The 138,224-nt window shown below is 58.2% G+C and overlaps 6 protein-coding genes across 9 annotated transcripts in view; 3 read left to right on the plus strand and 3 right to left on the minus strand.

Annotated features, from left to right (window-relative positions):
• Positions 1 to 16,975: 16,975 nt before the first annotated feature.
• Positions 16,976 to 26,110, plus strand: NAGS (N-acetylglutamate synthase). Its single transcript, XM_029076113.2, is given in 11 exon segments — positions 16,976 to 17,378; positions 18,479 to 18,580; positions 18,583 to 18,752; positions 20,473 to 20,559; positions 20,561 to 20,641; positions 20,643 to 20,682; positions 20,758 to 20,818; positions 20,821 to 20,949; positions 23,292 to 23,463; positions 23,782 to 23,964; positions 25,170 to 26,110. Coding segments are annotated over 11 exon segments (1,578 nt in total). The 5' UTR covers positions 16,976 to 16,979; the 3' UTR covers positions 25,324 to 26,110.
• A 1,142-nt stretch (positions 26,111 to 27,252) lies between these two features.
• On the minus strand, positions 27,253 to 33,910 carry TMEM101 (transmembrane protein 101). Its single transcript, XM_029074444.2, has 4 exons — positions 33,740 to 33,910; positions 30,368 to 30,548; positions 28,969 to 29,115; positions 27,253 to 27,640 (listed from the first exon to the last, which is right to left on the minus strand). The coding sequence occupies exons 1-4, from the start codon at positions 33,877 to 33,879 to the stop codon at positions 27,332 to 27,334; spliced, it is 777 nt and encodes a 258-aa protein (XP_028930277.1). The 5' UTR covers positions 33,880 to 33,910; the 3' UTR covers positions 27,253 to 27,331.
• A 3,904-nt stretch (positions 33,911 to 37,814) lies between these two features.
• LSM12 (LSM12 homolog) lies at positions 37,815 to 56,274 on the minus strand. The gene is made up of 5 exons (XM_029075562.2): positions 56,110 to 56,274; positions 52,671 to 52,804; positions 39,323 to 39,432; positions 38,892 to 39,018; positions 37,815 to 38,008 (listed from the first exon to the last, which is right to left on the minus strand). Exons 1-5 carry the CDS (start codon positions 56,231 to 56,233, stop codon positions 37,916 to 37,918), a joined length of 588 nt encoding a protein of 195 aa, XP_028931395.1. The 5' UTR covers positions 56,234 to 56,274; the 3' UTR covers positions 37,815 to 37,915.
• Positions 56,275 to 58,856: 2,582 nt separating this feature from the next.
• G6PC3 (glucose-6-phosphatase catalytic subunit 3) lies at positions 58,857 to 71,201 on the plus strand. 2 transcript variants are annotated; one of them, XM_039913621.1, is made up of 6 exons: positions 58,857 to 58,890; positions 68,396 to 68,502; positions 69,047 to 69,137; positions 69,243 to 69,361; positions 69,468 to 69,609; positions 70,274 to 71,201. In XM_039913621.1, exons 3-6 carry the CDS (start codon positions 69,067 to 69,069, stop codon positions 70,635 to 70,637), a joined length of 696 nt encoding a protein of 231 aa, XP_039769555.1. In that variant the 5' UTR covers positions 58,857 to 58,890; positions 68,396 to 68,502; positions 69,047 to 69,066; the 3' UTR covers positions 70,638 to 71,201. The 2 variants fall into 2 exon arrangements, with proteins under 2 accessions (XP_039769555.1, XP_028930396.1); XM_029074563.1 differs by lacking the exon at positions 58,857 to 58,890 and adding an exon at positions 65,811 to 66,092.
• Positions 71,202 to 73,323: 2,122 nt separating this feature from the next.
• Positions 73,324 to 117,070, minus strand: HDAC5 (histone deacetylase 5). Of its 3 annotated transcripts, none has more exons than XM_039913448.1 (27): positions 116,976 to 117,032; positions 113,179 to 113,262; positions 111,761 to 111,853; positions 92,810 to 93,060; positions 92,063 to 92,204; positions 91,687 to 91,801; positions 91,354 to 91,484; positions 91,003 to 91,134; positions 90,649 to 90,761; positions 89,893 to 90,021; positions 89,390 to 89,612; positions 88,359 to 88,591; positions 87,879 to 88,208; positions 82,639 to 82,813; positions 80,937 to 81,070; positions 79,793 to 79,913; positions 79,544 to 79,593; positions 79,265 to 79,372; positions 78,182 to 78,237; positions 77,250 to 77,337; positions 76,661 to 76,780; positions 75,584 to 75,681; positions 75,352 to 75,470; positions 75,104 to 75,237; positions 74,501 to 74,585; positions 74,173 to 74,326; positions 73,324 to 73,470 (listed from the first exon to the last, which is right to left on the minus strand). In XM_039913448.1, the coding sequence occupies exons 1-27, from the start codon at positions 116,995 to 116,997 to the stop codon at positions 73,431 to 73,433; spliced, it is 3,480 nt and encodes a 1,159-aa protein (XP_039769382.1). In that variant the 5' UTR covers positions 116,998 to 117,032; the 3' UTR covers positions 73,324 to 73,430. The 3 variants fall into 3 exon arrangements, with proteins under 3 accessions (XP_039769382.1, XP_028930996.1, XP_028930997.1); XM_029075163.2 differs by having other exon boundaries at positions 92,063 to 92,207; XM_029075164.2 differs by lacking the exon at positions 113,179 to 113,262 and having other exon boundaries at positions 92,063 to 92,207; positions 116,976 to 117,070.
• Positions 117,071 to 137,953: 20,883 nt separating this feature from the next.
• Positions 137,954 to 138,224, plus strand: part of HROB (homologous recombination factor with OB-fold) — a 13,557-nt gene continuing 13,286 nt past the window's right edge. The window contains exon 1 of the mRNA XM_029076114.2: positions 137,954 to 138,159. Within this exon, the coding sequence (XP_028931947.1) occupies positions 138,157 to 138,159 (3 nt within the window). The 5' untranslated portion in view covers positions 137,954 to 138,156. The remainder of the gene's footprint in view (positions 138,160 to 138,224) is intronic.

The raw sequence follows: 138,224 nt of genomic DNA on the forward strand, positions 1-138,224 counted from the left end.
GGAGTGAGTGTAGAATTAGATTGTCAGAGGTGAGGAGGGAGGGCGTTCCAGGACCGCGGGAGGATTTGGCCCAGGGGTCGACGGCGGGATAGGCGAGAACGGGGGACGGTGAGGAGGTGGGCGGGAGAGGAGCGGAGCATGCAGGGTGGGCAGTAGAAAGAGAGAAGGGAGGAGAGGAATGAAGGGGCAAGGTGATGGAGAGCCTCGAAGCCTAGAGTGAGGAGTTTTTGTTTTGAGCGGAGGTCGATAGGCAACCACTGGAGGTGTTTAAGAAGGGGAGTGACAAGCCCAGATTGTTTCTGCAGGAAGATGAGCCGGGCAGTGGAGTGAAGAATAGACCGGAGCGGGGCAGGAGAGGAGGAAAGGAGATCAGAGAGAAGGCTGACACAGTAGTCTAGCCGGGATATAACGAGAGCCTGTAGCAGTAAAGTAGCCGTTTGGGCAGAGAGGAAAGGGCGGATCTACCCCAGAGCTTAGAACTTGACACATAGTAAGCGCTTAACAAATACCATAATAATTATTATTATTATTACTAAGACCTTGGGAGAGGATAATAGAACAATAAACAGGCACTATTCCCTGCCCACAAGGAGCTTACAGTCTGGGTGGGGTGGAAGAGCCAGACATGAATACAAAGAAATAAAATGACAGATATGGACCTAAGTGCTGTGGGACTGGGAGGGGGAAAGAGCAAAAGGAGAAAGTCAGGGTGACACAGAAGGGAGTGGGAGATGAGAAAAGGTAGGGCTTAGTCCAGGAAGGCCTCTTGGAGGAGATAGCCCTTCAGTAAGGCTTTGAAGGAGGGGAGCCATTGTCTGTCAGATTTGAGGAGGGAGGGTATTCCAGGCCACAGGAAGGATGTGGGCCAGGGATCAGTGGCAAGATAGGCAAGATGGAGACACAGTGAAAAGGTTAGCACTAGTGGAGCCTCCCAGGGTTCCTGGAGGGCAGGAGGTGGGGCGGATCTAATAGAGACAGGAGTGAAGGCTGGGCCTGGGGTCCCTAGGTTCCCTGAGGGGTAGGGTCTGGGTGGGGTGGTGGGGCGGGGGAGCTCCCAGAGACGCAGGGACCTAAGCAGGATCTGGGATCCCGGGGCTCCTGGGGATCGGGGAGGAAGTTATCTGGGGAGGGAAGGAGCTGGGGGAGCAGGGAGCAAGCTGGGAGGGGGGAGGGAGTGAATTCGGGATCATTCAGCCAGTCAGTCAGTCGTACTTATACAGCTCTTACTGTGTGCAGTGCATTAAGTTGGGGAGTGAGCTGGGGATGGGGGGAGTTGCCTATCCATCTCCTTAATAATAATAATTATGGTATTTGTTAAGGGCTCAACTATGTGCCAGGCACTGTACTAAGCGCTGGAGTGGATACAAGCAGATCAGGTTGGACACAGTCCCTGCCTCATATCAAAGAAAAACTCCTCACCATTAGCTTTAAAGCAGTCCATCACCTTGCCCCCTCCTACCTCACCTCACTTCTCACCTTCTCCAACCCAGCACCCACCGTCCTGTGGTGCTGCTAACTTTCTCACTGTGCCTCCATCTCACCTGTTTACAGGCCGACCCCTGGTTCATGTCCTACCTCTGGCCTGGAATAATAATAATAATAATGATGGTATTTGTTAAGCGCTTACTATGTGCCAGGCACTGTTCTAAGCGCTGGGGTGGGGAGGAGGGGGGATTAGAAGGTAATCAGGTTGTCCCATGTGGGGCTCACAGTCTTAATCCCCATTTTACAGATGAGGGAACTGAGGCCCAGAGAAGTGAAGTGACTTGCCCAAAGTCACACAGCTGACAAGTGGCAGAACCAGGATAAGAAGCCATGACCTCTGACTTCTAAGCCCGTGCTCTTTCCACTGAGCCAGGCTGCTTCTCTAGAATATCTGGAATATCCTCCCTCCTCTGACAATGAGTCTCCCCCCCTTCAAAGCCTAATTAAAGGCCCATCTTCTCCAAGAGGCCTTCCCAGACTGAGCCCCACTTTTCCTCATCTCCCACTCCCTTCTGCGTTGTTCTGACCTGCTCCCTGTGCTCTTCGCCCCAATCCCAGCCCCACAGCACTTATGTCCATATCGCTCATTTATTTCTTTCTATTAATGTCTGTCTCCCTCTCTAGACTATAAGCTATATAGGTCATTCTATTTATTTATCTTGATGTCTGTTTATTCTTATTTCACTCTGTCTCTTCCCTTCAAGACTGTGAGGGCAGGGATTGTCACTGCTTACTGTCGTATTGTACTTTTCCAAGTGCTTAGTACAGTGCTCTGCGCACAGTAAGTGCTTTATAAATACGACTGAATGAATGAATGAATCTTGGGGTCAGGGCAAGGAGCAAGCTGGGGGTGGGGTACGGGGAGGGAGACGGGATGGGTGGAACAGACTGCAGCAAAGTCTTCTCCAAAGTCCCAGTGGTGTTGATTCATTCAATAGTATTTATTGAGCGCTTACTATGTGCAGCACTGTACTAAGCGCTTGAAATGTACAATTCGGCAACTGATAGAGACAATCCCTGCCCAATAACGGGCTCACAGTCTAAATGTTGATGCCACTGAACAGCGTGTCAGTCAATTAATGGTATTTGTTTATTTTTTATTTATTTCCCCTCTAGACTGTGAGCTCACTGTGGGCAGGGAATTTAACTGTTTGTTGTAGTGTACCCTCTCAAACCCTTAGTACAGCGCTTTGCGCACAGTAAGCACTCAATAAATACGAATGAATGAATGACTGAATTGAGCTCTTACAAAGTGCGGAGCACTGCACTAAGTGCTTGGGAGAGTACAATCCAACGGAGTTAGTAGGCATAAGGTGCTTACGGTGCCATCGGCATATCTGCACATCGTCCTAGCCACCAATCCGTCATCATCATCATCATAATCAATGGTGTTTATTGAGCACTTTCTGTGAGCCTCACGAGCACCGTACTAAATACTTCGAGTACAATTCAACAGAGTTGATAGATCGAGTAATCAATCCATCTATCAGTCATCCCCATTCTCTCTCTCTCTCTCTCTGTCTCCCGTCGCTGCCTGCCAGGCTCTGGACTGGCTCTGACAGGCCCCAGCCCCCAGGTCCTTCACCGTCAGCCCCCAGCCCCCTCCCCAGCCTCCATCTTCCTGCCCCAGCTCTAGTCCCCAAAGCCCTCCGTCCCTCCTCTTCAGTTCCCAGCCCTCTCCAAGGCCCCCAGCCCCTCCCTCCCCTTCAGTTCCAGCCCCCTCCAAGACCCCAAACCCCCTCCACCTGCCCCACCCTCTAGCTCCCTCAGCCCCCTCCAAGACCCCCAGCCCCTCTTCCCATCCCACAGGGAAGCAGAGTGGCTTAGTGACAAGACCCTGCCCTTGGGAGTCAGAGGATGTAGGTTCCAATCCCGACTCTGCCACTTGTCTGCTGTGTGACCTTGGGTAGGACACTTCACTTCTCTGTACCCCAGGTTCCTCATCTGTAAAATGAGGATTAAGTCCGTGAGCCCCACGTGGGACAATCATTAGCTTGTACCTACCCCAGAGCTTAGATCAGTCCTTGGCGCATAGTAGGCGCTTAACGAATATCATAATTATTTATAATTATTATTCCTCACCCCCATGGCTCTGGGTCCAGAGGTCTCCCGAAGCCACTGAAGGGTCTGGGTATGATGGAGGGCAGCGGGCGAGCTGAACAGCCAGGAGGGGAGGGGAGGGGAAAGGAGGGAAGGAAGAAGCGAGGAGAACTAGGAGTTATTTACTCGTTAGCAGCAATCCGTTACCTCTGCCTTCGCCTGCAAAATCATTACCACCTGCCGCGCCCTCCGGTGATGGATGGCTCCGGCCCAGCAGGGACCCCCACCCCCACCATGAGGGGCAGGGAGGAGGAAGGCGAGCAAGAGAAGGACGAGGAAGAGGAGGAGAAGGAGAGGAGGAGGGCGGCCTAGTGCTGATTGGGATTCAGGAGATCTGCGTTTTAAACCTGGCTCCACCATGGGCCTGCTTTGTGACCTTGGACAAGTCACTTCACTTCTCTGCATCTCAGTTACTTCAACTGTAAAATGGGGATAAAATTCCTCTTCTCAATCAGTCGGTGGTGTTTGTTGAGCGCTTATTGTGTGCGCACTGTACTAAGCTTTTGGGAGAGTACGATACAACTCGTCTCCCACCCCCTTAGACTGTGAGCCCCTTGGGGGACAGGAACTTTAAATTAAGGGACTTTAATAGTAAATGGTATTTGCCAAATGCTTAATATGTGCCAGGGACTGTTCTAAATGCTGGGATAGATACGAGCTAATCAGGTTGGACACAGTCCATGTCCCACTTGGGGATCACGGTCTTAATCCCCACTTTACAGATGAGATAACTGAGACACAAAGAAGTGAAGTGACTTGTTTATTGTTATATTGTACTCTCTCAAGTGCTTAGTACAGTGTTCTGCACATAGTAAGCCCTCAGTAAATACAATTGAATTAACTTGCCCACGGTCACACAGCAGACACCTTGGAAACCGGGATTAGAACCCAGATATCATTGTACTGGGGAAGCAGCATACCCTACTGGCAAGAGCCTGGGGCCTTGGGAGTCACAGGATGTGGGTTCTAATTCCGGCTCGCCACTTGGCTTCTGTGTGACCTTGGGTAAGTCACTTCACTTCTGTGGGCCTCAGTTACCTCATCTGTAAAATGGGGATGAAGACTGTTAACACCATGTGGGACATGGACTGTGTCCAACCTGATTACCTTGTACCTGCCCCAAAGCTTAGAACACATAGTAAGAGCTTAAGAAATACCATAATCATTACTATTATTTTTATTATCATCTTATCTACCCCAGACCCTAGCACTGTGCTTGGCACATAGTAAGCACTTAAGAAATGCCACAATTATCAATTCTACGTAGACACACACTGACACATGCAAAGGCACAGAAAAAACTCCACAGTTTCAGGAATATACACAGGTTCTCCCAGACATGCACACAAACACACGAACACATACACACACCCCGGGGCTGGCCTCGCCCTAGCTGGATATTCCATCTTCCTAGAATGGAGACAGAGGGCTGGATAAGATGGCTTCCACAGAGGGAAAGTGAGGAAACTGAGGTAGGGACCATCCCTCCCAGGGGGATGGTAAGGGGAATGTTTGAGATGTGGACACCCAGAGTGGAGTAGGAGCTGATGCGTTCTGGCCCCCCTTCCCTCCCTCATCCCCTGCCCTGCCTTATCTTGGGCAAACAGTCGGCCTCACTGCTGCTCCTCATCCGGCCGATTACCTCCATCCCACCCACCTGCCCCCAAAGCCCATTAGTGGCAGCAACGGAAACTCTTATCTAATCGGTGACATCAGCAGAGGTGGGGGGCCTTGGACAAGGGAGGGGGACTGAGCTGAGGCAGGGCCCATGAAGGCCAGCAGTCTCAGCGGAGGATGAGCAAGAAGGACTCTGGTGTCCTGGGTCCCCTCCCCTCCTGAAGCCCTCAGACCCATTAATGTTGCCCTCCTTGTTTCTCTGTGAGGTATCTGTGAGCGGGGGGAGGCGAGGGAAACTGCCCAGAGATGGGAATAGATAGGATGACCTCCCCAGGCTTCTCTCAGCTTCATGATTCCACCCTGACTCAGGGTCAACTGGACTGGAACCTGGGAGTACTGAGTATTGTCACACTGGCTTCACTCAGGGTCCCCCCGACTGCCACCAAGCTCCCACCAGCTCCAAGCCACCCCTCACCCCCATTTTATCTCCCCCATCCCCCGGCCCCCTCCATGCCCCCCGCCTCTCCGACCTCCCCCCTGCGGCCCTCCAGCCTCCAGCATTAGAGGGCCACAGTCTTCTCCGGTTGCCCAAGGTCAGCGGTGGTGGCGGGAGTTGGCACCTATCGTTCATTCATTCAATCGTATTTATTGAGCGCTTACTGTGTGCAGAGCATCATATTAAGCGCTTGGGAGAGGACAATACAACAATAAACACACACATTCCCTGCCCACAATGAGTTTACAGTCTCGGGGGTGAGGGGGACAGAACAGACATCAATACAAATAAATAAATTACAGGTATGTACATAGGTGCTGTGGGGCCGGCACTTACTGTTTCCCCTTTTAGACTGTGAGCTCATTGTGGGCAGGAAATGTATCTGATGTTGTATCGTACTCTCCCAAGTGCTTAGTACAGTGCTTTGCACACAGTAAGCACTCAATAAATACGATTGAATGAATGGAAGGAGGGGAAGAACGAAGGGAGCAAGTCAAGGCTACTCAGAAGGGAGTGGGAGAAGAGGAATGGGGGGGCTTAGTCTGGGAAGGCCTCTTGGAGGAGATAGGCCTTCAGTAAGGCTTTGAAGTCAGGGAGTCATTGTCGGATTTGAGGAGAGAGGGCATCACAGGACAGCGGCAGAATGCGGGCGAGGGGTCGGTGGCAAGCTAGGTGAGACCAAGGCACAGTAAGAAGGCTGGCATAAGGGGAGTGAAGTGTGCGGGCTGGGATGTAGTAGGAGAGTAGCCAGGTGAGGTAGGAGAGGACGAGGTGGTGCAGGGCTTTAAAGTTTTTCCTCAGACTGGACACTCCACCATGGGCCCTGTTTCTCCCTGGCATTTCAGGGTGAACGGTCAGTAGGAGGTTGGCACCCAGGGTCTCACTGGGGGAGACCAGCTTCCCTTCCAATCAGAGGGATGGAGGTTAGACATTAGGAAGTCTTTTGATGACAAGGATGAAGAGAAGAGAAGATGGAGAAGAGGGAGGAGGAAGAAAGAGAGGAGGGAAAGGAAGGGCCAGGTCTGCCTGGAGGCAGGGGAATAGACATAGTGTCTGTGATGTTGTTGTATCATCCTCTCCCAAGCGCTTAGTACAGTGCTCTGCTATATGACCTTGGGGAAGTCACTTAGCTTCTCTGTGCCTCAGTTCCCTTACCTGTGAAATGGGGATTAAGACTGTGAGCCCTATGTAGGACAGGGATTGTGTCCAGCTCTATTATCTTGTGTCTACCCCAGCGCTAAGAACAGTATCTGGCACATAGTAAGTGCTTAACAAACACCATAATTATTATTATCATCATATTATTAATAAGTATGATTGATTGACTGTGGGAGCCCACTCGCTTAGAATCTGCCCGTGTTTCTGGGAAGGGCTGCCGTTTGCTTCTTGCCCTTCCCCAGGCCTGAGAGGCTGAAGGGAAAGGGGAGGGCAAAAGGAAGGACAGGGGGAGGGAACCGGTTTGAGGCCGGGGGAGGGGGGAACCGGGATCTCCCAGTCTGCCTCCCCCGCCCCCCATCCCCGAGGCAGCCGAGTGTTAAATTCCCTGTCTCCGGCTCCGCTTTCCTCTCCAGCCCATTACCTGTCCGACCATCCGCCCGGTCATCCGCCCCGCCATCCGCCCCGCCATCAATCCGGCCAGTGAACCGGCTAATCCGCCGCCTCCCACCCCCGGCCCAGATGTGTGGGAGGGTCCGGTGACTGCGTGCATGTTCGCATGACCTGTGAGACAGTGGGGGGAGAGAGACGGGTGTGGGGGGCAGAGAGACAGAGTGGGGCAGAGAGACAGGTGGGGGGCAGAGAGGCGGATGGGGGGCAGAGAGACAGGGTAGGGGGCAGAAAGACAGTGTAGGGGGCAGAGAGACAGTGTGGGGGGCAGAGAGACAGTGTGGGGGGCAGAGAGACAGGTGGGGGAGAGAGACAGGGTGGGAGGCAGAGAGACAGGTGAGGGGGAGAGAGGCGGGTGGGAGGCAGAGAGACAGGGGAGGGGGCAGAGAGACAGAGTAGGGGATGGACAGACAGATGGGGTACAAAGAGACATGTTGGGGGGCAGAAAGACAGGTGGGTGGAGAGAGACGGGGTGGGGCAGAGAGACTGGTGAGGGGCAGAGAGACAAGGAGGGGAGCAAAAGAGACGGTGGGGGGTGGGTGGGCGGAGAGATAGGAAGGACGGGGGTACAGGATGGGGGGCGGGTGGACAGGGTCGGGGGTGGAGAAACAGGGTGGGGGACAGAGAGACAGAGTGGGGGTGCAAGGATAGACAGAATGGGGCAGAGAGGAATGTGGGGGCAGAGAGAGTTAGGGTGGGGGTGGAGAGACAGGGGTGGGGGGCAGAGAGACAGGATGGGGGTTGGGGAGGTAGGTTGGGGTCTCCATTAGGCCCACCCTGCCCCCCTCCGGTCCCCGAAGCTCCACCAGTCCTGCCCCCACTGGCTACCATCAGGCAAGCAGGGGCGATGCCAAGCAGGCCTGGTAGACTGGCACCAAGTGCGAAGAAATGGTGGTAGGGAGGGGACCCCCCCCCCCAGTCAGTCACTTAGTCAATCCGTCGTATTGTCTGAGCACCTACTGTGTGCAGAGCACTGTATTGAGCTCTGTGGAAAGTACAATACAACAGACACATTCCCTGCCCACAGTGAGCTACAATTTAGAGGGGAGGGAGACAGACATTAATATCAATAAATAAATTTTTCAATCATTCAATCGATTTGTTGAGCGCTTACTGTTTGCAGACCCCTAAACTAAGCACCAGGGAGAAGACAATACAACAATAAACAGACACATTCTTTGCTCACAAAGAGCTTAAAGTCTTGGGGGGGGGAGATATAATAAATTACAGATATAATTATAGAAAATAATTACAGATTTAATAAACAAATTACAAATATTTACGGCAGCCTCTCTGGGATCAGAGGGCAGGGGGGTTCAGGATTCCTATGTTTACTGTTGTACTCTCCCAAGCACTTAGTACAGTACTTGGCTCACAGCAAGCACTCAATAAATACGAATGAATGAATGAATGAATGAATGAATGAATGAATGAATGAATGAAGAGTGCCCAGTGGAGAGCGCAATCTGGCAGCCAAGTCATAATAACAATAATGATGGTATTTATTAAGCACTTCCTATGTGCCAAGTACTGTTCTAAGCACTGGGGTAGATACAAGGTAATCAGGTTGTCCCAAGTGGGGCTCCCAATCTCAATCCCCATTTTACAAATGAGGTCACTGAGGCACAGAGAAGTTAAGTGACTTGTCCAAAGTCACCCAGCTGACAAGTGGCGGAGCCGGAATTAGAACCCACATCCTCTGACTCCCAAGCCCATGAACTTGCCATTAGGTCATGTGGCTTCTCGAGTATAGGTGGGTGACCTCCGTTCAGCAACCCCAGACGGTGCCAGACGGACTCTGAAGAAAGGTCCCAGGAGCTGGAGTGGACGTAGGAGAAACCGAAGTCCTTTATATGGGGCCCCCCCGCCCTCCGCCACCTCGCCCTCCCTGAAGCAGCACGGTGAAGTGGCAAGAGTATGGACCTGGAAGTCATTAGGACCTGGGTTCTCATCCCAGCTCTACCCCTTGTCTGCTTATGTGACCTTGGGCAAATCACTTCACTTCTCTGGGCCTCAGTGACCTCATCTGTAAAATGGGGATTGAGACTGTGAGCCCCACATGGGACAGGGATTGTATCCAACCCCATTTGCTTGTAACCACTCCAGCGGTTAGTAGAGTGCCTGGCATGTAGTAAGCACTTAAATACCACTACTATTATTATTATATTAATGAATATTATTTCAATGATGTTATATTATGATGCTAAAGAATAAGAATAATCACTAACAGAACACTCTTGAGTTTGCAGGGATTTCGGGGAGGGGTCGGGGGGCGGAGGGGTTAGATCAGGCCACCGCCTCCCTCCCCGCAGCCCCGACAGTGTCTCGCTGTCCCCTGGTGACTGTGCCTTGAGGAGGTCCAGCCCCTCCCGGCGGCCTCCTCCTCCTCCTCCTCCTCTTTTCCTCTTCATCCTCTTCCTCCTCCCCCTCCTTCTCTTCCTCCTTCTCCTCCTCCTTTTCCTCTTCTCCTTTTCGCTCTCCTCCTTGTCCTCCTTCTCCTCCTCGTCTCCTCTTCATCCTCCTCCTCCTCCTCCTCCTCTTCATCCTCTTCCTCCTCCTCCTCCTTTTTTCTCCTCCTCCTCCTTCTCCTCTTTCTCTTCTCCTTTTCGCCCTCCTTCTCCTCTTCTCCTCTTCGCCCTCCTCCTCCTCTTCTCCTCTTCGTCCTCCTCCTCCTCTTCTTCCTGCTTCTCCTTCTCCTCCTCCTCTTCCTCCAAGTCTGTGCTCTGGTCGCCGGGGTTTCGCTGCCCCCTGGTGGCTGCGCTTAGGGACGGTCCATTCCCCTCCCGGCAGCCGCCTCCTCCTCCTCCTCCTCCTCCTCCTTCCTCCTCCTCCCCTCCTCCCCTTCCTCCTCCTCCTCCTCCTCCCCTTCCTCCCCCTCCTTCTCTCCTCCTCCTCCCCCCTTCCTCCTCCTCCTTCCCCTCCTCTTCTTCCTCCTCCTCCTTCCCTCCTCTTCTTCCTCCTCCTCCTTCCCCTCCTCCTGCTCGCCTCCAAGTCTGTGCTCGTGGCGCCCCCCTGTGGCCTCATGGGGGGAAGTACAACGAGGTGGCCACGGAGCGGTCAGAGCTCATCTGGTCACTCATCTGGGCCGAGATGGGGACAGGACGAGGACTGGAGCAGGGACAGGGGCAAAGGTACTCTCCCAAGCGTTTAGTACAGTGCTTTGCACACAGTAAGCCTTCAATAAATTCCATGAATTAATTAATGACTCTCTCTGGAAATCACATTCTGTCTGCCTCTTCCCTGGCTCTTACAGTTAATACTACTACTATTCATAATAATAACAGTAATAGTACTTATTAGCGCTTAGAACAGTGTTTGGCACATAGTAAGTCCTTAACAAAGACTATTATTATTATTATTATTAATAGTAATAATAAACACTTATTATGTGCCAAGCACTGTTTTAAGCACTGGGGTAGAGACAAGTTAGTCAGGTTGGTCACAGTCCCTGGCCCACATGGGGCTCACACTCTTAGTCCTCATTTTAGAGATGAGGTAACTGAAGTCCAGAGAAGTGAAGTGACTTGGCCCAGGTCACCCAGCAGGCACTTGTCAGAGCAGGGATTAGAACCCAGGTCCTTCTGACTCCCAGGCCGGCGCTGTATCCACTAAGCCACGCTGTGTCTCTGCTTCTTAGTCATTCATTCATTCAATAGTATTTATTGAGCGCTTACTATGTGCAGAACACTGTACTAAGTGCTTGGAATGTACAAATCGGGAACAAATAGAGACAGTCCCTGCTCTTTGACGGGCTTACAGTCTAGTCACCCCAAGTCCTGCAGGATAGGTCGGAATAGCCCCCCGGAGGGAGCCCCCTCTCCTTTTGCAGACCAGAGGGAAGGGTTTCCTCCATCCCCTCACCCCTCCACAGTCAGAAAGACACAACCCCTCCCCCCCCACACACTCACACCCCACATTTGCACACTCATCCGCTGGACTCTGGCCACAACCCAGAGAAATAAAAGGCACCAGGATCTCCCCTCGACCCACCTCCACACTTCCTCCTGAGCGCCCCCTCCCAGTTTAGCCCCTCCCCAGGCAGCCCCCACCCCAGCCCCAAGCAGCCCTGCCTTGATGAAGGGGGGGGGGGGGAAGGGTGGAAAGAGGGTGTGGGTCCAGTGACCAGGGGTCAGTGGGACTCTCTGGGGCCAAAGTTAATGATTGACTCTCAGCTCCAGCTATTGGAGCCTGGGGCACAGCCCCCTTTGCGGAGCCTTCCCCATGCTCCTTCTCGGTGGGCCCGGGGGTGGAGGGGGGCTCAGGCTCAGCCCCCCAGGGACAGCGGGGTGGAGTCTGAAGGGCCAGGAACTCCACCCTTCTACACTATACTCCCCCCAACCTTCCTCCCAGACTGTAAAGTCACTGGCTTCCCTCCCCTTCACTCCACAGAAACCGCCTTCTCAAAGGTCCCCAATGACCTTGCCAAATTCGACGGCCTCTACTCCATCCTAATCCTCCTCGACCTCTCCACTGCCTTCGACAGTGTGAACCACCCCCTACTCCTGGAAATGTTATCCAATCTCGGCTTCAGTGACTCCATCCTCTTCTGGTACTCCTCATCTCTCTGGCCACTTATTCACAGTCCTTCCCGAGTTCCTCCTCTGCCTCCCACCCCCTCACGGTGGGGTGTCCCTCAAGGTTCAGTTCTGGGTCCCCTTCTATTCTCCATCTATGCCCACTCTCTTGGAGAACAAATCTCCATTTCCAGCCCTGATCTCTCTTCCTCTCTGCAGCCTCGCATTTCCTCTGGCTTCAAGACATCTCTATTTGGATGTCCTCCCGTTACCTCTAGCTTAACATGTCCAAAACAGAGCTTCTTACCTTCCCACCCAAACCCCATCCTCCTGCTGACTTTCCCATCATTGTAGACAACACCATCATCTCCCTGTCTCAAAAGCCTGCAACTTTGGTGTTATCTTTGATTCCTCTCTTTAATTCAACTCAAATATTCAATCCATCACTAGTCTCTCCCCACTCCAGTCCATACTTCACTCTGCTGGCCAGATCATTTTTCTACAAAAACGTTCAGGACATGTCACCCTGCTCCTCAAAACACTCCAGTGGTTGCCCAAACACCTCATCAAACAAAACCCCCTCATCATTGGCTTTTAAAAACTCTCCCACCTTGCCCCCTCCTACCTCAGCTCGCTACCCTCCTTCTACAACCCAGCTCTCACACTTCGCTCCTCTAATGCCAACCAACTCACGGTACCTCCATCTCATCTGTCTCACCTCCAACCCCTCGCCCACGTCCTGCCTCTGGCCTGGAAAGCCCTCCCTCCTCATATCCACCAGACTTCAAAGCCCCACTTCAAAGCCTCACTGAAGGCACATCTCCTCCAAGAGGCCTTCCCTGACTAAGTCCTCCTTTCTCCTTTGCCCACTCCCTTCTGCATCATCCTGACTTGTTCTCTTTATTCATCCTCCCTCTCAACCCCACAGCACTTTTGTCTATATCTGTCGTTGATTTACTTATATTAATGTCTGTCTCCCCCGGTAGACTGTAAACTCGTTGTGAGCAGGAAATGGAGCTGTTTATTGTTGAATTGTCCTCTTCCAAGTGCTTAGTAAGTGCTCTGCACATAGTAAGCACCCAATAAATATGATTGAATGAATGTTGTGTTGTACTCTCCCAAGCACTTAGTACAGTGAGTGCCCTGCATACAGTAAGTGCTCAATATATACGACTGATTTTTGATTGATTGGAAGGTTCACCAGCAATTCCGCTCTTCCTTTCTCTGCATTCAAATAAGGAGGCAGGGAGGAGATTGGCAAGGAGGAGGCAGACAGGGAGGAGGATGAGGAGGAAGGCAGAAGCAGTGTGGCCTAGTGGATAGAGAAGGGGCCTGGAAGTCAAAAGGACCTGGATACTAATCCCAGCTCCATCACTCATTTGCTGTGTGACCTGGGCCAAGTCATTTAACTTCTCTATGCCTCTGTTACCACATCTATAAAATGGGAATTGAGGCCGTGAGCCCCAAGTGAGACATGAACTGTGTCCAACCTGATTAGATTCTATGTACCCCGGCGCTTAGTAAAGGGCCTGGCACATAGTAACGGCTTTCATTCATAATAATAATAATAATGTTGGTATTTATTAAGCGCTTACTATGTGCCGAGCACTGTTCTAAGCTCTGGGGTAGACACAGGGGAATCAGGTTGTCCCACGTGGGGCTCACAGTCTTCATTCCCATTTTACAGATGAGGTAACTGAGGCACCGAGAAGTGAAGTGACTTGCCCACAGTCACACAGCTGGCAAGTGGCCGAGCCGGGATTCAAACCCATGACCTCTGACTCCAAAGCCCGTGCTCTTTCCACCGAGCCACGTGGCTTCTCTATGAATGAATTCATTCATTCATTCATTCAATAGTATTTATTGAGCGCTTACTATGTGCAGAGCACTGTACTAAGCGCTTGGGATGAACAAGTCGGCAAAAGATAGAGACAGTCCCTGCCGTTTGACGGGTTTACAGTCTAATCGGGGGAGATGGACAGACGAGAACAATGGCAATAAATAGAGTCATAAATGCCATTTAAAAAAACAAACCGAGAGGACCAGGCCCTTGTGTCCATTGTCCACTGCTAGCAGAGCCCCGTCCAGCAGCTCCCAGCTGGATGGAAGAGGCAGGATGGACACTCAGATGGTCTCAGTCCAAATGTGGGACTGGGATTGGGTCCAACCTGAAAAACTTTCATTCATTCAATCGTATTTATTAAGCACTTACCGTGTGCAGAGCACTGTACTAAGCTCTTGGGAAAAAACAATACAACAATAAACAGTGGCATTCCGTGGCCACAATGAGCTCACATTCTAGAGGCGGGGAGACAGACATCAATACATATAAATAAAACCACAGATAGATACTTAAAGGCTGTGGGTTGGAGGAGGGTGGGCAGGGAGAGTAAAGGGAGAAAGTCAGAGTGACACCTGCGCTTAGAACAGTGCTTGACACATAGTAAGCGCTTACCAAATGCAATCATTATTATTATTATTTAATGGATAAGCAGACACAGCCAGGACGAGGAAGGTGCTGGGAAATGGAGGTTTCGGGGATGGGGAGAAGCGAACATGGTGCAAGGGGCCGAGGAGAGGCGTGTGGGTCTATCCAGAAGACTCTCTGGAAGACGTGGGCTTGAACAGGCTGAGCAGGAGGGTGTAGGGCTGAATGGGCAGGCACAGGGAGGGGACCCCGAAACCCTGTCTCCACCCACTCTAGACTGTAAACTCCCTGTGGGCAGGGAACATGTCTGTTTATTGCTGTACTGTACTCTCCCAGGTGCTTAGTACAGCATTCTAACACAGTAAGTGCTCAATAAATATGCTTAGAACAGTGATTGGCACAAACAAGCACTTAAATGCTATTATTATGATGATTATTACCATAACGATTGAATGAATGAATCATTCCTCCACCGTCCGACCTTTAAGCTTCCCCTGCAGCAGCAGCAGGAGGGATTGAGGTTAGGCATCGGGAAGGGTTTCCTGGCTGTGGGGCTCCACCGCTGTTCCAGTTCTGGAGAGTGGAGATGGAGGGTTGGAGGGGTGAGGGGGAGTCCTCCTCTTACCCTGGGCCTATCACTCACCGTCTCTGTGGAAGACGGTACAGGGACAGACCAGTTACCCTATTTATTTTGTTAATGAATTGTACATCGCCTTGATTCTATTTAGTTGCCATCGGTTTTTCCGAGATGTTCTTCCCCTTGACGCTGTTTATTGCCATTGTTCTTGTCTGTCCGTCTCCCCCGATTAGACTGTAAGCCCGTCAAACGACAGGGACTGTCTCTATCTGTTGCCGACTTGTTCATCCCAAGCGCTTAGTACAGTGCTCTGCACATAGTAAGCGCTCAATAAATACTATTGAATGAATGAATGAACCAGATCTGTCCCAGGACTAACGGTTTTCGCGTCCCAGCCCGGGCACTGGGGGAGGTCACTGGCTGGAGAAATACCCCTTCTCACTCCCATCCCTCCAAAATCCCAAAATCCCTTGACCTCCAGGAATCTCGGCAGGTCCCTCTGCCATCAATCAATCAATCTTAGTTTGTGCAGAGCACTGTACTAAGCGTTTGGGAGATTACAATACAATTAGTAAACTAGCTTCCAGTCTAGAGGGGGAGGCTGAAATTCAGACGAATAAATCATTTATAATAGAAAGATATAGAGGGTGAACTTGCTCTGGGCAGGGATTGTCACTCTTAATTTTTGTGTTGTATGTTCCCAAGCGCTTATTACAGTGTTCTGCACACAGTAAGCGCTTAATAAATACGACTGAATGACTGAATGAAAAGTACTGTGGGGCTGGGGGTGGGGCGACCGTCAAATGTCCAAAGGTCACACCATGGAGACTACTCCCTGGAAGCCGAGATTGGACGATCAGAGAGTCCGACACGGACCCCCCCAAAACGGCCCCGACCCAACTCCCCCGAACTCAGATCCCCCCAGGCGGCCTTCCACCGAATTCCCGAGCCTCAGTTTCCCCGCCGGAGCCTGGCCCAGAGACCGGCCGTCCCCGGGAGTAGCCTCGGACTGTTTGCTGAATGGGGCCCAGTTCCGAGAACTGAGCTGGCAGCGGATTAAAGTGTCCCCGCCGCCCCCCGCCCCCATCGGGCTCCCAGACCGCATATCCCCCGGTGGGGCGGGGGGCGGGCCGGGCCCCGGATGGACCGGAGGGGGGGATAGAGGGGGGCGGGAGGCTCTCCCCACCCTGTGCGCTACCGGCTGGTCCTGGCTGGACGGAATGAGGGGATGGGGGAGATAGAGGTGGTGGGGGACTCTCCCCACCGGTCCTGGCCGGACGGGATGGGGGGATGGGGACGATAGAGGGGGGCGGGGGGCTCTCCCCACCCTGTGCCCTTCAGGCCGGTCCTGGCCGGACGGGATGGGGGGATGGGGGATAAGGGAAGGGGATTAAGGGGGGGTGGGAGGCTCTCCCATCCTGTGCGTTGCCGGCCAGTCCTGGCTGGACGGGATGGGGGCAATAGAGGGGGGCGGGGGGCTCTCCCCACCCTGTACCCTTCCGACCGGCCCTGGCTGGACGGGATGGGAGGGATGGGGGTAACAGAGGGGGGCGGGGAGCTTTCCCCACCCTGTGCGCTCCCGGCCGGTCCTGGCCGGATGGGATGGGGGGATAGAAGGGGGCAGGGGGGCTCTCCCCGCCCTGTACCCTCCTGGTCGCTCCTGGCTGGGCGGGATGGGGGGGATGGGGGCAATAGAGGGGGCCGGGGGGGCTCTCCCCACCCTGTACCCTTCCGACCGGCCCTGGCTGGACGGGATGGGGGGATGGGGGCGTTAGGGGGGGGCTTTCCCCACCCTGTGCGCTCCCGGCCGGTCCTGGCCGGACGGGATGGGGGGATAGAGGGGGACGGGGGGGGGCTCTCTCCACCCTGTAGCCTCCTGGCCGGCCCTGGCTGGATGGGGCGGGGGGGAAGCTGGACTGGGCGGTGGGGGTCTTCCCCCCACCCTGTTCGTTCCCGGGTGGACTGGACGGGGGTCGGGGGTCTTTCCGCACCGTGTGCGGTCCCGGGCGGTCCGGCGGGGGGCGGGGATGGAGGGGCGGGCTCCTCTCCCCTCCAGCCCCGCCCCCGGGAGGGTTAAGAGGCGGCGGGTGCCGGCGGGGCAGCGGGAGCGGGACCGGACCCGTTGGGGGGGGGGCGGGGGGGTCGTCGGGGGTCTCCATGGCGACGGCGCGGGCGGGCGGGGGCGTCCGGCTCCTGGCCCGGGGGGCGTCGGGGGCGTCGGGGGCTTGCTGGCTGAGCGTCGGCGGCCGGCGGGGGACCAGCCCGGGCCGGAGGAGGCTGCGGGGCCCGGAGCGGAGGCTGAGCCCGGGCCGGAGGCCGAGCCCGGGCCGGACGCTGAGCACGGGGCGCGGGAGTCCGGCCGTGCCCGCCCAGGCCCGGCGCGGGGGGCCGGAGGATGGAGGGGGCCCCCGACCCCCCGCGCCCCGCTCGCTGGTGCAGAGGGACATCCAGGCCTTCCTCAGCGAGTGCGGGGGCGGCCCGGGCGAGGCCCGGCACTGGCTCACGCAGTTCCAGACGGCCCGCCTCGCCGACGACCGACCCTTCGCCATCATCGAGGTGCCCGGGGCCGGGGGGCGACGGGGGAGGGCTGGGCCTAAGCGCTCCTCCCCGGCCGGACGGAGGGCGAAGCCCCCACGCCCACCCCCGACGCTCCCGGAGAGCAGATCGGAGCGGGGGCGGCGGCGCCCAGCTTGGCTTTAAGGGTGGAGCCCGGGGCCTGGCAGTCAGGGGGAGCTGGGTTCTAATCCCCCCTCCCGCCACCTGTCCGCTGGGTGGCCTCGGACAGGTCGTTTCAGTTCTCCGGGCCTCCGTGACCTCATCTGGAAAAGGGGGAGGAAGAACCTGAGCCCCATGGGGGTCCAGCCTGATTGACCTGTCTCTACCCCAGTGCTTAGAACAGTGCTGGGCACCTAGTAAGCGCTTAACGAGTATCGCACTTATTATTAATGGACATGGGCGGCGGGGGGGGGTGCTGGGGAGGCTGGAGGGGGCATCCCGGAGAGGGCCGGAGAGGGGCTGGGCGGGTGGGGAGGAGAGAGGGGGCAGAGAAGACGAGAGAGAAAACGGGTGGGAGTGAATAATCATAATTCTGGTCCTTGTTAAGGGTTTACTATGTGCCAAGCGCTGCTCTAAACACTGGGGTAGATACGAATTAAATCAGGTTGGACCCAATCCCCGTCCCACGTGGGGCTCGAGTTTTAATCCCCATTTGACAGATGAGGGAACTGAGGCCCAGAGAAGTGAAGCGATTTGCCCAAGGTCACACAGCAGATAAGTGTGTGGCGGGCGGGGAGGGGGGAGCTTTGGGTAGTGGACATCTGGTCCGGTCCCCCACGGCCCTTCCAGGGTTCGGGCCCTGATAGAATCCTTCCTGAGCCTGTGCTCTACCCTCTGGCGCCCTGTTTGCTCCAGGAGTCCAAGGTCACAGAGAGAGAGAAAAAGAAACCATTCCCAGGGGCAGGAGGGGGAAGGAAGGGGGGGGCACAGTGCTCCGCGGGCAAAGGGCAGGGAGCACCGGCTCCGAGGCGGGGTGGACTCGTGGGCAGGGCTGGCCGAGAGACTGGCAAATCCCCGGCCTGCCACTCTGGGCCCGGAGGCTGTGGGGAGGAAATCCCCACCCCGGGCCGAAGGCCCACTCTCCCGCTCTGCCCTGCCAGGTGGATGAGGGGGTGTTCCAGTGCCCAGGCGGTGGGCAGCGTGGCCTTCCTTTGGCCTTCCTGCAGCGGTATGGACATGAAGCACTGGTGGTGATGGGGCTGCCCCCACGCGCACGGCGCTGTCGGACACTCTCTCCTTCTGGGAGACCAAGGCCCTGATGGCTCAGAGCTGCAAGACGCTCATGGACGCCCTGCGCCTCAACTCCGCCACCGCCGTGCCCTTCTTCGGGGGTGGTTCCGTGCTGGGCGCGGCCGAGTCCCAAGCCAACCCCAGGTCAGAGTCGCCCCTCGTCCTCTCGGTAGCCCAGCTGGCCCTCGGCACTCCCTCGGCTGGCCCTCCCCACCCTTAGTCCCCCAACCCTCAGGTCCTCCAACTCTCCCTCAGTCCCCCCCACCCACACCGGCTACCCCTCAGCTCTCCTCAGATGCCCCTCCCTTAGTACCCCACCACCCGCCCTTCAGTCTCCCACCAACTGGCCTTCCAGCGCTTAGAACAGTGCCTGACACATAGTAAGGGCTTAACAAATTCCATTAAAAAACTGCCACTTCGTTCCCCCCCAACCAGCTACCCCTCAGCCCCCCACCCTGCCCCTCGGTCCCCCCACAGCTGCCCCTCAGTTTCTCCCACAAGCTGCCCCTCAGTGCCCTCATTCATTCATTGAAATTTATTGAGCGCTGTGTGCAGAGCACTGTACTAAGCGCTTGGAAAGTACAATACAGCAACATATAGAGATAATCCCTACCTAAAAACGGGCTCGCCCACACCAGCTGCTTCTCAGTTCCCCCACCCACTGACCCTCAGTCCCATCAGCTGCCCCTCAGAGCCCCCAATAGCTGCCCCTCAGGTCCCCCGACCACCACCTGTCTCTCGTCCCTCCAACTGCCCCCCACCCCCTACCCGCTGCTCCTCAGTCTCCTCCACCAGCTTCTCATCAGTTCCCCCATCAGCTGTCCCTCAGTCTCCCCACCAGCTGCCCCTCAGTCTCCCCACCAGCTGCCCCTCAGTCCCCCAGCCCATCAGCTGCCCATCAGCTTCCCCAACTACCCCTCAGTCACCCCACCAGCTGTCCCTCAGTCCCTCCAGCTGCCCCCAGCCCCCCACCCCATGCCCAGTCTCCCCCACCAGCTTCTCCTCAGTCCCCCATCAGCTGTCTCTCAATCCCTCAGTCCCCCATCCAGCTGCCCTTCAGTCCCCACCAGCTGCCCCGCAGTCTCCCCATTCATTCATTCAAATTTATTAAGCACTTATGGTGTGCAGAGCACTGTACTAAGCACTTAGAAAGTACAATTCAGCAATAGAGGTAATCCCTACCCACTGCCCCTCAGTCCCCCCACCAGCTGCCCTCAGTTCCCCTACCGCTGCCCCTCACTCCCCGCCACCAGCTGCCCCTCAATCCCCCTCAGCTGCCCCTCAATCTCCCCACCCGATGCCTCTCAGTTCCCCCATCAATTGCCCCTCAGTCCATCTCACCTGCTGCCCCTCAGTCCCCCCCAGCTGTCCCTCAGTCCCCCATCAGCTGCCCCTCAGTCCATCTCACCTGCTGCACCCCAATCTCCCCCATCAGCTGCCCCCCAGTCTCCCCCCCCAGGTGCCCCTCAGTCCCATCAGCTGTCCCTCAGTCCCCCTTCAGCTGCCCCTCAGTCCCCCCATCAGCTGTCCCTCTTTCCATCTCACCTGCTGCACCCCACTCTCCCCCATCAGCTGCCCCTCAGTCTCCCCCCCCCAGGTGCCCCTCAGTCCCATCAGCTGCCCCTCAGTCCCCCCATCAGCTGCCCCTCAATCTCCCCTCCTGCTGCCCCTCAGTCCCCCCACCAGCTGCCCCCCAATATCCCAGCTGTCCCTCAGCCCCCTGCCCGCTTCCTCCCCACCGAGCCCCCTTCCATTTGGCGAAGGCGCTCAGTCCAGTGGTCTGCACACAGTAAGCGCTCAATAAATAGGAAGGCAGGAGGGAGGCAGAGCGGGCCCTCATGGGCCTCTTCCTTCCTGCCCCTAGCCTGGGCGGCGTGGGTCGGTGGGAGACGGACCTGCTACAGTGGTGCCTGGAGTCGGGCAACATCCCCATCCTCTGCCCATCGGGGAGACGGCGGCCCGCGCGCCGTGCTGCTCGACTCGCTCGAGGTCACGGCCGCCCTGGCCAAGGTCCTGCTGCCCACCAAGATCATCTCTCAACACCACCGGAGGCCTCCGCGACGCCAACCGAAAGGTAGGCCGGCCTCCCGTCGGTCTCTCCCCACCTGGGCCCGGGGGACCGGACCTTGAGCCCCCTCCCGCCCGGCAGGTGCTGAGCATCGTCAACCTGCCCGCCGACCTGGACCTGGTGGCCAACGCCGCAGTGCTGGCCACAAGGAGCGGCAGCAGACGCGGGTCATCGTGGACCTGCTGAGCCGCCGTCCTCCGAGTCCTCCGCCGTCATCACCCGCCGCCGGCGCCCTCCTCACCGAGCTCTTTCAGCAACAAGGGTCAGGACAAGGCGGGGCCTCCATGCAAATCGCCTGCGAATGAGCAGAGGCTCCCGTCCAATCCGGCCTCGCCGGGCCACTCGGCGGACCGAGTGGGATCCCCGTGGGAGGCCAATGGTGGAGAGCCGGGCCGGGGGGCGGGCCCTGATTTGGCTGAGGCGGAGGGGTGGAGGCCTGGGGGGTGGGACCGACTTGTGGATAGAGTCTGGGAGTCTGAGGGATCTGGGTTCTAATCCTCACTCCACCCCATGGCTGCTGGGTGGCCCTAATAATAATCATGTTGCATTTGTTAAGCGCTCACTCTGCTGCAGGAGCACCGTTCTCAGCGCTGGGGAGATACAGGGTCATCAGGTTGTCCCACGTGAGGCTCACAGTCTTAATCCCCATTTTACAGATGAGGGAACTGAGGCACAGAGAAGGTGAAGTGACTTGCCCAAGGTCAAATGTTGGTAATTTGTTAAGCGCTTACTATGTGCAGAGCACTGTTCTCAGCGCTGGGGGGAGATACAGGGTCATCAGGTTGTCCCACGTGAGGCTCACAGTCTTAATCCCCATTTTACAGATGAGGGAACTGAGGCACAGAGAAGTGAAGTGACTTGCCCAAGGTCAAATGTTGGTATTTGTTAAGTGCTTACTATGTGCAGAGCACTGTTCTAAGCGCTGGGGGACATACAGGGTCATCAGGTTGTCCCACGTGAGGCTCACAGTCTTAATCCCCATTTTACAGATGAGGGAATCATGTTGGTATTTGTTAAGCACTTACTATGTGCAGAGCACCGTTCTCAGCGCTGGGGGAAGATACAGGAATAATAATAATAATAATAATGTTGGTATTTGTTAAGCGCTTACTATGTGCCGAGCACTGTTCTAAAGCGCTGGGGTAGACATAGGGGAATCAGGTTGTCCCACGTGGGGCTCACAGTCTTAATCCCGCATTTACAGAGGAGGGAACTGAGGCACAGAGAAATTAAGTGACTTGCCCACAGTCACCCAGCCGACAAGTGGCAGAGCTGGGATTCGAACTCATGAGCCCTGACTCCAAAGCCCATGCTCTTTCCACTGAGCCACGCTGCTTCTCATCAGGTCATCAGGTCGTCCACCTGAGGCTCCCAGTCTTCATCCCCATTTGACAGATGAGGGAACTGAGGCCCAGAGAAGTGACTTGCCCAAAGTCACCCAGCTGACAGGTGGTGGAGGCAGGATTAGAACTCACGGCCTCTGACTCCTAAACCGGGGCTCTTTCCACTGAGCCACGCTGCTATCCCAGCTCTGCCACTTGTCAGCTGTGTGACCGTGGGCAAGTCACTTAACCTCTCTGTGCCTCGGTGACCTCATCTGGAAAATGGGGATTAGCTGTGAGCCTCACATGCGACAACCTGATGACCTCGGATCTACCCCAGCACTTAGAACAGCGCTCTGAACATAGTAAGCGTTTAACAAATACCAACATTATTATTATTACTAGGGGCAAGTCGCTTCATTCATTCATCCATCCATCTATCCATCCATCCATTCATTCATTCAATCATATTTATTGAGCACTTACTGGGCCCCGTTACTTCTTCTGTAAAATGGAGATGTGTGAGCCCCATGTGGGAACTGTGTCCGACCTGATTAACTTGTATCTATCCCAGTGCTTAGAACAGTGCTTGGCACATAGGAAGCACTTAACAAGTACCCCATTATTATTATAACAGAGGGGAGGGGGTGGGGTGGGGCAGAAGGGAGGGGGGAGGCAGGTGGGGTAGGGCAGGGGGAGGGGGCAGAGGAGGAGAGGAGGCAGGGTCAGTCTGAAGGGGGCGGAGACGGGATGAAGCCTCTGCCACTTGTCTGCTGGGTGACCTTGGGCAAATCACAACTTCTCTGTGCCTCAGTGATCTCATCAATAAAATGGGGATTAAGACTGTGAGCCCCATGTGGGACAACCTCATTAACTTGGAGAGAAGCGGCGTGGTTCAGTGGAAAGAGCCCAGGCTTAGGAGTCAGAGGTCATGGGTTCTAATCCCAGCTCTGCCACCTGTCAGCTGTGTGACTTCGGGCAAGTCCCTTAACTTCTCGGTGCCTCAGCGACCTCATCTGTAAAATGGGAATTAAAACTGTGAGCACCACGTGGGACAACCTGATTCCCTTGCCAGCACTTAGAACATAGTTAACGCTTAACAAACACCAACATTATTATTATTATCCTTGTATCTACCCCAGTGCTTAGTACAGTGCTCGGCACACAATAAGTGCTTAACAAATGCCGTAATAAGAATTATCGTTATTATTAATTGGGCCGGGGCAGAAGGGGTCGAAGGTGGGGGTCCGGGCTGAACTGCTCCGCCCCCGGCCCCCAACCGCCTGTGTGCAGGGTCCGGGACGCTGTTCAAGAACGCAGAGCGGATGCTGCGGGTGGAGAGGCTGGAGGATCTGGACCAGGAGCGGCTGATCGAGCTGGTCAACACCAGCTTCGGGAAGAGGCTCAAGGATGACTACCCCGCCGCCCTGCGGCCCCGCCTCCGCTCCGTCTACCTCTCCGAGGGGTGAGCGGGCCTAGGGGCCGGGGACCAGCAAGAGGCTCCCCCACACCCCAGCCCGGCTGGACACCGAGTCCGGGCTGAGGGATTTTCTTCCTTAATGATATTTGTTAAGCGCTTACTACGTGCCACGTGTTCTACTAAGCACCGGGGTAGATCCCAGTCCATCAGGTGGGACGCGACCTCTGTCCCACGGGGGGCTCCCAGTTGGTGGAGCTTGGAGACTGGGGAGCACCGGTGACCGAGAGAGTGGCCAGGGGCGGGAGGAGAGGAAGGGGAGGCTATTTAAAGGAGGATGCATCCGCTCTGCCTCCGCCCCTGCAGGTACAACGCGGCGGCCATCATCACCACGGAGCCGGTGCTGGGGGGGACGCCCTATCTGGACAAGTTCGTGGTCAGCTCCAGCCGCCAGGGCCAAGGGTCCGGCCAGATGTTGTGGGAGTGCATCCGCCAGGACCTGGAGCGTCTCTTCTGGAGGTCAAGGGTCACCAACCCCATCAACCCCTGGTAGGTGGGGCTTCCCTCCAGCCTCTTCTCCCACCACTCTAGCAAAAATACTACTACTACTAATAATTAAGGTATTTGTGAAGGGCTTACTATGTGTCGAGCACTGTTCTAAGCACTGGGGCAGATATGAGCTCATCAGGTTGGACACTGTCCCTGTCCCACAAGGGGCTCACAGTCTTCATCCCCATTTTACAGATGAGGGAACTGAGGCACAGAGAAGTGACTTGTCCAAGGTCACGGAGCAGACGAGTGGCGGAGCCGGGATTAGAACCCAGGTCCTTCTGACGCCCAGGCCCGGGTTCTATCCACTGGACCGTGCTGCTTCCCTCCCCCAGGGCCAATGGACCTGCCTTCTGAGAGCCCCAGGGGCTAGGCAGGGGCAAGGGACCCCTGGGTTCAGGATCCCCAGCCCTGCTGCCGCCACCCACCGCAATCATCCCCAGTCAATCGATCATATTAATTGAGCACCTGAAGCGTACAGGCCACTGTACTAAACAACCAGCCCGTCTCTGCCCAATCCCGGTGGGCCCCAGCCCTGCCCCAGGGACCAGCCTCACTCTGCCCTATATAACTGTTTTAACTGTGTTCTCCCAAGTGCTTAGTACAGTGCTCTGCACACAGAAAGCACTCAAAGCAGCATGGCTTAGTGGAAAGATCATGAGCCTAGGAGTCAGAGGTCCTAGGTTCTAATCCCTGCTCCGCCACTTTTCTGCTTTGGGACCGTGAGCAAGTCAATTCACTTCCCTTGGCCTCAGTTACCTCATCTGTAAAATGGGGTTTTATAATGTGAGCTCCACGGGAGACACGGACTGTGTCCAACCTGACTAGCTTGTTGCTAGCCCGGCGTTTAAAACAGTGCCTGGCACAGAGTTAGCACTTACCAAATACCATTACAAAATAAATACATAAATTGACTGTCCCACCCCTAGTGGGCCCCAGGTCTGGGCTGGGGGAAACACCACACGAGTTCCCTGCTGGACTCCATCTCCATCAAGGACAGAACTGGGGAAAATGAATTTAGCATGCGTGGGAATGAGGTTAGTAGACTCAGGAATGCTCTCCATCCCTACAAGGAAAGACCCAGCTGGGGAATTGGCATGAGAGGGATGTCCCAGATGACCTTTGAGCCCCCGCGTCTTCAGTCCCATGGAGGGGACGGGGGGGGGGGTCCCGGCTGAGCACCCCACCTTACCCCTCCGGCTCAGGTACTTCAAGCACAGCGACGGCAGCTTCTCCAACAAGCAGTGGATATTTTTCTGGTTCGGCCTCTCCGACCTGCGGGACTCGTACGAGCTGGTCAACCACGCCAAGGGGCTGCCCGACTCCTTCTGCAAGCCCCCATCCGACCTGGACAGCTGACGGCGCCCCCAGCGCGCGCCGCCCCGCTCCGAGTGCCTGCTGCCCTGTGGGAGGCCTCGCTCCCCCTTACCATCCCCTCTGCCTACGCCCGCCTTGGCGTCGAGAGAGGGAATCCAGAGAGGCTTAGACTGTGGGCAGGGAAAATTGAAACTCCTGGGGGAGAGGAGGGGAAGGGGAGGCAAAAGAATGGGCGAGAGATGATCTCACAGCTAAAAGAGCAGCACGAGATGTCCTCACTCCCCTTCTTCAGAGGTAGGACCCCTTTATCTCTCCGGCCTACGTTCCGAGGCGGGAACCGGCCCACATCCAGGCCCCGAAAGCTGTCGGTCCACCCGGCCCAGGGACCCGGGCAGCCGGGTTAGGGGACGGGTCACGGAGCCCCGCAGGGTTGGGGGAAGAAGGGTCTCGGAGCCTGGTGTGGGACAGGGCAGAGAGGAGGCCACCAGAGCCGGGTGGAGGGCCCGAGAACCCTTCATCCCGGAGGAAACGTCAAATTCTTCCACCTCAGCACCGGCCCACAGCCGGAGGGATTGGGGTTGGGCCGGGAGGGCTGCCCTTCCCGCCAGACGGGGGGTGGAGGGTCTGGCCCGGGGTCCAAGGCAGCCTGGGAGGATCGGGATGACTCCCAGAGAGACATGAGGTAGAGGAGGGAGCCTTGCCTCGAGGCAGGGGAAGAGATGTGATGACCTCTGGAGCCCGGGGAGGCTCCCCGGGGCAACCGCTCCCCCCTGGAGCGAGAACAGAGATCCAGGCCGTGTGTCCGTACATAAAGTGTTTATTTTTGGAAGATGAGGGGGCTGCGTGGTGATGGGGATTCCCAAGGCCAACCCCCACCCCCATCACAGCAGCTCGGCAGGACGGGTCGGGAGGTGGCTGGGGGATCGGAGCCTGGGCGGATTTGTCAAAAAGACTTCGGGGGAGGGCCCGGTGGGGGGTGGGGGTCAGCAGGGGGACAGAGGAAATCTGCAAGGGAGGCCCTGGCCCAAGGGGCACCAGGCTAGAGACGGAGTCTTCTGCGTCACCACCCCTCCCCTTCCTGGGGCCTAGCGGGCACTGGAGTAAGCGGGCAAGGCCTTCCCCAAGACTTCCACCAAGTTTCCTGGAGACCTAAGAGCTGTTAGCACGTCCCCCCATAAAGAATCTGCACCCACCAACAGCAGCACCCTCTAAGAACCCTCTCATAGGAGGGCTCAGGTACTTCAAGCACAGCGACGGCAGCTTCTCCAACAAGCAGTGGATTTTTTTCTGGTTCAGCACCAACTCCCCCATGCCCCCGGTACCCCCCACCCCAGTATCATTCCTGCAAAAACCTTTCAACACGGATGCCCGGGGTCCCTGGCGCCTCCGCCGAGGTCCACAAATTCTTCCGGTACTGAGTGGAGACACCCCCCCCACCTTGCCCCACCCGCGCACGCACATGCATGCACACACGCATGCACTCTCTTCCAGACATTCTCACTCCCACCCCTACCTGTACACCCATGTGGATACAGCCCGGGCCTGGAAGTCAGAAGGTCATGGGTTCTAATCCCAGCTCTGCCACTTGTCTGTGTGACCTTGGGCAAGACACTTCACTTCTCTCTGTGCCTCAGTGACCTCAATCTGGAAAACGGGGATTGAGACCGTGAGCCCCACGTGGGACAGTGACTGTGTCCAACCCCATTTGCTTGTGTCCACCCCAGCGCTTAGTACAGTGCCTGGCACATAGTAAGGGCTTAACAAATACTATCATTATCATTATTATTCCACTTGTCCCTGCTCAGGTGGCCCAGAGATTCCCCCAGTCCCACACCGGTCACTCCACCTCCGCTTCCCAGGGGAAGGGAGAAGGGAGGTCCTGGGGAAACTCCCCCAGCCCATCGGTAAGGACAGAAGCCTCCACCCACGGGCGGCAACATCAGTGGGGCGGAAAGGCACAGACAACACAACCCGATAAAAACCAAAACTTTACCAAAAGCATAAATAAACCAGCCCCCGGCCCCGCCCCCCCGGGCCGCCCCCGCCCCCGTCAGCCGTCGGTGGCCAGGATGACCACGGCCCCGAAGACGCCCACGTTCTGCCCGATGAGCCGCATCTGGTTCCAGAACTCCACGCGGCGGGAGCCGTGCCAGTAGCCCAGGTTGCCGTCGATGAGCAGGATGACGAGGGGCAGGAGCACGGCCAGGACCTGGGCGGCCGCGGCCACGTAGTAGCCGGAGAGGAAGGAGAGGGCCAGGACCCCGTAGAGGATGAACAGCAGCTGCAGGGTCAGCTCCCCGCCGGGGATGTGGTTCAGGTAGGCCAGCCGGTCCTCCTTGCTGTGCTGGAGGGAGTAGGCCTGGGGGCCGAGCCACGGGGGTTGGCTGGGGTTGGGGGGGGCCGGGGAGGGGGGCAGAGGGGGTGAAGCCACAGGCCGGGGCTGGGGCTGGGGGTGCGCAGGAGGGGCGCAGAGGGAGGAGGACCACAGGGGAGGGCAGAGTCACATCCGGTTGGCTGGGGGAGGGGGCAGAGTCAGCGAGTGGGTTGGAGGGTGGAGTCACAGGACAAGGGGTGGAGACTCAGCTAGGTGGCTGGGGAGGGGGTGGGGTCACCGCTAATTGGTTGGGGAGGGGGCGGGGTCACAGCCAATTAGCTGGGGGAGGGGGTGGAGTTGCATCCGGTTGGCTGGACAGGGGGCGGGGTCACATCTAATTGACTGGGAAGGGGGCGGAGCCACAGCTAATTAGCTGGGGGAAGGGTGGAGTCACAGCTAATTGGCTGGGGAGGGGACAGGGGTCACAGCCAGTTGGCTGGGGAGGGGGCAGAGTCATATCTAATTGGCTGGGGGCGGGGGCGGGGTCACATCTAATTGACTGGGGGAGGGGTGGGGTCACAGCTAATTGGTTGGGGGAGGGGGAGGGGTCACAGCCAATTGGCTGGGAAGTGGGCGGGGCCGCCGCCAGTTGGCAGGGGGAAGGGGCAGAGTCACAGTTAATTGGCTGGGGAAGGGGTGGAATCACAGCTAGTTGGCTGGGAAGGGGGTGGGGTCACAGCCAATTGGCTGGAGAAGGGGGTGGAGTCACTGCTAGTTAGCAGGGAAGGGGCGGAGTCACCACTAATTGGCTGGGGGAGGGGGTGGAGTCACAGCTAATTGACTGGGGAGGGGCAGAGTCGCTGCTAATTGGCTGGGGAAGGGGGTGGAGTCGCAGGGAAGGAGGGGCCGCAACTAGTCAGCTGGGGGAGTGGGCGGAGTCTCAGCCAGACAGTTGGGGAGTGGGCAGAGCCACAGCTAGTTAATAATAATAATAATAATAATAATGTTGGTATTTGTTAAGAGATTACTATGTGCCGAGCACTGTTCTAAGCGCTGGGGTAGATACAGGGTCATCAGGTTGTCCCACGTGAGGCTCACAGTCTTCATCCCCATTTTACAGATGAGGGAACTGAGGCCCCCCGAGAAGTGAAGTGATTTGCCCAGTCACCCAGCTGACAGGTGACAGAGGCGGGATTAGAACCCATGACCTCCGACTCCTAAACCCGGGCTCTTTCCCCTGAGCCACGCTGCTTCGAGTTGGTAGGGGGAGTGGGCGCAGCTCCAGGGGACCGGCCTCGGCCACAGCTAGCGGGGGGGGGGGGGGGGGGGGGGGGGCCGCCTCGGTCTAGTCCCGCGCGCTGGGCAGCACGTACCGCACAGATGAGGTAGATGCCCAGGAAGACCTGTCCGGTGGACTGGAGCGAGCGGCTGCGCGGCTTCTGGCGGTACAGCTCCCCCGCGCCGCCGGCCAACACCAGGAAGCCGCCGATCACCGCGATGGTGCGCGAGTACATCCGGACCTGCGGGCATTGCCCTCCTCAGATGCGGGGCATCAAGTCCCTCCCGCCTCCCCCCGGACCTTGCCCATCCCTCTCACCCTCACCCCTGCCCGAGTTGAGCGGCTGGAAGGGCCTCCCCTCTCGCACCACCGGCACCTGGCATTACTAAGAATACCGGTATCTCTTAGGCGCTCACTAAATAATAATAAACCTGGCGTCGGTAAGAACACTAGTATTTGCGAGGGGCTCACTACCTACTAATAATAATAGTGGTATTTGTTAAGCGCTTACTATGTAGGCACCGTACTAAGCTCTGGGGTTGCTGTGAGCCCGTCATTGGGCAGGGATGGTCTCTAGCTGTTGCCCAACTGTACATTCCAAGCGCTTAATCCAGTGCTCTGCGCATAGTAGGCGCTCAATAAATACGACCCAATGAATGAATCCAAGATAATCAGGTTGGACACGGTCCCCGTCCCACTGTCACAGTCTTAATCCCCCGTTTTACGGATGAGGGAACTGAGGCACGGAGAAGTGAGGTGACTTGCCTAAAATCACACGCGGACTAGTGGCGGAGGCCGGATTATAACTGTGGTATTTGGTAAGGGCTTACTGTGTGCCAGGCACTGTACTAAGCGCTGGGGTGGATACAAGCAAATCGGGTTGGACGCAGTCCCTGTCCCGCACGAGGCTCACGATCTCATCCCTCATTTTACAGAGGAGGGGCCTGAGGCCCAGAGAAGTGAAGCGACTTGCCCGAGGTCACACAAAAGACAGGTGGCAGAGCCGGAATTAGAACCCACAAACTTCGAGAAGCAGCGAGGCTCCGTGGAAAGAGCCCGGGCTTGGGAGTCAGAGGTCGTGGGTTCCAATCCCGCCTCCGCCACTTGTCAGCGGTGTGACTTTGGGCCAGTCACTTCACTTGGCCTCAGTGACCTCATCTGGAAAATGGGGATTACGACTGTGAGCCCCACGTGGGTCAACCTGATCCTCCCCCGGCGTTTAGAAAAGTGCTTCGCCCATAGTAAGCGCTTAACAAATACCGTCATTATTCTGACTCCCAGGCCCGAGCTCTAACCACTAGGCCATGCTGCCTCTCTATGTGCCAAGCGGTGGGAGGGGAGCCCTGGCAGAGCCCCGGGCCGCTCCCGCCACCCGGCCTCGAGCCGGCGCCCGGCAGAGCCGGCCCGGATCTCGGGGAGGGGGGGATGTCGTGGGGATCTCGCGCGGGGGCCGGGCAAAGGGTCGAAGGGCACAGGGGCAGGTGGGCCCTCACCTTCAGCCAATCTCCGTAGTGGACGTAGCCGCCGATGTAGGCCGCGTAGGTGCTGACCGCCAGCTGCAGGGCCGTGCCCAGGGCGAACCAGCGGCGCTTGACCCCGAAGGACATGAAGCTGGCGCACAGCACGGCGGCCCCCAGGTCGAAGTACAGATAGGGGACGGGGATGTCCGGCTTGCTGGAGCGGAGCGGGAGGCGGGCGGGCGGCCGGTCAGGGCCGTCAAACTAACTCTCTTTCCCCTCTTCAAAGCCCTACTGAGAGCTCGCCTCCTCCAAGAGGCCTTCCCAGACTGAGCTTCCCCTTTTCCCTCTGCTCCCCCTCCACCCTCTGCTCCTCCCCTTCCCTTAGCTGAGCCCCCTTTCCCACCCCTCAGCACTGTGCTCATTTGTATATATTACTTATTACCCTATTTATTTTGTTAATGAGGCGTCCATCCCCTTCATTCTATCGTGATAATGTCGTCTTGTTTTTGTTTCCTTCTGTTTTGCTCTGCCGTCCGTCTCCCCGGCTTAGACCGTGAGCCCGTCGTCGGGCAGGGACGGTCTCTATCTGTTGCCGAATTGTCCATTCCAAGCGCTTAGTCCAGTGCTCTGCACATAGTAAGCGCTCAATAAATACTATTAAATGAATGAATCTATCGTGATGTTGTCTTGTCTTGGTTTCGTTCCGTTTCGCTCTGCCATCTGCCTCCCCCGATTAGACTATGAGCCCGTCGCCGGGCAGGGACGGTCTCTATCTGTGGCCGAATTGTCCATTCATTCATTCGGTAGTATTTATTGAGCGCTTACTATGTGCAGAGCACTGTACTAAGCACTTGGAATGTACAATTCGGCAACAGAGAGAGACCATCCCGGCTCCACCACCTGTCAGCTGTGTGACTTTGGGCAAGTTGCTTAACTTCTCTGTGCCTCAGTTACCTCATCTGTAAAATGAGGATTAAGTTTGTGAGCCCCACGTGGGACAACCTGACTACCTTGTATCTACCCCAGCGCTTAGAACAGTGCTTGGCACATAGTAAGCGCTTAACAAATACCATCATCATCAATCCCAATGACGGGCTCACAGTCTAATCGGGGGAGACAGACCGACAAAAACAAGACGACATCACCGCGATCAATAGAATCAAGGGGATGGACACCTCATTTAACAAAATAAATAGGGGAATAAAAATATATACAAATGAGTACAGTGCTGAGGGGAGAGGAAGGGAGAGGGGGAGGAGCAGAGGGAAAGGGGGCTTAGCTGAGGGGAGGTGAAGGGGGAGCAGAGAGGGAGCAGAGGGTGAGCAGAGGGAAAATGGGATCAAGCGCTTAGTCCAGTGCTATGCACGTAGTAAGCACTCAATAAATACTATTGAATGAATGAATCTATCGTGCGAACACGGCCGAATTGTAATGATAATAACAATGTTGGTATTTGTTAAGCGCTTACTACATGCAGAGCACTGTTCTAAGCGCTGGGGGAGATACAGCGGAATGAGGTTGTCCCCCGTGAGGCTCACAGTCTTCATCCCCATTTTACAGATGAGGGAACTGAGGCACAGAGAAGTAAATGACTTGCCCACAGTCGCACAGCTGACAAGGGGCACCAAGCGCTTAGTCCAGTGCTGTGCGTGTAGTAAGCGCTCAATAAATGTGATTGAAGAAGATATTATTACCCTATTTATTTTGTTAATGAGGTGTCCATCCCCTTGATTCTGTTTATCGTGATGAAGTCTTATTTTTGACTGTCTCCCCCGATTAGACTGTGAGCCCGTCACTGGGCAGGGATGGGCTCTATCTGTTGCCGAATTGTACATTCCAAGCGCTTAATCCAGTGCTCTGCACCTAGTGAGTGCTCAATAAATACTACTGAATGAATTCCTACTCCTACTCCAGCTCCTACTGAGAGCCCACCTCCTCCAAGAGGCCTTCCCAGACTGAGCTTCCCCTTTTCCCTCTGCTGCCTCTCTGCCCCCCCTTCACCTCCCCTCAGCTAAGCCCCCTTTCCCCCCTTTCCCTCTGCTCCTGTCCCTCCCCTCAGCACTGTCCTCATCTACTCATTTGTATATATTTTTATTACCCTATTTATTTCGTTAATGAGATGTCCATCCCCTTGATTCTACTTATTGCTATTGTTTTTGTCCGTCTGTGTCCCCCGATTAGACTGTAATGGGCAGGGATTGTCTCTATCTGTTGCCGAACTGTACATTCCAAGCGCTTAGTCCAGTGCTCTGCACATAGTAAGCGCTCAGTAAATATGAGTGAATGAATTCCAAGCACTTAGTCCAGTGCTCTGCACATAGTAAGGGTTCAAATACGACTGAATGAATTCCAAGCACTTAGTCCAGTGCTCTGCTCATAGTAAGCGCTCAATACTATCGAATGAATTCCAAGCGCTCAATAAATACTACTGAATGAATTCCAAGGGCTTAGTCCAGTGCTCTGCACACAGTAAGGGCTCAATAAATACAACTGAATGAATTCCAAGCGCTTAGTCCAGTGCTCTGCACAGAGTAAGTGCTCAATACTATTGAATGAATTCCAAGCGCTTAATAAATACTATTGAATGAATTCCAAGCGCTTAGTCCAGTGCTCTGCACATAGTAAGGGCTCAATAAATACGACTGAATGAATTCCAAGCGCTTAGTCCAGTGCTCTGCACATAGTAAGTGCTCTATACTACTGAATGAATTCCAAGCGCTCAATAAATACTACTGAATGACTTCCAAGCGCTTAGTCCAGTGCTCTGCACATAGTAAGGGCTCAATAAATACGAGTGAATGAATTCCAAGTGCTTAGTCCAGTGCTCTGTACATAGTAAGCGCTCTATACTACTGAATGAATTCCAAGCGCTCAATAAATACGACTGAATGAATTCCAAGCGCTTAATAAATGCTACTGAATGAATTCCAAGCGCTTAGTCCAGTGCTCTGCACCTAGTAAGGGCTCAATAAATACGACGGAATGAATTCCACGCGCTTAGTCCAGTGCTCTGCACCCAGTAGGGGCTCAATAAATACGACGGAATGAATTCCAAGCGCTTAGTCCAGTGCTCTGCACCTAGTAAGGGGCTCAATAAATACGACGGAATGAATTCCAAGCGCTTAGTCCAGTGCTGTGCACCTAGTAAGGGCTCAATAAATACAACTGAATTCCAAGCGCTTAGTCCAATGCTCTGCCCCTAGTAAGGGCTCAATAAATACGACGGAATGAATTCCAAGCGCTTAGTCCAGTGCTGTGCACAGGGTAAGCGCTCAATAAGAATGGAGGAAAGAAGAGGGCCGGACCCCAGGCTCCGTGCACCCTGTGCAGCTCCCGCTCAGCTGCTGCTCCTCCCTCCTCCCGGGTTGGGGCAGGAGCTGGGGCAGGGGCAGATGGGGGTCTCACCGTCGCGCCTCGGCCCTCTCGGCGTAGAGCATGAGCTGGCTGAAGCAGGCCCAGAAGGGGCAGCGCGTCAGCAGCACCGAGCCCAGCTGCATGAGCAGCTGCAGCAGGCGCCGCCGCCGGCCGCTGGGCCCCGCCGCCATCTTGGTAAAGGGCGGTCCGCCCCGGCCTCGCTCCGCCGCCCACTTCCGGTGTCGCCCCTCCGCCCTTCCGGCCGGAAACAGCGCACGCCCGCGGCCCACCGTTCCGGCCCCAGCCCTGTCCCCGCCCGCTCCGGACTCATTCCTTCATAATAATGATAATGACGTTGGGATTGCTTAATAATAATGGTGGTGGTCTTTGTTAAGCGCTAACTGTGTGGCGAGCACCGTTCTAAGCGCTGGGGGAGATCCAGGGTCATCAGGTTGTCCCACGTGAGGCTCAGTTAATCCCCCTTTTACAGATGAGGGAACTGAGGCCCGGAGAAGTGAAGTGACTTGCCCAAAGTCACACAGCTGGCAAGCTGTCATTTAGACTGTGAGCCCATCTTTGGGCAGGGACTGTCTCTGTTGCCAAATTGTCCATTCCAAGTGCTTAGTACAGTGCTCTGCACATAGTAAACGCTCAATAAATACAATTGAATGAAGTAGCAGAGTCAGGATTAGAACCCACGACCTCTGACTCCCAAACCCGGGGTCTCTCCAGTGAGCCACGCTGTCCACGCCCCTGCCATGGCTCTTTGTGGGCAGTCGTTCATTTATTTAATCATTCAAACGTATTTAATAAAGGCTGTGTGCAGAGCACTGTACTAAGTGTGTGGGAAAGTCCAATATAACAATAAACGGTGACAATCTCTGCCCTCAACGAGCTCACAGTCTAGAGGGAGCAGGGAATGTGTCTTGGTTATTGTTGTATTGTCCTCTCCCAAGCGCTCAGTACAGTGCTCCTCATGCACTAAGCGCTCAATAAATACGATTGAATAAATGAATGGACGGAGCCTCTATCGCCACTCCGGGACTTTCCCATTCTGCCCATTCCGTGTATTTCGTCCCGTCTCTCTCGCAATTGAGTCCGGGCCTGCACTTTATTCTCAGCTCTCCTTCCCTGCCTGCTCCACACTGAATGTGTCTGTTATATCGTCTTTTCGCAAGCGCTTAGTACAGTGTTCCGCACACAGTAAGCACCCAAATACGCTTCACTGACCCACCCAGTGGGCGCCCCCCGGTCTGGGCCCGGAGGACACAACAGGACGAGGGGCTTCTCCATCCCCAAAACCAGGTGGGGGTGACCAGCTGCCAGTCCACTGCCAAAAAGAAAATTTTGAGATGCTCCGGGATTAAAGGCAAAATCCGCTCCCAGGCCTCCAACGGCCCTATTACGGTATTTGTTAAGCACTTACTACGTGCAGAGCACTGTTCTAAGCGCTGGGGTAGAGGGTAATCAGATTGTCCCACGTGGGGCTCGCATTTTTTAATCCCCGTTTTTACAGAGGAGGTAACTGAGGCCCAGAGAAGTGAAGTGACTTGCCCAAGGTCACACAGATAGCAAGTGGCGGAGCCGGGATTAGAAGCCACGACCTCTGACTCCCAAGCCCGGGCTCTTTCCACTAAGCCATGCTGCTTCTCTATGGGCTCCACCTCCACCTCCCTCATTCAGTCCCTCCCAACCCCCTCTAACCAGCTCCATCCCCGCGGGGTCAACTGGAAGAAGATGGGAGAAGGTAAAGTCGTCGTCGGAACCAACCTGAAATAATAACAACAATAATAATCGTGGTATTTAAGTGCTTACTATGTGCCAGGCACTGTATTAAGCGCCGGGATAGACAGAAGCAGGTCGGGTTGGACGCAGTCCCTGTCGCAGACGGGGCTCGCAGTCTTCATCCCCAGTTTACAGACGAGGCACCTGAGGCCCGGAGAAGTGAAGTGAGTTGTCCAAGGTCACACAACGGACAAGTGACGGAGCTGGGATTAGAATCCATCATCTCGACTTCTAGGCCCGAGCTCTGTCCACTACACGATGCTGCTTTGCTTCCCTTCTCTGGGCCTGTTCCCTCGGGGGCAACATGAGGATTCAATACCCCTGCTCCCTCCCGTCTGTAAGGTCCATGTGGGGCAGGGAAAGTGTGTGGCACACAGTAAACTCTTAATAAATATAGCAATTATTAATATTATTAGAGCCAGGGAGGGCCCCTGTTGAGTCAGGAGAAAAACCACTTCCTGTCGGCTCAAAGGCCACCTCAGGGAGGCCCCACCCGCTTCCAGTTGGGCTGAAGCGGGAACAGGTGCCCGGCCCCACGATGGGCAGGGTATAAAGCAGCTGCCCAGGTGGAGCCAGGGTGCCAACTTCCCCGTCCGATCCGCTTGCCTCCGCCCTATGGCACGTGGGGGTTTTGGCTGCTCAGCCAAAACCAATAAGAGCAGAAATTCTGCTCCAGCACGACTGACTCCGCAGTCAGTCCGGGGGCCGCTCTGACCCCAGGACCCGTGGCTTCCATCCGGATGGGCAGTCCAGGTGCCCGTGAAGGGAAAGGGAAAGAGGAGAGTTGGGCAGGACTGTTGGGGGTCCTCCCCCATCCTCCCCCTACCCGACCCCAGCACAGGTAAACCCATGGAGACGGCTGATGGTTAAAAAAATCCGGGTTTTATTGTTTGCTAAACAATACTAAAAAAAAAAAAAAAAAAAAAAAAAAAAATTCTCATTTTTAAAGGCAGGGCTTGAATTATTTCGTTTTGATCCATTATTTTAAAAACCAAAGGGGGGAGCAGGAGAGGTGGGAGGGGGGGGAGAGAGAGAGAGCGCAAACAAGATGGAACCCAGTGAGGGGAGAGGGAGATCATGGCGAGAGCCCACCCTGCTGTTCTCACCCCAGGGAGCCCCCCAAGCCAGACCCCCGGGCTCTGCGACTGTTACCCGCGGCCCCCGGGGATCTGGAGATGAGGTTGGCCGGCTCTGCCCCACCAGGGTGCCCCCCCTGGCACTTGGCAGAGAAAGCCAAGCTGGCCAGCCCGCTGCTTGGCCTGCTCAAATACAAGCCGGCTGGCTTGTAAGGACCTCGGGCTGGGGGTGGGGAAGCAGGCGGGAGGGCAAGCGGGGGGGGGGGGGGAAGTCAGCAGGTACGGGGGGGGGGGGGCAAAGGGAGGGCAAAGGTGCCTTCTCCGCCCAGTGCTGGCCCGCGGAGCCGGGGAGGGAGGGCCCCGGGGAGGGCGTCACCTGGGTGCGGGGCTGGGCTCAAAAAGAGAAAAGGTTTGTCTCTCCAGCCTGCCAGGGAGACGTGACTGCGGTCTGCGATCGCTTCCAGTACCATGAAGGGGGGATGGGGAAGGAGGGCAAGGAGAGGGAGAGCTCCCGCCCGGGGCCCTCCGCCCCGGGCGAGACTCCCACAGCACCCCATCCCAGGTCCTCTCTTCCCTGCAACTCGGCTCTGAGCCAGTGGCCCCTCTTCCGCCGGCCACCAATTCCGCTGGGGCGGGGGGAGGGCAGGAAGCAGGGATGCTGGCCATGAACCTGCACAGAGGCCTGGAAGAAGCAGAAAATACGGAGAGGACTTTCTCATATATATTTTCATATATATATTTAAAGATAAGAAAAATAAAACTAATTCAAGCCACGCCCTGGGTGGGGGGGGGAAGACCAAAAAAAAAAATTTAAAAAGTGTGGGCCTCCCCCGCCGCCGGCCGGTGTGCCCCCTCCCCGCCACGGCTGAAGTTCACAGTCAGATTGTTTCTTTTATTTTAGAACGGGGAGAGGGTGGCTTCCTCCCTTCCCCGCGGCTCGCTCGGAGGGCGAGGGGCGACCGCTGATAAAAACGGGAGGGGCGGAGTGGAAAAATAAAATGAACAAAGTGACCGTTCCGGGAGGAAGGAAAGAATCCTGGGGGGGGGGGGGGGGACGGGGACAAGAGAGGCGAGGCTGTTAGTCAAGTAATGATTCGTCTTTAAATTATTCTCATTTGGTGCAGGGGAGGGGGTCATGTGGGGTTTTTTAAAGTCTAAGGTTTGGAATCGGTGGCTCCGGGTTAAAGAGCCATGAGGAAACAAAGGCGCCCTCCCCCCCCTCCCCTCCCACCCCCCCTCCCTCCCCTTCCCCCCCCAACCCCGGCTCTGGGTCCGGCGGTCCCGGGGGTCCCGGTGGTTCCGGCGGCTCGGGCGGCCGGCCGGGGCGCTGGACAGGCCCCCCCGCCCGGTGTGCGTTGTGCGGGACTCAGGATGACAGAGTCGCTTCCTTCTGTGTTTGCTGTGCTTGTGAACGCTGCATTACCTTTTGGCTTTCCACATCTCTAAAATGTTTCTCGACCTGGCGGGGGGGGGACAGAGGGAAGGGAACGGAGGAGGGAGGGGACACGGGGAAGGAAGGGAGAGACACGACAGAGGGAAAGGAGGAGGGTGAGGCCCAGCTTTGTACCAGACCCATCCCAACCGAGGGGGAGCCAGAGTTGGGGAGGAAGCGGACGGTCTCCCGTCCTTTCCAGGGGGCTGCTGGGCGGAGGGTGGGGGTCCCCGGACCTCGGGCTTCTCCCGTCCCTTTGCCCCCATCTGCCACGGAAGGGAGAGGAAAGGAGGGTGCCGCCTTCCCCCGCCCCGCTAACCGTCGGTTCCTCCAGGGCAGGGACCGTGCCTGCCAACTGCACTGCCCTCTGGCATGGGTCTAGTACAGTGCCCTGAAAGGCGACAGCGCTCAAACCGCACGTGTGATTGGTCGACGGTATCTATTAAGCGCTGACTCTGACAGGCACCGTTCTGAGCGCTGGGGTAGTACAAGCTAATCGGGTTGGACGCAGTCCACAAGGTCACAGGGTTAGCGGCTGAGTTCCACTGGGATTCCCAGCCTCTCCTGTGGCCCTTCAGCAGAGGACGTGGAGCGGAGAGCAGTCCCGACCGCTTGCAATTAACAACAATAATAACCGTGGTATTTGTTAAGCTCTTGCCATGTGCCAGGGACTGCACTAAGCGCTGGGGTGGATACGGGCAAATCGAGTTGGACACTAGTCCCCGTCCCACGTGGGGCTCTCAGTCTCAATCTTCCCTCTCACATCCTACGAAACGGAGGAGGGCTGGGGCCGTCGGCATCCTGCCTCCCCGGGGGGGAGGGGGGGAAGCCAGCCGAGGATGGGTCTGGACCTCGTGTCGTCGCCCCCCACCCAGCCCCGACCTTCCGCCACCCCGACTCGGCCACTTACTATTTTGCGTACGTGGCTCAGGGCACTCCCCTCTTTGCCTTTACAATTCTCCACTTGGTAAGGAGGAGCGATGATCACTTCTTCCATGACTACGATGTTTTTTTCTTGCCATTTACAGTCCTTAATGCTACAAGACAAGAGGACGGATGAAGTCGCCCCGGGGCCCGGACTCTCAGCCACGCCGTGCCAACCCAGGGTGGGCCCCGCCCGGCCCCTCCACTCCGTGGCTCTGGGTCCACCCCCTCGCCCGACCCCCTCACCCAAAACCTTCAGCTTCCAGAAGCCTCCAAGGCCTCTCACGGGCTCAACTGGGTCAGGTCAGCCCGGTCACCGTCCCCGCCGGACTCCAGGGGTGCCAAGGGGGTGCCAGTTGGGGCCACTGGACCCAGGAACACCCCCTCTCCCCCGGCCGGCCCGCTCGCCGGACTTACGTCTTATGAATAGTCTGGAAGAGCTGCTGGCCCTCCAGGGAGACCCCAGCACTAATTGCATACGCCTGGCTCAGCTTCTCCTCCTTCTCCGTCCGGGCTTTGCTGGCAAGCTGTGGGGAGGAGAGAGAGCGCATGTGCGTGAGAGAGAGACAGACAGAGACATTCTGGGTTAGTCTTTCCCCACAGGGGCAGAGACCCCTGCCTTCTGAGGGAGAAGCGGTGATTAGGTTGGGGAAGGGGCCCTCACTTTCTTGGAGCGCTTGTTTTTAAATTTTTTTCTTTTAATAATAGCATTTGTTAAGCCTTTTCTTCAAGCCAGGCACCGTACTAAGCGCTGGGACGGATACAAGCTAATCGGGTTGGACCCAGTTCTTCTCCCACGTGGGGCTCACAGTCTTAATCCCCGTTTTATAGATGAGGGAACTGAGGCCCAGAGAAGTGACTTGCCCATGGTCCCACAGCAGAAAGGGGCGGAGCTGGGATTAGAACCCAGGTCCTTCTGCCTCTCAGGCCCGCTGTGAGGCACGCTGCTTCTCTAAACGCTTGAGGAGAGCATAGCAGGGGCTTGGGGTGGGGGGTGGGAGATGAAGAGGAAGGAGGAGAAGAAATCGTATTGCCGAATTGTACATTCCAACCGCTTAGTACAGTGCTCTGCACATAGTGAGCGCTCGATAAATACTATTGAATGAATGAAAGAAGAAGCCAGCCAGAGCTCCAACTGTTTGGGGCTGGGGGTGGTGGGGGTACGGAGGATGAGAAGCAGAGGGAAGACACTGCCACAAACCCAATAGCAATTCCAGCTCTTCGGGGGGCTTCTCTGGTCCCACCCTAGTTGAGCACGAAGGGGGAGGGGGAAAGGGCGGGGAAAGGGCAGGGGAAGGGCAGGGTCCCCAGAGTCCAGGAGAACCCAGGCCCAGCTAGAGAGCCCTGGTGGGGGCCAGAAAGGAGCCCGGCAGGGGGTTTCAGGAAGCAGAGCTGCCCGCATCGCTTACGGCAACCGTGGTAACCACAGGGGGAGCCACAAAGGGGGAGGGGGCTCCTCCCTGAGGACGAGGGGATGTGGGCTGGTGGCCCGGGGTGACCCCGGGGTAGTGAGGGGAGAAGGCCGTGTTCAGGGCCACCCCCACCACCTGAGGAAAGGCCCCGGACCTGCTTCCTCGGTCCCCGAGCCCGGGCCCGGGGGAACCCCCTTCCCTCGCTCCCCGACAAACAGCCCCTCCTCCACCGCTTCTCCCTCAGCGGGGCTTTAGTCGATGGAGCCCAGGCCTGGGAGGTCAGAAGGACCTGAGTTCTAATCCTGCCTCCGCTATTAGTCTGCAGTGGGACCTTGAGCAAGTCACTTCACTGGGCCTCAGTTCCCTCATCTGTAAAAGGGGGATTGAGACTGTGAGCCCCATGTGGGACTGGGACTGTGTCCAACCCGATTAGCTTGTATCGATCCCAGCGCTTAGTACAGTGCCTGGCACATAGTAAGTGCTTAACAAATATTAAAATTATTATTATCACGACCAGCACTAACTGCAACAGCCCACCCCTATCCCTTAAGTACCTACTGTAGGAAGAGAGCCAGGGCCCTTCCCTTAAGTTGACAGTCGAACTGGGACGATTCAAGTCGCCAAGGCAGGGAAGCAGCCCGTCATAGTGGATAGATTACGAGACTGGGAATCAAAAGGTCATGGGTTCTAATCCCGGATCCGCCACTTAACTTTGTGACCTTCGGCAAGTCACTTCACTTTACCGTGCCTCAGTTTCCTCATCCGGAAAATGGGGATTGAGACTGTGAGCCCCACATGGGGCAGGGACTGTGTCCAACCCGATTTGCTTGCACTCACCCCAGCACTTGGTACAGTGCCTGGCACGTAGTAAGCACTTAACAAATACCATAATGATTATTATTAATATTCAGGCAGCTTGGCCCAGTGGGAAGGGCACCTGACTCGGAGTCGGGAGACCCGAATTCCAATCCCGGCTCAGCCGCTTGCCCACCGGGTGGTCTCGGACAGGTCATTTTGCCTTTATCTAGAAAATGGGGATAAGATTTCCGCTCTCCCTCCTTCCCTCCCCGCCCTCTTAGGTGGGGGGCCCCGGGTGGGGCAGGGACGGTGTCCAATCTGATCATCTCGCCCCATCCCCTCAGCACTGTACTCGTCCACTTAACTGTACATATTTCCATTACCCTATTTTGTTAATGAAATGTACATCGCCTTGATTCTATTTATTTGCTATTGTTTTAATGAGATGTTCATCCCCTTGATTCTATTTATTGCTACTGTTCTTGTCTGTCCGTCTCCCCCGATTAGACTGTAAGCCCGTCAAAGGGCAGGGACTATCTCTATCTGTTACCGATTTGTCCATTCCAGGCGCTTAGTACAGTGCTCTGCACATAGTAAGCGCTCAATAAATACTATTGAATGAACGAATGAAATTTGTTAAAATCCGCTCCTTCCTCTCCATCCATATTGCTACCAAGTTAATACAATCACTCATCCTATCTCGCTTGGTTTACTGCATCAGCCTCCTTGTTGACCTCCCAGCCTCCTGTCTCTCCCCACTCCAGTCCACACTTCACTCTGCTACATGTCACCCCCCTCCTCAATGCCCATCCACCTCCACATCCAACAAAAACTCCTCACCACGGCCTTTAAAGCTCTCCATCCCCTTGCCCCCCTCCTACCTCAACTCGCTTCTCTCCTTCTACACCCCAGCCCGCACACTTCGCTCTTCTGGTGCCGCTAACCTTCTCACTGGGCCTCGATCTCAACTGTCTCGCCGCTGACCCCTGGACCACATCCTGTTTCTGGCCGGGAACGCCCTCCCTCCTCAAATCCGACAGACGACGACTCTCCCTCCCCTTCAAAGCCTTACTGAAGGCACGTCTCCTCCGAGAAGCCTTCCCAGATTAAGCCCCACTTTTCCTTATCCCTCCCACTCCTTCCCGCGTCGCCCTGATTTGCTCCCTTTGCTCTCCGCCCCCCAGCACTTAAGTACACAACTGTCATTTTATTTATTTGTACTGATTTCTGTCTCCCCGCCTCTAGACTGTAAGCTCACTGTGTCACTGTTTATTATTGTATTGCACTTTCCCAAGTGCTTAGTACAGTGCTCTGTACACAGTAAGTACTCCATCAATTCAGTAAGTACTACGGAATAAATGAATGAATTCCCAGCAGCTCAGCACAGTGCTTGGCACAAAGTCAGCACTTAGCATGTACCGTAGCCACTGGAAAGAAGGTAAAAAGGTCCTTGCCGGTCTATGGAGGACAGGTTTTTTTTTATAGAGAGTATTTGTTAAGTGCTTACTATGTACCAGGCACTGTTCTAAACGCTGGATTGGGGTAGATATAAGCTAATCGGGTTGGACACAGTCCCCCCTACCCCACAGAGGGTTTACAACCTTAATCCCCATTTTATGGATGAGGTCACTGCGGCCAAGTGAAGTGACTTGCCCAAGGTCACCCAGCAGACATGTGGCGGAGTCAGGATTAGAACCCAAGTCCTTCTGACTCCCAGGCCCAGGCTCTATCCATTAGGGCCAAGCTGCTTGTGAGCCACCAGTCTTGTGTGACAGGCGGCGGAGGATGGGGTGTGATCTGGGCAGGATCAGGGGCAGTGGGCAGTGCCAGGCGGGCAGATGAGCCGGTGGCGAAGGGGAGGTCGGATGCCCTTCGCTTGCAAGGAGGGAAGGAGGAGGGAGGCAAGTTGGCCAGTCCAGGCCTTGTGGTCCACGGCCAGCACCCAGCCTTGGGTGGGGGAAGGTTGAAGCGGCCATGGGGGGCTGCCTTTATTAATAATAATAATAATGATGTTGGTATTTGTTAAGCACTTACTATGTGCAGAGCACTGTTCTAAGTGCCAGGGTAGATACAGGGTCATCAGGTTGTCCCACATGAGGCTCACAATCTTAATTCTCATTTTACAGATGAGGTCACTGAGGCCCAGAGAAGTGAAGTGACTTGCCCACAGTCACACAGCTGACAAGTGGCTGAGCCGGGATTGGAACCCATGACCTCTGGCTCCCAAGACCGTGCTCTTCCCACTGAGCCACGCTGCTTCTCAACCCCAAGAGGCTCGAGCCCCTTCATCTTCCAGGGGAGGCGGTGCCTTTCCCTGGCTGGGGTTGCAAGGGCAGGGATGTTCGGACCCTGAGAGCCAGACCGGGCAGCTGGCCTTGGGGAAGGCAGCCACCACCCCCCCTTTCTTTTTAAATGGCATTTGTTAAGTGCTTACTATGGGCCAGGCACTGTACTGACCGCTGGGGAAGATACAAGCTAATCAGGTTGGACATAGTCCCTGTCCCACGTGGGGCTCACAGTCTTAATCCCCAATTCACAGATGAGGAAACTGAGACCCAGAGAAATGAAGTGACTTGCTCTGGCCCACCTGACACCCGAGGTGCCCCTCACCCGCCTCCGGGCACCGCCTGGGCAGCACGGGGCCCGGAAACTCGGGAAAGCTCATTTTTGACGGAGATGACGGCACAGGGCGGATGTCCTAATTAGCCCTCATCACTTTTACTAGCCACTCCTAATTGTGGAAGTGTAATTACAGCTTGAAAAGCTTCGTGGCCACCGCTGCCCGGCCGGCAGCTCTCTCCCGCTCGGCACATCTCGTGGCCCGCCGAGCAGGGCAGAACCTCGGGACGCTGCTCCAACACCGGTGGGTCGGGGCGGATGGTAGGATCCCATCGAGTTCCCTCATCTGTAAAACGGGGATTGAGACTTTGGGACAGGGACTGGGTCCAACCTGATTAGCGTGTATCTACCCCAGTGCTCAGAGCAGGGCTTAACACATAGTATGTGCAGCATGGTGTCGTGGCAACAGCTCGGGCCTGGGAGTCAGAAGATCATGGGTTCTAATTCCGGCTCCAACACTAGCCTGCTGTTTGGCCTTGGGCAAGTCGCTTGACTTCTCTGTGCCTCAGTTACCTCATCTGTAAAATGGAGATTAAGACTGGAGCTCTCTGCGGGACAGGGGACTATGTCCAACCTGATTTGCTTGGATCCACCCCAGCGCTTAGAACAGTGGCAAATAAGCGCTTAACGAATACCATAATTATAATTATTATTAAATACCATCGTTAATAATGACAGACACATTCCCTGCCTGGTCACCCAGTGGACCCACTGGCCCGGTCACGGCGGTGGCCAACAAGTGGCCTGGACCGTCAGCCAAGGAGCCGAGGGACCTGAGCTGGGCCACCAGACACCCGGACGGCTGGCTGGCGCGGGGTCCGTGAGTGCGAGGAGGGTGGACACACAAGGTCAGTCAGTCGACTGTATTTATTGAGCGCTTACTGTGTGCAGAGCACTGTACTAAGTGCTGAGGAAATTACAATAAAACAATAAACAGACACAATCCCTGCCCACGAGTTTACACTCCAGAGGGATAGACGTTAATATAAATGAATAAATGACGGATATGGCCTTAAGTAGTGTGGGGCGGGGAGGGGGGATGAAGAAAGGGATCGAGTCAGGGTGACGCAGAAGAGAGTGGAAGAAGAGGAAAGGGGGGGTTTAGTCAGGGAAGGCCTCTTGGAGGAGATGGGCCTTCAATAAGCTTTGAAGGGGGTGAGAGAGCTGGCGGCGGCTATCCGTTATATTGTCCTCTTCCAAGTGCTTAGTACAGTGCTCTGCACACTAAGCGCTCATTAAATATGACTGACAGAGTGATGAGATCGAGGCGGCGTGAGCAAGCTGGCGCTAGAGGAGCAGAGTGTGCGGGCTGGGCCACAGTGGGAGATGAGTGAGATCGGGGGCAGGCAAACCTGACTAGGTGCTTCAAGGCCGGTGGTCAGGAGTTGGTTTCGTACGGGGGAGGCTGGACGCAGGCCACCGTCGGCCGGCCGGCGCCTCTCCGCTCCCCTCGGCTCCGGCCCCACGGCCGAGCCCCTCTCCCGGAGGCCGGCCCGGACCCTGCGGGCAGCCCCGGGACACGGTCCGCAGGGTCAAACCTGATGGCTAAATCGAGGCCTGGGAGCTCCCTGGGGATTTCGGTTTTCTCCGCTCTGAGCCCCGTAACCAAAGACACCCGGGGCACTCTTCCGGTCCAAGTGGAGGCCCGACTAACTCCTCCTCCACCTGGAAGCCCTCACCAACAACACCCAAGGTCCTGCCCGCTCCCTCTTTCCCCGTCCAGTAAGCCAGGCCGGCCATCTCTCCCAAGAGAACATCCCCTCCCCTCCCATCTCTGTCAGACAATGATTCCTCCCTCCTTCAAAGTCTTACTGAAGGCCCATCTCCTCCAAGAGGCCTTCCTAACTAAGTCCCCCTTTGCCTTCTCCCACTCCCTTCTGCGTCGCCCTGACTTCCTCCCTTCATTCCTCCTCCGGGGAGTGTTGCAGTCACAAACACCCTGGGGAAATTCAATAAAGCGACAGTAGGTTTCGAAGCAGCGTGGCCCATCGGATAGAGCCCTGGGCCTGGGAGTCAGAAGGACCTGGGTTCTAATCCCGACTCCACCACTTGTCTGCTGGGTGACTCTGGGCAAGCCGCTTCACTTCTCTGGGCCTCAGTCCCCTTACCTGGAAAATGGGGATAAAAGCGTGAGCCCCACATGGGACAGGGACCGTGTCCAACCTCGTTAACTCGTGTCATCTTCAGCGCTTAGAGCAGTGTTTGGCACTTAGTAAGCCCTTAACAAGTACCACTATTATTATTAATAAAAGAGTCTCCCATGTGTTCCGGTGCACGTACCCCTTGCTGAGAGCGGTGGTCGAGAGGGGAGGGAAGTGGATAATAAAACACTAACTGTGCTATTTGTTAAGCGCTCACGATATGCCAAGCACTGTACTAAGCGCTGAGGTACATACAAGATCATCAGGTCCCACACGGGGCTGACATTCAAGTGGGAGGGAGAACAGGAACTGAATCCCTGTTTTGCAGATGAGGGAACTGAGGCACAGAGAAGGTAGGTGACTTGTCCAAGGTCACACAACAGGTAAGGGGCAGGGTCTGGGTCAGAACCTCTGACTTCTAGGACTGGGCTCTTTCTTCTGGCCGGAGCCATGCCCAGCCCGCTCCCCTCGCCGGCCACTGAGTGACCCCCGACCCGAGTAGCTGGCTCCAGAGCAGCCAGCTTTTCTCTCACTACAACGGGTCTCTACCCCCGGTTGCCAGGTCAATCATATTTACTGAGCGCTGACTATGTGCAGAGCACTGTACTAAGCACTTGAGAGCACACAAAACAAAAAAATTAGCAGACATGTACCCTGCCCACAACGAGATTACAGTCTAGAGGGGGAATAATGATGGTATTTGTTAAATGCTTAGTATTGTACTAAGCGCTGGGGTAGATAAACGCTAATCGGGTTGGGCACCATCCCTGTTCCACATAGGGCTCGGTCTTAATCCCCATTTTACAGATGAGGTCACTGAGGCACAGAGAAGTGAAGCGACTTGCCTAAGGTCACCCAGCAGACAAGTGGCGGAGCCGGGATTAGAACCCACGTCCTCTGACTCCCAAGCCCATGCTTTTACCTCTAAGCCACGCTGCCACGTACTAAACGCCGGAAGGGAACACAAGCAAATCGGGTTGGACACGGTCCCTGTCTCGCATGGGGCTCACAGTCTTAATCCCCATTTTACAGATGAGGGAACTGAGGTACAGAGGAAGTGAAGTGACTTGTCCAAGGTCACACAGCAGACAAGACGCAGTGCTGGGATTAGAACCCCTTGACCTTCTGACTCCCAGGCCCGTGAGTACAGTGCTCTGCACACGGTCAGCGCGCAACACATAACTGTGGCATTCATTAAGCGCCTACTATATGCCAAGCACAGTTCTAAGCACCGGGGTAGACAGAAGCTAACCGGGTTGGAGGCCTACATTCTTAATCCCCATTTTACAGGTGAGGGAACCGAGGCCCCGAGAAGTGAAGTGACTTGTCCAAAGCACACGGCAGACGTGGCAGAGCCGGGATTAGAACCCAGGTCCTCTGACTCCCAAGCCCGGGCTCTGACCACTAGCCCACGCTGCTTCTCGTACGATTGACTGAAGACTCCTCGAAAAGCGCTAACAGCTGCCCGTTCCTCTCCACCGCAACCAGAAACTGACCCTTGATCTGAATCACCTCTCTCCCCGCTACCTACCCCACGCCCTTCTCCCACTGCACCCCAGCTCACACTCTCCATTCCTCACGCCACCCTCCTCACTCTGCCCCATTCTCTGCTCTCCCGCTGCCGACCCCTTGCTCACGCCCTCCCGCCTGCCCAAAAGTCTCTCCCCCGTCACAGACGGCTGCTCTCCCCATCTACGAAGCCCTTCCGAAATCACACCTCCTCCCCGATTTCCTGCCGGTCTCTTGACTTCATCTCCCCGTTCAACTGGCATTTCCGCACCGGGCCGCTCGCATCTCACTCTAACAGTGGATAGAGCCCAAGCAGAGCCGTCAAAAGGACCTGGGTTCTAATCCTGGCTTGGGAGTCAGAAGTCATGGGTTCGAATTCCGACTCTGCCACTTGTCAGCTGTGTGACTGTGAGCAAGTCACTTCTCTGTGCCTCGGTTACCTCATCTGGAAAATGGGGATTCACCGTGAGCCTCACGTGAGACAACCTGATTACCCTGTACCTACCCCAGCGCTTAGAACAATGCTCTGCACATAGTAAGCGCTTAACAAATACAAACATTATTATTATTATTACTGGTCTGCTGTGTGACCCGAGGCAAGTCAGCATGGCCTAGTGGCAAGAACACGAGCTTGGGAGACTGAGGATGTGGGTTCTAATCCCGGCTCCGCCTCCTGTCTGCTGTGTGGCCTTGGGCATGTCACTTAACTTCTCTGTGGTTCAGTTACCTTAACTGTAAAATGGGGATAAGGCAGTGGGCCCCACGTGGGACAACCGTGTATTTACCCCAGTGCTTAGAACAGTGCTCGGCACAAAGTAAGCGCTGAACAGATACCATCATTTTTATTATTATTCTCTGGACTTCACTTCCTTCATCTGTAAAATGGCAATTAAGATTGTGAGGCCCACGTGAGACAGGGACTCTGTCCAACCCGATTTACTTGCGTCCATTTCAGCGTTTAGAACAGTGTCTGGCACATAATAAGCACTTAATGAATACCACAATTATTATTATCTCCCTCTGCCTCTCTCCCGGGCCTGAGTCTGGTTTTCCCAGACCTGAGGGGGCTACCAGGATGAGGAAGACCCCCAGCCCAGGTCCTCAGGGTTGAGAGCTGCCCCCCAATCTCTGGGACCCCCAAGCTTATCCCTTCCCCAACCTTCAGTGGGGGTTCCCAGAGCTCCCCAGCTCTACAGAGTGGCCTAGTGGATAGAGCCTGGACCTAAGAGTCAGAGGACCTGGGTTCTAATCCTGGCTCTGCCATTTGCCTGCTGGGTGACCTCTGGCAAGTCACTTTACTTCTCTGTGCCTCAGTTCCCTCATGTGCAAAATGGGGATTGAGACTGTGAGCCCCTCGTGGGACAGGGACTGTGTCCAACCCGATTATCTTCTATCTACTCCAGCACTTAGTACAGTGCCTGGCACATAATAACTGTGGTATGTGTTAAGCACTCACTGTGTGTCAGGCACAGTTCTAAGCACTGGTGTGGATACAAGTAAATCGGGTTTGACACAGTCCCTGTCCCACCGAGGGGCTCAAGGTCTTAATCCCCATTTTGCAGATGAGGTAACTGAGTCCCAGAGAAGCAAAGTGGCTTGTCCAAGGGCACCCAGCAGACAAGTGGTAGAGCCGCGATGAGAATCCATGACCTTCTGACTCCCAGGCCTCTGCTCTATCCACTGTGCCCCGCTGCAAGCACTTAATAATAATGATGGCACTTGTGAAGTGCTTACTATGTGCCAAGCACTGTTCTAAGCTCTGGGGTAGAAACGAGGTCATCAGGTTGTCTTACAAGGGGCTCACAAATATCACAATTTCCTGAGGAAGACTTGGACGGAGGGGAGCCCAGGGGAGAGGCCCAGAGGCTGTCTTAGCTGGAGCTGAGTAAATCAGGGTGGGCTTCCCCTGCTGGGGCAGCCTCCGTCATGGGTGGGGAGGGTCTGCCGTACAATCGACCACCCGTCCCGGGCACGTGAGTCTCCCTGGCACGCTGGCACACCACGCCGACTGGGGAAAGCCTTCCCAAAATGAGGAAGGAAAGGCCCCTCCACCCTCAGGGGGGATGGGGACTCTGTACCATCTCTAGACTGTAAGCTTCTTGTAGGCAGGGAATCTGTATGTTCTACCCTCCTCTGCCAAACGCTTAGTACAGCGCTCCGCACCCAGTAGGTGCTCAGTAAAGAGACTGAATGAACGAATCCCACCCGCCTCTCCACTGGACCCTCACAAAAGCCACTACTCTTCTCCAATCTCTCCAACCACGCAGACCTGGGAGTCCCTCCTTGAGGAAGCAAACATTCATTTATTCATTTCCCCCCTTCAAAGCCCTACTGAGAGCACACCTCCTCCAGAAGGCCTTCCCAGATTGAGCCCCCCTTTTCCTCTGCTCCTCCTCCCCTCCCCATCGTCCCGACTCCCTCGCTCTGCTCTACCCCCGTCCTTCCCCCACAGCACTTGTGTATATATGTGCTTGTTCATTATTCTATTTATTAATGATGTGTATATATCTATAATTCTATTTATATTGATGGTATTGATGTCTGTCTCCTTCTAGACTGTGCGCCCGGTGTTGGGTAGGGATTGTCTCTATCTGTTGCCGAACTGTACTTTCCAAGCCCTTAGTACAGTGCTCTGCACACAGGAAGCGCTCAATAAATACGGTGACTGAAGGAACTGTGTGCAGAGCACTGTACTAACCGCTTGGGTGAGTGCAGTACAACAGTATAACAGACATTCCCTGCCCACAACAAGCTTCTGGTCTCCGGCTACAGTCTAGCAGCAGCGTGGCCTAGAGCCCAGGCCTGGGAGTCAGAGGACCCGGGTTTTAATCCCAGTTCGGCTACTTGCCTGCTGTGTGGGACCTTGGGCCAGTCACCTCACTTCTTTGGACCTATTTATCTGTAAAAGGGGATGGGGGGGTGGGGGGGTGTGTTTTTAGGGGTGGAGGGGGAGAAGGAGCACTATGTGAGTCTTGCGTGGGTTTGCTTCTCTGTCCCGGCTGAATGTGGGAAGCAGCATGACGTAGTTGATAGAGCCCGGGCCTGGGAATCAGAAGGTCATGGGTTCTAATCCCGGCTCCGTCACTAGTCTGCTGTGTGCCTTCGGGCAAGTCACTTCACCTCTCTGCGCCTCGGTTCCCTCATCTGTAATATGGGGATTGAGACTGTGAGCCCCATGAGGAACAGGGACTGCATCCAGTCCGACTTACTTGTATCCACTCCAGTGCTTAGTACAATGCCTGGCACATAGTAAGCGCTTAACAAATATCACCATTATTATTACCTCATCTGAAAAATGGGAATTAAGACTGTGAGCCTCTACTACAGTGCTTGGCACACAGGGAATGCTGAATACTGATAATACAAACAATAATAATGTTGGTATTTGTTTGTTGGTATTTTTAAGCGCTTACTATGTGCAGAGCACTGTTCTAAGGGGTAAATACAGAGTAATCAGGTTGTCCCACGTGAGGCTCACAGTTAATCCCCGTTTTACAGATGAGGTAACTGAGGCATAGAGAAGTGAAGTGACTTGCCCACAGTCACACAGCTGACAAGTGGCAGAGCCGGGAGTCAAACTCATGACCTCTGACTCTGAAGCCCAGGCTCTTTTCCACTGAGCCACGCTGATTCCCATTATTATTATTAATAATAATAATAATAAAAAAAGCCACCTCATGGGAACTGAGGCCGGGCTACCGCTCCCTCACCGCCAGAAGGGTTCTCCTTGATCCAGCTCTGGGGAGGCGGCCCCCGCCCCCTTCTCGTCTTCCTCCTCCTCCCCTCGTCCCCCCGCCGTCTGTCCCGGGGGCTGAGCGTCTGTCCCGGGGACTGAGCGTGACCAGGCCGAGGGCCGGCCCCGTCCCCCACGAGGCTCTGGAAGAGTGAGAGGTCCCGGCCACGGTGGCTTCAAGGGGGCTGGTGGTAGCCCAGCCTCACCCCCACTGACCCCTGGGCGGACCCGGCCCTGGGCCGACCTGTCGGCCAACAAGCCCTTCCTGGGAAGGTGGTGCAGAGGCTCTGGGGTGAAGCCGCCCCCGACGGTCCGAAAGGAAGGGTCTGTGCCTGCATTCACTCATTCAACTGTATTTGAGCACTGACTGCGTGCAGAGCGCTGTTTTAAGTACACTCAGCTACACAGGAGCTTTTACTCAATCGTATTTATTGAGCGCTTCCTGCGTGTGAAACACCGTTCAATGGGCTCACGCTAAACCAACCCACCAACAGCACAGCTTCTTCGCTCAAATACATACATGCCTACACTCACAGACCCACAATCTACTCACCTACCTCACTGTGGCCCAGGTGTGGTTCTCGATTCCCTGCCAAGGGCCCCCCAGGAGACGCTTAGCAGAGCCCCATCTCTTTCCCGAATGAGGAAAGGACAAAGATCTGGTCTCTCTAACTTATCTGGGGAGTAATGTTGCCTGCCAGGAGGCAGCCTGGCCTAGCGGGAAGAACACGGGGCTGGGAGATCATGGGTCTCCTCCCAGATCTGCCACCAACCTGCTGGGTGGCCTTGGTAGAGTCATTTCACCCTTCTGGGCCTCAATTTTCCATCTGTTAAATGCAGATAAAAAATCCCTGTTCTCCCTTGTGGGAATCAGAAGGTCACGGGTTCTAATCGCGACTCTCCCATTTGTCTGCTGTGTGACATTGGGTGAGTCACTTCACTGGGCCTCAGTGACCTCACCTGTAAAACGGGGAACAAAACTGTGACCCCCCCACGTGGGACAAGGGACTGTGTCCGACCCGATTTGCCTGTACCCACCGCAGCGCTTAGTCCAGTGCCTGGCACATAGTAAGCGCTTAACAAATAAAGCTAACAAAGAGAAGCAGCGTGGCTACGTGGACGAAGCCCGCGCTTGGGAGTCAGAGGTCTTGGGTTCTAATCTCAGCTCCGCCACTTGTCAGCTGGGTGACTTCACTTCTCTGTACCTCATCTGTAAAATGGGGATTAAGTCTGGGAGCCCTGCGTGTGACAACCTACCTTGTATCTACCTCAGTGCTTAGAACACAGTAAGCACTTAAATACCATTATCATTATCATTATCTACTCCAGCGCTGAATAAGTACCAACGTCCTTGAGGACCGTCCCCCTGATCTGGAAGACCCCCTGCAAGCAGGAAAGCCTGCAGAGAAGGGAGCCGGTCCCTGCCACGTTTTCCGTCGCCCGTGGATTACGCGGGCACCTTCAACCCTCCGAGACCAGTCCTGACCCCTCAGCCCTCCCCACCGAGGAGACTCACCCCCGACCGTTCCGGCTAGCCACAACCGGCTCCTTACCTTGCTAACATTGAGTGAAGCTAGGGGGGGCGGGGTTTCTGTGCGGTCGTTAATTATTTCCACTTCTGAAACATACTGTAGGTTTATGAGCATGATGTCTGCGTGGTTGGGTTTCCCGCTGGAAGAGGAACACTCTGGAGGGGAAGGCCCAGTTAAGGAATCAGTCGATCAATGGTACTTCCTGCGCACTTACTACGTGCAGAGCACTGAACTAAGCGCTTGGGAGGGTACACGCAGTGTGTGATTTTAGGCACATCACTTCATTCATTCAGTCACTAGTAGTTATTGAGCGCTTACTATGTGCAGAGCACTGTACTAAGTGCTTGGAATGGACAATTCAGCAACAGAGAAGATCCCTGCCCAATAACGGGCTCACTTCACTTCCCTGGGCCTCAGTTACCTCATCTGGAAAATGGGGAGTCAAGACTGTAAGCCCTACATGGGTCAACTTGATTACTTTGTATCTACTCCAGGGCTTAGAACAGTGCTTGGCACATAGTAAGCGCTTGACAAATACCATCATTATTCTAGATTATTGAGCGCTTCCTGCGTGTGAAACACCGTACAATCATTATTCTAGATTGTGAGTTCGTTGTTGGGGACGGATCGTCTCTGTTGCCGCACTGCTGGCATTTAGTACAGTGCTCTGCACACAGTAAGCGCTCAATAAATACGACTGAATGAAGAAATACCACAGAACTAGCAGACCCGTACCGGGCCCATAACGAGTTCACAGTCTAGAGGGAGAGACAGACATTATTTCAAATGTGTCCTTTATAATCGTTTAAAGAGAGCGAAGCGCTTGGAGATGGCCACCCCCACGACGAAGGCATAGTGGATACAGCACGGGCCTGGGGCTCAGAAGGTCATAGGTTCTAATCCTGGACCCGCCACTTGTCTGCTGGGTGACCTTGGGCAAGTCACTTCACTGGGCCTCAGTTATCCTCTGTAAAATGGGAATTGAGACTGAGCGTCCCACATGGGGCAGGGACTGAGTCCAACCCGATTTGCTTGGACCCACCCCGGCGCTTAGTACAGTGCCTGGCACATAGTAAGCAATTAACAAATACCATAATTAGTATCCCACTCCTCATTTAAGCAGTCCAAATCTCAGCATCCTTTGGATACCAAAGGAGTTTTGGTCCGCTGGCCCCAAATGGACAAAGAAACTGGGAGATCTTACCGGGATTTATTCCCACCTCCTCCCTGCGTGTACAGCGAACGACCTAGCAGTGGAAGCGGGGGTCTGTCTTCAAACAGATGGAGCCCAGAAGCCGGGCTGTGTGTACTTCTCCGTCAGGCTAAGCCGGCCCCACTGAGCCGAGAGAGAACACGTATTTTGGAAAGAGAGAATGCCTCTGTTGGGAGGTCAGCCTCCCAAATCCCTCTCTGGCTTTCTCCAGGGAGAAGAGCAACAGGTGGTTACCCATCGGAACACATCTGGGAAACCAGAAGGCCAACCCGGGGTGCCCCGCTGGTCCGGAGTTTCCCTTGGAAAAGGCATCAAAACCTCAAGTCCCAACGCAAAACCGCTGGTACTATCTGCTCCCCCGTCTCGACAAGGGAGTCAAAATGACCTGGGTTCTAACCTGGGTTCTAATCCCGGCTCTGCCACTCATCCGCTGTGGGACGCTGGGCAAGTCGCTTCGCTTCATCGCGCCTCAGTGATCTCATCTGTAAAATGGGGATTACGACTGTGCGCCCGACGTGGAACAGACCGCCGTCCAACCTATTTGGGTGTATCCACCTCGGCGCTTAGTACGGTGCCTGGCAGCGTGGCTCAGTGGAAAGAGCCTGGGCTTGGGACTCAAAGGTCATGGGTTCTCATCCCGGCTCTGCCACTTGTCAGCTGTGTGACTTTGGGCACGTCTCTGGGCCTCAGTTCCCTCATCTGTACAATGGGGATGAAGACTGTGAGCCTCACATTGGACAATTTAATTACCCTGTATCTACCCGCACTTAGAACAGTGCTCGGCACATAGTAAGCGCTTAAATACCGACATTGTTGTGACTTTGGGCACGTCGCTTCACTTCTCTGGGCCTCAGTTCCCTCATCTGTAAAATGGGGGTGAAGACTGAGCCCCACGTGGGACAACTTCATTATTCTCATTACGGCTCATTAGAAGTAGCGTGGCTCAGTGGAAAGAGCTCGGGTTGGGGAGTCAGAGGTCATGGGTTCTAATCCCACCTCTGCCACCTGTCAGCTGGGTGTCTTTGGGCAAATCACTTCACTTCTCTGGGCCTCAGTTCTCTCATCTGTAAAAGGGGGGAGGTGACGACTGTGAGCCCCACATGGTATAACCTGATGACCTTGTATCCCCCCCAGGTCAGCACTTAAATATTATTATTATGAGATAGCACAATTATCCGTTATCAACCGATTAGCCTGTGAGCCCGCCATTGGGCAGGGGTGGTCTCTGTTGCCGAACTGTCCATTCCAAGCGCTTAGTCCAGTGCTCTGCACATAGCAAGCGCTCAATAAATACCATTGAATGAACAGACAGCACGATTATGAGCATCATCATCCATTCCACCGCCGTTTCCGGGGTGGTGACCCTCCCCGAGAACAGGTGGGTGGCTGGTCCAGGTCTCATTCATTCATTCATTCATTCATTCGAGAAGCAGCGTGGCTGAGTGGAAAGAGCCCCGCCTTGGGAGTCCGAGGTCATGGGTTCGAATCCCGGCTCTGCCACGTGTCAGCTGTGTGACTGTGGGCGAGTCACTTCACTTCTCTGTGCCTCAGTTCCCTCATCTGCAAAATGGGGATGAAGACTGTGAGCCCCACGTGGGACGACCTGATTCTCTCGCGTCTACCCCGGCGCTTAGATCAGTGCTCTGCACCTAGTAAGCGCTTAACAATAGATTATTAGATTACTATTCATTCAATAGTATTTACTGAGCGCTTACTAGGTGCAGACTAAGCGCTTGGAATGGACCAATCTCCTCGCTGCCTCCCCGCCTTCGACTGTGGGCCCGTCATAGGGCAGGGACTGTCTCCGTGACGGATCTGTCCATTCCAAGCGCTTAGGACGGTGCTCTGCACCTAGTAAGCGCCCAATAAATACTGAACGAACCCCCACGTGCTCAGCAAAGTGGGGGGCCGCAGGAGGGGCAGGCACTCTACATCCCCCCCCCAAAAGGCAAGGATCTGACCTTTTTCGACCAGACGGGCACCCCCTTTTCGGTGGGCCTCCCCTCCAGCACGTGAGACGACCCCCCACCTTGGAAAGGGGGGTCGCAGGACTGTTGTTCCCCCTCCCCCAGGAAGGGTGGGGCTCCTGGTCACCCCCCGGCCTGGGGCCTGAGAGGCAGAGTGGGGGGGGGGGGCAGGGCGTCCAGGGCGCATGCGCCGGCGGGGGCTCCCTCAGCAGCGCGCGGCCGGCGGTGGCCCCCGGGCCCGGGCCGCGGCCCCTCCCCCTCGGCGGGGGGGAAAGGATACTGAGCGCCAGCATCTTGGACTGGTAGTCGAAGGCCACCACCTCGCCCTGCAGCCGCTGCTCCTGGCACGTCCGGCACGACACCTGGCTCCCAACGCTGAAGTACTCGCCCGGAGGAGCCGCCATCTTGGGAGAGCGGCAGCGGCCAGGCCGGCCCCCTCGGCGCCGCGACACGCACCGGCGTCATGGCGTCATCACGCACGGGGGGGGGTGGGGGCGGTGTTGGGCCACGCGACGCGGCCTGGCGGGGAGGGGAAGCCCGCCCTGAGGCGGCGGGGCTGACGATCTGAGGCTCGTAATGTTGGGATTTGTTAAGCGCTTACTATGTGCCACGCACTGTTCTAAGCGCTGGGGGAGAGACAGGGTCATCGGGTTGCCCCACAGGAGGCTCCCCGTCTTCATTCCCATTTTACAGAGGAGGGAATTGAGGCCCAGAGAAGGGAAGGGACTGGCCCACAGTCACCCAGCTGACAAGTGTGGCTTGTTAGAGAAGCAGCGTGGCTCAGGGGAAAGAGCACAGGCTTTGGAGTCAGAGGTCATGAGTTCGAATCCCAGCTCTGCCACTTGTCAGCTGGGTGACTGTGGGCCAGTCACTTCACTTCTCTGGGTCTCAGTTCCCTCATCTGGAAAATGGGGATGAAGACTGTGAGCCCCACGTGGGACATCCTGATTCCCCTGTGTCTACCCAGCGCTTAGAGCAGTGCTCGGCACATAGTAAGCGCTTAACAAATACCAACATTATTATGATTATTATTAAGTGGCAGAGCCGGGATTACAATCAGTCATCCTATCCTGCCTGGATGACTGCATCAGCCTCCTTGCTGACCTCCCAACCTCCAGTCTCTCCCCAATCCAGTCCATACTTCACTCCGCTGCCCATTACAGAAGCAGCGTGGCTCAGGGGAAAGAGCCCGCGCTTGGGAGTCAGAGGTCATGGGTTCGAATCCCAGATCCACCACTTGTCAGCTGGGTGACTGTGGGCCAGTCACTTCACTTCTCTGGGCCTCAGTTACCTCATCTGTAAAATGGGGATTAACTGGGAGCCTCATGTGGGACAACCTGATTACCCTGTATCTCCCCCAGCGCTTAGAACAGTGCTCTGCACAATAGTAAGTGCTTAATAAATACCAATGTTATTATTATATCATCTTTCTACAAAAACATTCAGGACATGTCATTCCCCCTCCTCAAAAATCTCCAGTGGTTGCCTATCCACCTCCGTATCAAACAAAAACTTCTCACCATTGCCTTTAAAGCCATCCATCACCGTACCCCCTCCTTAGAGAAGCAGTGTGGCTCAATGGAAAGAGCACGGGCTTGGGAGTCAGAGGTCATGGGTTCGAATTCCGACTCCGCCACTTGTCTGCGGTATGACCTTGGGCAAGTCACTTCACTTCTCTGGGCCTCAGTTCCCTCATCTGTAAAATGGGAATTAAGACTGGGAGCCTCACGTGGGACAACCTGATGACCCTGTATCTCCCCCAGCACTTAGAACAGTGCTCTGCACGTAGTAAGTGCTTAACAAATACCAACATTATTATTATTATTACCTCACCTCTCTTCTCTCCTTCTACACCCCAGCCCTCACACTTGGCTCCTCTGGTGCTAACTTTCTCGCTGTGCCTCCATCTCTCCCGTCTCGCCGCTGACTCCTGGCCCTGGCCCTGCCTCTGATTTGGAGCCTCCTCCCTTCTCTAATCCGACTGACAATTCCTCTCCCCCACTTCAAAGCCTTATTGTAGGCGCGTCTCCTCCAAGAAGCCTTCCCAGACTAAGCCCCACTTTTCCTCATCTCCCACTCCCTTTTGCATCACCCTGACTTGCTCCCTTTCCTCTTTCCCCCACCCTCCCTGCTCCCAGCCCCACAGCACTTATATCCATAATCTTAATTTATTTGTATTGATATCTGTCTCCCCCCTTCTAGACTATGAACTCATTGTAGCAGGGATTGTCACTGTTTATTTGTTGTCCTGTACTTTCCTAAGTACTTAATACAATGCTCTGCACACAGTAAGCGCTTAATAAATATGATCGAATGAATTAATAAATGAATGTATTAAGCGCTTAGGAAGGTACAATACAGCGATAAACAGTGACATTCCCTGCCCACAACGAGCTGACACTCTAGAGGGGAAAGACAGACATCAATATAAATAAATAAAATGACAGATCTGGATATGAGTGCTTTGGGGCTGGGAGGGGGGAAGAACAAAGGGGGCAAGTCAGGGAGCAGAAGGGAGTAGGAGATGAGGAAAAGTGGGGCTTAGTCTGGGAAGGCCTCTGGGAGGTGATGGGACTTCAATAAAGCTTTGAAGTGGGCTGGGGGGGGGGGTCGCAATACCATTTAAAAAAAGAGAGGGAGGGGAGACTCTGGTCGGGAGGAGGAAAGTAAAGAGGAGGGTAAGGTAGAGGGAGGGGGGGCGGGGGCTGGCTGTATCTCAAGGTGGTAATTTGACCTCTTTCTGGAGGTTCGTCTGGGGTTAGTCACCTCCCCTCTCCCTGCCCGGATTTGGCTCCAAAAACACCAGATGAGACCCACAGTCTCCCACCCCTCTGCCCTGCCCTATTCCTCCCTCTGCCCCCACCCCCAGACACCTAATTCCAGGCATTTCCCTCCCCTAGACTTTGCCCTTCAAAAACTGACAGGGAAGCAGAAGACTCAGACCTGCGGCCTGCCGTGGGACTGGGAAGCAGTGGGGCCTAGAGGATAGGGCCCAGACCTGGGAGTCAGAGGACCTGGGTTCTAATCCTGGCTCTGTCACCTGTCTGCTGTGTGAGCTTGGGTAAGTCACTTCTTTGGGTCTCAGTTCCCTCATTTGTCAAATGGGGATGAAGACATTCAATCAGTCATTTACTGAACGTTTACTGTGTGCAGAGCACTGTACTAAGCACTTGGGAAAGTACAATTCAACAGTAAAGAGTGACATTCCCTGCCCACAACCAGCTTGACTCTATTTATTGCCATTGTTCTTGTCTGTCTGTCTCCCCCAATTAGACTGTAAACCCATCAAACGGCAGGGACTGTCTCTATCTGTTGCCGACTTGTTCCTTCCAAGCGCTTAGTACAGTGCTCTGCACATAGTAAGCGCTCAGTAAATACTATTGAATGAATGAATGAATGAATGAATACAGTCTAGAGGGGAAGAGACAAGATTTGGTGATGGAGCGAATATGTAGGTTGAACATATGCAATCTGATTACCTTGTGTCTACTCTAGCAGTTAGTACTGTGCCTGGCACATAGAAGGATTTAACAAATTCATAATAAAAAAGGGAAACAGTAATAATAATTGTGATGAAAGCAAATCAGGTTGGACTCAGTCCCTGTCCCACCTGGGGCTCACAATCTTAATCCCCATTTGACAGATGAGGGAACTGAGACACAGAGAAGTTACCTGAACTGCCCAAGATCGCACAGCAGACAAGTGGCGGATGTGGGATTAGAACCCAGGTCTTTCTGACTCCCGGGCCTGGGTTCTATCCACTAGGCCACGCTGCTCTCTAGCATGGCTGCCACTGTCAACCGTCAGACAGGAACGGTGTCTTTTACTTCTGCCGAATGTTCCCAAGGGCTCATTAGGGTACTTATTAGAGAAGCAGCGTGGCTCAGTGGAAAGAGCCCGGACTGTGGAGTCAGAGGTCATGGGTTCAAATCCCGGCTCGGCCATTTGTCAGCTGTGTGACTTTGGGCAAGTCACTTAACTTCTCGGTGCCTCAGTTACCTCATCTGTAAAATGGGGATTAAGACTGTGAGCCCCACGTGGAACAACCTGACTCCCTTGTGTCTACCCCAGCGCTTAGAACAGTGCTTGGCACATAGTAAGCGCTTAGCAAATACCAACATTATTATTATTATTATTACTCCGCACACAATCGACAGCACATCTTCTTAGTGAGAAGCAGTGTGGCTCAGTGGAAAGAGCCCGGGCCTGGGAGTCCGAAGGTCATGGGTTCTAATCCCGGTTTCGCCACTTATCTGCTGTGTGACCGTGAGCAAGTCGCTTCACTTCTCTGGGCCTCGGTTCGCTCACCTCTAAAATAGGTATTAAGACTGTGAGCCCCACGTGAGACACGGACTGCGTCCAACCTGATGAACTTATAACTACCCCAGGGCTTTGTACAGTGCCTGGCACGCAGTAAGCACTTAAAAAATCCCACAATAATTATTATTACAATTATTTTCTGAGGCAGTTACCTCCTCTTTAAAAGAGGGATTAAGACCGTGAGCCTTAGCGGATAGAACACGGGCCTGGGAGTCAGAAGGACCTGGGTTCTAATTCTGACTCCTCTACTTGTCTGCTGTGTGGCTTTGGGTGAGTCACTTCCCTTCTCTGGGCCTCAGTTACCTCACAGGAAAATGGGGATTAAGAATGTGAGCCCCATATGGGACGGGGACTGTGTCCAATCTGATTAACTTGTACCTACCCCAGCTCTTAGAACAGTGCTTGACACAGTAAGCACTTAACAAGTACCATGATTATTATTATTACAGGAACTACATAGTATATAGTATGAGCCCCATATAGTACAGGAGCTGCATCCAACCTAATAGCTCATTTATTCATTCTTTCAATAGTATTTATTGAGCGCTTACTATGTGCACAGCACTGTACTAAGCGCTTGGGATGAACAAGTCGGCAACAGATAGAGACAGTCCCTGCCGTTTGACGGGCTTACAGTCTAATCGGGGGAGATGGACAGACAAGAACAATAGCTCATGTGAGCAGGGAATGTATCAGTTTATTGTCGTATTGTACTCTCCCAAGCGCTTAGTACGGTGCTCTGCACACAGTAAACGCTCAATAAATACAATTGAATAATAGTCTTGTATTACACAGAGTTGGTAGGCAGCGTGGCTCAGTGGAAAGAGCCCGGGCTTGGGAGTCAGAGGTCATGGGTTCTAATCCCGGCTCCGCCACTTGCCAGCTATGTGACTTTGGGCAAGTCACTTCACTTCTCTGGGCCTCAGTTACCTCATCTGTAAAGTAGGGATTAAAACTGTGAGCCCCATGTGAGACGTCCTGATCAGCTGGTATCCCCCCAGTGCTTAGAACAGTGCCTTGCACATAGTAAATGCTTAACAAATACCACCATTATTATTATTCCCAGCCCGCAACGAGTTTACAGTTTAGAGGAGGAGACAGATATTAATATGAAGACATAAATTAGGGATTGGTACTTAAGTGCTGTGGAGCTGAGGCGGTGGGGGTGAATAAAGGGAACAAATCAGTTCCCTTTACTTCACTTCTCTGGGCCTCAGTTCCCTCATCTGTAAAATGGGGATTAAGACTGGGAGCCTCACGTGGGACAACCTGATGACCCTGTATCTCCCCCAGCGCTTAGAACAGTGCTCTGCACATAGTAAGCCCTTAACAAATACCAACATTATTATTGTTATTATCAGGGTGACGAAGAAAGGAGTAGGAGAAAAGGAAATGGTGGAGCTTACTCAGGGAAGGCCTCTTGAAGGAGAGATGTGACTTTCATAAGGCTTTGAAGGGGGAAGAGTCATTGTCTGTTGGATTTGAGGAGGGAGGGCCTTCCAGATCAGAGGCAGGACGTGGACCAGGGGTCAGTGGCAAGATAGGTGAGAGCCGGGCCCTCCTCAACCTTTTTACAGTCACTGTGGGTTTTGGAAGAGTAAGAGGAGGAACACAATAGCTAAATTGCAGGATGGTCTACTGGCTAGAGTAGGGGCCCGGGAGTAGGAGGACTTGAGTTTCTAGCTTGATTCTATTTATTTGCTATTGTTTTAATGAGATGTTCTTTCCCTTGATTCTATTTATTGCCATTGTTCTTGTCTGTCCGTCTCCCCCGATTAGACTGTAAGCCCGTCAAAGGGCAGGGACTGTCTCTATCCGTTACCGATTTGTACATTCCAAGCGCTTAGTACAGTGCTCTGCACACAGTAAGTCTCAATAAGTACTATTGAATGAATGAATAGTCTGGCTCTGCTACTTTGGACAAGTCATTTAACTTTGTGCTCAGTTTTCTCATCTGCAGAATGATGGTGGTATTTGTTAAGTGCTTACTATGTGCAAAGCACTGTATGGGGATTCAATACCTGATCTCCCTACCCCTTAGACTATGGGTCCAATATGGAACAGGGACTGTGTCCAACCCGATTAACTTGTACCTATTCCAGAACTTAATAGAATGCTTGGCACATAGAACTTAAAAATATCATCATCATCACCATCATTATTATTATTATTACTAGAGGGAGGGCAGGGTTGCCTGAGGGCTGAGCAGGTAAAGATGCAGAGAGGTCTCTGGGAGTTAAGCACTTAGTATTAAGTACTAAGCAGTGTGGAGAGGCAGCACGGCCTAGCGATGATGATGATGATGTTGGTATTTGTTAAGCACTTACTATGTGCAGAACACTGTTCTAAGATCTGGGGTAGATGCAGGGTAATCAGGTTGTCCCACATGAGGCTCACAGTTAATCCCCATTTTACAGATGAGGGAACTGAGGCACAGAGAAGTAAAGTGACTTGCCCACAGTCACACAGCTGACAAGTGGCAGAGCCGGAATTCGAACCCATGACCTCCGGCTCCCAAGCCCAGGCTCTTTCCACTGAGCCACGCTGCGGATAGAGCACCGGCCTGGGGGGCTCCATCTGTATCTGTAAAAGGGCTCTATCTCTCCCGGGATATCTCTCTGTATCTGTATCGGCTGTATGACCTTGGGCAAGTCACTTCACTTCTCTGGACCTCAGTTAGCTCATGCTGTAAAATGGGGATTAAGATTGTAAGCCTATGTCCAACCCTGTTGGCTTATTTCCACCACAACGCTTAGAATTAATGTCTGTCTCCTCTCTTCCAGACTGTAAACTCATTGCAGGCAGGGAATGTGCCTGTTTATTGTTATATTGTACTCTCCCAAATGCTTAGAACAGTGCTCTGCACCCAGTAAGTGCTCAATAAATACAATTGAATGTATGAATGAATTCACCAAACAGTGCCTGGCACATAAGCACTTAACAAATACCATTATTATTATTCATTCAAGAAACAGCATGGCGTAATGGATAGAGCACAGGCCTGGGAGTCAGAAGGTTATGGGTTCTAATCCTGATCCCACCACATACCTGGTGTGTGGACTTGAGCAGGCCACTTAACTTCTCTGTGCCTCAGTGACCTCATCTGTAAAATGGGGATTAAGACAGTGAACACCATGTGGGACGGGGCCTGTGTCCAATCCAATTTGCTTGTATCTACCCTAGCGCTTAGCACAACGTCTGACACATAGTAAGTGCTTTACAAATGCCATAATAATAATAATAATATTTATTAAGTGCTTACTGTATGTAAAGCACTGTACTAAGTGCTTGAGAAAGTACAATATAGAAATAAACACATTCCCTGCCATATGCACTGCTCAGTACAGGGCTCTGCACATAGTAAGCACTCAATAAATACCAGTGATTGATTGACTGAGTTGGGGTCCTGGGGAGAGAGGGGGAGGAAAGCCTTGGTTGGGGTCTGAGGGAGGGATGATTCATTCGTTCAGTCAATCATATTTATTGAGTGCTTACTACATGCAGAGCACTGTATTAAGCACTTGAAATGTACAACTCAGCAACAGATAGGGATAATCCCTGCCCAACAACGGGCTCACAGTCTAAAAGGGGGAGGCAGACAGCAAAACGAAACAAGTAGTCAGGCATCAATACCATCAAAATAGATAAATGGAATCATAGATATATACACATCATTAATAAAACAGAGTAATAAATAATATATTAAAATATACACAGCAATGATGATGCAACAGCTTGGCAGCCTCCAAGAAGCCTTCCCTGACTAAGCCCTCCTCTCCTCTTTTCCCACTCCTTTCTGCGCCGCTCTGACTTGGACCTTAATAATAATAATAATAATAATAATGGTATTTGTTAAGCGCTTACTATGTGCCAAGCACTGTTCTAAGCACTGGGATAGATTCAACGTTATCAAGTCATCCCACGTGGGGCTCACAGCTTTAACCCCCATTTTACAGCTGCGGTCACTGAGGGCCAGAGAAATTAAGAGACTTGCCCAAGGTCACGCAGCTGACAAGTGGTGCAGTCGGATTTAGAACCCACAACCTCCGACGCCCACGCCTGGGCTCTTTCTACTAAACCACGCTTCTCCTTCATTCATCCTCCTTCCCAGTCCCACAGTACATGGGTATAGATGATAATAATAATGATGATGATGGCATTTGTTAAGTGTTGACTTTGTGCCAAGCACTGTTCTAAGCGCTGATGACAAGGTGATCAGGTTGTCCCACGTGGGGCTCACAGTCTTAATCCCCTCTTTCCAGAGGAGGTAACTGAGGCTCAGAGAAGTGAAATGACTTGCCCAAGGTCACGCAGCTAAGTGGCGGAGCCGGGATTAGAACCCATGACCTCTGACTCCCAAACCCGGCCTCTTTCTGGCTCTGCCACTTGTCAGCTGTGTGACTGCGGGCAAGTCACTTGACTTCTCTGTGCCTCAGTTACCTCGTCTGTAAAATGGGGATTAAGACTGTGAGCCTCACGTGGGACAACCTGATTACCCTGTACCTACCCTAGCGTTTAGAACAGTGCTCTGCACATAAGTAAGTGCTTAACAAATACCAACATTATTATTTCCACTGAGCCCCGCTAGCTCTGTAATTTATGTATTTATATTCCTGTCTGTCTCCCTTTCTAGACTGTGAGCTTGTTGTGGGCAGGGAATGGGCCTCTTTGCTGTTCCACTGCCCTCTCCCAAGCGCTTAGTACAGTGCTTTCCACACGGCAAACGCTCCCTAAACACGATTGAATGAATGAAGCAGCGTGGCTCAGTGGAAAGAACCCGGGCTTGGGAGTCAGAGGTCATGGGTTCGAATCCCACCTCTGCCACTTGGCAGCTGTGTGATGGTGGGCAAGTCACTTCACTTCTCTGTGCCTCTGTGACCTCATCTGGAAAATGGGGATTAACTGTGAGTCTCATGGGGGACAAGCTGATGACCCTGTATCTCCCCCAGTGCTTAGAACAGTGCTCTGCACATAGTAAGCGCTTAACAAATACAAACAGCAGCGTGGCTCAATGGAAAGAGCACGGGCTGGGGAGTCAGAGATCATGGGTTCAAATCCCGGCTCTGCTGCTTGTCAGCTGTGTGACTGTGGGCAAGTCGCTTCACTTCTCTGGGCCTCAGTTCCCTCATCTGTAAAATGGGGATGAAGACCGTGAGCCCACGTGGGACCACCTGATGACCCTGGATCTCCCCCAGCGCTTAGAACATTGCTCTGCACAGAGTAAGCGTTTAACAAATACCAACGTTATTATCCCCCCCCAGCGCTTAGAACAGTGCCCTGCACAGAGTAAGCGCTTAACAAATACCAACATCATTATTAACAAAGACCAACATTATTATGATTGAACCCGATCGAAGGAATGAAGGCCGCGGAGCCGCCAACCCAGACACGTGGGCCCAAGGGGAAACGCCTTCGCGGGCGTTTGGTCCCCTGCGCCGCCCCGTAGCTGGGCAAGGGCGGGAGCCGAGTGGGCGGGGCCTGGGGGGCGCATGCGCAGGGGCGAGAGCGCGAGAGAGCGCGCGCGCGGAAAGGGGGCGTGGCCAGGGCCTGGCGGCGGGGCGCGTGCGCGGAAAGGGGGCGCGTCCCGGACCTGGAGGCGGGGCGGGGATAGGCTGCGTCGGGGCGAGGGGGCGGGGCCTAGCCGGGCGCGCGCGGGGGGGGCGGGGCCGGCGCGCGCCGAGTCAGGATAGACCGACGGGGTCGGGAGGGTCCCCCCGGGGTTGCCATGGAGACGGCCCACGGCGCGGGCATCGCCGTGGCCGAAGCCCTGCAGAACGGGCTGCCCTGGCTGGAGGGCGCGTGGCTGGGGGTCACCTACCTGGGAGACCCCAAGTGCGCCTTCCTCGTCTACTTCCCCGCCGTCTACTACGCCGAGCGGCGCGTCGGGCTGGCCCTGCTCTGGATGGCGCTCGTCTCCGAGTGGCTCAACCTCATCTTCAAATGGTGAGGGCGCCCTCGCCCTGCACAGGGGGCTCCCCCGTCCCCGTCCCCGTCCCCGTCCCCATCCCCATCCCCATCCCCATCCCCATCCCCATCCCGGGTCTGGTCCTGGCTGGGTCAGCGGGGGGGATTCGGGGACGGAGAGGCCAGAGGGGAGGAGGATGGTCTGGGCCCAGTCACTGGGGGAGTGTGTCAGCAGGGGTGTTGCAAAAGTCATGCTGAGGCCTTGCGGGGGGAGAGTCAGGGATGGAAAAGAAAGAATCATTCATTCAATAGTATTTATTGAGCGCTTACTATGTGCGGAGCACTGGACCGAGCGCTTGGAATGGACAAATCGGCAACAGAGACAGTCCCTGCCCTTTGACGGGCTCACGGTCTAATCGGGGGAGACGGACAGACAAGAACGATGGCAATAAATAGAGTAAGGGGAAGAACATCTCATTAAAACAATAGCAAATAAATAGAATCAGGGTGATGTACATCTCATTAAACAAAATAAAGAGGGTGATGAAGATATAGACAGTCGAGCGGAAGAGTACGGTGCTGAGGGGATGGGACGGGAGAGGGGGAGGAGGAGAGGGAGAGGGGGGAGAAGAGGGTTTAGCTGCGGAGAGCTGAAGGGGGGGTGGAGAGGGAGCAGAGGGAAAAGGTGAAGGGGAGGGAAAAGGGGAATCAGAGGTGGAATGGTCCCGGCTGGGTCCCTGGGGGAGAGGCAGAGGTGTGGGGTAGTCGGGGATGGAGAGGGAATCAGAGTTGTTAGGGGGTCCGTGCTGGTTCACAGGCCGGAGAGTCAAGGTTAATAATAATGTTGGTATTTGTTAAGCGCTTACTATGTGCAGAGCACTGTTCTAAGCACTGGGGGAGATACAGGGTCATCAGGTTGGAGAGGGGAGGCTCGGGGCTGTCTGAAGGTCCGGGCTGGGTCACTGGCGGTGAGGGAGGGGCGATGGGTGGTCCACGCTGGGTCACTGGTGGAAAGTCAGGCGTGGGGGAGAGTCAGAGATGTGGGAAGGCCATGCTGGGTCAGTTGTGGTGAGTCGGGGATTGGTGGACCATTTCCTACCCTGAAGATAAGAATGTTGGTATTTGTTAAGCGCTTACTATGTGCAGAGCACTGTACTAAGCACTGGGGTAGATACAGGGTCATCAGGTTGTCCCACGTGAGGCTCCCAGTCTTCATCCCCATTTGACAGATGAGGCCACTGAGGCACAGAGAAGTGAAGTGACTTGCCCACGGTCCCACAGCTGACAAGTGGCAGAGCCGGGATTCGAACCTATGACCTCTGACTCCCAAGCCCGGGCTCTTTCCATTGAGCCACGCTATTTCAAACAGGGCTCAAGGGCGGCCCACCAGCACATGGTGTCTCCTACAGTCCTGGTGCCGCTGACAGAGACGGAGTTCTGGGCCAGCAGGACGGGGGGGGGTGACGGAAGGACTCTTTCTTCCTCTCTCCGCCATCTCCCCCGGAAGGATTTCCCCTCAGACTTTCTTACTCAACTTCCCCCTGCCTGAAGGTTCTGCCCTACTCCTCCCTCACTCTACCTAATGGAGAGAGCCCAGGTCTGGGAGTCGGAAGGGCCTGCGTTCTAATCCCGGCTCCGCCACTTGTCTGCCGTGTGACCTTGGGCCGGTCACTCCACTTCTCTGCACCTCAGTGACCTCATCTGTAAAATAGGGGCGAAGACTGTGAGCCCCATGTGGGACCTGAACTGTGCCCAACCTGATTAGCTTGTATCTACCCCAGCGTTCACTACCGTGTCTGGCACGTAGTAAGTGCTTAACAAATACCGTGATTATTATTAATATTAGCTCATCAAGGGCAGGGAATGTGTCCATTTATTGTTATATTGTACTCTCCCAAGCGCTTAATACAGCGCTCTGCACACAGTAAGTGCTCAATAGACACATCTCCTGACTCCCAGTCCCGCACTCTTACCACTAGACAACGCTGCACTAATGCTCTCTAATGCCCCATTCCCACAGTGCTCAAGGTCCACCTCCTCCAGGAGGCCTTCCTTGACTAAGCCCCTCCTTTCCTCTCCTCCCTCTCCCTTCTGCTTGTTTCCTCTGCTCTCCCCCCCTCCCAACCCCACACCACTTAAGTCCATATCGGTAATTTATTTTTATTCACGTCTCTCTCCCCCTCTAGGCTCTAGGCTTGTTATGGGACAGGGAACGTGTCTGTTTACTGTTATATTGTACGCTCCCAAGGGCATAGTGCAGTGCTCTGCACACGGTGAGCGCTCAATAAATACGATGAAATGAAAGAATGAATGAACGCTCCGTTTCCTCTCCCGCTCCCCAGGTTTCTGTTTGGAGAGAGGCCTTTCTGGTGGGTTCACGAGTCCGGCTACTATAGCCAGGCCCCCGTCCAGGTGCACCAGTTCCCTGTGTCCTGCGAGACGGGGCCCGGTGAGTGTCCTCTCCCCGGCGGGGGGAGGCGGGACGGTGCGGGGGGCTCCCCGGGGGAGGCGCCCTAAGTTCTGTCCACAGGCCCGGGGACCTGCCGGGTGATAGGCTGTGTCCCCCGGAGAAACGGCCTAGCCTAACGAGTAGGGCCCGGGCCTGGGATTCAGAAAGAACTGGGTTCTAATCCAGGCTCTGCCACTTGTCTGCTGCGTGACCTTGGACCAGTCACTTCACTTCTCTGGGCCTCAGTGACCTCATCTGTAAAATGGGGATTAAGACCCTGAGCCCCATGTAAGGCAGGGACTGGGTCCGATCCGATTATCCTTTATCTACCCTAGCACTTTATGCCTGGCACGAAGTAAGTGCTTAAGAAATACCGATATTATTATTACCATTATTATTATTATCTCCTGGAGGAAGGGAAGCCCCCCCGCCTCCAGCTCCTCCTCGGACCCCCCAGCTCCCGGCCTGGCGGGCGCTAATGGCGGGGCAGCCACCCCCAAGCGCGCCCCTCCTCCCGCCCCGTGACCTCTCCGTGTCCCGACAGGGAGCCCGTCCGGCCACTGCATGATCACGGGGGCGGCCCTGTGGCCGGTGATGACCGCGGCATCGGACCTGGTGGCCCGGCGCACTCGGAGGTGAGTGCGGGGCCGGAGGGGGCTGCGACGCAGGGCGGGAGGGGGAGGACCGGGTGGGCAGGCGGGGGAACCCCTCCCCCATCTTCTGCTCCTCCATCTCCGCAGCCGCTGGGTCCAGCTGGTGCCTGCCGTGGCCTACGGCCTCTTCCTGTTGGCCGTCGGCTTGTCCCGGGTCTTCATCTTGGCACACTTCCCGCACCAGGTGCTGGGCGGCCTCGTGGCCGGTGAGCGCGGGGCGCGGTGAGCCCCGGGGAGGAGGGGCCGGGGGGGGCCGGGAGGAGGCCGGGGGGACGTCGGCGGCCCCCTCCCTGAGGACGGCGTCCCCCGCAGGCGCCGCCCTGGGCCGGCTGCTGGCCCCCCAGGTGCCCTTGGAGCGGGAGCTCAGCTTCTATGGGCTGGTAGCCCTGGCGCTGCTGCTGGGAGCCAGCCTCATCTACTGGACCCTCGTCACCCTGGGCTTCGACCTGGCTTGGTGAGCCCCTCCCCCTGCTCGCGCCCAGCCCCCTGCCTCCCCTCCCCTGGACCCCCCACCCCCACCCCCGGCACGCCCTGGGTGCGGGCAGGGGCCTCTCCGTCTCCATCTTGCCTTACCACAACCCCCTTGGGCAGGTGAGCCCGGCCCTCAGGGTGACCCTTGGGGTGAGAGGCGGCCTGGCTTAATGGCTAGAGCCTGAGCCCAGGCGTTCAGGAGGATCTGGGTTCTAATCCCAGCTCTGCCACTTCTCTGCGGTGTGACCGTGGGCAAGTCGCTCCCCTCCCCCGGGTTTAGCCGTAAAATGGGGAGGAAGACTGTGTGAGCCCCCGCGTGTCCAATCTGATTAACCTGTCTCTACCCCAGCGCTTCAAGGAGTGCTTGGCCCATAGTAAGCACTATGGTATTTATTAAGCGCTAACTATGCGCCAGGCACTGTACTGAGAGCCGGGGTAGATACAAGCAGATCAGATGGGACCCGGTCCCTGTCCCACATGGGGCTCAGTCTTCATCCCCACGTTTGACGGGTGAGGTGACCGAGGCCCCAGAGAAGCGAAGCGACTCGCCCAAGGCCCCACAGCGGCGTCGCCCCGGCCCGCCACCCCGGGCGGCCCCCGGCCCCTCCGCCGGCCCCTCTGACCCCTCCGTCCCCCCTCCCCACCAGGTCGATCCAACTGGCCTCCAAGTGGTGCGAGCGGCCCGAGTGGCTGCACCTGGACACGAGGCCCTTCGCCTCCCTGGGCCGGGACGCGGGCACGGCCTTGGGGCTGGGGGTGGCCCTGCACTCGCCCTGCTACGCCCGGCTGCGGCGGGAGCGGTTGGGGCCCGGCCAGCGGGTGGCCTGCCTGCTCCTGGCCCTGGGCGCGCTGCAGGCGCTGGGCGCGCTGGGCCAGCCCCACCAGCTCACCCTCTTCTACGTCCTCAACTTCCTGAAGGCCGTGCTGGGCCCCTGCGTGGTGCTGGCCCTGGTGCCCTGGCTGGTCCACAGCCTCAGCCCCAGGGGGGCCGCTCCCCCGCACGCCCAGTGAGCCCCCCGCTCCCCACGGCGGCCCACCCCTCTCCCTGCGGTCGGTCCCCCCCGCCGCCGGGCATCGGAGGGGACCGTGACCCGAGGACGGGGCCGCGGGCCGGGACCGGGCCGACTCCGTCCCCCTCGGCCCCGCTTCCTCTTCCACGCGCCCGGGCCGGGAGCCCCGGAGCCCCCGCCGCCGCCGTCTCTCCCCAGTGGGCCGGGGGCAGCCGCCGGGCGCCGCCGACCCAGGGCGCTCCTCTTACGGCCCGGGACCGAGGCCCCGGCCCCCGCTCCCCTTCCTCCCCCGCCTTCGTCGGTCTCAGGGTCCTCTGGCTACCCTCACTCCCTCCCGCCGCGACGGCGGCCCGAGGAACTCCGTTCCGGCCCCCGGGGGCCGGGGAGGCCTCAGCAACCGCGGCAGAGGCGGGGAGCCCTCGTGGGAGCGGCCCCTGGCCGGGGACACCCGGAAACCCCAGCTCTTCGTCCGGCTCCTCCCTCGGCCTGCTGCTGCGTGGCCTTGGGCGAGCCACTTCCCCTCACCTCTGAGTCTGTTTCCTCATCTGTAAAACGGGGAAGAGATCCTGCCCCCGCCTCCCCCCCCCCCCCCCCCCGTATCCTCAGATTGTGAGCCCCACCCTGGGGCAGGGACTGTGTCCGCACCCATCGTTCCGGATCCACTGCAGTGCTCAGCACGGTGTTCGGCACCTAGGAAGCGCTTAATAAACACCTCGTATCGTCACCTTCTCTGTTAACCCCGTTATCGTATCCAGGTCTTCCCCACGAGGCCCCCTCCTCCCCAGGGACCAGCCGTCTCTACCGGGGCCCCGCCACCCCGGCGGGCGGACGGGAGAGGCCCCGGCCTACGGGGAGGGACCCCTCAGCTCTAGGACACCCCCCCGCGCCCCCTCGGAACAGAGATGCCAGCCCACAGCGGGCACTGCCAGAATCCAGTTTATTTACACAAGGACAAACAGTCTAACAGATTACAAAATACTCAACTGAAATCCAATACCCAGAGAAAGAGACAAGGAAGCGGGGGCGGGGGAGGGTGGCGCACGGAGCCGGGAGGGGGTCGGGGCCGGGACGCCGGTGGCCCGGCTCCCCCGTGGCCGAGGCCGCGGACCCTCCCCTCGCCGGGGAGAGGGGTCTCGCACACACGGTGACACACGTAGCCCACGCGACACGGACAAGCGGCGGGGAGAAGCGACAGCTAAGAGAGGCCCGAGCTCCCCCCCTGCTCCTGTGGGAACAGGAAGCGCGTAAACAGGCTGGCGGGACCTCGAGCTGGAGCGGGGGGACGTACTTGGGGGTGGGGGCCTCGCCCCACCAGCTCCTCCTCGCTGCTCTGGGCTCTCGGGGTCGGTCTGTTCGCCCCCTCCTCGGACACCCCCCCTCCTTCCCCTGGGGAGATGGCACCCCGAGGGCCCGGGAGGGGCCCGAGCTCGGGGGAGCCAGCCCCCCTCCCCGGCGCTGGGGCCTTGGGGCGAATTCATTCGTTCACTCATTCAATCGTATTTATGGAGCGCTTTCTGTGTGCGGAGCACTGTGCTAAGCGCTTGGGAGAAGACAGCAGAACAATAACGGACACATTCCCTGCCTAAGCCAGGCAGCCCCCCCGGAGGAGGCGGGTTGGGCGGGTGGGAGCAGGGTTGGCTTCGACCGACCCCCGTCGGTACCCGCCGGCCCCCGGACTGCCGGGAGTGGGGCAGGGCTGAACGAGTCAGGGGCTCGGGTGGCATCCGCCCGAGCGGGGCGTGCCAGCTCTGGCGGGGAAGGGCCCGTGGCCACGCGGTAGGAGGGTCTCACGGCCCGGGCCGCCCCCCCCGCCTCCCGGGGACCACGTCCTCGCCCCGTGATTTGCCCACGGGGAAGACTGGGATAAGCCCCCCGGGGGCCCCCTCGGGGTCCCGGAGCGCCCGCCCCACCTCCCCGGGACGGGGGGCTCCCAGCCGGGTCCCCCGGCCTCCCCGGCCTCGTCCAGCCAGGCCCCCCGGCTCCGTCGGAAGCGTGAAATGAGGGGGGGGGGGCCGGCGGGGACACGAACGGCGGTACAGGCGGCAGAGAGAGCGGAGACAGAACACGAGGCGGCGACGGCGGCGGCCCCCGGTGGGCCCCTCTTCCGCCCGGAGCCGGGACGGGAGGGGGCGGCGCCGCTGGATTTCCGCTCGGAGGATGGGAGGTGGAGGCAGGGAAGCAGGGAGGCTGGGAGGCAGGGAGGCAGGGAGGGCTACAGAGAAAGTTAAGGCGTTTCCCCGTGAAAGTGGCCGAATCCAAGGCACCGTACACTCAGTCCTGCCCTCTCTTCTAACCCGGGGGCCTACAGGCCCAGCCCGGCCCAGCCCGGCCCAGCCCAGTTCCCCAGAGATGGGGCCGTGGAACGCTGAGGGGAGGGAGAAAGCCCGAAAAGGGAGCAAGAGGGGGAGAGAGAGAGGGGAGGGAGAAGAGAGGGAGAGTGGGGAGAAGAGAGGAAGGTGGGGGGGGAAGAGAAGAGGGAGAGAAGGGGGAGATGAGAGGGAGAGAGGGGAGAACAGGAGAGGGGAAGAGAGGGGAGAAGAAGGGAAGAGAGGAGAAGGGGGGAGAGAGGGAGGATGGAGAGAGGGAGGAGAGTCGGTGCCTCTCCCTGGGTCCGCATGAACCGGGTGATGCTGGGGGCTCGGTGGGGTGGGAGGGGTGAGGCTGAGAGATGGACACGGCAGACGCTGTCGGGTGTGTGACTTTTTCTTTTTAATAGAAAAAATAAACAAAATCACAATGACGAGCCCCAGAGCGGGCGGACGGGCGGACGGGCGGACGGGCGGGCGTCTGTCCGTCACACCGCGGGCTCCTGCTCCATGGGCTCTTCCGCCGGCCTGTGGGGGCAAGCAGAGGGACCGGGGCCCCGTCAGGGCTTCGCCGGGGGCCGGCCGAGGCGGGAGGGAGGGAGCCGGGGGAGCGGGGAGGGAGGAGGAGCGAGAGAAGCACGTGGCGCAAAGAAGCGGCGAGGCCTGGTGGCTAGAGCCCGGGCCTGGGAGTCAGAAGGAGCTGGATTCCAATCCCGGCTCCGCCACTAGTCTGCTGGGTGGCCTTGGGCAACTCGCTTCACTTCTCTGGGCCTCTGTTATCTCATCTGGAAAACGGCGATTAAGAGTGGGAGCCCCACGTGGGATAGGGATGGCGTCCCACCCGATCAGCTTGCAATAATAATACTGTTAAGCGCTTACTATGCGCCAAGTACCGTTCAAAGAGCCGGGGTAGATACAAGTTAATCGGGTCAAACACGGTCCCCCGTCCCACGTGGGGCTCACGGTCTCCACCCCCATTTTCCAGACGAGGTAACCGGGGCCCAGAGAAGTGAAGCGACCTGCTCAGGGTCACACGGCAGCCGAGTGGCGGAGCTGGGATTAGAACCCATGACCTCGACCCCGGGCCCGTGCTCCATCCGCTACGCCACATCTACTCCGGCACTTCGTACAGTGCCTGGCACCTGGTAAGCGCTCAACTAATCCCCCGATAATTATCCTTCTTAAGAGGGAGGAGGGGGGAAGGTGGAAAGGGGTGCCGGGGGAGCTCACCTGGGGAGGAGGTCGGGCCCGGCCTGCTCCGCGCCCACAGATAGCAGCGCCATGGCGCTCACCGTCTCCGCCTCAGCCCCTTCGCCCTCCTGCGCCTCCAGCAGCGATCGCCCCAGCCCGGCCGCGCTGCGCTGGACACAGCTCCAGTGTTTGCCTGGGGGAGGGGACGGGGACAGGGACGGGGGGACGGACGGAGGGACGGACGGAGGGTCTCACCCAGGCAACCTGAGCCCCCGGCAGCCGCAGCCCGGCGGGACCCCTCCCGTCCTCCCCCGAACCGCCTGCTGTTCCCCGGAGCCCCCTCCCCGCCTCCCCCCACCCGGCTCACTCTGGATTTCGATGACTTTCTCCAGGGTGGTCACGGCGTTCACGTTGGGCCTCTGCTGCAGCACGGCTTCGTCCAGGGGCTCCAGCTGGGGCCGGGGGCCGGGCGGGTGAGGGAGGGGAATGAGGACGATTGCGGGGAATTGGGAGAGGCGTCGCGGGACACCGTGAGGGAGACGGGGACACAGAGGGGAAGGAGAAAGTGTTGGGGTGAGGGAGGCCAGGGAGGGAGGCCAGGGAGTCGGAGACATCCGTCCGCCCCCTCCCTGCTCCCCCCCCATTCATTCGTTCAATCGTACTTATTGAACGCTTACTGTGTGCAGAGCACTGTGCTAAGCGCTGGGGAGGGTACAGTGCGACAATAAAGAGATACCTTCCCTGCCCACGACGAGCTTACGATCTAGAGGGGGAGGGTGGCCAGCCCCCCAGAGAAGGGGCCCGACTCACGGCCGGGAGGCCGGCAGACCCACGTCCACCCCGTGTTCGGCCCTAGGTCCGGACCGGCCGCCTCAAAGACCCCCATCCTCCGGACTGGGCCGGCGGAGGAGTCCTCCGGGCCGAGCCCTCCGGGAGCGGACGTCCCTCCCCCGCGCCCCACGACGCTCACCTCCACGCTGAGCAGGGCCGAGACGCAGGCCTCTGAGGCGTCGCAGATGGCCGTCAGATCGTGGCCCCCCTCCAGGGCCAGGACCACCCGGCCCCCCGCCAGCTTCATCAGCTGTCTGGTCAGGTGGCCGAAACCTGGGGCGGGCGAGGCGGGCTCTGCTGGGGCTCCGGGGTCCCCCGGGCGCCCCTCCGTCCCTCCGCCCACCGGCTGGGACCCGAGGCCCCGGCCCCTCCCACCCCGCCACTTACATCTGGCTGTGACGGAGTAGCCGCCCAGCGGGGACAGGTGGCCCTCGACCGCGTCGAAGCCGGCGGACACCAGGACCACGTCGGGGGAGAACTCGTGGGCGATGGGCATCACCACTGTCCTGCCAGGGGGAAGGGCGAGGCTGGCTCAGGGACCCCCCCCCGCCGGGCCCCCGCCCCCGTGCCGCCCGCCTCCCGCGGCGCCCGCCTCCCCGAGCCCCCGCTCCGCCCGCACCTGAAGGCCGTCAGGTACTCCACGTCCCCGATGGGGGGCTCCACGCCGCCCGTCCAGGCCACGTTCACGTTGAAGCCCGTGCCCGGTCCGCCGCCCACCTGGCACCGGGAGAGGGGCGTCACCCGGGCGACGCTCAGGGGCGTGCCTATCCCCGGACCCCACGGGGCGCCCGCCCAGCCCGTTCCGCTGCCCCTCCGTGGGCCTCGGCCTCTGCCCCCTCGCTGCCCCCGCCCGGCCCTTCCCGCCCCGATGGCCACTGGCAGCCTCCCCCTCCAGGAAGCCTTCCCCCAGAGGGCCCCCACCATCCAAGCGCCCCACCCCGACCCCGTGACCGCCCCATGCGCCTATCCCCCATTCTGGCAGGGGCTCTCAGGAGATACCCGGCCTTCCCCGGCCATCTGGGGGAGAATGTTCTTGGCACTACCCTCTACCACACAGCTGGGGTGAGGGCCAGTTATTAATAATAACAATATTAATGATGATGATGATGATGACGACAGACCTCGATAAGCGCTCACTACGTGCCAAACACCGTTCTAAGCACTGGGATAGATACACCTTAATCAGGTTGGACACGGTCCCTGTCCCACGTGGGGCTCACGGTCTCCATCCCCATTTTCCAGATGAGATCACCGAGGCCCAGTGAAGTGACTGGCCCGAGGCCACACAGCGGACGTGTGGCAGAGCCGGCATCAGAATCCAGGACCTTCTGACTCCCAGGTCCGGGCTGTAGCCACTAAGCCACGCTGCTTCTACAAGCCCACTCCCACCCTCCGCCGCACTGAGAAGCAGCGAGGCTCAGTGGAAAGAGCACAGGCTTGGGAGTCAGAGGTCATGGGTTCGTATCCCGGCTCGGCCACTTGTCGGCTGTGTGACTTTGGGCGAGTCACTTCACTTCTCGGTGCCTCAGCTACCTCATCGGTAACACGGGGATTAAGACTGTGAGCCCCAAGTGGGTCAAGGTAATTCCCCTGTGTCTACCCCAGCGCTTAGAACAGTGCTCGGCACATAGTAAGCGCTTAACAGATACCAACGTTATTATTATTGTGCAGAGGTTGGAGGGAGGGGTCCCCACACCTCCTCGGGGGCTCCGCTGCCCGGGAAGAAGTTCCCGTTGTCATAGCGATGCAGAGAGATGTAGAGCACGGAGGGGTCACTGTAGAAAGCTTGCTGCGTCCCGTTGCCGTGGTGGATGTCCTATTGGGGGGCGGGAGGGGGACAGGGGAGGTCGGCAGGGGTTAGGCTGCAAACTCAATCCAACAGGCCCCAGCGGGCAGCGGCCCAAAGCCAACCCCGGGTGACCGCTGCCCAGGGGAGGGGCAGGCACCGGAACCCGGACGTCCGGGGAGGCGTGGGTGCGGCCAGGTGGTGTGCGGGGCTGTCCCGAAGGGAGGCAGCCTGCAACCACCTGGATATGGTGGGGGGAGGGACGGGGCGGTGGGCAGGGGGATGGGGGCAGCCATCTGACAGCCGCGACCAACCGGCGCCAGAGAGGGACCGAGGGTCTCCTCGGCACCCTCGACCCCGCGGGACTTGCCGGACCAGCCCGAACTGGCCCAGAGGCAGAGGGGAGTGGCAGAGATGGCCCTGGAGGGTGATGGGCCCGAGCCCCTGGCCCCGTGGCCGGCCTCTCTCGAGCGCCCGGAGTGGGCAGCAGCTCACTCACCCAGTCGACGATGAGGACTTTGCCCACGCTCAGCTTCTGCTGCAGGAGTTTGGCAGTGATGGCCACCGAGTTGAAGAAGCAGAAGCCCCTGTTGGGGCCAAGAAGGGGGGTGAGCCTAGGCTCCACCCCGGGCCGGGTCGGGCAGAGGAGGGAGGGTCCCGAGAAGGGGTCTGTGGCTTGGCAGGGGGGAGGCAGACAGTGCTAAGCGCTGGGGAAGGAGCGTGGTAATCAGAGGAATGCAGAATCTGCCCCACCAGTCCAAGAGGGAGGGAGAGCGGGGATCTCATCCCACTCAACCGATGGTATTCATGGAGCGCGCGGGGCGCGCAGGGCACCGTACTGGGCGCTTAAGAGAGTACAAGACGATACAATTCACACACACGCTCCCCGCCCTCAAGGAGCTTAGAGTCTAGAGCGGGGAGACAGATTCAAATAAATGACCAAAGGGCGAAGTGGATGAAAGGGCCAAGTTCACGGGCGATGCAGGGAGAGGGAGCAGAGGAAATGAGGATTTAGCCGGGGAAGGCTTCGCAGGAGATGTGATTTTAGGAAGGCTTTGAAGGTGGAGAGATTGGTGGACGATCAGCTGTGAAGGGGGAGGGAGTTCCAGGTCAGAGGGAGGATGTGGAAAATCGAGGTAGAGTGAGGAAGTTGGCATTAGAGGAACGGAGTGTACAGGATGGGTCGTAGAAGATCGATGAGGTGAGGTAGGAGGGCGAGAGCTGATGGAGCGCCTAAAGCCGACGGTAAGGCTTCTCCGTTCCGTGCGGAAGCGGATGGGCAACCACCGGAGGATTCTGAGGAGAGGGGAGAACTGACAACGTATTTTTAGGAAAATAATTCAGGCAGCAGAATTGAAGTATGGACCGGAGTGGGGAGAGACTGGCAGCAGGGAGGACAGAGGAGGAGGGCGGCGGGCGGTGAGTACTTACATGGCGGTGGATTCCTCCGCATGGTGTCCCGGGGGGCGGATGATGGCAAACCCATTCTGGAAGCCGACAGACCGATAGAGGAGAGAAAAGTGAGCTGTCACATGATCACAGGACTCCCCTTACCCCTTTCCTTGCCCAGGTGGGAAGAACTGACTGATAATATACTACTTCTAATAATAATTCTGGTATTTGTTAAATACAAATAAATGATACTAATTTTGGTATTTTTTAAGCACTTACTACGTGCCAGGCACTGTATTAAGCCCTACGGTGGATACAAGCAAATCGGGTTGGACACAATCCCCGTCCCACGTGGGGCTCGCAGTCTCAATCCCCATTTTACAGATGAGGGAACTGAGGCCCAGAGAAATGAAGTGACTCGACTTCAAGGTCACCTAGCAGACAAGTGGCAGAGCCAGGATTAGAACCCATGAAATTATGGGATGCGCTACGTGCTCGCTGGGTGCCAGGCACTGTTCTAAGCGCTGGGGTGGATACAAGCAAAAATCAGGTTGGACACAGTCCCCGTCCCTCATGGGGCTCACAGATTTAATCCCCATTTTACAGATGAGGTAACTGAGGCACAGAGAAGTTGAGCGACTTGCCCAAGGCCACCCAGCAGACAAACGGCAGAGCCGGGATTAGAATACGACTGAGAGTTGTTAAGTGCATACTACGTGCCAGGCACCGTACCAAACGTTGGGGTGGGTACAAGCAAATCGGGTTGGACGCGGTCTTAATCCCCGTTTCGCAGTCGAGGAAACCGAGGCACAGAGAAGTCGCCCAAGGTCACCCAGCGGACAGGTGGCGGAGCCGGGATTAGAGCCCGGGTCCTTCTAACTCCCAGTTCCGTGCTCCATCCACTAGGCCATGCTGCTTCTCCTAAGGTTCGAGGCCCCCGGTGTTGGGGCTGCGGATTGTGCCACGCAGAAGGGAAGGGAGGAGAGGAGACGGGAGGAAAGGGGAGGGGAAGAGAGGCCGGGAGCCCGAAGGAGAGGACGGGCAGGGAGAGCAGGGGCGAGGACGATTTTGTGTGGGTCGCCCCCGCCCCCCGCCCTTCTCCCGAACCCGGCCAGCCCTCACCTTGAGCTCCCCCGCAGCCACCTTGAAGGCCAGTTCCACCAGGCAGCCCACCGCCATGCGCACCGCACTGGAGCTGTGCATCTCGTTCCACACCGTGTCACTGTCCACCTGCCGGCCACCGGGCGGTCAGCACGATCCCCTCCCTCCCCCCTCCATCCCCCGAATCCCCAGGGCAGGGCCAGGGCCAGGAGGAGAAGAGGAGACGGAGGCGAGGTCCGGGGGAGGGAGCGGCAACCCGGGCGCCCCTTTTCCACCCCCACGGCTGGGCCCGGCACTCACCCCGATGCCCCCGCAGGGCAGCACGGCGTACATCTTCTGGCTGATGGGGCCTGCGGGTGGAGGAGAAAAGCGTCCTGGACGGGCGGACCGGACCGGACCAGGGCGCCCGGGGGACGGGACAGAGAGAGTGGGGGGCAGCCCGACCCCAGCCTCACATCACAGACAGGAAGGGGTTTTGCCCCAGAGCCCTCTTCCCTCCTACCCGCCCCGCCCCGGATCCGCCCCCGCCCCCGCCCGCCGGCTCCTGACCCAGCAGCTTCTTGCTGTCGAGCTTCTGCCGGTTGAGGGGGCTGGTCCCGTAAAGCAGGGTGTGCGGCTCCGAATGCACCGTCTGGATCTCGTCCAGCGTGGCCTTGCGGCCCCGGATCCGCTGCCGGACGGTGGGCGGGGGAGGGGGTCGATGAAGGCGCTTCTCCTCCTTCCCCGATTAAGCCCCCCTTTCCTCTCCTCCCACGCCCTCCTGCGTCACCCTGACTTGCTTCCTTCATTCATCCCCCGTCCCGGCCCTTCAGCGCTTCTAAATCTGCAACTTATTTATTTCTATTCATGTCCATCCGCCCCCCTAGACTGTAAGCTCGTTATGGGCAGGGAATGTGTCCGTTATATCGTTCTATTATCCTCTTTCAAGTGCTTAGTACAGTGCTCTGCACACAGTAAACGCAGTGTATATGATTGAATGAACGAAGGGGACAATGAGCTGGCTCATTCCTCCCTCATCCAGGCCGCTCCTGCAGACCCCCCAACGGGCCATCCTCCGGTCTCCCCCTCCCCCTCCGTCGTATCTCCCCTTGCCCTTAGAGCAATCCTGAGCCCCCGGAGACTCCATGGGATGGAGGGAGGTGGGGGAGAGGGTTCGGGGAGAGGGCAGAGGAATGCCCCCTCCTACCATACCTCACGGCTTTCCGGCTTCAGTCCGGCCCGCACGCTTCATTCCTCTCACGCCAATCTACTCACTGTTCCTCCATCTCGTCTACCTCGCTGCCAACCTCTTGCCCGCATCCTGCCTCTGGCCTGGAACGCCCTCCCTCTTCATATCCAACAGATACTGACTCCTTCCCCGCTTCAAACCCTTACTGAAGACCCATCTCCTCCAAGAGGCCTTCCCCGACTAGGCCCTCCCTTCTGCGTCACCCTTGCACTTGAATTTGCCCCCCTTTATTCACCCCCACCCCCCACCCCCGCAGCACTCACGTCCATATCCGTAATTTATTTATATTAACGGGGTGTCTGCCCCTCTAGACCGTGAGCTCCCCGTGGGCAAGAAACGTGCCCACCAGCTCTGTTGCGTCGTACTCTCCCGGGCGCTCAGTACGGCGCTCTGCACACGGTAAGCGCTCGGTCGATCCCACGGATCGGCCGAGGAGCGACGGGGCAGGGGGGTGTGGGGACTCACCTCGCACTTGCTGAGGAGCCCGGTCTCCTGCAGCCGGGACCAGATGCTCTGGATGCGGCCGGCGTGCTCCGGGTGGATGTGGGTGTTTCCGCACATGCACTGGTGCTTCAGCATGAAGGTGTCATACACCACCCCTGAGGGCGGGAGGGGAGCGGAGAGGAGAGATGGGATGGGCAGCCCTGACGCCCCCAGCCACCCCTGCGCCCTGTTATTCATAATAATAATAACAACCTTGGTATTTGTTAAGCGCTTACCATTTGCAGAGCACTGTTCTAAGCGCTGGGTTGGTACCAAGTAATTAGGGTGTCCCACATAATAATAATGTTAATAATGTTGGTATTTGTTAAGCGCTTACTATGTGCCGAGCACCGTTCTAAGCGCTGGGGGAGACACAGGGGAATCAGGTTGTCAGTAGTGAAGTGACTTGCCCACAGTCACTCAGCTGACAATAATAATGTTGGTATTTGTTAAGCGCTTACTACGTGCAGAGCAGTGTTCTAAGCGCTGGGGTGGATACAGGGTCATCAGGTTGTCCCACGTGAGGCTCCCAGTCTTCATCCCCATTTTACAGATGAGGGAACTGAGGCCCAGAGAAGTGAAGTGACTTGCCCACAGTCACACAGCTGACAAGCGGCAGATCCGCGATTCGAACCCATGACCTCTAACTCCCAAGCCCAGGCTCCTTCCACTGAACCATGCTGCTTCTCCCAACCCTAACCCTATATTCTCACCTGTCTCCCGCTCTAGACTGTCAGCTTCGTGGGCAGGGAGCGTGTCTGTTTGTTGTTATATTGTGCTGTCCCGAGCGCTCAGTACAGTGCTCGGCATGTAGTAAGTGCTCAATCAACACAACTGATTGACTGACCAACCCCGTCCCTCTCCCCCTTGCTAAGCAGCCACACCACAACTCTGGGCTGTGGTTGGTACCCACCAGGAATAATGATGATAATAATTATAGTACTTGTTAAGCACTTATTAATGTTCAAGCACTGTATTAAGCGCTGGGGTGGGTACTGCAAAGAGTCCGGGCTCGGGAGTCAGAGGTCATGAGTTCTAATCCTAGCTCCGCCGCTTGTCAGTTGTGTGACTTTGGGTAAGTCACTTCACTTCTCTGCGCCTCAGGTACCTCGTCTGTAAAATGGGGATCAAGACCGGGAGCCCCACGTGGGACCACCTGATCACCTTGTATGCCCCCAGCGCTTAGTACAGTGCCTTATACATAGTAAGCTTTCAACAAATCGCTTCACTTCTCTGGGCCTCAGTGACCTCATCTGGAAAATGGGGATGAAGACTCCGAGCCCCACATGGGACAGGGACTGTGTCCAATCCGATTTGCTTGTATCCACCCCAGCGCTTAGTTCAGTGCCTGGAACGTAGTAAGCAATTAACAAATACCATAATTATAACTTTTAGATCTAAGTGGCGGAGCCGGGATTAGTAGCCAGGTGCTTCTGACTCCCGGGCCTGGGCTCTCCCTACTAGGCCATGCTGCTTCTCAGGGCCGACTACTTCCGTTTCGCTGTCCGTCTCCCCCGATTAGACTGCGAGCCCGCTGCTGGGCAGGGAGCGTCTCTACCTGTTGCCCAACTGACCGTTTCCAAGCGCTCAGTACAGTGCTCTGCACGCAGTCAGGGCTCGGTAAATTCGATGGGATGAATGAATGAGAAGGGCTGGGGGTGGGGAAGGAGGAGGGGATGCCCACCTGTGGTAAAGAGGTGTTTGACGGGCAGGTCGGGCGCAGTCTTGGCGGCGACGGCGGCTGCGGGGGCGGCGGGCGAGGACTGGGTACGGCCCAGGGCCGGGTGGGGCACCGCCGCCAGGCTCAGCGGAGGCTGGAACACCTGCAGCGGCTGCAGCGGCTGGACGTCGACGAACACCTGGAACGGTCGGGGGGGGGGGGGCGAGACGGGGCGCGGGGTTGGGGACGGAGGAGACGCGGCCCCCTGAGTCCCCTCAGATCTCAGTCCCTCCCTGGTTGCGGGGAGGGGGAGGCTGAGGGGCGGAACCCGGGCAGAGGCTTCCTGGGGTGGGGGGAGAGGCTGAGGGGGCACAGTCAGGGCGGCAGGGCAGCATCTCCCTGGCAGAGGGGGCGGAGGGGCAGAGCCGGGACAGCAGCTTCGTGGAGGGGGCAGGGAGAAAAGCGGCGTGGCGCAGTGGAGAGAGCCCGGGGTTAGGAGTCGGAGGTCATGGGTTCGAATCCCGGCTCCGCCCCTTGTCAGCTGCGTGACTGTGGGCAGGTCACTTCACTTCTCTGGGCCTCAGTGACCTCACCTGTCAAATGGGGATGAAGACTGGGAGCCTCACGTGGGGCAATCTGATGACCCCGTATCTCCCCCAGCGCTTAGAACGGTGCTCGGCACATAGTGAGCGCTTAACAAATACCAAAATTATTATTATTATATTATTATTATTATTATATTATTATATATTATTATTATTATTGTATTATTATGGTGGAGAAGCAGCGTGGCTCAGTGGAAAGAGCACGGGCTTTGGAGTCAGGGCTCATGAGTTCGAATCCCAGCTCTGCCACTTGTCGGCTGTGTGACTGTGGGCAAGTCACTTAACTTCTCCGTGCCTCAGTTCCCTCATCTGTAAAATGGGGATTAAGACTGTGAGCCCCACGTGGGACAACCTGATTCCCCTATGTCAACCCCAGCGCTTAGAACAGTGCTCGGCACATAGTAAGCGCTTAACAAATACCAACATTATTATTATTATTATTATTATTATTAAGCCCAGATCCACCACTTGTCAGCTGTGTGACTTTGGGTAGGACACTTCACTTCTCGATGCCTCAGTGACCTCATCTGTCAAATGGGGAGGAAGACTGGGAGCCTCACGTGGGGCAATCTGGTGACCCCGTATCTCCCCCAGCGCTTAGAACGGTGCTCGGCCCATAGTAAGCGCTTAACAAATAGCAACGTTATGGTAACGAGGACAGCGGCTCCCTGGGGTGGGGCTGAGGGGCGGGGCTGGGGCAGTAGCGGCCCCGCCCACCGGGCTGAGTGGGCGGGGTTAGAACGGCAGCTCCGGCCAATCCCGGGAGGGCAAGTGGGCGGAGCCAGGGGCTCCCTCAGGGAGCGGGGTCACGGCTCCGGGAAGCCCCGCCCACATGGCTGAGGGGGCGGGGGCAGGACGTCTTAGGGGGCTCCGTCCAATCCGGGTGGGGCAAGTGGGCGGAGCCAGGGCATCCTCAGGCGGTGGGGGGCGGGCCCAGGGCAGAGGCCCCGCCCACCGGGCAGAGTGGGCGGGGTCGGAACCGCAGTCGGGGGGGGAGGGGTCCCGTTCCATCCAGAAGGAGTAAGTGGGCGGAGCCAGGGCTCCCTCAAACAGAGGGGGCCAGGGCGGTGCCACGGGGCTGAGTGGGCGGGGCTAGAATGGGAGTCTGGGGGCACCATCCAATCCGGAGGGGGCAAGTGGGCGGAGCCAGGGCAGAGCCCCGCCCACAGGGCCGAGTGGGCGGGATCGGGACGGCAGTCGGGGGGGGGGGTCCCGTCCAATCCGGAGGGGGCAAGTGGGCGGAGCCAAGGCTTCCTCAGAGGGGGCCGCCCCTCCCCTCGTCCTGGCGGCCCCTGCGCGCGCCCCTCTGACTAGGCGGGCGCGCGGGGCTGAGTCAGGCCGCGGGGGGAGGGGAAGGGAAGGGGGGAGGGCGGTCCTGAGGTAACCGTCTGGGAGCGGCGGCGCTGAGGAGGGGGCGGGCGGGATGAGTCAGGCCGGCAGGGAGGGAGGCGGGCGGGCGGGCGGGCAGGCAGTCAGTCAGGCCGCCCGCCCGCCCGGCCCCCCTGCGGGCCCCAGTGAATGGAGCGGCGGTGGCGGGCAAACAGTAGTAACGGCGGCGGGGGCGTGTGTACACGCGCGCGCAGGCGCACACAGTCGGGCCGCCCCTCCCCCCCTCCAAGCCCTCGCACCCTCCCCTTCCCAGCCTCCCCCGAGGCCCATCTAATAAATAAGTGGTGCTATTTGTTAAGCGCTGACTCTCTGCCCAGCACTGTTCTAAGCGCTGGGGTAGATACAGGGTAATCAGGTGGTCCCACATGAGGCTCGCAGTTAAGCCCCATTTGACAGATGAGGTCCCTGAGGCCCAGAGAAGTGAAGTGACTGGCCCACAGTCACCCAGCTGACGAGTGGCCGAGCCGGGATTCGAACCCACGACCTCTGACTCCAAAGCCCGTGCTCTTTCCACTGCGCCACGCCCGTTTTCATCCCCCATTTTCCAGATGAGGTCACTGAGGCCCAGAGAAGTGAAGTGACTCGCCCAAAGTCACACCGTTGGCAAGCGGGGGGGAGGCGGGATTCGAACCCATGACCTCTGACTCCCAAGCCCGGGCTCTTTCCACTGCGCCACACGGCATTCGCGAAGCCCGCACTAGAATAATGTCGGTATTGGGTGAGCGCGGCCTCTGTGCAGAGCGCCGTTCTAATAATGTTGGTGTTTGTTCAGCGCTTACGATGCGCAGAGCACTGTTCTAAGCGCTGGGGTAGACACAGGGGAATCAGGTTGTCCCACGTGGGGCCCACGGTCTTAATCCCCATTTTACAGATGAGGGAACTGAGGCGCAGAGAAGTGAAGTGACTCGCCCACAGTCACCCAGCTGACAAGTGGCCGAGCTGGGACTCGAACCCATGATCTCTGACTCCAAAGCCCGTGCTCTTTCCACTGAGCCACGCTGCTTCAGAGGCAGGGTCATCGGGCGGTCCCCCGTGGGGCTCCCAGTCTTCATCCCCATTTGACAGATGAGGTCCCTGAGGCCCAGTGAAGTGACTGGCCCACAGCCACCCAGCTGACAAGTGGCAGAGCCGGGATCCGAACCCATGACCTCTGACGCCCAAGCCCATGCTGCTTCCGCTGAGCCACGCCGCTTAGTACAGTGCTCTGCACAGAGCACTCAAATGCTCCTGAATGAATGCCTGGCAAGCCCAGGCTCTTTCCACTGGGCTACGCTGCTTCTCTCCTCCAAGAGGCCTTCCCAGACTGAGCCCCGCTTTTCCTCATCTCCCGCTCCCTTCTGCGTCGCCCTGGCGCGCTCCTCCTTGCTCTTATTAATATTCACGATGATGGTACTTGTTAAAACGCTTGCTAGGTGCCAAGCGCTGTTCTAAGCGCAGGGGCAGACAAGAAGTAATCAAGCTGTCGCACGTAGGGCTCGCAGTCTCAATCCCCGTTTTACAGATGAGGCCACTGAGGCCCAGAGAAGCAGCGTGGCTTTGTGGAAAGAGGCCGGGCTTGGAAGTCAGAGGTCGTGGGTTCGAATCCCGGCTCCGCCACTTATCAGCTGTGTGACCTTGGGCACGTCACTTGGCTTCTCTGGTGCCTCAGTGACCTCATCTGGAAAACGGGGATGGAGACTGTGAGCCCCACGTGGGACGACCTGATGACCTTCTATCTACCCCAGCGATTGGAACAGCGCTTGGCCCACTGTAAGCGCTTCACAAATAACATCATTAAGCGACCTGCACAAGGTCACACGGCAGACAAGTGGCGGAGCCAGGATCCTCTGACTCCCAAACCCGTGCTCTCTCCACTAAGCCACGCTGCTTCTCTCCTCTTGCTGTCCCAGCATTTACGTAACTATCTTTCATCTTATTTATTGGTATTTCTGTCTGCCTCCCCTGCTCCAGACTGTGAGCTGATTGTTTATTGTTGTACTGTGCTTTCCCAAGCGCTTAGTACAGTGCTCTGCACACAATAAGCGCTTAATAAATGACCGAATGAATAAATGGCGCACGCGGGTAGGCGGATGGGCACCCTCAGGTAGACGATCACATACACGTGTACAGCCAAAGAGGAGCGCGTATGCGGGCGGACAAGCACCTACATGTGGAGTAGCAAGTCACTTCTCTGGGCCTCAGTTCCCTCAACTGTAAAATGGGGATTAATAATTATAAAAATAAAAAAGATTATGGTATCTATTAAGTGCTTACTTTGCCAGGCACTGTATTAACAGCTGGGGTGGATACCGGCAAACTGAGTTGGACACAGTCCCCGTCCCACGTGGGGCTCATCGTCTCAATTGCCATCTTACAGAAGAGGTCACTGAGGCCCAGAGAAGTGACTTGCCCCAGGTCACAGAGGAGGTGGGATTAGAACCCATGACCTTCTGACTCCTAGGCCCCATGCTCTATCCACTACACTATGCTGCTACTCTTTAAACAGAGCGTGAGCCCCCATGTGAGACACGGGCTGTGACCCACCTCATTAGCTCGTATCGACCTAGCGCTTAGGACAGTGCCTGGCACATAGTAAGCGCTTAACAAATACCATTTAAAAAAAAAAGCACACAGGCCCTGATGCCCTCAGACATACACAAGCACATGCAATGAAAAACACACACGTGCACAAGAAGGCACGGTCACACCCACATAATATGTCAGTCTCTCCCACTCTAGACTGTAAACTCGTGGGCAGGGAATGTGTCTATTGTACTGTACTCTCCCAAGCACTGAGCACAGCGCTTTGCACACAGTAAGGGATCAATAAATACGATCTAATGAATGCTGCTCAGACGCACATACTGGCAGATTGACCTGCAGGCACCCAATCACACACTGACCAATTAATTAACCTCCTACAATAACAATTCCGGTATTTTCCATAGCGCTTACTGTGTGCCAAGCGCTGTTCTGAGCGCAGGGGTAGATGCAAGGTAATCGGGCCGTCCCACGCGAGGCTCACAGTCTTAATCCCCATTTTACGGTGGAGGTAACAGAGGCCCAGAGGAGTGAAGTGGCTTGGCCAAGGTCACAGGGCAGGGAAGTGGCGGAGCGGGGATCGGAACCCGGGTTCTCCGACCCCCGAGCCCGGGCTCCTTCCACTAAGCCAAGCCGCTTCTCCTCCCCGTCCCCGGTCTCCCCGTTCTTCCCAAAGGCAGAGAGGAGCGTGACGGGGAGGGCGGAAGTGAAGATGGCGGGGATGAGGAGGCGAGGCCCCGGGGGAATCACCTGCTTGTATCCCCCGGCGGGCTCCTCCAGCTCGGGCCTCTCCTCGGCCCTGCTCTCCGCGTCCTGGTCCTTCACCTGGATACAGCAGTCCTCTTCCTCCTCCTCTCCCCCGTCCCCCTCCGCCGCCGCCTCGTCTTCCTCCTCTTCCTCCTCCTCCTCCTCCTCCTCCTCGAGGTCCCCCTGGGTGCTCTGGCTCTCGGGCGAGCCGTCCCCGGGTGCCGGCGGCGCCCCCTCCCCAAGCGGGGCCTCCTGCTGCTCGGTCAGCTCCTCCTCCGTCTCTTCGGGGTGCGAGAGCGGCTGCCGGGTCAGGTCCCCCGCCTTGGTGATCATCTGCACGGCCCCGCGCGGGGCGAGGGCCCGGTCACCCGGCTGCGGGCCCTCTCCCGGCCCCAGTCCGGCCCTCCCCCCCGGTCCCTCCCCGGGGGCAGCGCGGCGTCCGCTCCGGCCGGCAGGTTCCCCCCTTCCTCCCACGGCGCCCACCTTGCCCAGCTGCAGCTGCTGCTTCTCCAGGAAGTGCTGGTGCTGCTGCTGGTGCTGCTGCTGGTGCTGCTGCTGCTGCTGCAGGACCAGCTGCTGCAGGGCCTGGGGGCTCTGGGGCAGCGGGGACGACTGGGTCCGGCTCAGGGGACGGTGGCGGGGCAGCTGGCCCACCGTCCGCATGCTGGTGGCCATCCGCTCGCCCGCCACCAGCGGAGACTGACCGTGGAGGGGCACTGCGGGGGGGAAGAGGGGCCGGGGGCATCAGGCTCTTCGGCCCGCCCCACCCCCGGCCCCCTCGGCTGCACGAGGGGCCTAGGGGGGAGTGGAGGTCCAAGCCCTGCTGAGCGCTCACCTCCTCCGGGAGGCCTTCCCAGACTGAGCCCTTTCCCTCTGCTCCCCCTCCGCTCTTCCCCCTTCCCCTGGGCACCGTGCTCATTTGTATCTATTATTTATTACCCTATTTATTTTGTTAATGAGGTGTACATCTCCTTGATTCTATTTAGCATGATGATGATGTCTTTTTGTTCTGTTCTGTTCTGCTTTGCCGTCTCCCGCGTTTAGACTGTAAGCCCGTCCAGGACTGTCTCTAGCTGTCGCCCGACTGTCCATTCCAAGCGCTTAGTACAGTGCTCTGCACATAGTAAGCGCTCAGTAACTACTACCGAATGAACGAAGGGGACAGAATTGGGGGCCAACGGAGAGCGAACTCCCATCGGCTTGAGGGTGGGCAGCCCATTCATTTGTTCGATCGTATGTACTGAGCGCTTACTGGGTGCAAAGCGCTGTACTGAGCACTTGGGAGAGGACGGTAGAACAGTAAGCAGACACGGGCGCCCAGCACCCGGCCTCGCTCGCCTTGGGGTCGGGGGTCCCAGCGAACGGGGGGCAAAAACCCCTGGGACAGACAAGCTCCCAGGAATCGGGGGACAAAAGAGTTGGAGGGAGGCGGGACGGGCCTCGGGGGTCAGGGGTCCCCGGAAGGGGCTCCCCGGGCGGGAGGAAGGAGAGGGGTGCGGGGGGTGAGGGCTCACCGGCGATAAGGGTGCTTTGCTGCCGGGCCTGTTCCAGGAGGAGGACGTGCTGCAGCAGCGAGGCGTGCCCGTGGGGGTTGGCGTCGCCCTCCAGTGCCACCCCCAAGAGGCAGCCGGGGATGGACGACGTGCTCACGAACTTGCCCGTCAGCGCGCCCCCCTGCCGCAGGGACTGGATGGCCTGGCGCTCCGCCTCCTGCTGGGCCGTCAGCTTTGGGGAGGCCTGTGGGGGCGGCGGGAGGGAAAGAGGGAGCGGCGAGTCGGGGGGGGGGGGGAGGCTGGCCGGGGGTGGGGGGCGGGGGCGGAGGCCAGCCGGCGGGCAGGGAGGGCGAGGGGTTCCGTCCGTCCGCCCGCCCCCAGTCCCGGCCCAGAGCCCTGGGAGACGAGCCCAGAGACGCTCCCTCCCCGCCTCCCCGTCTTCCGTGGGGCCCGGATCCGGCCGGGGGTCGCCCCGGGGTGGTCCCGGGGGGGGGGGGGACGGGGGTGGGTGGAGGTACACTCACGGCGGGAAGGTGCGAGTTGGTGACGGTGGCCTGCAGGCCCAGGGAGATGTTGGGCAGGGACGGGGACGTGTACAGGCTGAACTGGCTGGAGGAGCCGTCCAGAGGCAGGGCCCGGTGCTGGGGGACCATCTGGCAGACAGACAGGTCCGCCGTGAGAAGCTCCGGTGAAGAGGGGGAAGGGGCGGGGGTCTCCCCGAGGGCCACGAGGCAGCCCCCCCGGTCTCCGTCCCTCCCCGGGAGCCCCGGAGGAAGGGTGGGAAGATACCCAGGGCAGCGGGCGGAGAGATGCCAAGAGGAAAGCGGAGGGCAGCAGGCGGGTAGGTAATAATAAGAACGATAACCGGGGTGTCCGTTAAGCGTTTACCGTACTAAGCGCTGGGAGGGACACGGGCAAATCGGGTCGGACACAGTCCCTGTCCCATCTGGGGCTTCGAGTCTCAATCCTCATTTTACGGAGGAGGTCACCGGGGCCCAGAGAACTGAGGTGACTTGCCCGAGGCCACCCGGCAGACAAGGGACGGAGCCGGGATTAGCACCCAGGTCCTTCCGACTCCCGGGCCCGGGCTCTAAGCGTTAAGCCACGGAGACGTCAAGAGGAAAGCAGAGGGCGGAAGGTGGGCCCGGGGCGGCCGGCGGCCGGAGAGCCCGGCCGCCCTGGGAGGAGCCAGACTGCGGGCCGTGGAAGGGCGAGGGTCGGGGGGGCCGGGGGGAGGGGAGGCGGGAGGTTGTCCGGCCGGCGGGCGGGCGGGCGGCTACCTCGGTGGGGATGTTGGGGACGGAGCCCGTGAAGCCGTTCTCGGCGATGGCGTGGTTGGAGCTGTTGGGGGAGCTGGGGCCGGAGCCGGGAGCGCTGTTGCACACCGACGACACTGGGCGGGGAGGGGAGGGAGGGAGGCAGGCCCGGGGAGACCCAGGTCAGCCCGTCGCCCTCCAGCCCTCCTTCCCCCCGCCTCCGCCCGGCCTCCGCCGGACCCGGGCCGGACCGGTGCCCGCGGGGCGGCGTCACCGGCTCCGGGGCCTTCCCGCCAGCTCCCTGACCGGGAGGGGCGACGACGGCGAGTCCCGGCCCCGGCCCTCCCGGCGGCCCCCCGCCCCGGTCGGATGGGGCACCTGTGATTTCGATGGCTCTCTTCTTGAAGGCGCTGATGACGGTCCCATCTTTCCTGCGCAGGAGGGGGCTGCTCCTGCGCTCGGCCACCTTCTGCTTTAGCCGCGAGCGCACCTTCAGGTTCGGTTCGGAGGCTGCGGGCCGGGACCGGGGGCGGGACCGGGGGCGGGGGCACACACAGCTCAGATCCCACCCGCCCTCCTCCCCTCTTCCCACCGGAAGAGCGGCGCCCGGTGGGGGCCCCCCCGCCCACGGCCCCTCCGGACCCCAACCCCTCCCGGCCGCCCCCGCCCCAGGTCGTCGGCCCCCCGCCGCCGCACACCCCCGGGGGGCCGGCGGTCTCTCTCTCTCACCTGTTTTGCGGAGGGGGAAGTCGTCCCGGCTGTCATAGGGCCCAAGGAGGGGCAGCTTGTAGGAAGGGGGGGTTCCAGGGGGGCCGCTCTGGGGGGGGGAACTCTGGTCCAACGAGGCATGGTGGGCTCCCCTGAGGTGGGTCAGGGCGGATCAGGGCCCGCGGAGGCGGAGCGGGACCCCGCCTCCTCTTCCCCTGGAGGACCCCACCGCCTCTCCCGCTGACCGGACACTCCCCCCGCTCCCATCCCGCCCTCATTTACCCCCCCGGGCTCCGACCCCTCTCCCTGGGGCCGCCCCCCGGGGCCCCGCCCCCCCACCCCCGGGGTCCCTACCAGCATTTGGGGTGCTGCGGGAGGGAATGGTTGAGGCCGCCCGGCGGGGGCTCCTTCGACTTGCTCAGCAGGAACTCCTGGAGCTTCAGCTTCACCTCGGTGCTGGCGATGGCGCCTGCGGCGGGGGGCGGGACAGAGCTGGGGTGGGGAGGGGGGACCCCGGGACCCTCCCGTCTCCCGGCCCGCCCCCCCCCGGGGAACCGCCGGGAGGGGCGACTGGACGAACCCGGGCCTCGGGCGCCGCCCGGGCACCGCCCGTGGGCGGCAGAGACGGGAGGGATCGGCCTCCAGGAGGTCAGCAAGGAGGAGGGGTGGGATGGGGGGGCGGGAGCCCTGGGCTGGGGGGGTCGGGGGGGGGTCCCAGCCCACCACTCACTCTCTTTGCTCTTCTCCTTGTTGCGGAGGATGAGGAGCTGCTGTTCCAGGCGCTGCTTGTCCAGCTCTTCCTGCCGCTGCTGCTCCCTCTGCCGCTGCTGCTCCAGCTCCTGCTGCCTCTTGGCCACCAGCATCTCCTGCTGCTGCTGGGGAGGGGGAGGCGGGACGGGCCCTCAGGGGACGGGGCCAAGGGGGTCCAGGGGTGGACCACCGGGGAGGCCACCGGGGGGCTGGGGGTGGGCCATGCTAACGAGCCACCGGGGGGACGGTCAGGAGGGGCTGCTGAAGGGGTCTTGGGGGGGCAGGACACCAGGAGGGGTCACAGGGAAGCACGAGGGGGACCTCGGGTGCGGGCCAGAAGGGGACCGGGGGGGGGGGGGGCTGCCGGGGGGACCCGGGGACAGGCCATGGGTGAGGGGGTGGAGGGGCATCATCATCATCATAATGATGCTATTTGTTAATCGCTCATTACGTGCCAAACACCGTTCTAAGCGCCGGGGCAGATACAAGGTAATGGGGCCGTCCCCCGTGGGGCTCACGGTCTTCATCCCCGTTCTACACGCCAGGTAACTGAGGCACGGAGAGGTTAAGGGACTTGTCCAGGGTCTCACAGCAGACAAGTGACGGAGCGGGGATCGGAACCCCCGTCCGCCGACTCCCAAGCTCTTGCCCCCGGGCCACGCCGGCTCCGGGGACCCCGGGCGGTTCGGGGACGGGCCGGGGCCGGCGGGCCGGCGGGAGCTCCCACCTTGAGGTGCTTCTGGAGCTGGACTTCGTGCTGCCGGGTCAGGTGGTCGTGCTGCTTCTGGAACTCGGCGAAGAGGAGCTGCTTCTGGAGCTGCTGCTGCTGCTTCAGGGCCAGGAGTTCCTGCTGCAGCTGCTGCTCGCGCAGCGCCGGGTCCACCGCCGGCCCCGCCGCCGGGCCCGACCCCTGGGGCTCCGCGCCGCCGGGGCTGCCCCCGCCCCCGCCCGGCATGGCCCCCGGCTTCACCTCCACCGCTGCGGGGGAGACGCAAGTCAGCGCTCACGGGGCCCCCGCTAGCCCGAAATCCCATTATTATTACTCTCTCACTCCCTTCTGGGATAACTGTGGTGTTTATTAAGTGCTTACTGATAACGATGACGGCGTTTGTTAAGCGCTTACTATGTGCCAAGCACTCTAAGCGCTGGGGGGGATACGAGGCGATCGGGCGGTCCCACGTGGGGCTCCCGGTCTTTATCCCCATTTTCCAGCTGAGGTCACTGAGGCCCAGAGAAGCGAAGGGACTTGCCCAAGGTCACGCAGCTGACGAGCGGCGGAGCCGGGATCAGAACCCACGACCTCCCAAGCGCGGGCTCTTTCCGCGGAGCCACGCTGCTTCTCTGTACTCGGTGCCAAGCACTGTGCTAAGCGCAAAGAGAAGCAGCGTGGCCTAGGGGCAAGAGCCCGGGCTTGGGAGTCAGAGGTCGTGGGTTTTAATCCCGGCGCCGCCACCTGTCTGCTGTGTGACCTTGGGCAAGCCACTTCACTTCTCCGTGCCTCTCTTACCTCGTCTGGAAAATGGGGATGAAGACTGTGAGCCCCACGTGGGATATCCTGCTTGCCTTGTATCTGCCCCCGTGCTCAGAACGGTGCTGGGCACATAGTAAGCGCTTAACAGATACCATCGTCATTATTACTGGGGTGGTAACTGAGGCCGAGCGAAGTAAAATGACTTGCTCAAGGTCACGCGGCAGACACGTGGCGGAGTCGGGATTAGAACCCATGACCTCCTGACTTCCGGGCCCGGGCTCTATCCACCGCGCCATCCCGCTTCCCTTCCGTGTCGCCCGTGCACTTGAACTTGCCCCTTTTATCCCCCCCCAGCCCCTCAGCCCTCATGTCCATATCCCTCGTTTATTTATATTCACGACCTGCCTCCCCCTCCAGACTGTAGGCTCCCTGTGGGCAGCAACCAGTCTATCATCTTTGCTCTACCGTAATAACGGTGATAATTATGGTATCTGTTAAGTGCCAGGCACCGTACTAGGCGCCGGGGTGGAGCCAGGAAGATCAGGTTGGACACAGTCCCCGTCCCGCCTGGCGCTCACAGTCTCAATCCCCATTTTCCAGGTGAGGTCACCGAGGCCCGGAGAAGTGAAGTGACTCGCCCGAGATCACGCAGCAGACGGGTGGCTGAGCCGGGATGAGAACCCGTGACCTTCCGACTCCCAGGCCCTCGCTCCATCCACCAGGCTCCTTCTCCGCTTCTCTGTTCCTAGTACGGCACCCGGTAAGCGCTCGATAAACAGCACTGACGGCTTGATCGTCGAGTGCCGGCGTGGCCGCAGGATGATCAACGCGGCACGTGTCTGTTTATTGTGACACTGCGCTCTCTCAAGCCCTCGGCGCAGTGCTCCGCACACGGCGAACGCTCAGTAGATAGGATGACTGACGCAGGCCCCGTCCTACGGGGCCTGAGATGGAGAGAGACTAGGGACCCTCTCCCCGTTTTACGGGCGAGGACGTAGAGGCCCAGAGAAGTGAACCGACAGTCCCAAGCCACATCCGATCGCTGGGTGATATTTATGGAGTGCTTATTCTGTGCGGAGCACTGTCCTAAGCGCTCGGGAGAGTTCCCTACGACCCTATAACCGACACATTCCCCGCCCACAACGAGCTCACCGTCTAGAGGGGGAGACGGTAACGTAAAGATACGACACGGGTGCTGGGAAAACCAAAGCCCAGACCGGGCCCTTCCCCCTCTTCCTCCCCCACCCCCAACTGCGCGCCGAGCACTGTACTAACCGCTGGGCACAGCGATAAACGGTGGCGTTCCGCGATTCGGGCTGAGACGCAGATGACGGAAACCGGTCTGGGGAGACGGGGCAGGGGGACGAGGGGCTGGCTGGAGGAGACGGAGCCCCCCCACCGTCCCCAGGTCGGGTGAGGGGTCCGCAGCCCGGGGCGGGGGGCCGCGGCGGGGCTGGGCCGGATTGGGGAGGGGAGGAAACAAGGAGACAGAACCGGCTTCCTCCCCTGGATTATCTCCTTTCAACAGTTTTATTGTAATTACACTGCAAACACCCGCTAAATATAGACCGGGCCCAACAGCAGCTGTGCGGAGTGAGGAAAGAGGGGGAGACCGCAGCAGCGGGGGAGGGGAGGGGAGAGGATAAACGAGGGGAGCGGGGTTCGTCTCCCGAGCGTCGCCGGGCCCCGGCTCCCTCCTTTCCCCTCCTCGGAAACCTCCCTTCGCCCGCGCAATCGGGCCAGGCCCCTCGCTTCAACGCTCGCCCCCAGTTTCACGGTCATTCATCCGTTCGTTCGTACGTACCGAACGCCTACTGTGTGCAAAGCACCGCGCTCAGCGCCTGGGAGAGTGCGTATAATAACGGTACTGAAGAATAGGATACTTGATCAGAGAAGCAGCGTGGCTCCGTGGGAAGAGCCCGGGCTTGGGAGTCAGGGGTCATGGGTTCGATTCCCGGCTCTGTCTCTTGTCAGCTGCGGGACCTTGGGCAAGTCACTTCACTTGTCTGTGGCTCAGTGACCTCGTCTGGAAAAAATGGGGATTAAGACTGGGAGCCTCTTGTGGGACAACCTGATGACCCCGTATCTCCACCAGCGCTTAGAACAGTGCTCTGCCCATAGTAAGCGCTTAACAAATACCAACATTATTATTATTAAAATGGGGATTAACTGTGAGCCTCACGTGGGACGACCTGATGACCCTGTATCTCCCCCAGCGCTTTGAACAGTGCTCTGCCCATAGTAAGCGCTGAACAAATACCAACATTATTATTATTGTTATAAGCGCTCACTACACGTTAAGCAGGGTATTAGGGAAGCAGCGCGGCTCAGTGGAAAGAGCCCGGGCTTGGGAGCCAGAGGTCATGGGGTCGTATTCCAGCTCTGCCACTTGTCAGTTGTGTGACTGTGGGCAAGTCACTTCACCTCTCGGTGCCTCACTTCCCTCATCTGGAAAATGGGGATTAAGATTGGGAGCCTCACGTGGGACAACCTGATGACCCTGTATGTCCCCCAGCGCTTAGAACGGTGCTCTGCACATAGTAAACACTTAACAAATACCAACATTATTATTATTATTATTAAGTGCTGGGGGAGATACAAGGTAGACGGTGAACCCGGTCCCTGCGCGCAAGGGTCATGGGTTCTAACGCCGCTCCACCACCTGGCCGCCGTGTGAGCTTGGGCGAGTCATTTCACGTCTCTGGGCCTCGGTGACCTCCCCGGTAAAAACGGGGATTGAGACTGGGAGCCCCACGTGGGACAGTGACTGCGTCCAACTCGGTTTGCTGGTATCCACCCCAGGGTTTAGTACGGTGCCCGGCACACAGTAAGCGCTTAACACATACCAGCATTAATATTACCGTGGGGCTCACAGCCTAAGTACAGTTCGGTGCCTACTATATGCCAAGCGCCGGGCTAAGATGGGGGTCAATACTATCTATCAGCCTGGATATAGTCGCCGTACCCCACGGGGTCTGTCCTCAGTCTGACGGGGAGGGATTGAACAGGCATCGAAGCCTCATCTCAACAGATGAGTCAATCAGTCGTATTTATTGAGCGCTCACGGTGTGCAGAGCGCTGTACTAAGCGCTTGGGGGAGTCCGCTATAACAGACACATTCCCTGCCCGCAATGAGCTTAGAGTCTAGAGGGGGAGATGAAGAGACTGAGACGCCCAGAAATGTAAGTGACTTGCCCTCGGTCACCAAGCCGATTAGACCGTGAGCCCGTCAGAGGGCAGGGACTGTATCTGTTGCCGATCTGTCCATTCCAAGCGCTTAGTACAGTGCTCTGCACATAGTAAGCGCTCAATAACTATTATTGAATGAATGAAAGCCGGGAAGTGGCAGAGCCTGGCTCGTGTTCTTTCGAGTACTAAGCGCTGGGGTAGAGACAAGTTAACGAGGTTGGACCCGGTCCCTGTCCCCCGTGGGGCTCGCCCTCGTCATCCCCCTTGTCCAGATGAGGTCCCTGAGGCCCAGAGAGGCGAAGCGACTCGCCCAAGGTGACGCAGCAGACCAGCGGCGGGGCCGGGATTGGAACCCGGGCCCGGGATTGGAACCCGGGCCCTTTCCACTAAGCCACGCGGCACCTCTTTTCACCTGCTCCTTCCAGTTTGCTCTCTCCGCACCTCCCAAACCCGTTTCCTCGGTGCCCCTCCCTGTCTCAGCCACCCTCCCCGCCCGGCCTGGGACGCCCTCCCATTTCGCACCCACCGGACCACCGCTCTCCCCATCTTCAAAGCCCTCCTAAGAGGCCGCCGCCTCCAAGAGGCCCGCCCTGATTCCGTCTCCCGATTCCCACCTCGGGCCATTGGCACCCGCAGCCTTTCGGTATCGACTGATTCACGCGGTCGTGTTTATTGGCCGCCTACTGCGCGATACAACAGTAAGCATACTCTTCCTGCCCACGGTGAGCTTACAGTCTGGGGGGAGACAGACATTAATATATACAAAATTATACTATATATTAATACATGAAATCTTATTTATAGATTATTTATATATTTAATATTTTTTTTTAAATGACAGATAAGTACGGAAGTGCTGTGAAGCTGGGGGAGAGGGAGACCAGAGGGAGCAAGTCAGGGCGATGCAGAAGGGAGTGGGAGAAGAGGATTCCAAGCGCTTACCACAGTGCTCTGCACACAGTTAGCGCTCAATAAATACTATTGAATGAATGAATTTAAGGATCTTACTGTTGCCTTATCTTCCATTTTTCTCCCTCCTAAACGTCAGTAACCGGGAGTCCGTCTTCCCAGTTACTTGCAAGATCTCTGCGGTCAGGGCCGGCGCCCCGCCGGACTCTCCCAAGCGCTCAGTACAGTCCGCTGTGCCCAGTAGCCTGCCAACCTTTGGTCTGCCCGATTCCGCCTCAGACTGTAAACTCTCCGAAGGCACGGCGTCCACCCAAGATGTCAGTACGGCGCTCTGCGGACGGCGGACGCTTAATCGATACCATCGATTACGTGCCCCCCCCCCCCGTTATCAATCGCTGTGCGCAGAGCACTGTACTAAGCACTTAGGAGAGTACCCTGCAACAGAGTTGGTAGGCACGCTCCCTGCCCACAATGAGCTTACAGTCTAGAGGAAGATAATAACGGTGGTGTTTGTTAAGCGCTTACTATGTGCAAAGCACTGTTCTAAGTGCTGGGGGGGGATAGAGGGTGATCAGGATGTCCCACGTGGGGCTCAGTTTTAATCCCCGTTTTACAGATGAGGGAACTGAGGCACAGAGGAGTGAAGTGACCTGCCCCAAGTCACACAGCTGGCAAGCGGCGGAGCGGGATTCGAACCCATGACCTCTGACTCCCAAGCCCGGGCTCTTTCCACTGAGCCACGCTGCTGCTCTAATCAGATAATCAGACTGAACACAGTTCAGGTCCCATGTGGGGCTCACAATCTTCACCATTTTACAGACGAGGGAACGGAGATCCAGAGAAGTGACTTGCTCAAGGTCACCCAGCAGGTACGTGGCAGAGCGGGGATTAGAACCCAGGTCCTTCTGACTTCCAGGCCCGTGCTCTATCCACTAGCCCACCCTGCTTCTCATTCCCACTGCTGGACTCCTTGAAGGCAGGGTTCAGGTCTACCGATTCACTTCTCCTGTCCCGAGTGCTTCGTACGGCCACCTGCTCGGAGTAGGTGACCTACTGGAAACAGTCCGGGGCCGAGGAGTCGGAGGACCTGGGTTCTAATCCCGGCTCTGCCACGTACCCGCTGCGGGACCTTGGACGAGTCGCTTCACTTCACTGTGCCTCGATCCCCTTGTCTGCAAAATGAGGATTCAATACCAGCTCTCCCTCGTACTTAAACTGTGAGCCCCACGTGGGACCCGACTGTCTTGTACAGTGCTCGGCACGTAGTAAGCGCTTATCAAATACCACAATATTATTATTACTGCTGATCGGTTGCAGACAAGGAGAGGGAGAGAGGGGGGCAGGGGTGGAGAGCAGGGGTGACCCCCAGCCCCTGGGGGTCCACCAGAAGTTGACGGGGGGAGGGGGAAGAAGGCTAGGCAGCCCAGCCCCCGCTGTAGTGGATGCCCCCATACTCCCATAATCCAGGGGTTGCTTCTCGCGTGGGACAGACTAAGAATAATGACGGTATTTGTTAAGCGCTTACTGTGTGCCAAGCACTGTACTAAGCGCTGGGGCGGATTCAAGCAAATGGAGTTGGACACGGTCCCTGCCCCTGTGGGGCTCCCAGTCTCAATCCCCAATTTACAGAGGAGGGAACTGAGGCCCAGAGAGGTGAAGTGACTGGCCCAAGGTCATACAGCGGACAAGTGGTGGAGTCGGGATTAGAACCCGTGACCTTCCGACCCCCAGGCAGCAGCGTGGCTCAGTGGAAAGAGCCCGGGCTTGGGAGTCAGAGGTCATGGGTTCGAATCCCGGCTCGGCCGCTTGTCAGCTGGGTGACTGCGGGCCAGTCGCTTCACTTCTCTGGGCCTCAGTTCCCTCCTCTGGAAAATGGGGATAAAGACTGGGAGCCTCACGTGGGACAACCCGATGACCCTGTATCTGCCCCAGCGCTTAGAAGAGTGCTCTGCACATAGAAAGCGCTTAACAAATACCAACATTATTACTCTACGAGAAGCAGCGTGGCGCAGCGGAAAGAGCACGGGCTTTGGAGTCAGGGCTCACGAGTTCGAATCCCAGCTCGGCCACTTGTCGGCCGGGTGACTGTGGGCAAGTCACTTCACTTCTCTGGGCCTCAGTTCCCTCATCTGTAAAATGGGGATGAAGACTGTGAGCCCCACGTGGGACAACCCGATTCCCCCGTGTCTACGCCAGCGCTTAGAACAGTGCTCTGCACATAGTAAGCGCTTAACAAATACCAACATTATTATTATTACTCTATCCACTACACCACGAGCCTAGGAGAAGGAGGGGGGTCTCCCTGTCGAGCCCCCTCCCCACCAGCCAGACTGCACGCTGAACACTTGCGGGGCAGGGGCGCCGCGGAGTCCGTCTTGCCGGGGAGCCGGTCCCTGGCCCGTGCCGGGGGTGGGGCCGGGGCAGGGGGGCGGGCAGAGGAGGCCGGCGGGACGGCGTTCCGCACACAGTTCATTCATTCAATAGTATTTATTGAGCGCTTACTAGGTGCAGAGCCCTGGACTAAGCGCTTGGGATGAACAAGTCGGCAACAGATAGAGACGGTCCCTGCCGTTTGACGGGCCTGAGTGCTCAAGGAGTGCCGTTCGACGACTGATCGCCTGAGCGGGTCTGGAGAGGGCCGGCGGGCGGGGAGGCCCAGAGAGAGACGTGAGGAAGTCTCTCTGCCGGCCTCCCGGCCTCTCCCCAAATGCCCCCACCGGGCACATTCCTCGTGGGCGCACGTGGCCGCCCCGGCCCTCCGCGGCCTCCCCCCCCCGCCCCCGACTGACCCCGGCCGCTGCTCTGACGACCGTGTGGCCGAGGCCACATGTGCGGCCGAGGCCAGATGTGGTCAGGAGGGCGGGGACACCCGTCACGGAGAGACAGACGCACGCGCCCCGGGCCGTCCGCTTCCACGCGGGCGAGAGGGTGAGGGGAGACGGAGGCGGGGAAGACGAACCCCCGGCCGGACCCCCGGCATCCCCCCGCTCACCGCCGCCTCCCAGACGTGTTCAGGTCTAGATGCGGCCCAGCGGCCCCCAGGGAAGCAACGTGGCCCGACGGGTAGAGCCCGGGCCTGGGAGTCGGAAGGACGTGGGTACCGATCCCGGCTCTGCCGCCCGTCTGCCGGGTGACCTCGGGCAAGTCGCTTCTCTGGGCCTCAGTTCCCTCATCTGGGAAACGGGGATTAGGACAGCGAGTTCCGCGTGAGACGAGGAAGGTGCATCTACCCCGCTGTTTAGAACAGAGTGCTCGACAAATAGTGAGCACTCAGCAAAGACCACCATAATCACCGCCCCCCGGTTAAGGGGTCCTCGGCCCTACCCAGAGCCCGGACCGAGCTCGCCTCTAGCCCAACCAGACCCGGAGGGCTAGGGGCCGGGGCCCGCGGGCCCGGTCAGGCTTGGGGTCTCCCTCCTCCTGGCTCACGGAGCCTCGGCCCTCATCCCCATTTCTTCTCTGCCCTCGCGGGGCAGACCCGACCCCGGCAACCTCGACCGGGACAAAGAGGCCGGGGCGCTCCTCTTTCCAGAGCCGGAGGGGGCGGCCAGAAGTGGGGAGGAGGGGGGAAGAGGCAGGCCGTCCGGAGCTGGGGGCTGGGCTGCAGTGGGGGTGGAAGGGGGCAGCTGGAGGGGGCAGCCAGGAACGGGGAGGTGGGAGCCGGGCCGCGGTGGGGGTAGAAGGGGGAGGTGGAGGAGGGGGCAGCCAGGAACGGGGAGGAGGGAGCTGGGCTGCAGTGGGGATGGAAGGGGGAGCTGGAGGGGGCAGCCAGGAATGGGGAGGAGGGATATGGAAGTAGCTGGGAAGGCGGAGTCCTGGGCTGGAGGGTGATGTGTATATGTGGCGGGGGGGGGGGGGGGGGGGGGGGGGAATTAGGGGTCTGGAAGGGGGTGGGCAGCCAGTCCCGGGCTGGAGAGCGATGTGTATATGTGAGTGTGTGTGTTGGGGGGAGGATTAGGGGTCTGGAAGGGGGTGGCCAGGCAATCCCGGGCTGGGGGGCGGTGGGGGGGGAGGGGCGGCGCGTGGAGGGGCGCAGCCGGGGCTGGAAGGGGGAGGGGGGCGCATGGGGGTTGGGGGCCCGGACCGAGCCTCTGCAGCGCGGAGCCGCAGCCCCATCGGCAGCCCTCCTGCCCCCCCCCCCCGCCCCCCAGCTGCTCCTAATGCAAACAGGAAGCGGGGGGAGGGGCGGCGGGGGGGGGCGGGGGGGGGAGGGGGCAAACTAACGCGGCCCGGGGCGCCCCCTGCCGGCCGCCCGCCCCACCTGCAGCCGCCGCCGCGCCGGGGGGGAGGAGCAGCCCCTCATTCCGTCGGATTGACTGAGCGCTCACTGTGTGCACAGCACTGGACTGAGCGCTTGGAGGGTGCGATTCTGCACCGAAGAGAGACCGTCCCTGCCCACAGCGGGCTCCCAGTCCGGGCGGACTGCAAAACGAGCCAAGAGGAGCAGCAGCCGGGGGAGGGACGGCATGCATTCGGCCCTATTTACTGAGCGCTTACTGTGTGCACGGCGCCGGGCGGGAAGCGGCGTGGCTCAGTGGCAAGAGCCCGGGCTTGGGAGTCCGGAGGTCGTGGGTTCTAATCCCGGCTGTAGCACCTGTCGGCTGGGTGACCTTGGGCGAGGCACTTCACTTCTCCGGGCCTCGGTTCCCTCATCTGGAAAATGGGGATGAAGACTGGGAGCCCTACGTGGGCAGGGACGGTCTCTCTCCGTTGCGGAATCGCACTTCAAGGGACGCTTAAATACCAACATTATTATTACAATTCAGCATCACGGAGAGACCGTCCCTGCCCTCAGCGGGCTCAAGTCGGTATCCGTTAAGCGCTTACTATGTGCCGAACGCTGTTCTGAGCGCCGGGGTAGATACAGGGTCATCAGGTTGTCCCACGTGAGGCTCACGGTTGGTCCCCGTTTTACAGATGAGGTCACTGAGGCACAGGCAACTGAAGTGACTTGCCCACGGTCACCCGGCCGACAAGCGGCGGAGCCGGGATCCGAACCCATGACCTCTGACTCCCAAGCCCGGCCTCTTGCCGTTGAGCCAGGCTGCTTCTCACAGTCTAGAAGCTGGGGGCCACAGGCAGCAGCAAAACAAGCCAAGAGGAGCCGCGGCGGGGGGGGGGGAGGCGCATTCGGTCACTCGGAAGGACTTCTTGAGCGCTCGCTGCGTGCAGAGCACTGAGCTAAGTGCCGGGAAAGTACAATTGAGCGACACGGAGAGACCGATCCTGCCCTCGACGGGCTCACGGTCTCGAAGGGGGGGAGACAGACAGCAGCAAAAGAAGCAAAGAGAAGGAGCAGCTCTTACAGCCGGGGGTGGCACCGTGGGAGGGAGGGGGCGGCGGCTGCCCTGGCTGCGGAGGAGCGTGCCCTCCCCCTGAAAACGGTGGCCGGCGCTTAAAACGTTGCCTGGCACCTAGTAAGCGCTTATCAAACACCAACGTCATCACCATCATCATCACCCCATCCCAACCCTCACTCCTGCCAAGGGAGGGCAGGTGTGGGACCGACCCCCGGTCTCCCCCCGAGGGGGAAATGAAGCGGGGGCATCTCCCGGCCTCAGGTCCGGGGCCCAGCAGAGAAGCGGCGTGGCAGAGCCAAACAGAACGAAACAAAAACAAGACGACATCGTCACGATAAATAGAATCAAGGGGATGGACACCTCATTCACGAAATACATAGGGGATTAAGAGCGCAAGACCAAGGTGGGACAGGGGATATGTCCAACCTAGTTAGACCGTGCGCCCGTCGATTAGACTGTGCGCCCGTCAAAGGGCAGGGACTGTATCTGTTGCCGATTTGTCCGTTCCAAGCGCTTAGTACAGTGCTCTGCACATAATAATAATGTTGGTATTTGTTAAGCGCTTACTATGTGCAGAGCACTGTTCTGAGCGCTGGGGTGGACACAGGGGAATCAGGTTGTCCCACGTGGGGCTCCCAGTCTTCATCCCCATTTTACAGATGAGGTGACTGAGGCACAGAGAAGTGAAGTGACTCGCCCGCAGTCACCCAGCTGACAAGTGGCAGAGCTGGGATTCGAACTCATGACCCCTGACTCCCCAGCCCGTGCTCTTTCCACTGAGCCACGCTGCTTCTCAAACGTAGTCAGCGCTCAATAAATACTATTGAATGAATGAACTCGTATCCACCCCAGTGCTTAGAACAGTTCTTGGCACATAGTGAGAGCTTAACAAGCCCCGTAATTATTACTATTATTATAACAGGCTTACAGCCCGGCTCCCCCCGAAATACGGGGGCGTCATTCAATCGCATTTACGGAGCGCTTACTGTGGGCAGAGCGCTGTACTGAGCGGTCGGGAAAGTACAACACGGCAACGAAGAGAGACGATCCCTGCCCGCAACGAGCTCCCGGTTTAGAGCGTCCACCCTGTGGGGGAGGGCAGCCCTGTCCACCACAGTCCAGGGAGGGGACAGGCTCACGGGGGAGGGTCATCTGGACAGGCCTAAGCAGCGCAGCACTTGGCCGTAAAAATATCCAGGGACGGGGGCGGGAGGAGGAGCAGGATGGGGTAGGGCCTTTTCGGACCCGGCAGAGCGGAGGTGACCAGGCGGGGCTCACCAGGGGCGGGGCAAATCCTCTACACCGTGACCTCTTTGTGGGCTGGAAATGTGTCTCTTGTTGTATTTTCCCCAAGCGCTTAGTACAGTGCTCTGCACACAGTAAGCGCTCGATAAATACGACTGAACGAACAAAGGTGGGGGCAGGGATTGTCGCCGTTTACTGTTCTTTCCCAAGCGCTTAGTACAGTGCTCCGCATACGGTAAGAGCTCAATAAATTCATTCAGTAGTGTTTATTGAGCGTTTACTATGTGCACAGCACTGTACTAAGGGCTTGGAATGGACAATTCGGCAACAGAAAGAGACCATCCCGGCCCGATAACGGGCTCACGGTCTCAATAAATGCGACTACGTGAATGACTGCATGGATGAATGACTGAATGGCAACTGGCTATGAATGAATGAATGCCCAAATGGCTACCCGTGGTCGGCAGGAGCCACAGACCCGGACTCCTTTAATAACAGTAATAATGATAATAATAATAGTGGCATTTCTTAAGCACTTACCAGGTGCCAGGCCCTGTACTAAGCGCTGGGGGGTGGATACAAGAAAATCAGGTTGGATACAGGTTGATTACCCTGTATACCCCAGTGCTGGGAACAGTGCTCTGCACACGGTAAGCGCTTCATACCAACAATATTATTATTATACAGTCCCTGTCCCACGTGGGGCTCATCATCTTAATCCCCATTTTCCAGTTGAGGTAACTGAGGCACAGAGGGACCCTGATTCTATTTGCCATTGTTTTTTATAAGATGTTCTTCCCCTTGACTCTATCGATTGCCACTGTTCTCGTCTGCCCGTCTCCCCCCATTAGACTGTAAGCCCGTCAAAGGGCAGGGACCGGCTCTATCTGTTGCCGATTTGTCCATTCCAAGCGCTTAGTACAGTGCTCTGCACATAGTAAGCGCTCAATAAATACTACTGAATGACTTGCCCAGGGTCACACGGCGGACAAGTGGAGGGGCCGGGACTAGAAACCAGGTCCTTCGGGCTCCCAGGCCTGGGTTCTATCCTCATTTCCTCTATCCACCCTCCCCTCTGCTTCACCTATGCACCCCTTTAAGCACGTTAGAGAAGCAGCGTGGCTCAGTGGAAAGAGCCCGGGCTTGGGAGCCAGAGGTCACGGGTTCGAATCCCCGCTCTGCCGCCTGTCAGCTGCGTGACCGTGGGCAAGTCACTTCACTTCTCTGTGCCTCAGTTCCCTCATCTGTAAAATGGGAATGAAGACTGTGAGCCTCACATGGGACAACCTGATTACCCTGTATCTGCCCCAGCGCTTAGAACAGTGCTCGGCACATAGTAAGCGCTTAACAAATACCGACATTATCATTATTATTATCCCAGCCTACCCACACAGCACTGGCGTCTAGCGCTTAGAGAAGCAGTGTGGCCCAGTGGATAGAGCGTGGCCCTGAGAGTCGGGAGGACCTGGGTCCTCGTCCCGGCTCCGCCGCTCGTCCGCGGTGTGACCTTGGCCAAGTCACTTCACTGGGCCTCACTGGGCCTCAGTGACCTCATCTGTCAAATGGGGAGTTATGATAACTGTGGTATCTGTTAGGTGCCGTCTATGGGCCAAGCGCTGGGGCGGGTACGAGCAAATCGGGTTGGACCCAGTCCCTGTCCCGCCTGGGGCTCGCAGTCTCAATCCCCATTTTACAGATGAGGGAACTGAGGCCCAGAGATGTGAAGCGACTTGGACCAGGTCACACAGTAGACAAGTGGTGGAGCTGGGATTAGAACCCAGGACCTTCTGACTCCCAGGCCGGTGATGTGGACGTTACAGCACGGAGACGATGAGCTCCACGAGGGACTAGGAGCCGATATGTCTGTATCGATCCCAGTGCTTACTACAGTGCCTGGCACATAGTAAGTGCTTAATAATTACCTCCATTATTATTATTACATCCATAACCTTATACTCTCCTATTTCCCCTACCTGTCATTTGTTTTAATTTTGCCCTTCCCTCTACCGGGGGCAGGGATCATTTCTACCAGTTCTGTTGTTCCGTGCTCTCCCAAGTGCTTAGTACAGTGTTCTGCACACAGAAAGCGCTCAAAAAGGTACCGATTGACCGACTGCGGCCCCCAGAGAGTTCCCGAGACCCTGCCTGGAGGCAAGGAACAGAGGGAAGGGGTTCGCTCTGCGCCCCAGTCCACCCCTCAGGACGATGGAAACTGGTGGTGGTCCCCGGCCTAGACTGGAAGGGGACGGTGGGGAGTGGGGCGGGATAATAATAATAATGGTGGTGTTTGTTAAGCGCTTACTATGTGCAGAGCACTGTTCTAAGCGCTGGGGGGGATACGGGGTGATCAGATTGTCCCACATGGGGCTCAGAGTTCAAATCCCCATTTTACAGAGGAGATGACTGAGGCACAGAGAAGCAGGGGGGCTTCAGGCCTCCAGGGGAGACCCTAGACAAACACAAGCCTGTTGGCGGCCTCCTGCCGGGGACGAGCCAACCCACTCGACGATAATTCTGATTATGGTATTCGTTAAGCGCTGGGGTTGGATACGAGCAAATGGGGATGGACACGGTCCCGGTTCCTTAAGGGGTTCAAAATCTTCATTCCCATTTTGCAGATGAGGCACCTGAGGCCCAGAGGAAGGGAAGTGACCTACCCAAGGTCACACAGCAGACACGTGGCGGAGCTGGGATTAAAACCCGTGACCTTCTGGCTCCCAGACCCGTGTTCTAACCACTACGCCACGCTGCTTCTCCAATTGGAAGCCCCCGGAGGCTTCGAAGCCCCCAGACCCCAGGCTGAGAGGAGAAGCAGGGCCACCGGAAAGGCTCCAGTCCAGTGGGGTCCACAGGCCCGAGTTCTAGGCCAGGCCCATTTGGCCGCTGGGTGACCTCGGGCAAGTCACTTCCCCGGGCCTCAGTTTCCTCATCTTTAAAATGGCGATGGTTCTCCTTCCCACTTAGACTGTGGACCTGATTATCTTCACTCATTTCATTCATTCATTCATTCAGTCGTATTTATCGAGCGCCTACCGTGTGCAGAGCACTGCACTGAGCGCTCGGAAAGTACAGTTCGGCAACGGACAGAGACGATCCCTACCCGACATCGGGCTCCAGTGCTCAGTGCGGCGGTTGGCACCTAGTAAGCACTTAACACACATCACCAATGTCGTCGTCACTATTCCAACCGAGGAGGTCCTGGCTGGGTCCGGAGTAGGGGACGAGATTCGGGGAGGGAGTTCTGGGGTCTTCCAGGGTGGGAGACGTAGGAGATGGGGGCTGGGGGGGGAGGGTTGCTCTTCCAGCCCCCAAGTGCCCGCCGGGGTAGGGCAGTTAACTATCCTTTCATTCAGTACTATTTATTGAGCGCTTACTATGTGCAGAGCACTGTACTAAGCGCTTGGAATGAACAAGTCGGCAACAGATAGAGACGGTGCCCGCCGTCCGACGGGATTACGGTCTGATCGGGGGAGACGGACGGACGAGAACGATGGCGATAAATAGAGTCGAGGGGAAGAACGTCTCGTAAAAACCGATGGCAAATAAATAGAATCGAGGCGCTGTACAATTCATTAACAAAATAAATAGGGTAAAGAAAATATATACAGTTGAGCGGACAAGTACGGTGCCGAGGGGATGGGAAGGGAGAGGGGGAGGAGCAGAGGGAGATGGGGGGAAAAGAGGGTTAGGCTGCGGAGAGGTGAAGGGGGGTTGGTAGAGGGAGTAGATACTATTGAATGAACTATCTTTTGCCCCGCACACCCTCCCGCACACACCCGGACCCCCGGGGGTGACCGGCTCCAGCCTGGGGGGGGGGGGGTCCCCAGGACACCCCCACCGCCTTCGGTGCCGCAGCCGTGGATCATCCGTCCAATGCCACCGAAGCTCCATCTCGTCCAACTCGCCACTGACCCCTCGCCCACATTCGTTCATTCGATCTATTTACTGAGCGCTTACGGCGCGCGGAGCACCGTACCCGGCCCGGAATGCCCTCCCTCCTCCTATCAGATAATTGCTCTCCCCCACTTCAGAAACCTTATTGAAGGCCCATCTCCTCCATGAAGCCTGCCCAGACTAAGCCCTCCTCTTCCACTCCCTTCTGCGCCGCTCTCCCTCGCTCCTTCATTCATCCTTCCTCCCACCCCCACGGCTCACATGTATACAGCTGTAATTTATTTTATCTATTTATATTAACGTCTGCCTCCCCCTCCAGACCGTGAGCTCGTCATGGGCAGGAACGTGTCCGTCGTTCTCTTGTGCTCTCCCAAGGGCTTAGTCCAGTGCTCTGCACACAGTGAGCGCTCGGGAAATGGCACTGAGCCCGTGGCTCTCGGCAGGCGGGGAGGAGCCCCGAGGTGTGTCCTGCAGGCCCCGGCTTGGGAGGGTGACCAGTTCGGGAAGCGCGGCGAGTCCCTGCCCGGGAGAGGAAAGTCCCCCGTGAGTGGGTCGTCCTGAGCTCTGCCGGGGAAGCCCTCCCCAATCGGGACACGCCGGGGAGGGTCCTCCCAATAATAATGATAATGTTGGTATTTGTTAAGCGCTCACTATGTGCCGAGCACTGTTCTAAGCGCTGGGGTAGCCACAGGGGAATCAGGTTGTCCCACGCGGGGCTCACAGTCTTAGTCCCCATTTTGCAGGTGAGGTAACTGAGGCACAGAGAAGTGAAGCGACTCGCCCACGGTCACACAGTTGACAAGTGGCAGAGCTGGGATTCGAACTCATGACCTCTGACCCCAAAGCCCGGGCTCTTTCCACTGAGCCACGCTGCTTCTCGTCCAACGTCCAGCGGCCGCACAAAGCCTTCGCCAGCAATCACTAGTAAGCGACCGATCGCTGCCGGGGCGCAGAGCGAGAGCCACGACAAGTGCTCTTCTGGGGTCAGAACCGGAGCGATGAGATCTGGGAACCGACCCCTTTCAAAGTCAGAGAACCAGGGAAGCACGGTGGCCTAGCGGGTGGAGGCCGGGCCTGGGAGTCTGAAGGATCTGGGTTCTAATCCCGGCTCCGCCACTTCTCTGCGCTTTGACCTGGGGCGAAGCCCCTTCGCTTGTCTGGGCCTCGGTCGCCTCAGCTGGAAAATGGAGATTAAGAGTGCGAACCCCACGTGGGACGGGGACTGTGGCCAGGCTGATTAACCTGAATCTATCCCAGTGCTTAGAACAGCGCTTGGCACATAGTAAGCACTTAAGTACCATGGTAATAATAACTGTAAGCTCACCGTGGGCAGGGAAAGTGTCCGTTCTATATTGTTTTACTTTACTCTCGAGGAGCAGCACGGCATAAGGGATAGAGCCCGGACCTGGGAGTCAGCGGGTCATGGGTTCTAAGTTCCCTCATCTGTAAAATGGGGATTAACTGTGAGTCTCAACTTGATTACCCTGTATCTACCTCAGCGCTTAGAACAGTGCTCCGCACATAGTAAGCGCTTAACAAGTACCAGCATTATTATTATTACTTTGCCACTTGTCTGTTGTGTGACCTCGGACAGGTCACTTCGCTGGGCCTCGGTCACCTCATCTGGAAAATGGGGACTGAGACCGGGAGCCCCGCGTCCACCCCAGCAGCACGGCTCGGTGGAGAGAGCCCGGGCTTGGGAGTCGGAGGTGAGATGGGTTCAGATCCCGGCTCCGCCGCTTGTCAGCTGTGTGACCGTGGGCAAGTCACTTCACTTCTCTGGGCCTCAGTGACCTCATCTGGAAAATGGGGATGAAGACTGGGAGCCTCATGAGGGACAACCTGATGACCCTGTATCTCCCCCAGCACTTAGAATAGCGCTCTGCTCATAGTAAGCGCTTAAATACCCAAATCATTGTTATTATTACAGCGCCTGTCTCTATCTGTTACCGATCTGTCCATTCCAAGCGTTTAGTACAGTGCTCTGCACAGAGTAAGCGCTCAATAAATACAACTGAATGAATGAATGCCCGCTACATACTAAGTACTTAAATACCACAGTTATTATTATTACCACCACCAAGTGCTTAGCACAGTGCCCTGCACACAGTAAGTGCTCAGTAAATACAACCGACCGGCTGGGGGTGCGCGCGCACGAGATACGTCGTACGAACGTAGACTCTGAGCTCGTTGTGGGCAGGGAACGTGTCTGTCATATTGTACTCTCCCAGGCGCTTAGGACGGTGCTCCGCACACGGTAAGGGTTCGAGAAATACGACCGAATGAGCGACCGCGACCGCACGAAGGCGGTCTCGGTGGCCGGCCCGCCCCCCCCGCCGCCCTTCCGACCCTCGCCGGCGTCGGAGCCCAGGCCCGGGGAGCTGCCCGGAGTCTCTTTAAACAAGAAGGTTACGGCGTTTCTATTTGCAACATCTGTTTACATACCAGAGTCCAAAGCCCCAAGCGCCCACCCTATATCCGTCCCCAGCCCGCGTCACGGCCGCGGGGCCGGCCCGGCCGGACGCCTTAACCCTCTCCCCGCCCGGCCGGGTCGCCCCAACGGCTCCGGAGGGGCCGGGGAAGGGGCCGCGGACTTTCCTCCCACCCTCCGCGGCCCCAGGTCGAAGCGCAGACAGGCGGCGGAGCCGGAATCCGAACCCGGGTCCTTCGGACTCCCAGGCCCGGGCCCCACCCGCTAGGCCACGCCGCGTCCCCGGCTCTCTGACCTCGAAAGCGGTCGGTCCCCGGATTTCACCGCTCCGGTTCCGACCTAGAAGAGCGCTCGCCAGGGCCCTGGCTCTGCGCCCCGGAAGCCATCGGGCGCTCGCTAGCGATTCATCCAACGGTATTTATTGAGCGCTTACTATGTGCAGAGCACCGCGCTGAGCGCTTGGAACGGACGAATCGGTAACAGATAGAGACGGTCCCCGCCCTCTGACGGGCGCACGGTCCAATCGGGGGAGACGGACGGACGAGGACGACGGCGATAAACGGAACCGAGCGATCGACGGGGCGGCGGAGGACGGGGCCCGCGAACGCCGCCCTCGCGTCCCCTCGGTCCGTCCCCCTCCCGTCCCAGCAAGCGGGGCGTCACCCGACGCCCCGGGGGGGGGGGACGGGCTCCCCGGGGACACCCCAAAAGCGGGCAGACGGTCAAGGGCGGGGGCGTCGGAGAGGCAGCCCGGCCTTCGGAGTCGGAGGTCACGGGTTCGGCTCCCGGCTCCGCCCCTCGTCAGCCGTGCGACCGCGGGCGAGTCGCCTCGCTTCTCCGTGCCCCGGTCCCCTCATCTGGAAAACGGGGATCAAGAGGGTGCGAGCCCCACGTGGGACGACCCGACGACCCCGTCTCCCCCCCGGCGCTCGGAACGGCGCTCGGCACCCGGCGGGCCCTCGACGGACACCCCCGTCACCGTCACCGCCGTTCCCCCGCCCGGTCGCGCCTCCGGTGGGAGAAGCGGGGGTGGCTCGGCGGCCGCGGGTCCGCATCCCTCGTCGGCCGGGCGGCCGCGGGCGAGTGGCTTCCCCGGGCCCGGGTTCCCTCATCCGTCAGAGGGGGCCGGAGAGCGGGGGCGTCCCGCCGGGCGCTCGGGGCGTCCCGCCGGGCGCAGAGGGAGCGCTTGACGCCCGGCCCGTTATCACGTGCCATCCCGCCCGTGGCGGCCGGGCTCACCTGTCCTGGGGAGGGCGCGGAGGGCGGTGCGGGCCAGGATGTCCAGGGGCTGCTGCGGCGGCTGCTGCTGCTGCTTGCGTCCGGACGGCCCATCTGCGGGGACACGGGGCTCGGCCTCAGGAGCGGGGGGCGGCGGGCCGGGCCGGGACCCCCGCGGGAGGCCTCATCCGCCCCGGGGCTCGGGCCCGTCCTGCCGAGGAGGGGGCGGCGGACGCATCCCCGGCCCGGGACCGCTGGACCCGACCCGACCCGCTGGACCCGCGGCCGGGCCGAGGAGGGAGAGGAGGGAGAGGAGGGAGAGGAGGGAGAGGAGGGAGACGTGGGAGAGGAGGGGCCGGGGGCCCCACTCGCCTTTCTTTCTTTCTTTCTTTCTTTCTTTCTCTCTCTCCCTCCCTCTCTGTCCCCCGGGCGCCGGCAGCTGGCGGCGCCCGAAATAGTGGCGGGGGCGGGGCCGGGCCCGGCTATAAATAGGAGGAGCGGGGTCGGGGGAGCCCCGGCCCCGCCCCCGCCCCCGCCGCCCCCCCACCCCCCCGCCAATCGCCGCCCGCCAAACGCCCGGCGCCCCGCCCGCCCGGGCCCCTCCGCCAACCGCCGCCCGCCCGACAAGGGCCCCGCACGCCCGGGGCCCCGCCCACCGAGGGCCCACCGGGGAAGGGGGGGGGGTCGGCGCCCGAGGAGGAAGCCGCTGGGGCCGGGGGGGGGGGTGGGGGGAGGGAAAGGGGGGGGAAGGGAGGGAAAGAGGGGAGAAGGGGGGAGAGGAGAGGGGGAGGGAAAATAGGGAGGGGGAAGGAGAAGGGGGAAGGGGGGAGAGGAAAGGGGGAAAGGAGGGGGGAGGGAAAAGGGGGCAGGGGGAGGGGGGAAAAGGGGGCAGGGGGAGGGGGGAAAAGGGGGGAGGGGAAAAAGGGGGCAGGGGAAAAAGGGGGAGGGGAAAAAGGGGGGAGGGGAAAAAGGGGGAGGGGGAAGAGGAGGGGAGGGGGAAGAGGAGGGGAAGGGGGAAGAGGAGGGAGGGGGAAGGGGTGGAGGGGGAGGGGAAGGGGGGAAGGGGGGAGGGGGAGAGGCACCCCCCCGGGTGGCCTGGGACCGGGCTGGGGGATGGGGGGGCCCGGGAACCGCCCGCCCGCGGGCACCTCTGCCAGGCTCTCCTGGCTGGTGCCCAGGCCCGGAGCCAGGGACCCCGGGCAGGGAAGCCCCGGGCCTCCCTCCGCCTCCGCTCGGGGCCGCGGGGGGCTTCCCCGTGAGCCCCCTTGGGGGTGGCGACCCGTTCCCTCCTGCCAGCCGCCCGCACGGGGACGTCCCGGGCATCTCCTCCTCCTCCTCCTCCTCCCGCCGCCCGAAACCGGTTCCCTGTTCTGCCCGGTCCAGGGGAGGGCTCGACCAAGCCGGGAGTAGTAGGCGGAGCATTTTTTTCCAGGGCTTACTGTGTGCGGGGCACCGTCCTAAGCGCTGGGAAGGAAGACGCTGGTGGGAACCGGACGGGCTCTGTCCCTCAGGGGGCTCACATTCTAAAAATAGAAAAGGGGGAGAGGGGACCGGCAACAGATGCGTCGAAGACAAAGCACGGTGACATAAACCAAGGGGGTCGAAGCGCAGAGGGGCCGTCCGCCCCCGCCCCCCGCGCCCCATTTGGTCCCCATCTTCTCCCCGGGGACTCCCGCCCCAGGGCGAGACGTCCCCGGGGGCGAGGGGCCCAAGGGCCGCCGCCCCGGATCCCGCCCTCTCGTGACCCTCCGGGGGCAAGGGCGGGCGCGGGCCTCCGGCCCCCTCTCGGGTCCGGCCCGGGCGGGCCGCCGGACCTCGGACTCCCGGAGGAGCCCGGGCCGGAGTTGGTGTCCCTCCTCCCCCCTGCCGCCGGCCAGGATGCCACGTGCCCGCTGCCACGTGCCTCGCCCCCTGCCCGCCCTAGGCCGGCTCTCCCCTGACCCCACCGGTGCCTTAAATAGCCGGGCTATTCCTGGGCCGGCCGCCCCCTCCCCCGGCCGGCGCTGATGTCAGAGCCGCTATTTCTGACCCCCCGCCATGACCGTCCGTCCGCCCGCCGCCGCCCGCTCGGCCGCTCCGCCGGCCGACATCACCTTGTGCGCGGGTCGGGGCTGGGGCCGGGGAGGGGCCGGGCCGAAGTGGGGGGGGGGGGACGGGGGGAGGTCCGCGTCCGGGGCAGCAGGTGGCCGAAGGCGGCCAGCCGGGGACCGGGGACCGTCCAGCGTGAGGACGGGGCGGCGGGAGAGGAGAGGCACGTCCTGACTTCTCCCTCTCCCCCTGCAAGGGTTGGGCCCTGGGCCACTTAGCCTAACCCGAGGCTCCCCTGGGGATTCACTCGGTAGCAGCTTGGCCTAGCGGATAGAGCCCAGGGAGCCAGAAGGACCTGGGTTCTAATCCCAGTTCCTCCACCTGTCGTCTGCGTGACCCTGGGCAAGTCGCTTCACTGGGCCTCGGTTCCCCCATCTGCAAAATGGGGATTGGGGCCGCAAGTCCCACAAGGGACAGGGACTACGTCCACCCCGGTTTGCTTGTTTCTGCTCCAACGCTTGGAACAGGGCCTGGCACGTAGTAAGCGCTTAAACACAACTGTTATTCGGTCCAACCAACAAAGCCCATCCCTCGGTCCTCAGGGGACCCAGGGACCCCTTCCCCGGAGGCTACGGTTCACTGAGGAGACGGTCGGCCCGGGAACCCTAGGGATGGGCCTCTGCTTATTCATTCGTTCATTCGATTGTGTTTACCGTGCGCAAAGCACTGTACTACGCGCTTGGGCGGGTACACTATATCAACAGACGGACACAGGGGTCCGGCTCCTCAGGACGGGTCCAGGCTGGAGCGGGCGAGCCGAAGGGACCCCCGGCATCTGATGTTCGAGCCACGTCTCCCCCTCTCCAAGAGGGGCCACGGGTCAGAAATGCCAGCCGCGGCCAGGACCAAAGCAGGGTGCCGGAGGCCGGACGCTGAGCCCGTTATACTAATAACCGTGGTATTGGTTAAGTGCTTACTACGTGCCAAGCGCTGAACCACGCACTGGGGTGGATACAAGCCAATCAGGTGGGACGCAGTCCCTGTCCCACATGGGGCTCGCCGTCTCACTCCCCGTTTTACAGGTGAGGTGACTGAGGTCCAGAGAAGTGAAGGGCCGTGCTCAAGGTCACCCGGCAGACAAGTGGTGGAGACCAGATTGGAACCCAAGCCCTCCCGACTCCCAGATCTGGGCCCTCCCCACTAGGCCACGCTGCTTACCCTGGTGGGCCAAGGTCGCACGGGGCATTCGAGGGATCCCGCCCGCTCCCGTCTGCCCAGGGTCCCAGTGGCCCAGTGCGAGGGTCTCAGCCGGGCCAGGAGTCAGAAGGGAGGGGCCGCTTGCTGGGGGCTTCCTTCCCCTCAGATCTCGGCCGGGAGGAAGCGAGACGAAAGAGGAAGGCGCTGGGACGTTGCACCGTTACTGGACGCCGTTCTATTCTCAGCCCTGCCTCCCCCCCGCCTCTGCCCCCCCGTCCCCTCCCTGAACCGGGGGAGGGGGTGGGGGACGGGGAGATGGCAGCGGGACCCCGGGGGAAGGGACGCCGCTTAAGGACACCACCGTGTCCGTGGAGGCAGACCCAGGCGGCTTCCGTTGCCCCCATCCCCACGCCGGCCGGGGCCAGAGCTGGCTCCGGCCGCCCCTGCCGCGGGTCCGGGGTGGAGGCCGGCTGGGCGCCCCGACCGGGCGGGGAGGCCGGGGATTCGCCGAGACCCCTTCCCCGCGTGGGAGGGGGACAGAGGGTCTAGGCCCAAATTCCTCGACCCGGTTTGGCCTCTCAACCTTGCGGGCTGCTCCCAAGCAGGGGCAGGGGGGCGAGGGGGCAGAGGGAGCAGGGCCGCGTCACCTCCTAACGGGGTGCGGCCGGAAACCAATGCCGCCGAAGCCCAGGAGGCTGGTGACCGAGGAGAATGTCCCTCTGGAGAGGGGACAGAGTCTCCCAAGAGGCTGTTGGGGTGGGGGGGGACCCTGAGCGGGGAAGCAAGAGATCCCGCCCCATCCTATCTGTCCATCCACATCTGGGGTACAGGGGACAAAAGTGGGCTAGCGGTTGCCCTGGAGAAGGCCGGGTGGGACCCGTCCTGGGCCAAGGCGACGGCGGCCTCGGCCCGGCCGTGGAGAGGGCGGGAGGCGGTTCTGGCTGTGGCTCCCGGCTAGGGTCAGCCGGGGAGGGCCGCCGCCTGAGGCCCAAGAGAGGGGCGATCTCTTCGGTGGCCTCCCCGCGGATGTCCGAAGCCCCCCGGGGACGGACCTGCCCCGGCCCTACCCGGGACCCAAGCGTCCACCCCCAGCCCCAGCCCGGGACCTGTTCCCGGAGGAGGGCGGCCCGGGGGCGAGGGCAGCTCCCGGGCATGTCGGGGCAGGGCCGCGGCAGGGCCCTGCCCGGCATGAGGAGGAGAGGCACCCGTGGGAACCCGGCCAGGCCTCCTCCTCCTTCCCTCGGGGTGCCCACGAGGCCCCCCTTTGCGAGGGCAGACGAAGCTGAGCCCGGACCACCCCTCGGCTCCACCGACGTTGCCCTGCCCCTCGGAGGGCTGGGGGTCCTCTCCTCGGGGTCCACTCCAAGCCGGACATGGCACCCTGGAGCCCGATCTAGGCTGGGGATCCTCTTAAAAAGAGGGCATCCAGGGTAGCCAGGTCCCCAGCAAGGAGAGAGAAGGGGGGCTGGGCTTGGGGAGTGGCCGGTGACCAGCAGAAGGGTAGGGGCACAAGAGCAAAGGCAGAGTCTGGGGCGGTCGGGATGGGAGGAAAGTAGGGGACAAGAGGCGAGAGGAGCAGGGCGCCCCACTCCACCTCATGAGCCCCTCGGCCCGGAGCGGCGGGCCCCACCCGGGTCACAGAACCCACACCAGGTGCCCTCTGTCTGGCCAAGCCGGGCTCCGGGGCCCCCGGGGCAGACGGGTGCCCCAGAGCCCACGGGCCCCCCCAGATTCTCTCGGTCCACGAGGCCCTCTCCGAGCCCTCAGCTGGCACGAAAGGATGAGCGAAGGGCACCAGAAAAAGAACTAAACCCTCGTCCGCCGCGTGTACCGACGGGATGGCGACGGAGCAGCCCCCCCACGCCCTCACGAGCATTCCCGCCGCAAGCCCCCTCTGGGTCGGGGGGGAGGGGGCGTTCCCGCCAGGCCCGGGACGGCGGAGGCATCCGAGGGCGGGACCCCCCGACGGGCACCGGCTTCTCCCCTCCCTCGCCCGGCCCCACCCTCTTACCGGCCTCGTTGGGGGAGTTCATGGCGGCGCGGGGCCCCGGGGGCACGTGGGCGTCACGGGCCGGCGGCCAGGTGGTGCTCGGGCCCGCCGGGCGGGCTTGTGGCGGTGTGGCGGGGGTGTGGGGGGGGGGAGGGCGGACGGGAACCCGGGACTGCTGCTGCCGCGGCTGCTGTGGCTCTAGTGGCCGGCTGCCGTGGCCATCCTGGGGCACGAGGGAATCAGGCGCTCAGAGAGGCGTCCCTGGCAGGAGAGAGAGCACAGCACCGTCAGGTTGTCCCTGCCGCACCGGAGCCGGGCGCTGCCGTGCCCATCCGTGCCCCCGACCCTTGGAGGGGCTGCCGGCGGGAGCTGGAAAGGAGCTGCCTCACAGCACCTATTACTAATGATCATCCTCATATTCAGAATATACTTGTTAAGCGCTTACTACGTGCCAGGCACTGTTCTAAGCGCTGAGGTAAATAATAATAATTATTATGGTATTTGCTAAGTCCTTACTATGGGCCAAGCACTGTTCTAAGCACTAGGGTCCACGATGATAACGACAATAATTGTAGTACTTGTTAGATGCTTACTATGTGCTAAGCACTGCCGATGATAATACTTGTGGTACCTGTTAAGTGCTTAATAATGACGACGGCATAGCGATTACTATGTGCAAAGCACTGTTCTAAGCGCTGGGGGGGGGATACAAGGTGATCAGGCTGTCCCACGTGAGGCTCCCGGTCTTAATCCCCATTTTACAGAGAAGGTAACTGAGGCCCAGAGAAGTGAAGTGACACAGTCACACAGCTGACAAGCGGTGGAGCCAGGAGAGGCTTACTATATGCCAAGGACTGTTCGAAGCACTGAGGTAGATAATAATAATAATAACGGTACTCGTTAAGCGCTTACTATGTGCCAAGCGCTGTACTGAGTGCTGGGGTAGACACAAGCCAGTCAAGTTGGACACAGTCTCTGCCCCACATGGGGCCCACGGTCTCAATCCTCATTTTACAGATGAGGTCGCTGAGGCCCAGAGAAGTCAAGTGGCTCGCCCAAGGTCACACGGCAGACAGATGGCGGAGCCGGGACAGGGACCTAGACAGGAGCTGCCCCGGGGGCGGATGAGCAGAGAGCGGGAGGGACCCAGGCAGAAGCTGCCCAGGGCATGGGCAGAGGGCGGGTAGGACCAGGACGGGAGCGGTCTCGGATGCGGGTGAATGTAAAACAGGAGGAATTGTCTTTTCTCATGCTATCCGTTGAGCCCTTACTATGTGCCAGGCACTGTACTGAGCACTGGGATTGATGCAAGATAATCGGGATGGACACCGGCCCTGTCCCACGTGGGGCTCACTGTCTCGCTCCCCATTTTACAGGCGGGGTAACTGAGGCACAGGGAACCTAAGTGACTTGCCCAAGGTCAGGCAGCAGACGAGCGGCAGAGCCAGGATGAGAACCCAGGTCCTTGAGACTCCCGGGCCCGGGCTCCATCCACTAGGTCACGCCGCTTCCCCCAGCCCACACTGTCCAGGGATCTGGAGAGGAGCTTCCCGGAGGATGACCGGGAAGCGGGCCGGCAGGCAGCGACCTCTGCCATTGTCGGGGGGGATTCAGACAGAGAAGGTCTGTTAAAAAAAAAGGGGGACCAGGGACAGAGCCCAAGCACTGCCATCACAGCAGCGCCTTGCCCCACTCCACCCCCGCCCGGCCTCGAAGACCCAGTTTAAAGGAGGGGGTGGGGGGCACGGGGCTCAGATCCGGGGGGCAGAGACAGAAGACAAGAGGGGAAAGGAGACCAAAGAGGGCACTGGGGGGAGGAGGGGAGAGGCCAGATGGAAGGCCTAATCTCAAGGCCGGTGCCCGCGCCGCCCGCTTAGGCCCTTCCGCTCCGTGGCCCCGGGAAGGATTGGGTCCCCAAGGGCTGGCCCTCAGGTTACCCCCACCCCTGCGGGGGGTGGGCCCGGCACAACCCCTGCCCTTCCGCTCCTTGGCCACGGGAAGGGGTGGGTCCCCAGGGGCTGGCCGGAGGGCAGGGAAACCCCCCTCATGGGGGGAGGCTTGCGGTCTGGGTGCAGCCTGGGAAACTAGGGGGAGGACATCTGGGAGGAAAGGTTGAGGGTCAAAGGCCAGTTTAGGGTCATGTGGTGCGCGAGGGAGAAGAGGGGGCCGGTTCTCACTCCTCTGGGCCAGAGGTGCTCTGGGTTATCCCCCTGGCCCTCGGAGAGCACCGAGATGAAGACTGGGGGCGAGCAGGGACCTCGAAGACTGCAGGAGGAGCAGGGACCTTGAAGATTGGGGGGAGCTGGGACCCCGAAGATTGGGAGGAAGAAGCCAGGATTTCAAGAATGGGGGGGCAGGGACCTCAAAGACTGGGGGACTGGGACCTCAAAGATCTGCCAGGCACCTCAAAGACCGGGGTGGGGGTGGGGGGAGCAGGGACCTCGGCTGACAAGGTCGGTGAGAGCCCGGGGGCAGCGCGGGGCAGGGCCCAGGAATGCGGCAGGTCAGGCTGGCGGGGCTCTGGCAAAGGCCCGCGTGGGAAGTCGGCACAGCCCGTGCCCACGTCGGGCCTGGCGCCCGGCCCCGCTCACACCCTTTCCCGTGGGCTGGGCGCTGGGCCGCCGGGGTGCCGGGGTGCCGGGGAACACAGGTTCAGAGATTCCCACGATCCTCCGCCGGCCGAAGGCCGGGCGCGAAGCCCGGCACCACCGGGGAACCCCCACCCCCGCGGAGGCCGCGGCCCCAAGGGCACCGCCAACTGCCCACGCCCGGTCCCGGGGTCCCACCCGGAGCTCCCTTCCCCCACCCGGCCCCACACACTGTCTCTAGGAGGGGCCGGGCTTCACCACGGACGCTCTTAACCGGGGAGAGAGATGGGCGCTCTGGGAAGAGAGTAGCAGCCTCTCTTCACCCGACCCCTCTACCCCTGGTCGAGGGGGCCAGCTCGGAGCCCGGGACCGGCAGCCAGCTGGCGTGGATGGGGCGGGGCAGGGGAAGAGAGACCCCAGCCCCACCTTAACCCGGGGAGGGGAACAAAGATAGCGTTTAGGTGCAGATTCTTGGCTGGGTCGGGGCGAGAGGGGGTGGAGGCAGGGCAGGAGGGTGGTTAGCGAGGGCCTGGTCAGCTCCAGCCCCCTCCACTTTCAATGCGTGCCAGCCTCCTCCCCGTCCCCTCTGCCCTCCCGCAGTACCCAGCTTAGTTAGGGCCAGGCTTCCCTGAGCCAGGGTATTTGCCCTCACCCATATCCTCCCTCCGGCCTGGAACACCCTCTCACTTCATACCCAACGGACCACCACATTCCTCATCTTCAAAACCCCCTAAAAAAGTCACACCTCCTCCAGGAAGCCTTCCCCGACTAACCTGTCTCGTCCCCACCCTACTCCTCTTCTGCCTCGCCTATTCGCTTTGGGCCGTAAAACAGAGTATCAAAATATCAGAGTATCAAAATACCCCCACCCCAGCCGCCTGGAGCTTATGTCCATATAGTCCGTCTTACTTACCCTCTGCCACTTCCCGTCATTTACTATCCGTCCCTTCATACTACCGGTAAGCTCCTTGTGGGCAGGAAATATGTCTACCACCTCTGCTGTACTCTTCCAAGCGCTTAGTACAGTGCTCAATAATACCGACCGATTGATCGACTGAGACGCAGCGTGGCCTAGCGGGAAGAGCCCGGGCCCGAGAGTCAGAGGACCCGGGTTCTAATTCAGGCTCCGCCACAGGTCTGCCGTGTGACCTTGGGCACGTTACTTCATTGCTCGGCGCCTCAACCTCAGTAGTTAAATGGGGATGGAGACGAGGAAGCCCTATGTGGGACAGGGGCTGTTTCCTACCGAATTATCTTGTATCCACCCCAGTGCTTAGTACAACGCCTGGCACACAGTAGGCACTTGAATACCACAGTTATAATTAGTATTATTACTTTACCCACCCATGTCCAGGTGTCTAAGGTGGACCAGGGACAAGTCCTGGCCTGACCCTGGGGCGGGGGGGGGGGGGGAGGAGAGAGAGAGAGAGAGAGAGAAGGAGGGGAGAAAGAGGGGAAGGAGAAAGAGGGGAAGGAGAAAGAGGGGAAGGGGAAGGAGAAGAAGGGGAAGGAGGGGAAGGAGGGGAAGAAAGAGGGGAAGGAGAAGGAGAAAGAGGGGAAGGAGAAGAAGGGGAAGGAGGGGAAGGAGGGGAAGGAGAAGGAGAAAGAGGGGAAGGAGAAGAAGGGGAAGGAGAAGAAGGGGAAGGAGAAGGAGAAAGAGGGGAAGGAGAAGAAGGGGAAGGAGAAGAAGGGGAAGGAGAAGAAGGGGAAGGAGAAGAAGGGGAAGGAGGGGAAGGGGAAGGAGGGAAGGAGGGGAAGGAGAAGGAGAAGGAGGGGAAGGAGAAGGAGAAAGAGGGGAAGGAGAAGGAGAAAGAGGGGAAGGAGAAGGAGAAGGAGGGGAAGGAGAAGGAGAAGGAGGGGAAGGAGAAGGAGAAAGAGGGGAAGGAGAAGGAGAAAGAGGGGAAGGGAAGGAGAAAGAGGGGAAGGAGAAGGAAAGAGGGGAAGGAGAAGGAGAAAGAGGGGAAGGAGAAAGAGGGAAGGAGAAGGAGAAAGAGAGGAAGGAGAAAGAGGGGAAGGAGAAAGAGGGAAGGAGAAAGAGGGGAAGGAGAAGGAGAAAGAGGGGAAGGAGAAGGAGAAAGAGGGAAGGAGAAGGAGAAAGAGGGGAAGGAGAAAGGGGAAGGGAAAGGGGAAGGGGAAAGGGGAAGGGGGGGAAGGGGAAGGAGGGGAAGGAGAAAGAGGGGAAGGAGAAAGAGGGGAAGGAGAAAGAGGGGAAGGAGAAAGAGGGGAAGGAGAAAGAGGGGAAGGAGAAAGAGGGGAAGGAGAAAGAGGGGAAGGAGAAAGAGGGGAGAGAGGAGAGGAGGGAAGGAAGCGCAAATCTCAGTGCCCAAAGGCTGGAGACTCCGGGGAAGGGCTGGAGGTGACCCACGGGTAGGGCGAGCGGGCCCCGGGAGCCCCGCACCCCCAAAGCATCACCCCAACCAGTCAGAACCGAGCAGGTCGGCTACCGAAGCGGGGTGAGGGCGGCCGTGGCCAGGCCAAGCCGTTTCTCCGCGCTTCGGCCGCCCGGAGTCTTGAGGAGCGGCGGCCCCAGGGGAACGTCAGAGGCCCAGAGGTCGGGGGTTCGAATCCCGCTCCGCAGAGCCCTGGAAACCGGCGAGGCCCCGGCCCGGCGCCCTCTCCCCGGCACCGATCCTCACCCGAGGCCGGCCCCCGGACCGTCGCGGGGAGCTGGGCGAGCCGGGGGTGGGGAGGGCACGCCCAACGGGGAAACTGAGGGTGGGCCGGGGCGATGCCCCAAACTGGGGGGCCTCACGAGCTCCCCCGGAACCTCGGCCGCGGCCCTCCCGGCGCCCGTCGTCGTGGGCCCCCGAAGGGGCGGGCCTCGGCTAGGGCACTGGGCTGGCAAGTTCATTTCTGGGCTGGTTTCTGTTTGTCTGCTCAAACGCAGTTACTGCATCTGCAAAGGCCAGATGGAGGCGGCTGCTATTTCGAGAGAAAGGGGCGTTGGGGGGGGGGGGTTGGGGGGATTGAAAGAGAGAGAGACGGAATGGAAGACCCAGTCCCACACCCCAAAGAATGGGCGGACGCCCCCCTCCCCAGACAGGTCCCAGCAGCAATAAGGGCGGGGGGGGGGGGAGGAAGGGGAGATTGGGGGGAGAGGAGAGGCGGTGGAAGTTTAATTAGCCGGAGTCGGCTACGATCAGCCCTACGATACGGGCTGCGGCGGGTTTTCATTCATGAGACAGAGAGAGACAGAGGGGAGAGAGACGGTGAGAGAAGCAGGCGCCGCCCCCCCCCCCCATCCCGCCCCTCCCCCGCAAGGCCTCCCGGTTCTCCGGGTGCAGACATCCCGCCTCAAAAGGATGTGAGTAGGAAGAATTAATTATTAAAGCGCAGCTGGTGCTTGGACCCCCCCCCCCCCGCACCCCTCCACCGGCTCTCTCCCCCTCCCCATTTGGAAGAGCTCCTCCACCGTGGGCCACCTGCTGTCACAGCCAGACCAAATCTTTGTCTCTGCGGCGACGAGGGAAGCCAGTCCCCCTCCCCGCTCCCGTGGACCCCCCCACCCCCCCAACACACACCCCGGCTCGGCTTCCCCGACCCGGGGAGGGGCGACTAAACATAATCGAGGGGCGGAGGGGAAGGGGGGGGTCCTCTCTTGCCCCCCGCCACTGGGGGTGGGGGGCAGAGACGTCCTCGGCACACGTAGGCACAATCCGACAGACACAAAGGACGCGCCCGCCAGCCCCCCACGAGGCTGAGGGGGTAGGGGGGTGTTTTACGGGGTGCCCCTTTCTCCCCCCCCCAAGCTCCGCGGGAGGCTCCGAAATGGCTTTTTTTGGGGGGGGGTCGCCACCCCTCTGCGAGGCCCGTCGACCCGAGGGCCCCGTCCCGGCCAGGATGGCACCGGTGCCCCCGTCCTCCCCAACCCAACGCCCGCGGCGGGGCCTCCCCTGGCCCGGCTACCGATCCGGGAGGCGGGGGGCATCGCCCCCTCCCCTCCGCCGGCCTCCGGACCGAGGCAGACCGGGGGACCGGTGGGGGGGGGGGAGGGGGGTCCCACTTCCCGCGGGCACCCACAAAAGCGGTCCTGCCCTGCGGGGGCCTCGAGTCTCCGGGCTGGTGTGGAAGGCCGCTGTCCCTCCTCGGGTGCCCACCCCGGGGACTGGAGGGCGGGGACTTTTCCCGGCCTCCGCCCTGCCCCCCACCCTGGGCACTATTGTCGCCCCTAAGCCGGGGGGGGGGGGGGTTGGGGGCGCCCGGGTCCGGGGAGCAACCGGAGGGGGGGGTGTGTTTTGGGGGACGGGGGTGTGTTGGGGGGGCGATCTCCCCCCCCCGGGAGGGTCCCAGCAGCCGGATGCGGGCTCGGGGAGCTCCCGGGGGTCCGGGGGCAGGCCGGCCGGCCGGAGTGGGGGTGCGGCCCGCGGCGGGGGGCTCAGGTCGCCCCCTCCCCCCCCCCCGAGGGGCGGCTTCGAGGCGGGAGGGTCCCGGGGAGGAGGGTGGGGGGTCCCCGCCGTGCCCCGTCCGTCCCCGCGTCCGACCCTCCCCGTCCCCGGCCGGTGCCCCCCGCGGACGCTCACCCCCTCAGGGCCGGGGTCCGGGTGGGCGGGCGGCAGCGGGGCGGGCGGCAGCGGCAGCGGTGCGGGCAGCAGGGGCGGCAGGGGCGGCGGCGGTGTCCGGGGCGGTGTCGGGGGGGGTGGCGGCGGCGCCGCGGCGGCTCCTCCATCTTGGCGGCTCCCCCGGGCTCCGCTCCCCGCCGCCGCCGCCGCCGCCGCCGCCGCCGCTCCGGCTCCTCCCGCTGCTCCTCCCGCTGCTCCTCCCGCCGCTGCTGCTGTTGCTGCTCCTGCTGCTGCTGCTGCTCCTGCTCCTCCTCCTCCTCCTCCTCCTCCTCCTCCTCCCCGCCGCTCCCGCCGCCGCCGCCGCCGCCGCCACCAACAACAACATTCGGAGACGTCACTCCGTCACGTGACCCGCGCCCGGGCTAAAAATAGAAACGCGCCCCCCCCCCCGCACCCCCCACCGATCCCCCCGACCCCCTCCCGACCCGCGCATGCGCAGGCGCCCCGGCGCGCGCGCGCCTCCTCCCGCCCCCCCCCTTCTTCCTCCTCCACCGCCCCCCGGACCCGCGCATGCGCAGACGCCCTAGCGCGCGCCTCCTCCCTCCCTCGAGCGCCTGCCTCCTCCCGCCCCCCTTCTTCTTCCTCCTCCTCCTCCACCACCCCCATTTACGCATGCGCAGACGCCCTGTCGCGCGCCTCCTCCCTCCCCCCTTCCTCCTCCTCCACCACCACCACCACACCCCCATTCGCGCATGCGCAGACACCCTGTCTCGCGCGCCTCCTCCCTCCCGCGCGCGCCTTCTTCCTCCCGCCCCCCTTCTTTCTCCTCCTCCACCCCCCCTCACTCGCGCATGCGCAGACGCCCCGTCGCGCGCCTCCTCCCTCCTCGCGCGCCTTCCTCCTCCCGCCCCCCTTTTTCCTCCTCCTCCTTCCCCCCACCCTCGCGGGGGCGGGGCCGAGGCGACGGCTTCTTAAAGGGGCAGGCGCCCCCGCGCGCCTTAAAGGGACAGGCCCCCCCCCCCACCCCCCCCTTCGCCGAGAGGCGGCAGCAGGTCCTCGGTCCTAGCGGTGGAGCGCTCACTGGGTGCAGGCCGCTGTCCTGAGCGCTTGGGAGAGGACGATAGAGCCATAGACTAGACGCGTTCCTTGCCTCTAGCGCGCTTACAGTCTAGTCGGTCAGTCGATAGTACTTATTGAACGCTTACTGGGTGCAGAGCACTGCCCTGAGCGCTTGGGAGAGGACGGTACAACTATAGACTAGACGCATTTCCTGCCCACAGCGCGCTTACAGTCCGGTCGGTCAGTCAGTCCATCAGTCCTATTTATTGAGCGCTTACTGAGTGCTGAGCACTGTCCTAAGCGCTTGGGAGAGGACGGTACAACCATAAAGGAGACGCATCCCCTGCCCACAGCGTGCTTACAGTCTGGTCGGTCAGTCCATCAGTCCTATTTATTGAGCGCTTACTGAGTGCAGAGCACTGTCCTAAGCGCTTGGGAGAGGACGGTACAACCATAGAGGAGACGCATTTCCTGCCCACAGCACGCTTACAATCCAGTCGGTCAATCAGTCCTATTTACTGAGCGCTTAGTGCAGAGCACTGTCCTAAGCGCTTGGGAGAGGACGGTAGAACCATAGATGAGGCGCATCCCCTGCCCACTGCGCGCTTACAGTCCAGTCGGTCGGTCAGTCCATCAGCCCTATTTACTGAGCACTTACTGAGGGCAGAGCACTGTCCTAAGTGCTTGGGAGAGGACGGTACAACCATAGAGGAGATGCATTCCCTGCCCACAGTGCGATTACAGTCCAGTCCACCGGTCAGTCAATCGAATTTATTGAGCGCTCCTGGGTGTCCTAAGCACTTGGGAAAGGACAATAGAACCATAGAATAGACGCATTCCCTGCCTGCAAACACTTTACAATCTAGTCAGTCGGTCAGTCAGTCGATCATATTTATTGAGCCCTTACTAGTTGTAGAACACTGTGTTCATTCATTCAATCGTATTTATTGAGCGCTTATTGTGCACAGACCACTGGATTAAGTGCTTGAGAAAGGACAGTAGAACGCATCCCCTGCCCACAACGCGCTTACAGTCCAGTCGGTCAGTCATTCGATTGCATTTATTGAGCTCTTACCGTGTGCAAAGCACTGTACTAAGGGCTTGGGAGAGGACAATTGAGCAATAATAATAATAATGTGGGTGTTTGTTAAGCGCTTACTATGTGCTGAGCACTGTTCTAAGCGCTGGGGGAGATAGAGGGTCATCAGGTTGTCCCACATGGGGTTCACAGTCTTCATCCCCATTTTCCAGGGGCACAGAGAGGTGAAGTGACTTGCCCACAGTCACACAGCTGACAAGTGGCAGAGCTGGAATTCGAACCCGTGACCTCTGACTCCCAAGCCCGAGCTCTTTCCACTGAGCCACGCTGCTAGGCCCTCGTGGCATTATAATTCGCCTTTGAAAATGAGTGGGAAGAGCGTGGGGAAACTGTCCAAGGTCTGGGGTTCCAGTTCTGGGGGGTGGGCAGTGGGGGGCTGTTGCCCGGGACTCCCAGCTTTTTGGGGGAGTGAAGTCGTTTTTTTATCCCTGCAGCTCTTTGGGTTGCGCGTCTGAGCTTGCTCACCCCGAGCCCCACAGACCAGAGCATTTCCTCTAGATTGTGAGCTCGCTGTGGGCGCGGAATGTGCCAGCTTGTTGTTATAGTGTACAATAACTAATAATAATGTTGGTATTTGTTAAACGCTTACTATGTGCAGAGCACTGTTCTAAGCGCCGGGAGAGATACAGGGTCATCAGGTGGTCCCACGAGAGGCTCACAGTTAATCCCCATTTGACAGATGAGGTCACTGAGGCCCAGAGAAGTGAAGTGACTTGCCCACAGTCCCACAGCTGACGAGTGGCAGAGCCGGGAGTCGAACCCATGACCTCTGACTCCGAAGCCCAGGCTCTTTCCCCTGAGCCACGCTGCTTCCCCAATACAATAACTAATACAATAACTAATAATATAGTGTTATGGTGTACAAGTGCTTAGTACGGCGCTTTGCACACAGTAAGGGCTCAGTAAGGGCCCCTGTGTCTACCCCAGCGCTTAGAACAATGCTCTGCACATAGTAAGCGCTTAACAAATACCAACATTTATTTAAATACGACTGAATGAATGAATGGAAAGGAGCTCAAAGGACCCAAATATGTCTCTTTCTGCTCCTTTAACTCGGCAGCCTGCCTGTCCCTCTCAAATCCCAAAGCTGGCCGTCACCTTGCCCCCTCCTACTACACCTCGCTTCTCTCCTTCTACAACCCAGCCCGCGCACTTGGCTCCTCTAGTGCCAACCTCCTCACTCTGCCGCCATCTCGCCTGTCTCGCTGCCAACGCCTGGTCCCCGTCCTGGAAGGCCCTCCCGCCTCGAACCTGCCAGACAATGACTCTCCCCCCCTTTCGAAGCTTTATTGAAGGCCCATCTCCTCCAAGAGGCCTTCCCAGACTCAGCCCCGCTTTTCCTCCTCTCCCCCTCTCTTCTGCATCACCCTGACTTGCTCCCTTTGCTCTTTCCTCCTCTCTCAGCCCCACAGCTCTTACGACTAGATCTCTAATTTTATTTATTTGTATTGCTGTCCGTCTCCCCACTTCTAGGCTGTGAGCTCGTGGCGGGCAGCGATTGTCACTGTTGATTGTTGTATTGTACTTTCCCAAGCGCTTAGTACGGTGCTCTGCACACAGTAAGCACTTAATAATTATCAAACAGAAACCCCTCACTATTGGCTTCAAAACTCTCTTACCTCCCCTCCCTCCTCTCCTTCTCCATCCCAGCCCGCGCGCTCGGCTCCTCTGCCGCCGCTCACCTTCTCCCTGGGCCTCCTTCTCGCCCGTCCCGCCGTCGACCCCCGGCCCGCGTCCTCCCTCTGGCCCGGAACGCCCTCCCTCCTCACCTCCGCCAAACTCTCCCCTTCAAAGCCCTCCTGAAGGCTCACCTCCTCCAAGAGGCCTTCCCAGACTAAGCCCCCCTTTTCCTCAGCTCCCCCTCCCCTCCGTGTCGCCCCGACTCGCTCCCTCTGCTCTACCCCCCCCAGCACTTGTATATATATGCACATATGTATAATTCTATTTATTTATATTGGTGCCTATTTACTTGTTTTGATGTGTATATATCTATACTTCTATTCATTTATAGTGATGCCTGTTGGTATTTGTTAAGCGCTTACTATGTGCCGAGCACTGTTCTAAGCACTGGGGTAGACATAGGGGAATCAGGTTGTCCCACGTGGGGCTCACAGTCTTAATCCCCATTTTACAGATGAGGGAACTGAGGCACAGAGAAGTGAAGTGACTTGCCCACAGTCACACAGCCGACAAGTGGCAGAGCTGGGATTCGAACTCATGAGTCCTGATTCCAGGGCCCGTGCTCTTTCCACTGAGCCACGCTGCTTCTCTGTTTACTTGTTTTGATGAATGTCTCCCCCGTTCTGGACTTGAAGGTCGGTGTGGGCAGGGATTGTCTCTATTGCCGAATTGTACTTTCCAGGCGCTCAGAACAGTGCTCTGCACACAGTAAGCATTCATTGAATGCTACTGAATGAATTAATGAATTAATAAAGACGATTCAATGAATGATGGGGTCCCCCCCTAAAAGGAGTCCTCGGTCCCCCCGCCCCCGCCCTAACAGTGCACAGCTGGAAGTGACATTTCAGTCCCAGGTAACCGTAAAACACGACAGTGACCCCGTCCCCCACTTCTTCCTTCCTGCCTTCCTCTGCCTTCTTCCTTTTCACATCTAATGCTAACCTTCTCACTGTACCTCCATCTCATCCATCTCGCCCCGACCCCTCGCCCACGTGCTGCCGCTGGCCTGGAACGCCCTCCCTCCTCATAACCGACAATGACTCTTTCCCCGCCTTCGAAGGCTTATCGAAAGACCCATCTCCTCCAAGAGGCCCTCCCTGATTAAGCCCTCTTTTCCTCTTCTCTCCCTCCCTTCTGCATCACCCTGACTTGCTCCCTTTATTCACCCCCTCCCGGCCCCATCCACGCCTTGTCTTATGCCGTCGAGTCGCTTCCGACCCTTAGCGACTCCGTGGGCGCGTCTCTCCCAGCACGCCCCGCCTCCATGTGCAATTCGTAGTTTTCTCGGTAAAAATGCGGAATAAGTTTACCATTGCCTTCTTCCACGCGCCGTCGACTTGAGTCTCCGCCCTCGACTCTCTCCCATGCCGCTGCTGCCCGGCACGGATGAGTTTTGACTGGTAGCGGATGGCCTGCCGCTCGCTAGCCACTGCCCAAGCTAGGAATGGCACGGGCGGGCCTCTGCTTGACTCTCCTTCCCGTAGCCGAGACTGGCAGAGTAGCGGAAACTCTCCAGGTGCCATCCCGACAGGCTGAACTTACCTGTAATACATAATACATATTGCTTATGTATTACATATCTATCATTTATTTATTGCTATTAATCTCTGTTTCCCCATCTGGACTTTAAGCTCGCTGGGGGAAGTGAATGTGACTGTTCTATTGTTCTATTGTCCTCTCCCAAGCACTCAGTACAGTGCTCTGCCCACGGAAAGCGCTCAATAAATACGATCGACCGACTGGCTGCCCGAGTGACTGTGCCCCAGGATCCACTGGGAGAGAGAGACCGTCTCTTTTTGCCGGAGCCTCGGCTCGGGATTAAGGTAGACTTGTCGGCTCTCAGAGGGAGCTGTGAATTGGTTTAAAAATAAAGTGTCTTCCAGACCAGCTCCACGGAGTGTTGCGGCTTTAACAAAATAAAGATGGAAAAAGTCCCATCCCCAGGATATTACTGAACCCAGATTCCTCTGGGAAGAGGCTTGGCCCGATCAAATCAGTCAATTAATGGTATTTAAAGAGAAGCAGCATGGCATAGTGGATAGAACCCGGGCCTGGGAATCAGACGGTCATGGGTTCTAATCCCGGCTCTGCCACTTGTCTGCTCTGTGACCCTGGGCAAGTCACCTGACTTCTCTGTGCCTCACTTACCTCATCTGTAAAATGGGGATTGAGACTGTGAGCCCCATGTGGGACAGGGACTGTGTCCAGCCCAGTTGGTATCCACCCCAGCACTTATTACAGTGCCTGACACGTAGTAAGCACTTAACAAATACCATTATCATTATTATTAATAATAATAACTATCATTATTACGATTTACTGAGCGCTTACTGTGTTCAGAGCACTGTACTAAGCACAGACATGTCCACACAGACACTACCTTTGAGGTAAGGAGTGGAGCAAGGGAGGACAACATCAGTGGGGCAATCATTCTTTTTTTAAAAAATGGTATTGGTTAAGCACTTACTATGTGCCAGGCACTGTTCTAAGTCCTGGGGTAGATACAAGCTAATTGGGTTGAACCCAGTCCCTCTCCCACATGAGGCTCACAGTCTTAATCCCCATTTTCCAGATGAAGTAACTGCGGTCCAGAGAATAATAATAATAATTATGGGATTTGTTAAGCGCTTAACTTTGTGCCAGGCACCGTACTAAGCGCTGGGCTGGATACAAGCAGATCGGGTTGGACACGGTCCCTGTCCCATGTGGAGCTCACAGTCTCAATCCCCATTTTACAGATGAGGGAACTGAGGCCCAGAGAAGTGAAGTGACTTGCCCACGGTTACGCAGCTGACAAGTGGCGGAGCTGGGATCAGAATCCAGGACCTTCTGCCTCCCGGGCCCGTGCTCTATCCACTAGGCCACGCTGCTTCACGGTACATGGATTGCACACGCACTATTTGCAGAGCGCCACACTAAACGCTTGGGAACATAGGACGAAAGGGGAAAGCACCATCTTTACGGGAGTGTCTATTTGTGAATGAGGGTCTCTGTGAGTGTGTTTCTGTGGGGGTGGGAGAGAGGGGTGTGTTTGCATTTCTGTGGGGGTGAGAGGGAGAGAGTTGGGCATGTCACCCCCCTCTTCCAAAATCTCCAGTGGTTGCTTATCAACCTCTGTATCAAGCAAAAACTCCTCTCAATTGGCTTCAGAGCTGTCCCTCCCCTGGCCCCCTTCTTACCTCCCCTCCCTCCTCTCCTTCTCCATCGCAGCCCGCACGCTCCGCTCCTCCCTGGGCCTCCTTCTCGCCTGTCCCGCCGTCGACCCCCGGCCCGCGTCCTCTCTCTGGCCCGGAACGCCCTCCCTCCTCACCTCCGCCAAACTAGCACACTTCGCCCCTTCAAAGCCCTACTGAAAGCTCACCTCCTCCAGGAGGCCTTCCCAGACTAAGCCCCCCTCTTCCTCTGCTTCCCCTCCCCATCACCCCGACTCGTTCCCTTTGCTCTCCCCACCTCGCCACAGCCCTTGTGTATCTATGTACGTATATATAATTATAATTCTATTTATTTTTATTAATGATATGTCTATATCTATAATTCTATTTATTTCTAATGATGCTACTGATGCCCATTTACTTGTTTTGATGTCTTCCAGACTGTGAGCCCCTGCAGCAGCGTGGCGCTGTGGAAAGAGCACGGGCTTTGGAGTCAGGGCTCATGAGTTCGAATCCCAGCTCTGCCACTTGTCAGCTGGGTGACTGTGGGCGAGTCACTTCACTTCTCTGGGCCTCAGTTCCCTCATCTGTAAAATGGGGATTAAGACTGTGAGCCCCACGTGGGACGACCTGATTCCCCTGTGTCTACCCCAGCGCTTAGAACAGTGCTCTGCACATAGTAAGCGCTTAACAAATACCAACACTTGTCTATCTTTGTTGCTCTACTGTACTTCCCAAGAGCTTAGTACAGTGCTCTGCACACAGTAAGTGTTCAATAAATACGACTGACCGAATGAATGAATGAATGAATGTATATGTGTGTGTTTCTGTGGGGGTGAGAGAGAGAGGAGTGTGTGTGTATGTGCTTCTGTGAAGATGATAGAGGGGTGTGTGTGTGCATTTCTGTGGGATGTGTGAGAGACAGGAGGGTGTGTGTGTGTTTCTGTGGGATGTGTAAGAGAGAGGGGTGTGTGCATGTGTTTCTGGGGGGGGGGGGGTGAGAGGTGTGTGTGTTTCCGTAGGGGTGTGAGAGGGGTGTGTATGTGTTTCTGCGGGGGGGGGTGAGGGGAGTGTGTGTGTTTCTGGGGGGAGGGTGAGAGGGGGTGTGTGTGTGTTTCTGTGAGGATGTGAGGGAGGTGTGTGTGTTTCTGTGGGAGGTGTGAGAGGGGTGTGTGTGTGTACCTTGTGTTTCTGTGAGGATGTGAGAGAGGGTGTGTGTGTGTGTGTGCTTCTGTGGGAGGTGTAAGGCTGTGTGTTTCTGTGAGGATGTGTGGGGGGGTGTTTCTGTGGGGGGGTGAGAGAAGGGTGTGTGTATGTTTCTGGGGGGGGTGAGAGTCAGGAGGGGGCGTGTGTGTGTGTGTGTTTCTGTGAGGATGTTAGGGAATGTGTGTGTTTCTGTGGGGAGTGTGAGAGAGGGGTGTCGTGTGTGTTTCGGGGGGGGGGGGTGAGAGGGTGTGTGTGTTTCTGTGAGGATGTGAGGGGGTGTGTATGTGTCTGTGAGGATGTGAGGGGGTGTGTGGGTTTCTGTGGGGGGTGTGAGAGAGGGTGTGTGTGTGTCTCTCTGTGAGGCTGTGAGGGGGTGTGTGTTTCTGTGGGGGTGTGAGGGGGTGTGTTTCGGGGGTGGGGGGTGAGAGTCAGGAGGGTGTGTGTCTGTCTGTCTGTGAGGATGAGGGGGTGTGTGTGATTCTGTGGCGGTGTGTGTGTGTGCGTTTATGGGGGCGGGGGGGGTGCCCGTGGATGTGTGCGCTTGAGTGTGCCCGTGGGTGCGTGTGTTACTACAGAGGTGAGAGCGGGGGGGGGGAGGGGGCGGCGGTGTGCCCGTGTGTGCCCGTGTGTGCCCGTGTGTGCCCGTGTGTGCCCGTGCCCGCCCGCCGGAGGGGCGGCTGAGGCCCAGCCCGGCCGAGGGGAGTCAGTCTCGCCCCCCCAAAACATCGCCCCCCCCCCGGGGGCTCCCCCCTGCCCTGCCCCTGCCCCAACCCGCATGACCCGGGCCCACCCCCTCCCCCTCCCCAGGCTGGCCGGGGACCGACCCCCAAATAGTTGGGGCGGGGGGGGGGCGCAGGGATGCCAGACCCCCCACCCCCCAGCCGGAATCGGGGCGGGAGGAGCAGCAACGGCTCCTGCCCTGGCTCAGAATAATAATCAATTCTAATGGTGTTTGTTCGGCACTTACTGTGTGCACGGTTCTAAGCGCTGGGGGGGATACAAGGTCATCAGGTTGCCCCACGTGGGGCGCACACTCTTCATCCCCATTTTACAGATGAGGTCACTGAGGCCCAGAGACGTGAATGACGACGATGATGGCATCTGTTAAGCGCTTACTATGTGCCGAGCACTGTTCTAAGCGCTGGGGTGGTACCAAGTAATGAGGATGTCCCACATAGGGCTCACACTCTTCATCCCCATTTTACAGATGAGGTCACTGAGGCCCAGAGAAGTGAATGATGACGATTCATTCATTCATTCAATAATATTTATTGAGCGCTTACTATGTGCAGAGCACTGTACTAAGCCCTTGGAATGCACAAATCGGTAACAGATACCGTCCCTGCCCTTTGACGGCTTACAGTCTAATCGGAGGAGACAGACAGACAAAAACAATAGCAATAAATAGGATGATGACGATGATGGCATCTGTTAAGCGCTTACTATGTGCCAAGCACTGTTCTAAGCGCTGGGGTGGTACCAAGTAATTAGGGTGTCCCACATGGGGCTCACACTCTTCATCCCCATTTTACAGATGAGGAAACCGAGGCCTAGAGAAGTGAAGTGACTTGCCCAAAGTCACACAGCTCACAAGTGGCAGAAGCGGCATTAGAACCTACAACCTCCGACTCCCAAGCCCGGGCTCTTTCGACTGAGCCACACTGCTTCTCATCAGCTAATCAGGTTGGACACGGTCCCTGTCCCACAAGGGGCTCACAGTCTTAATGCCCATTTTACAGATGAGGTCACTGAGGTACAGAAAAGGTGAGCGAATTGCCCACAGCAGTCAGTCGGTCATATTTGTTTGGCACTTATTGTGCGCAGAGCACTGTACTAAGCACTCAGAAGAGTACAATCTGTTAATAAACAGACACATTCCCTACCTATAACGAGTCTAAAGGGGAAGACAAATATTAACATAAATAATAGAGAAGCAGCATGGCTCAGTTGAAAGAGCCCGGGCTTGGGAGTCAAAGGCCGTGGGTTCGAATTCTGGCTCCACCACTTGTCTGCTGTGTGACCTTGGGCAAGTCACTTAACTTCTCTGTGCCTCAGTTCCCTCCTCTGTAAAAGTGGGGATTTAAAAATGTGAGCCCCACGTGGGACAGTCTCATTACCCTGTATCTACCCCAGCGCTTAGGACAGTGCTCTGCACATAGTAAGCGCTTAATAAATACCAATGTTATTATTATTATTAATGTTGTGTACATCCCCTGTACATGTACAGGGGAAGCAGCGTGGCTCAGGGGAAAGGGCCTGGGCTTCGGAGTCAGAGGTCATGGGTTCGACTCCCGGCTCTGCCACTTGTCAGCTGTGAGACTGTGGGCGAGTCACTTCACTTCTCTGAGCCTCAGTGACCTCATCTGTAAAATGGGGATTTACTGTGAGCCTCACGTGGGACAACCCGATTCCCCTGTATCTCCCCCAGCGCTTAGAACAGTGCTCTGCACATAGTAAGCGCTCAACAAATACCAACATTATTATTACATCCGTGCTGGGGGGCTGGGAGGGGGGAATGAATGAAAGGGGCAAGTCAGGACGACACTGAAGGGAGTGGGAGAAGAGGAAAGGAGGGCTCAGGCAGGGAAGGCCTCCTGGAGGAGCTGGGCCTTCAAGAAGGCCGTGAAGGGGGGAAGAGTCGTTGTCTGTCGGATATGAGGAGGGAGGGCGTTTCAGGCCGGGGCAGGACGTGGGCGAGAGGTCAGCGGCGAGATAGACGAGGTCGAGGCCCGGTGAGAAGGTTGGCGTTAGGGGAGCGGAGTGCGTGGGCTGGCTTGTGGTAAGAGAGGTGAGGTAGGAGGGGGCGAGGGGATTGATTCCTTTAAAGTTGATCATGAGGAGCTTCTGTCCGATGCAGAGGTGAATGGGCAACCACCGGAAGGTCTTGAGGAGCGGGGAGACGCGAGCCGAGCGTTTGGGTAGAAAACTGATCCGGGCAGCAGAGTGAAGTATGGGCTGGAGCGGGGAAAGAGGGGAGGCAGGGAGGTCAGGAAAGAGGCTGAGACAGTCATCAAGGCGGGAGAGGATGGGGATTGGATTATTCATTCAATAGTATTTATTGAGCGCTTACTATGTGCAGAGGACAGCAGGCAAATGGTGGAGCTGGGATTAGAACCCAGGTCCTTTGGACTCCGAGGCCCGTGCGTTATCCACTAGGCCATGGTGCTTCTCTTCTCCCGCTTCTCCCAGGTCACAGTCTTCATTCCTCCCAAGCCTCTCTTCTCACTGGGCCTCCTTCTCGTCTCTCCCACCAAATCACTCCCGCTTCGTACTTTTTCCCCCGCCTGGAACTTTCTCCTGCTTCACAGCGTGGGAAGCAGCGCGGCTCAGTAGAAAAAGCCTGGGCCTGGAAGTCGGAAGACCCGCGTTCTAATTCTGGCTCTGCCATTTGTTTGCTCTGTGACCTTGGACGTCGCTTAATTTCGTCTTTAACTTATCCTCAGTTTCCTCAACTGTAAAATGGGGATTCAATACCTGCTTCTTTCCTATTTCAACTTTGAGCCCAATGTGGGGCAGAGACTGTGTCCCACTTGAGTAACTTGTACCTACTCCAGGGCATAGAATGATGCTTGACACATATTAAGCGCTTAACAAATACTTTAATTATTTTTATTCACATCCAACAGAACACAAATAAAGAAAATGTTCATTTATTCATGTTAATATCTGTCTCCTCCTCTAGACTCTGAGCTCGTTGTGGGCAGGGAATGTGTCTGTCTCTTGTTCTATCGAAGCAGCATAGCGTAGTGGATAGAGCTTAACAAATACCGATATTATTATTATTTACTAAGCCCTGGGAGAGTACTCTATGACAAAGTTGGTAGGTATCTGCCAACAACCACCTCAAATTCCCTCAACTGCCCCTTTTACATCATCCAAGTTCCATTCCCCATAACACTTGTGTACTCATCTTATCTACTCTGTGACTCCCTTCTATCCAAATAGATTTTAATATCTACCTCTCCTGCGAAATTGTAAGCTTTTATTGGTATTTGTTAACCGCTTACTATGTGCCAGGCACTGTGCTATGGTATTCGTTAACTGCTTCGCTTCGCGGCCTAAATTGTAAGCTTTTTATTCTTTTATGGGTATTACCGCTTACTATGTGCCAAGCACTGTGCTATTGTATTCGTTAACCGCTCTGCTATGTGCCAGGCGCTGGGGAAGGTACAAACTAATCAGGAGGGACACAGTCCACGTCCCACCTGAGGCTCGCCATCTTAATCCTCATTTCACAGATGAGGTAACTGAGGGCACAGAGAAGTTAAATAACTCACCCAGGGTCACACGGCAGATGAGTGGCAGAGGCGCGATTAGAACCCAGGTCCTCTGACTCCCAGGCCCGGGCTCCATCCGCTAGGCCACGCTGCTTCTCAAGGCAGGGATCACGTCTACTGACTATACTGTAGAATTTGATGAGAGAATTAGAGAAGCAGCGTGGCTCAGGGGAAAGAGCCCGGGCTTTGGAGTCAGAGGTCATGGGTTCGAATCCCAGCTCCGCCACTTGTCAGCTGTGTGACTGTGGGCAGGTCACTTCACTTCTCTGGGCCTCAGTTACTTCATCTGTAAAATGGGGATGAAGACTGTGAGCCCCACGTGGGACAACCTGATTCCCTTGTGTCTACCCCAGCGCTTAGAACAGTGCTCTGCACGTAGTAAGCGCTTAACAAATACCATTTGATGTATGGGACTAATACAGCTATTCGACTATTGGATGTGTTTCCCCACTCCTCAAGAACCTCCCGTCGTTGCCCATCCGCCTCCACATCCAACAGAAACTTCTCGAATCCCGGCTCTGCCACTCGTCAGCTGTGTGACTGTGGGCAAGTCACTTCACTTCTCCATGCCTCAGTTCCCTCATCTGTAAAATGGGGATTACCTGTGAGCCTCACGTGAGGCAACCTGATGACCCTGTGTCTCCCTCAGCGCTTAGAACAGTGCTCGGCACATAGTAAGCGCTTTACAAATACCAACATTATTATTATTCTCTCCATCGACATTAAATCACTCGGTTCCCTTCTCACCTCACTACCCTCCTACTGCAACTCAGTCCGCACACTTCGCTCCTCTAATGCCAACCTTCTCCTTGTGCCTCCATCTCATCTATCATTCATTCAATGGTACTTATTGAACGCTTCCTGCGTGCACAGCACTGTACTAAGCGCTTGGAAAGTACAATTCGGCCACAGATAGAGACAACGGGCTCACATCTATCTCGCCGCCGACCCCTGGCCCACCTCCTGCCTCTGGCCTGGTGGAAAGAGCCAGGGTTTAGGAGTCAGAGGTCATGGGTTCGGATCCCCACTCTGCCCCTTGTCAGCTGGGTGACTTTGGGCGAGTCACTTCACTTCTCTGGGCCTCAGTGACCTCATCTGGAAAATGGGGATGAAGACTGGGAGCCTCACGTGGGACAACCTGATGACCCTGGATCTCCCCCAGCACTTAGAACAGTGCTCTGCACGTCGTAAGCGCTTAACAAATACTAACATTGTTATGATTACGAACAAACGCCATTATTATTATAAGCGCTCAATCAATACGATTGATGGCCTGCCTGACCGACGGCCTGCCCTTCCTTCCGGTGTGCCGGCCCTGCCCGGGACGGCCGCCGGGGGGCGGCAGGGAGCCCAACGGCTCGGCCGGCGCCTCCCCTTTAAGGAGTGGAGGGGGCTAGTATCTGTCCTCCGGAAATAAAGGCCTACCCTTTAAGGGGGAGGTTCCGAGCCTGAACGGCGGCCACTTCGAATCGGGCCTGGGGCCTCGGGCCCCGCCGCCGGACCGCAGGGGCCCCCGGCCTCAATCCGTCGGCCTCCCCCGGGCCTCGGACCCCGGGCCCGCCTCCTCCGGCCCCTCCCGGCGGCTCCCCGGGCCGGGGCCGGCGCTTATGGCGGACGAGGGAGCCCGCCGGCTGCCGTCGCTATGGTAACGCCCTCCCCCCTCCACCTCGTGCCCGGAGCCCCGCGTGTTGCCATGGTAACGCCTGGCGC

Source organism: Ornithorhynchus anatinus, chromosome 11 (genome assembly GCF_004115215.2).
Source record: "Ornithorhynchus anatinus isolate Pmale09 chromosome 11, mOrnAna1.pri.v4, whole genome shotgun sequence".
Taxonomy (NCBI): domain Eukaryota; kingdom Metazoa; phylum Chordata; class Mammalia; order Monotremata; family Ornithorhynchidae; genus Ornithorhynchus; species Ornithorhynchus anatinus.

Coding starts and splice junctions, on each gene's coding strand:
- TMEM101 (XM_029074444.2), bottom strand. CDS start 33,879: ATGGCGGCGGGGCCCAGCGGCCGGCGGCGGCGCCTGCTGCAGCTGCTC. Junction 30,549..33,739: donor GAGAGGGCCGAGGCGCGACG/GTGAGACCCCCA, acceptor GCTCCGCTCCAG/CAAGCCGGACATCCCCGTCC. Junction 29,116..30,367: donor ACTACGGAGATTGGCTGAAG/GTGAGGGCCCAC, acceptor CAATGCCCGCAG/GTCCGGATGTACTCGCGCAC.
- LSM12 (XM_029075562.2), bottom strand. CDS start 56,233: ATGGCGGCTCCTCCGGGCGAGTACTTCAGCGTTGGGAGCCAGGTGTCG. Junction 52,805..56,109: donor GTCCAAGATGCTGGCGCTCA/GTATCCTTTCCC, acceptor CTTCCCCTCCAG/AGTGTTCCTCTTCCAGCGGG. Junction 39,019..39,322: donor TTCCAGACTATTCATAAGAC/GTAAGTCCGGCG, acceptor CTTGTCTTGTAG/CATTAAGGACTGTAAATGGC.
- G6PC3 (XM_029074563.1), top strand. CDS start 65,875: ATGGAGACGGCCCACGGCGCGGGCATCGCCGTGGCCGAAGCCCTGCAG. Junction 69,362..69,467: donor GCTGGGCGGCCTCGTGGCCG/GTGAGCGCGGGG, acceptor CGTCCCCCGCAG/GCGCCGCCCTGGGCCGGCTG. Junction 69,610..70,273: donor CTGGGCTTCGACCTGGCTTG/GTGAGCCCCTCC, acceptor CCTCCCCACCAG/GTCGATCCAACTGGCCTCCA.
- HDAC5 (XM_029075163.2), bottom strand. CDS start 116,997: ATGAACTCCCCCAACGAGGCCG. Junction 90,022..90,648: donor TCCCCAACATCCCCACCGAG/GTAGCCGCCCGC, acceptor TCTGTCTGCCAG/ATGGTCCCCCAGCACCGGGC. Junction 74,586..75,103: donor CGGCCCTGCTCAGCGTGGAG/GTGAGCGTCGTG, acceptor CCCCGGCCCCAG/CTGGAGCCCCTGGACGAAGC.